The 144,179-nt window shown below is 43.5% G+C and overlaps 1 long non-coding RNA gene, 2 other non-coding genes and 1 gene segment (V, D, J or C); 3 read left to right on the top strand and 1 right to left on the bottom strand.

Annotated features, from left to right (window-relative positions):
- The first annotated feature begins 4,481 nt into the window (after positions 1–4,481).
- On the top strand, positions 4,482–4,570 carry trnar-ucg (transfer RNA arginine (anticodon UCG)). Its single transcript is given in 2 exon segments — positions 4,482–4,518; positions 4,535–4,570. It is a non-coding gene; the product is annotated as a tRNA-Arg (tRNA).
- Positions 4,571–8,200: 3,630 nt separating this feature from the next.
- Positions 8,201–8,273, top strand: trnat-ugu (transfer RNA threonine (anticodon UGU)). The gene has a single exon. It is a non-coding gene; the product is annotated as a tRNA-Thr (tRNA).
- A 47,657-nt stretch (positions 8,274–55,930) lies between these two features.
- LOC137308533 (uncharacterized) lies at positions 55,931–141,684 on the top strand. 5 transcript variants are annotated; one of them, XR_010959568.1, is made up of 5 exons: positions 55,931–56,009; positions 56,340–56,470; positions 58,108–58,241; positions 132,141–132,303; positions 139,285–140,720. It is a non-coding gene; the product is annotated as an uncharacterized lncRNA (long non-coding RNA). The 5 variants fall into 5 exon arrangements; XR_010959566.1 differs by having other exon boundaries at positions 58,108–58,246; XR_010959567.1 differs by lacking the exon at positions 139,285–140,720 and adding an exon at positions 133,453–134,081 and having other exon boundaries at positions 58,108–58,246.
- Positions 73,007–94,075, bottom strand: LOC137308532 (Ig heavy chain C region-like). The segment is given in 8 exon segments: positions 73,007–73,695; positions 74,823–75,143; positions 79,560–79,877; positions 79,954–80,256; positions 81,773–82,082; positions 92,188–92,235; positions 93,532–93,830; positions 93,972–94,075. Coding segments are annotated over 8 exon segments (2,058 nt in total).
- Positions 141,685–144,179: the final 2,495 nt, after the last annotated feature.

Genomic DNA, 144,179 nt, shown 5'->3' with positions numbered 1-144,179 from the left:
TGAACGACCTGGCTCTGATTTTAAGGTTATGTCACGTTGTCCTTGAATCGCCCAACAGCGAAAAAAAGTTTATCTCTATCTACCCTATCAATTCATTTCAAAATCCAAAAACCTCAATTAAATCATCCCTCAACCTTCTATATTCCAGGGAAGATAAGCCTAGTTTATGTAATTTCTCCTCATAATTTGACCCGTTTAGCCTTTGTATCATTCTTCTGAATCTGCGCTAAACACACCCCAATGCCAATGTATCCTTCTTCGGTTCGGTTTCCAAAGCAGAACGCAAAACTCCAGATGGGGTGTAACCAAGGCATAGTACAACTGAATCATCACTTTTGTACTCGAACCCCCTTGAGATAAAGGACAATATTAACATTCAATTAGGCTTTTTGATTGCTGTTTTTACCTGTAATGATTTGTGAAAATGGACTCCGAAATCTCTTTGCTCCTCGAAGTCCCGAGCTTCTCCCCATTTAGAAATTAGTCTGATTTATATTTCTTGTGTCCAAAGCGGGTGACCTCACACTTGCCCACTTGAACTCGATTTGTCTTAATCTTGCCCACTCACTTAATCTGTCTATGTCCCTTTGCAATTTGCTGCTCCCGTCTACACTACTTAATGTGCCTCATCACTAATCCTCATCCGAAAATATCGATATCCAATCCTGCATACTTTCCATAGAACCATAGAACCATAAAAAAGAAACAGCACAGATGGGGACCATTCGTCCCATCGTGGCCGCGCCGGCTCGAAGGACAACCAGGTGCCTATTTAAATCCTACCTTCCAGCACCCGGTCCGTAGCCCTGCAGCTTACAGCACTTTAGGTGCAGGTCCAGGTATTTTTAAAAAGAGTTGAGGGTCCCTGCCTCGACCACCAATTCGGACAGTGAATTCCATACACCCACCACCCTCTGGGGTAAAAAAGTTTTTCCTCATGTCCCCTCTAATCCTTCTGCCAATCAGCTTAAATCGATGTCCTCTTGTTCTTGAACTCTCCGCTCGGAGAAACAGATACTTCCTATCCACTCTAACGGGGCCCCTCATATTATTGTACACCTCAATCAAGTCGCCCCTCAGCCTCCTCTACTCCAAGGAAAGCAACCCCAGCCGATCCAATCTCTCCTCGTAGCTGCAATTTTCATGCCGTGGCAACATACTTGTAAATATTCTCTGCACTCCCTCCAGAGCATTTATGTCCTTCCTGTAATATTGGATAAGATAAACATAACGAGAGAGGCAGTACTAGAGGGACTGGAATGTTTGAAAGTTGATAAGTCACAAGGGCCGGATGGATTGTTTCCGAGGCAATTGTAGGAAGCCAGGGAGGAAGCAGCGGATGCTCTGCGGATCATTTTCCAATCCTCACTAGATACAGAGGAGGTACCGGAGGACTGGAAATCTGCAAACATAGTACCATTGTTTCGAAAGGGTACGAGGGAAAGGCCGAAACATTATAGGCCAGTCAATCTTCCGTCGGTGGTGGGCAAACTATTAGAATCAATACTGAGGGATAGGATAAACTCTCATTTGGAAAGGCATGGTTTAATCAAGGATGGTCAGCATGGATTTGTTCAGGGAAGGTCAAGCCTCACAAATCTGATTGAATTCTTTGAGGAAGTGAGAATGAGGATTGATGAGGGAAGTGCAGTGGATGTTGTCTACATGGATTTTAGTAAGGCTTTTGACAAGGTCCCACATGGCAGACTGGTCAGAAAGGTAAACCCCATGGGATACAGGGAAATGAGGCGAATTGGATCCAAAATTGGCTCAGTAACAGGAAAGAAAGGGTAAAAGTCGATGGATGTCTTTGCGAATGGAAATCCGTTTCCAGTGGTGTGCCACGGGGCTCAATGTCGGGTCCATTGCTGTTTGTGGTATACATTAATGAATTGGACTTGAATGTCGGGGGCAAATTTGCAGACGACAAAACATTGGCCGTGTCCTTGATATTGAAGAGGATAGCTGTAGACTCCAAGAAGATATCAATGGGTTGGTGGAGTGGGCGGAAAAGTGGCAAATGGAGTTCAACCCGGAGAAGTGTGAGGTAACGCACTTAGAGAGGGCAAACAGTAAAATGGAATACGCAGTAAACCGGAATATATTGAGAGGGGCAGAGGAAGTGAGAGACCTTGGAGTGCATGTTCACAGGTCCCTGAAGGTTGCAGTACAGGTAGATAAGGTTGTGAAGAAGGTATACGAAATGCTCTCCGCTATTCGCCGATGTTTTGAATGCAAAATCAGGGATGTAATGAAGGAACTGTATAAAACGCTGGTAAGGCCATAAGCCGCTGACCACTGATATTGAGTGTAGAGAGGGGTCAGTGTTAGTCATTGGGGTTCAGTCATTAACTTCTTCACCGGCCACGCCAGATCCTCGGGATCAATGTCGCACGAACGCAAAACTACAAATCTAAAATGTTATTCCATTTGCACAGAAACAACGTAATACAAAGTCATTAAACGAAACGCAGAGCAAAAGAAATGTCAGTTAATTCTGGTATTTTCAAATAAGATGGTGAATCATTGCAGACCGCTGTTACTGCGGTCGCTTCATTTTCTCGGTCAATTAATGGTTTAGTATCTCAATTATTTCACCGTCTTTGTGGCGCAATCAATCAATTCTTTCGGCTATTAACTGAAAAGTTGGTGGTTTTGAGCCCACCCAGGGCCGTAAACGGAAAATTAATTGACTTGTCCGTTAGATTTACAGTCTGAGACGTTCACCGTTTCAATGTGTCCTTCGGCTGTAATATTGTCCTCATCACAGGGTGTACATTTGAAGTCGTCTGGTGCATTTTTCTGACTGGTTTTGTTCCAGATTATTCAGCTCGTGTAATAAGATTGTAAATACTGATTCGGCTCAACAATGATCGGAATAAGCTGTTTACGATTTCGGTATGAAATCAATTCAAATAAATAAATAAACATTTTAAATTAAAACTATACACGAATCGGGAGTTCCACCCTCAGTATCATCGAATCTTTGAAATTCACACTCTGCGCAGGGCTTTAATAATTGTTTTTAGACTTTGATTAGTTATCTTTAATATTATTGGCTTCTCAGCTCTTTTGTAAAAAGTATTTTTTAACGTGGAATTGAACCCAGTTCACAGCAGTGAAAACATTGTGTCATAACTGGACCACCTGTCCAAATTACCGCCCAATGATTCCTGCGTGCGCAGGTCGACAGGATTCCGATTTGGGACTTGGCACATGGGGCCACCGAAAGAAAGAATGTTTTTTGATCGCGCCCTTCACACCCCAGGACGTCCCAAAGCGCTTTACAGACAATGAAGCACTTTTGGTAGTGTAGTCACTGCTGACATGTAGGAAACGAGGCAGTCAATTTTCGCACAGCAAGATCCCAAGCACAGTGATGTGACAATGACCAGATAATGTATTGTAATGACGCGAGTGGAGAGATGAATATTGAACGGGGTAGCAGGGAGAATTAATTGCCGTTAAAGGTGAAGACAAAGTGATTGTATCAGTTGGAGTTTTGACCTTTGTAATGTTTTTCTTTCCTTATTTTTATCTTCTTCAGATTCAAACTGATCAGAAAACTGACAACTGAACTCTCAATGGATTTTCGATCAAACTGTCACTCAAAATGAACAATGTTATAAATAATGAAATAAACCGGATTGAGACGGTTCACTTCACTTCACTGAAACGTCTAATTCCGGTTAAACCGACGCGCGGAGTCACAGCAGCTCATCGCTGATCTGCACCTCAACTCCATTTAGCGAAATAGAAACTGGAAATCTCATGTATTGAGACGAGTTTACTAATTTCCTGCAAAATGAAGATCACTAAACAGCAAAACATTCCCTGCCCTGATTAAACACACAGCAAGGGGATGTGTCGAATATAAAGCAAGAAACCCGCGATTTTATTATTACACTGATAGAATCCCGTGCTCAATATTAACATTAACACTGAGCGCCAGGTCTGGATCTGACCCGTTTACCCCGTGGTGCGGGACCCCGTCCGCGTTTATATTTACCAAAAAAAAGAAAATCAGAAAATAATAATCACACCCAGCAGAATTGGGGATTGTTCGTATTTTACAGGACAGGATGAGGCCACTTGGCCCGTCGGGTTGGATAGTAAATTCTGTTCACATTCTCCGCTCGGTGTTGTTCTCCGTGTACATTTTTAGTTTACCGATTTGTCTTTTATTTTATTTCCCCTCTCTCTATTTTTCAGGCTGAGTGCGAAAGAGATTCGCTTTGGAGGCTGAACACTTTGATCAAAGATTTGAACGTTGCTAATTCTGATTGTAGGTTTCTCGGAGACCCAGCGGGAGTTCGGTTGTCAGTTTCCTGATTGGTCGGAAACAGCAAAGCCAACTTGCTACAAGAAAGAAAACAATGAATGAACAACATCAACAAAATGAAAGTAAGAGAAAGATCCAAGCAGAGTCTTAACCACCCCTGCCCCTGGTTTAAGATCTTTTGCAGAAAGTTTACAGCCCCGGCCGCGTGGCCTAATGGATAAGGCGTCTGACTTCGGTATTAAACGCGATGATATCAGAAGATTGCAGGTTCAAGTCCTGCCGCGGTCGTTTTTGCATTTTTTCCAACGGGCGCCGGAACTGTTAAACACCCGACCGTTTCTGACAGTAACTGACCGAATGGAACGGAAATACGTAAATTCCTTTGCTTACAGAAGTGGACCCGACATTTTCAACATTGTCGATCTGGGTGCACGGGCAGGAAATAGTGTAAAAGTGACTTTATTTCTACTGTTTGGATACAGAAATGGTCGGCTAATCCATTGTTTCTGTACGGAAGGTTCCGAATCCCATCCCCGTCGTTATTGTATTGAACATTTGAGGTGGCCCTACGTAAGTTTTGAACAATCAAAATGGGCTTGAATGTTATTATTATCGATCCGACACCGGTGTTTTAAGTATGTGTCCCTGGATTGTTTATATTTTGTTTCAATGGAGAGGAATAATTGGAATTTTTCACCTCATCTCATGGGATAAAGTTCGAGTAGAGAGGAAGGTTCGGAGAGAGATTGTTCTGTCCTTCCTTGCTGCCTCTGTTGTTTGCATCGAATGGAAAATTGGCGGGAACAGCAAATGATATGGGAGGTGGAACATAAAGGGTTAACTTTATCCATCAAGAAGAAATCTAATTTCAAACCTTTTCAACAATCTTCAATCAGCCCAGTTATTAGATTTGTACCAAGTCTGTACATATTTATCTTTTCTCTGTCTCGTCCTCTGCAAACTTTGAAATTCTGGCCCGTCCATCCAAGTCCATGTTGTACGCTATCAGGCCTTCTTTACCAAAATCGTTTTCAATGTGCGACTTGCGTTATCAAGTAAGACCTTGCAGAATGTATGAGGTCAGAAACTGCATTATTGTCTGTATGTGCAACGTAATAAAGTGCTTCCTGATTTCACCAGTGAAAATCCGAGCTCTAATTTTATGCCCCGCCCCACCCCCACCACCAGAGGAAATAGCTTCTCTGTATCTACTCTTCCGAATCGTTTTATCATTTTAAATACCTCAATCAGATCAACCATTCAATCTGAAAGCGACAGAATCCGAGTTTATGCAACATGTCTTCATAATTTAAACCTTTAAGACCAGTTATGATTCTGGTAATCTGCGCTGCACCCCCTCCAAGGCCAATATATCCTTCCTGAGGGGCGGTGCCCAGAACTGAACGCAGTTCTACAGATGTACTGAAGCATAACTTCCTCCTCTTTATATTCCAGTCCCCTTAAAATAAAGGTCAACATCCCTTTAACCTTTTTGATGACCTTTTTTTATTGTCCAATCGTTTTTAGTGATTTGTGTACATGGACACACAAATCCCTTTGCTCCTCCACTGTTCCTAATCTCTCGACATTGAGAAAATTTTCCGATTGATTGGATCCAAAGTGAATTACCTCACACTTCCCCTCATTGAACTCCATTTAACACAGTTTTGCGAGTCACTTAATCTGTCTCTGTCCCTTTGTAACTTCCTGCTCCCACCCACACAGGTAACTGTGCCTCCGATCTAACTGTCATCTGCAAACTTGGATACAAAACTTTCTATTCATTCATCCAAGAAATATTTGGAGCACATTCCCGAGTGTTCACTGAAATCCGGTTCCTTAATATTTTGAGGAATCCTTGAAATCCAACGTTGTTTCCCCACAGAGGTTTCAGTGAGCACTGCAGTAAATCTCGTCCACGGGACATTAGTGAAAACCCTCATTTTTTGCTGTTCAATCAGAATTGTCTTTGCATACCGTGCTGGCGAGTCAGGGATTAGTGTTCCAAGAATCAGGAATATGATCTGGAACCACATCTTGCCCACTGCGCTCCTGGAGAAATATGAGTTCGACTTTTATTTTTGATCCGCTCGATCAGATTGAATTTGACCCAGAAACAGGAAGCGGTTTTGGTGAAACTGATCCGAGGGGGAAGCGCGAAGGTGGTTGAAGCGATGAGCTGCTCAGTGATTGGATACAGCCCGTGTGGCTCGGGATCCCGGTCTGGTCTCTGTCGCCGAAACTGTTTTCTTCCTGATCGGTTTCCCTCTGCTTTCACCAATTGCCCCAGGGACCACCGTTTATATCTGGATTCAGCACCAGGCAGAGAGATAGAAACAACTGTCTGGTGTTTATTGACCTGATCGAGAGGTTAATGTCACCGACGGCTGATTCACTGAGATCTCCAGGCCTGTTCTCTGCCGCCATTTGCTTTGGTTCCCTGTTCGACGCTTGTTCTCTCCGTGTGAAGGAGACAGATTTTCTCTTTCACCAGTTTGTTACAATACTGGACCTGCCTCATTTTCTGTGTGGATAACTGGGATAAGTGGACAGAGCAGGGACAGAGAAAGGCTGTTGGAACCCGGAGCGGAACAATGTCTCACTGTTGTCGGACCAGAATTATTTCATTATCATTCTAATCCTGCAATTGCTGGGACCTCGAGCCACAATGATGAATTCACAGCGTGCGCCATTATCGATAGGTAAATGTTGCAGAAAGTGAGATACGGGAATTTGTGATTTGCCCAATAATTTCTGGAACATTTCCGCCGCTCCTCCGAAAGGTTCGGTTAAACGATAAAAGTTGTTTTCGTCGCTCAGCCCACGTTTGCCTTCAACGGCGATCGCCAATTCGCTGTATTTCCACCATTAATCGTGCCGCAGCCAATTACGATTGGACAATGAAGGCAAATAAAGTATGAGGCAGCAAGAAGTGACTGAGAAAAGTCACAGACTTCAGCCTCTCAGCTTCTCTCCTGCCATCTCACTCTCAGGCTGAGTCTTTTGTTCCTTTTCAGTCGAGTTTATTTCTGATCCCTCCCATCTTCCTTCCTTCTATCCATCACTGCGATCTTTCTTGGAAAAATACGTTCCTGCCGTCTGCAGCTATGAAAAAATCTGAGACGCCAATTGGTGATTTTTCACTTAAAATGGAAGCGTAGTGGGACTTAACTGGGATTCGATCATCGGACTTCTCATTTATCAATCAGTGAAAACCTCAAAGTGAAAATAAGACCCGAAGTTCAACGAAACGCTGGCAATTGACCATGCAGCCATGTAAATCTTCGCTGCCACCCACAGCCGATCAGCCATCCTTTCAGACGGTTCCTGTTCATTCAATCTCGCTTTCTATTCCGATGTACAGCATCATCGAGTTGTACAATAATTATTTCAAGTAAACAATATCAACGTCTCTTCACCAACTTTTGAATGTCCAACTTGTCTTATCCAGTAAGACTTTCTAAAATTGAAATGATCTGAAGCAAAATTGCCGTTTGTGTGAGAATAGGTACACCGGGTAGACTAACGCTAACACACATTTCATAATGTAAAACAAACACACGTTAAACTATTGTGCAGTAGTTGTCGGAGGTCACCCACAGGAGGAGGTCAGGGCCGGGTGTATCACACACAGTACTCACCAACATTTCGTGGGAAGAGATCAGAAATGCAATAGGGTAAGACCAGATAGTGTGGAGAGAGTGTGGGAATAAAACAGGATGAATAGGACTAGATATAAGATGTACTGACAGGAGATAAGGAAGAGAAGGTCATGACTGATATCCATGGTTTCTCAGGCTGAGACCGTTGAACAAAAGATCGAGGTTATTGCGCAGACGCACTGAAGGTGAAGGCTCAACAAAGTCGCTTGACAAAGGTATCAATACCATAACGTTGGGAAAGGTTTACACAAATTTGGGCGCCGTGGCTCAGTGGTTAAAGCACCTGATTTGTAAGCAGGGGATCCTGGGTTCAAATCCCAGCGGTGCCTTTTGCTCATGTTGTTCGTTTCTTTGCTCCCATTTTTCCACCCGATGTGCTTCAGAGAGCAGCAAGAACAATCTTTCCTTCTCCTCATTGGCAGCCTCCAGAAGCCCTTGGTTTTTGCTTCCCAGCCTCTCTGTGTTGACTGCTGAGTTAAATTAGTTCCACAGATTCCCATCCACGGGTTTCCAATTGCATCGAATCATCTCCGTGAGGTTGAAGTGCCCCCTGCTCCTTTATATTTCCAGTAAATAATATCAATCAATTGCGGAATAAAAATTCAGCTGTTCGCTGATATTCTGTATTTTCCCCAATCAAGTCGACAGGAGGGAACGAATCTTTCTGTGAGGACGTTGACAAACTGATTCTAGGGTAGAGCTAAACATTCATGGTGGAGATTAAACACAGACCAACACCGCGGGACCGCTTCTGGTCAACGACTTTAATTCTTAAACCAGAGTTGTTTTAGCGAAGGGATTGAAGAGCTGGATTCTAAATCTAAGGGGATTCCGACGCGCCGGTTTAACCGGATTTACACGGTTCACTTCACTTCAATAGGAAAACATTCGACAATTTCAAAAGTTTCATCCCCTGATTCTCGTGACCGGACAGGAAGTGAAATTTCAAATTGGTTTTTCAGTTACAGCAACAAGATTCTTCTCAATATAAGAAAAACGGAGTGTTTCAAACTGCAGGGAGTGAATTAACCGCAGATTCGGAGCCAGCGCTCTCCAGTGTGATCTTATCTAGAACACTCTTAGAATTATAGTCATAGAATGGTTCCAGCACAGAAAGAGTACATTCGGCCCGTCGAGTCCGTGCCGGCTCTCTGCAAGAGCAATCCAGCTAACCCCATTTCCCCGCTCTATACTCGAAGCTCTGCAATTTTTTTCCCTTCAAGTACTGATCCAATTCGCTTTTGAAAGCCACGAGTGAATCTGCCTGAACCACCCCCTCAGGCACTGCATTCCAGATCACAACCATCGCTGTGTCAAAAACTTTTTTCTTATGTCGCCTTTGGTTCATTTGCCCATGACCTTAAATCTATGCCCTCTGGTACTTGACCCTTCCGCCAATGGGAACAGTTTCTCTCTATCTACTCTGTCCATACCCTTCATGACGTTGAATACCTCGATCAAATCTCCTCCAAAATTTTGGCTCAATTGTGAACAACCCCAGCTTCTCCAGTCTATGCACGGAACTGAAGTCCTTCATCCCTGGAATCATTCTCGTAAATCTCTTCTTCAACCTCTCTAATCCTTCACATCCTTCCGAATGTGCGGTGCCCAGAACTGGAAACAATACTCTAGTTGTGGCTCAACCACTGCTTTATAAAGGTTCAACATAACCTCCCTGCTTTTGAACTCTCTGCATCTATTTTTAAGCCCAGGTTCCCGTATGCTTTCTGAACCGCATTCTCAACCTGCCCTACCATCTTCACTGATTTGTGTACAGAGACCCGCAGATCTCTCTGTTCCTGCGCCCCTATTAGAATTGTACCCTTTAGTTTATATTGTTTTTCCTCGTTCCATCACTCTTCCCTTCCGCCGATACTTCTCAGGACTTAATACTCAGTTTAATTACACGAACTTATCATTTTTTAATTTATCCCGTTTCTCTCCCCCTCTGTCTGTATCGAACGTGGTTTCCTCACATGTTGCGACCCCGCCCGAACTCCATCCGTCTCTGTGTTCAGACAAAGGAACTGGCTGAAGTGTCACATCATCCTGGGGGATTTCAGCGTGTGACTGAGGCTTGCCCGGACACTGGATTCCGTTCAAAGAGTTTCATCAAGAGGTGTTTCAATACGGTGAGGTCATCTTTACTGCCTGGAGATTATAATGTCCAGACGGGCAGTGAGACTGAATGGGGACTGAGTGCAGAGATTGGAATGGAAGCACAGCAGATTCACTTTGGCCTGGCCATGTTTTCATTTCTTCTCTATGAATCCCCTAAGCTGGCGATCAGCCTCCTCCTTGAGAGCGATTTGCCAATCCAGATCAGAGGGAATTAAGTATCAAGAAAGTCGAGTGGGACTGGAGCCCCTTGTTTGACAAATTTATTGGAGTTTTTTGAGGATGTAACCAGCAGGGTAGATCAAGGGGAACCAGTGGCTGTAGTTTACATGGATTTTCAAAAGGCATTCGATAAGTTCCCACATAAAAGGTTGTTCCATTAGGTAAGGGCGCATGGGGTTGGGGGTAATATATTATCATGGATAGAAGGTTGGTTAACGGAGAGAAAGCAGAGAGCAAGGATAACGGGTCATTCTCAGGTTGTCAGTCTGTAATTAGTGAGGTGCCGCAAGGATCGGTGCTTGGGCCTAAGTTATTTACAATCTATATTAATGAATTAGATAAAGGGAACGAGTGTACTGTATCCACCTTTGCTGACGATACAAAGCTCGGTGGCAAAGCAATTTGTGAGGAGGAGACAAGGAATCTGCAAAGGGATATAAAAAAATTTACTGAGTGGGCAAGAAGGTGGCAGATAGAGTATAACGTGGAGAAATGTGAAGTTATTCACTTTGGCAGTCAGAATAGAAGAACAGAATATTGTTTCAATGGTGAGAATCTATTAAACGTTGGACTTCAGAGAGACTTGGGTGACCTAGGTCATAACATTTATTACGTGGGTACAGGAAGCAATTAGGAAAGCAAATGGCATGTCGGCCTTTATTGCAAGGGGTTTGGAGGACAAGAGTAAGGAAGTCTTATTGCAGTTGTGAGGGCTTTGGTGAGACCTCTCCTGAAGTACTGAGAACAGTTTTGGTCTCCTTATCTAAGGAAGGATATACTTGCCTTGGAGAAAGTGCAATGAAGGTTGACTAGATTAATTCCTGGGATGAGAGGGTTGTCCTATAAAGAGAGGTTGAGTAGAATGGGCCTAAACTCTCTGAAGTTTAGAAAAATGAGAGGTGATCTCATTAAAACATAAAAGATTATGAGGGGGCGTGACAAGTTAGGTGCTGAGAGATTGTTTCTCCTAGTTAGATAGAAATGAACCAGGGGCATAGTCGCAGGACAAGTGGTCGGTCATTCAAGACTGTGATGAGGAGGAATTTGTTCACGCAGAGGGTTGTGAAATTTGGAATTCTTTACCCCAGATGGCTGTAGATGCTGATTTATTAAATATATTCAAGGCTGAGATAGAAAGATTTTAGGACTCGAGGAGAATCAAGGGATATGGGGATCGGGCGGGAAAGTGGAGTTGAGGTGGAAGATCAGCCATTGTCTGATTGAATGACGGAGCAGGCTCGAGGGGCCGTATGACCGACTCCAGCTCCTGTTTCTTATGTTCTTAAAACAGGAAGCGTCGGGATGGCTGTTTGCCTTCCATGAAGGACATCGGTGAACAGCTTGGGTTTTTATTACAAGGTCCCACCCTTCAGTATCATTACTATGTAGCCGTTATCTAAAATACAACGCTAGTGGGATTTGAACCCACAACCTTTAAAACCGTTTCATTTACTCACAATGACGTATCCATTGCGTCACAGAGCTAAAAGCAGCAAGGTCAATTTTGCTGAGTGCTGAACCGACCGGGCAAGCCGTTCGGTAGATTTGCACTTCCCACAGATTTTCCGTGGGGTTTCACACGCACGTTTTTATCAGCCAAACATCTAAACAGAGCTACAGAGCTACGACAGCAGACTGAGAGATGGGGGTTGAGGGATATTGTGAGAAGCTTGATAAGTGGGTTGAGAGGCATGGAGAGAAGGACTTAGTTGGGTTTGATGGATATGGTGAAAACTGGGAAGCTGGGGTTAGATGGAGAGTAAAGCTCCCTCAACAATGTCCCGTCAAACACTCACAGGGCAGGTACAGCACGAGTTAGATTACAGAGTAAATCTCCCTCTTCACTGCCCCATCAAACATTCACAGGGCATGTACAGTACGGGTTAAATCCAAAGTAAAACTGCCTCTAAACTGTCCCATCAAACACTCCAAGGGCAGCAGCACAGAGCGGCCGGGATATCACAGGATCATTGTCGGTGCAGCACAGGAGGAGGCCATTCAGCCCCTCGAGTCCGTTCAGCCATTCAATTAGATCTTGGCTGATCTGTACGTAGGAACAAATGGAAGCGATTCATCTGGTCGAGCCTGTACCATCATTCAACTATAAGGAACCGATCCCACCATCAAACTCACCATGGACGACTCTTCAGAATCGTTTTTTTTCTTGGACACACAAATCTCCATCAAAGACGGGCATCTCAGCACCTCACTCTACCGCAAGCCCACGGACAACCACACGAAGCGCCACCGATCCAGCTTCCACCCAAACTCCGTCAAAGAGGCCATCCCCGATGGACAGGCACTGCGGATACACAGGATCTGCTCAGACGAGGAGGAACGCGATGGACACCTACAGACGCTGAAAGACGCCCTCGTAAGAACGGGATATGACGCTAGACTTGTCGATCGACAGTTCCGACGGGCCACAGCGAAGAATCGCATAGACCTCCTCAGAAGAAAAACACGGGACGCAACCGACAGAGTACCCTTCGTCGTCCAGCACTTCCCCGGAGCGGAGAAACTTCGCCAAGTTCTCCACAGCCTTCAACACGTCCTCGATGACGGCGAACACCTCGCTAAGGCCATCCCCAAGCCTCCACTACTCGCCTTCAAACAGCCACCCAACCTCAAACAGACCATCGTTCGCAGCAAATTACCCAGCTTTCTGGAGAACAGCGTCCACGACACCAGACAACCCTGCCACGGCAACCTCTGCAAGACATGTCAGATCATCGACACAAATACCACCATCACACGAGAGGACACCACCCACCGGGTACATGGTTCATACTCCTGTGACTCGGCCAACGTTGTCTACCTCATACTTTTCAGGAAAGGATGCCCCAGAGCATGGTACATTGGCGAGACCATGCAGACACTGCGACAACGGATGAACGGACACCGCACAAAAATCGCCAGACAGGAGGGTTCCCTCCCAGTCGGGGAACACTTTAGCAGTCAAGGACATTCAGCCACCGATCTTCGGGTAAACATTCTCCAAGGCGGCCTTGGAGACACACGACAACGCAAAATCGTCGATCAGAAATTGATAGCCAAGTTCCGCACCCATGAGGACGGCCTCAACCGGGATCTTGGGTTCATGTCACGCTACACGTAACCCCACCAGCGGGAAAAAAAAGTTATCTGTTTTTAATACAACTGGACATTCTCTCTTCTCTCTCTCTGCCTTTCGGGTCTCTTTCTCTTCTTGTCTGTGTAATTTGACACTTGTGTATTCAGTATACTGGGACATACTGTTTTCCGTGGCTAACCTGTCTGAACACCAACGACACCTTTGAATCCCAGCTTAATATAAGATATGCGATTTGAGAACCTCTCATTCACTCACTCACCTGACGAAAGAGATAATCTCCGAAAGCTTGTGATTTTCAAATAAAACTGTTGGACGATAACCTGGTGTTGTAAGATTCCTTTCATTTTTCCACCCCAGTCCATCACCGGCATCTCCACATCATCATTCAACTAGTTCCTCGCTGATCTGTACCTCAGCTCCATTTTCCCGTCTTTTCTCCACACCCTCAGACAACCTGAACCAACAAAAATCTCTCGATCTCAGTCCTGATATTTTCATTTCATGGAGTCACCACAGCCTTTTCGGGGAGAGAGTTCTAGATTTCACGGAAAAGCAGTGCCCGTGACAAAAGCTGCTCTCGATCTACAAACCGCCTCCTCGATGTACCCGGTTTACTGGACGGGCAGAGAAATTGAGGAGCAGCAGATCCTTACAATTGTTGCGCTCAGCTCTAACACTAAACAGCAACTCCCCAATGTTAGAGAAAGAGTTTTCATTCGACATTCTAAGTCCCTTGTATTTGAAATGTGCTGTTGAGAATACAGCACGTGCAGACAAAGGGACAGGCAGAAATGCAGATTTGGCAAATAACAATGCAAAATAGATCCTCACAAATTAAACACATTGTGCAAGGAAATGGGGAAAATGATAAACAGTAACGATAATAATGAAAATAACGATAATAATCCTCATCATCGTCATATTGGAATTAATCCAGAAGGAGAATTAATTGTGGGGAATTTCCGAGGAACGAGTTAAATCATAGGTCAGAGCGCAGTTGATCAGCATCGCCTCAAGATTTCGGCCACCGAGATGCACCGGTAGCTTCCAAAAGCCGTTTTATTTCCTTCTTTCTGAATCCAAACAGTGGGAATTAAGTCACCGGTACAAAATGTCCTGCCCGTGCACCCAGATCGACAATGTTGAAATCGCACAGTCAGGAAGACAAGGAATGTGTGTGTTTATATCAAGTCTGTTCTGGGACTGTTAGAAATGGTCGGATGTAAAACAGTTCCGGCCCATGCAGAACACGTTATCAACCAGTGTGAAAACCGACCACAGCAGGACTGGAACCTGCAATCTTCTGATGACATCACGATGAAGCGCGAAATCAGATGCCTTTTTTATTAGACCACGATCACCAAATGATCTAAAACCCGGAACCGTGTTCATTAAAGCCTTTACTTCTCTCTGTCTCTTGCTTTCACTTTGTTGATGTTGTTCATTTAATTGATTATCTCTTCTTTTACCAAGTTGGCCCTTCGGCTTCCGAAATCGAAATAAATCTTTCAGAAAACTGACAACTGAACTTCCGCTCGGTCTCCGAGAAATTTACAATCAAAATAAACTATGTTCAAATAATTGATCGAAATGATTAGCCGCCAAACCGAACCTCTTCCACACTCAGTCCGTAAAATAGAGAGGAAAAGACAAATTGGTGAACTGAAAATCTATACTGAGAGCAACACAGAGCAGAGTGAGCGAACATAATTTAGTGCGGGCCCCGAGGGGCCGAATGGTCTCTTCCTGTTCTGTACAATACGAACATTCTCTAATTCCACTGGGCGTGATTACTATTTTCTGATTTTCATTTGGTATTAAATATGAACGCAGTGTATTTGTGAGAGTGTGTGAGTGTGGTGGGGGTCCCGGAACCTCGGGGTAATGGGTTCGATTCAGATCTGGCGCTCAGTGTTAATATGTGTATTCTCACTGTTTCATAGTTAAATCGCGGGTTTCTTGCTCTGCACTCAACACATGCCCTGTAATGTGTGTTTAATTTCGACAGGGAATGTTTTGCGAGATTGATAATATTCAACTCGCGGGAAATAAATAAAATGGGAAAGAATTGTTTTTGCCAAAATGAGAGGGCACGCAATTGGAGCGAGCCATTTGACTTGGGTTGAACATTAGTTGGGATTTAGGAGGCAGAGAGTGGGGATAAAGTTTAGGTATTCTGATTGGCGGGATGTGACAGTGATGTTCCCCAGAGTTCTGTTCTGGGGCTTCAACTCTCCACCATATTTATAATGACTGCGATGAAGGAATACAGGGTTGGATATCCAAGTTTGCAGGTGTGACTAAGTGAGGACGGACAGTAAGTGAAAAGGGGAGCAGGAAGTTGCAAAGGCGCATAGACAGATTAAGAGAATGGACAAAACTATGGTAAATAGAGTTCAAAGTGGGCAAGTGAGAGGTCATCAACTTTGGACACATAAATCGGCGAATTTTCTGAATGGTTAGAAGCTAGGGATTGTAGAGGAGCACAGAGATTTGGGAGTCCAAGCACATAAATCATTGAAAGGCAGGTAGAGAAAGCAATTAAAAAGTCTTGTGGTATGTTGGCCTTTATCTCAAGGGGGCTGGAATACAAAGGTGATGAAGTGAAGGTTGAATTCTATACAGCCTTGTTCACAGCCCATTCAGCGAACTGTGTTCAGCACAACGCCTCAGAAAGGATATTTTGGCTTTGGAAGGGATGCAGTGCAGATTCACCAGAATGATACCTGGCTGGGAGGGTTAGTTTTGAGAGCAGTTTGCATAAATATAGCTTGTAATCACTTGAGTATAGGAGATCGAGGGATGGTCTGATCGAGCTTTTAAAATGATAAACGATTCAATCGGGTAGATACAGAGAAACTATTTTCTTTGGTGGGGTAATCAAGAACAAGGGGACATAAACTTAAATTAATTCGAGCCCTTTCAGGAGCGAAATCAGGAAGCATTTTTTTTGCACGAAGGTCAGTGGAAATTTGAAACTCTTTGTCCCAAAGGCTGTGGCGACTGGGGGTCAACTGCAGTTTTTAGCACTGAGATAGATAGATTTCTGTTAGTTAGGGGTATCAAGGGATCGGGAGCAAAGGTGGGAAAATGGATTTAAGGCGCAGATCAGCCACGATCGAACTGACTGGTAGAACAGGCCATCCGGGTTGAATGGCCTCCTCATGTTCCTAATGTTGCTGTTGTCCTAGGCGTGAGCTATTATAATACCACAGGACAAAACAAAGTGAAACTCTCTGGAATGGATAATAATTGAAAATAATGAACGGAGCAGAAACTGGAATCCCCACCGTAGCCCACAGACTCCTGGGGATGTGGATTTTAGTCGAGCTTCTGCTTCATACTTGTGACAACCTATTCCAATATTGTCCAGGTCGCGATACCTCGGGTAGCGCTCATCAAACAGAAAGCTGTCAGTTTTATCATCATCTGTAACCTTTAAAGATTCTTCATGTCAGTGAAACGGAGGTTATTTCAAGCCCTTGTCTATGGTTACATTACTCCACCTGAGGTGTTCGGGCAAAGCCCGATGTTTTCCCGTCCGAAATACATAAATCCCTAATTCAATTACGAGCGTGAGCGCCCACATTCAAACAGATGGAGAAATGGTGCAAGACGGTGGGCTTCAGATTCTTGGGGCATTGGGATCAGTTCTGGGGCAGGAGGGATCTGTTCAAAATGGACGTGTTGCACCTCAATAGAGCTGGGACCAATGTCCTCGCGGGGAGGCTAACTAATGCAGCGGGGGAGCGTTTTAATCAAATTGGCAGCGGGATGAGCACCAGAAGGAAACAATGGAGAGGAGAAACAAAGTACACAGAGGACTGGGAGGGTCAAATAACACGACGGTAAAAGAGAGTTCAGAAATAGGAGGGATCAGACAGGGGCAAATCCAAAGCAGTCTAAGATGAGTTTGGAGTGCATATGCCTAAATGCACGTATCGTGGCAAACCAGGTTGTTGAGCTGCAGGCTCAAGTGGCCAAATGGTTCTATGATATAGCGGTAATAACAGAAACCTTGCTCAAAGAAGGGGAGGATTGGGTGCTTAATATTCTTGGCCACATGGCATTCAGGAAAGATAGGGAAGGGAAGAAAAGAGGGGCAGCATTGATCGAATATACTATTATAGCACTGGAAAGGGATGATGTAGTGGAGAGGTCAAAGACAGAATCTATTAGTTTAGAATTGAGATACAGCAGAGAAGCTATTACGCAACTGGATGTATACTGTAGGCCAACAAATAGTGGGAAGGAGATAGAGGAGCAAAATTGTGGGCAAATTACGGAAAGTTGCAAGAACTATAGAGTGGTGATAATGGGGGATTCAATTTTCCCAATATAGAATGGGATATTAAAGAGTTTCAAGGGCAAAGTGGGGAAGGAGTTCATGAAATGTGTACAAGAGAACTTTATGGGACACTGTGTTTCTCGCCCAACGAGTAGGGAAACAATGCTGGGTCTAGTTCTGCGGAATGAAATTGGGCAGGTGGAGCATGTTTCAGTGGGGCAGAATTTGCCGAACACTGATCATAATATCATTAGGTTTACAATAGTTCTGGGAAAGGTCAAGAAGGAGTTGGTTTCCGGTACAGAGTAGACACATCACTGCGAGGTTCTAAGGAAGGGCATGGAAAGCGAGAGGTCCCCGCAAGGCTAATGATACTGAGAATAAAATGAAACAGAAAAAGGAGGCTTATGAGAAATGTAAGGTTCGTAAAACAGTAGAGAACTAGGCTGAATACAGAAAATACAGAGGAGATCTAAAAAAGGGAATAAGAGGGGTAAAGAGAACATGAGAATAGATTAGTGGCTCACATAAATGGAAGACAAAATTCTCTTATAATCGTATCAATAGTAAAAGAGTAGTAAATGAAGAGTCGGACTGATTAGGGACAATAAAAGAAGGTCTTCTTGTGGAGACAGATGGCGTGGCTGAGGCACTAAATGAATACTTGAGATCTGTCACACGTCTGTTCAGAAAGTGTAAAGAAGGCAATTAGAGGCCAGTCAGCCGAACATCGGCGGTGAGGAAACATTTAGGGAGAATAATCTGGGAAAAACGTAATTATCACTTGGAAAAGTACGGGTAAATAAGATAAAGTCAGCACGGATTTGTTGAAGGAAAATCGTGTTTGACTAACTTGATTGAGTTTTTTCATGACAAAGCGGAGAGGGTTGATGAGCGTGGTGCAGTTGATGTTGTGTAAATGGACTTTAAAAGGGGATTTGATAAAGTACCATATAATAGACTTATAACCAAAATTAAAGCCCGTGGGACTAAAGGGACAGTTGCAGCGCCAGAGTGTCGTGGTGAACGGTTGTTTTTCAGACTTGTGGGAAGTATACAGTGGTGTTCCCCAGAGGTTAGTATTGGGACCACAGATCTTTTTGATATATGTTAATGACCTGGACATCGGTGTGGATGGTATAATTTCAAAGTTTGCAGATGACACGTAAATATAGTAAACAATGTGGAGGATAACAACAGGCGTCAGGAGGACATAGACAGATTGGTGAAATGGGCAGACACATGGCAGATTAAATTTAACACAGAGAAGCGTGAATAGATACATTTTGGAAGGAAGAATGAGGAGAGGTAATAAAAACTAAATGGTACAATTTCAAAGAGGTGAAGGAACAGAGAGAGCTGGAGGTGCATATACTTGCAGAACGAGTTGAACAGGCCGTTAAAAAGCTATGTGATCCTGGGCTTTATTAACAGAAGCATAGAGTTCAAAAGTAAGGAAGTCATACCAAACTTTCAGAAAACTCCGGTAATGTTTTCAATTCTGGGCGCCACACTTTTGGAAAGATGTCAAGGCCTTAGAGAGGGTTTAGAAGAGATTTAGTAGATACTAGGGATGAGGAAATTCAGTTTTATGTGGAGATTGGGGAAGCTGGGTTGTACTCCGTGGAACAGAAAAGGTTCAGGGAAGCTTTGACAGAGGTGTTCAAAATCATGAACGGTTTTGATCGAGTAAATAAGGAGAAACTGTTTCCATTGGGAGAAGGGTTGGTAACCTAAGGACACAGATACACAGATTTAAGGTGATCAGCAAAAGAGCCAGAGGCGACATGAGGCAACATTTTTTTTTACACAGCGAGTTTTAATGGTCTTAAATGCACTGCTTGAAAGGAAGCAGGTTCAATAGTAACTTTCAAAAGGGGAATTGGATGAATACTTGAAATGAAAACATATAGAGAGTTACGGGGAAAGAGCAGGGTAATGGGAATAATTGTATAGCTCTTTGAACGAGCAGGCACAGGAACAATAGGCCGAATGGCCTCCTCCTGCGTTGAAACATACTGTGATAATATGATGCTATGTGTTTTCATCGCGCAGCAGTGTAAACCCTTGAAGGATTCTTGAGAATTCTTGGCATTGAGTTGTTGCATCGACAGGAGTGAACCGCGTCATCTAACAGAACAGAAACTGAACCTCCTTCTGTTTAACGTGTTGCAGTGATGCAGTCAGAGTCCGGCTTTCAGTGTATTGTTGGATTGAAACGTGAAAGAAATATTACTTCAAACTTTGGGCTATATCATTTCAAAACACTTGCAATATCCTTTGGAATTAATTAGTGCAGCACACACATTACAGTGAAGGGAATTGCGTGCTGTTCGAATGACTGGAAGTAATGACAATGCTGCTGCTGTTCCCCGATCCCACTGGAGGTTTCCCTCGATTATAAATAATGATTTTCTCTTAATCTCTTATCTCACAGAGTCATTTGGAGCCGTGTGTCCAGCGTCAAGATTCACCATCACTTCTCAGACAGAATGAGAGTTCCATTCGCCGCGTATCCATTTACCGTGTTACCGCCAATTGTACAGACAGTAATGATTTACTATCCGATTATAGCAGCCATTGGAGTCCCCGGTAAGTTATTATATTCATTTCGTAAATCTATGATTCAGAATTTCAACGTATTATTGCTCTTATCTCGGTAACTGTCCTTATTTCACTGTGTTATTTCCAAGTTATTTCAATGCAGAAATTCAGTGACTGGACTTCCCGCTTTATCTTGTTCCTTGACTGCTCATTCTATTGACATTCTAATGTTGTTGTTCATCTGCGTCAAAAGCTGCAGTTTATTTTCTTCATCAAATGTCTTTCAAATTGATGTATTTTAAATGAGAATCCTTGCATTATGGGATATCGTGGATATACTGAGATTTCAAGTTATTTCCCGTGTTCCCAACAGACTGCCTCTCCTCTCCTCCTTCTCCTGATCTAACACTCTGTAATATCCGTTCAATACCTGGACATATAACAGACTGCCTCTCCTCTCCTCCGTCCCATGATCTAACACGTGGTAATATCCGTTCAATACCTGAATATGTAACAGTGAATCCGGACAATCAGGACTGGGATTTGTTCACTGCCATTATTCAGAATTTTCCGCCTGTTTTCGGTCTTTTCCTACCAAAGTGTTGATATTATTCCTGGTGATCACAATCCATTTCGAGGGTGGGTTTGTGCTCCATGCGGAACACGGAGTCCCACCCTGATCTTCTCCCATGACGGGTTATCAGCCTGTTCTCAGCCATCTCTTCACCAATCGGACCGGCATTTTGCTGCCTTCAGCCGGTGGGAGACAGCTGGTTTCGGACACACCCCTTGCTGTAACGATACAGGTGAGACTGGGAATCCAATGCAGTGGGAGAGCGTTTGAAACCGCGGAGCGGCGCTCGGTGAAACTGTTCTGGATTTGTTCCAATTTGGGAAACCGGTTTCGGCTTTCACCATCCGTATTTTACCCATAGCATCGATTCGATGCCGGGTGATGGCCCCTTTATACTAACCGGACAGTTTTTTTCATTGGATCACTCACTTGCAGGTTGATACAACTCCTGCTGCACTTTTAGCAAATCTGTCCGCCCGGTCAAAACGCTGCTTGATACAAATTCACCTTTAATATCACTCAGATCCTTAGAGTTAGAAGATAGTTCTGATCACATTTACCCAACCTGTCTCCATATCCCTTCATCACTCTTCCTCCATCCACCTATCCAATCTACTTTAAATCTTGGCATATTTTCTGCCCCGACCATCATTCCAGGAACTGAATTGCACCGCCTCCCAACTCTTCTTGTAAAGACATTTCTCCAGCTCTATGTTCGAAATGTATTATATTTAATCTTGTATCTATGGAACCTCATTCCTGACCCCCTCATCTGTTGGAAACATTCTGCTTCTAATTACCTTCTCACATCCTTGCATAATTTCAAACAATCCCATATTATCGCCCTGTAATCTCAGTCTATGTTACACTGCTCGACCTCACATTTACCGTTTATTATGACAGAGTCCAGTTTATGAAACAGGTGGATTTTAACTTTTTCTGTAGCACGGACTCAAATTTCATGTTTCAGTTGGAAAATGGAAATTTCACATTTTACTGAATTCCAATCACAGGGTGATATTAAACCCTGGCACCTTCCACCTTTATTTTAAGAAGAAATGTGATCGGAATCAACCACTAATATTTCGGCTGTTCGATTGTGAAACTCTGTAAAGTCTATTTAAAGATGTTGCTCAGTAAGAACTGAGTGAAGTGAGTTGCCTGACTTCCCGCTGACTGTCACCAATCTCAGTGTCAATGCAGCCTAATGCTCCCACTGGATGAATCGCGGCTGTATTAATCAGGGTTTCTCTGAATATATCAACTCACAGGGTCAGTTGTAGCTCGGTGTTCCGCACCCAGAGTCACCATCAATTCTCACACACGAATGAAGTTCAATTGATTGTATATCCGTTCGCCGTGTTCCAGTTCTCCAGGTGGTGTTTGGTGTTCCCGATAACTGATTCCAAACAATTACTTATTTTGTGAATCAGAGTTTAACTGTATCACTGATCTTCTCATGTGTCCGATAAATTGCTCTTTTTTTCTGAAGCATTTGTGTTTCTGTTTCTCTCTCAATATCAAAATTTCATTGAGTATCAAATCTGTGTTTTCCTCCACCTTCCTTGTGTGATATGTTCATTGAGATCATAATGTCATTGTAATGTCTAGTAAAAGCTTCAAACGGTTATCTTCATTGAAGGTGCTGTCAGCTGATGTAATTTTAACTGAGAATATCTTCAGTTCAGGGTGAAATGTCATGTAACCAACCACCCCCCAACCCACCACCCCCCTCCCCAAGATATTTTCAAGTTGTGTTAGAATGTCAATTATTTCCGTGTTCTTGATCAGTTTTCGCACAAGCGAGTGCCCAGAATTGGAGTTAAACTTGTGAACTGAGTCGGTAATTTGTTGTGAGGAAGGAGACAGAGAATAGGGATCTCGATGATCGATGTTAACGGAATGTTGGCTTTTATCGCAAGGAGGTTTAATTGAAAAGTGTGGAAATTATACTTCAGTTGTAAGATCCTTGGTCAGACACTATCTGGAGTACTGTTTTTAGATTTGGGCACAGAATCTCAGGATGATATATTGGCATTGGAGGGGATGCAGCACAGATTCACCAAAATGATACCGGGGCTTAAAGGGTTCAATTATGAAGCCGGGTCGCATCAGCGTGATTGTATTCCCGTGAGTTTAGATGGTTGAAGGATGATCTAATCTAAGTATTTAAAATGATAAAGGGATTCAATCAGGTAGATGCAGAGAAACAATTTACTACGGTGGGGTCCAGAAGAAGAGATTAAATTTAACATTGGAGCTCGGCCATTTTTGAGTGAAATAAGGAAACACTTTTTCACAGGAAGGATTCCGGAAATCTGGAAATGATCACTGAGATCCATAGATTAGTGTTGGGTCAGGGCACCACACGGACTGGAGCGGTTCAAGAAGGCGGCTCACCACCACCTTGTCAAGGGCAATTAGGGATGGGCAATAAATGCTGGCCTTGCCAGCGACGCCCACATCACGTGAACGAATAAAAAAATGGAGATCGGGTACAAGTCTGCCCTGATCCAATTCAATGGCGGAACAGACTCAAAGGGCTGAATGACCTACTCCTGTTCCTATGTCCTTTGGCAGCAAGAATAGCAAAGCAGTATATTATTTAAATCGAGAGAGATTGCAGAACTCTGAAATGCAGAGGGATCTGGGTGTCCCAGTACACAGCAAGTTAGGATGCAGGTACAGCAAGTGATTAAGAAGGCAGATTGAATGTTATCATTTATTGCAAGGGGAATGGAATATAAAAGTAGAGATATTTTGCTATAGTTGTAGATGGCAGTGGTGATACCACAACTAGGATACTGTGTGCAGTTTTGGTCTCCTTAAGGACATAAGAAAGGACATAATTGCTTAAGAGGCGTTTCAGAGAAGGTTCACTCGACTGATTCCAGGAATGTGGGGGCTATCTTATGAGGGAAGATTGGACAAGTTGGGTCTGTAATCATTGAAGTTTAGAAGAATGAGAGGTGATCTTTTTAAACATATAGCATCCAGAGGGGACTTGAAGGGGTAGATGCTGAGAGGACGTTTCCCTTTGAGGGAGAGAATAGAACTCGGGGCCACAGTTTAAAAATAAGGGGTCTCCCATTTAAGACGGAGATGAGGAGAATTTGTTTCTCTCAGAGGGTCGTGAGTCTGTGGAACTCCCTTCCCCGGAGAGTGTTGGAGGCAGAGTTATTGAATACTTTTAAGGTTGAGTTAGATAAATTCCTGATTAACAAGAGAGTCAAAGGTTATAGTAGGTAGACGGCAAAGTAGGATGGAGGTCATAATCAGATCAGCCACGATCTTATCAAATGAAAGAGCAGGCTCGAAGGGCAGAATGGCCTACTCCTGCTCTTAATTCGTATGTTCGTATGTCCATTTCCAGAGTAACTGAAACCTCTACAGGTACAAATTATTTCCTGTGTTAATCTTGCAGACCTTAGAGTTTCCAGTGAATCATTGTGACCGGTTCCTGTTTGTATACATCCAGGTCTCACTGTATCACTGCTGCTCTTGCGTATCTGGTAACTTGCTCTATTTGTCCTGAAGTGATTCTTTTGCTGATTTCGGTCGAGTGTCAGAAATTCAGTGAATATCACGACTTCCCTTTCCTCCATCTGCCTTGTTCGATGTGTTTATTGATATAATATTGCTCTTTTAATCTCCAACTAAATATCCTGTTATTTTATGCTTTGAATTTTTCAAGGTGATCAGGTTCTAAGTGAGAATATGAGCAGCATTCACCCAGTGGGATGTTGTTAGTTTATGAAGTGGTTCCAGTTAATCTGTGGCAGCGAAGGGGCTTCTGGCCAATGTTCTCCAGCTGACTGTCTCTGGTTATTTCTCTCCCTCGCCTTAAAGTGTAACAGATAGTAACTGTAGTTCAATGCAAAGTGAAATGTTTTGAATTCACATTCAGTTATAGTGGAAGGTATGCTGCCAAACGGAAGTAGGTATCTGCCGACAGACATCGAAGTCCCAGATTAACACTGATAGAGGGTAACTTACAAGTGTTGTATTGCACTGTATTTCTAGTAAATAAATGAACAGCATCATGTGGGAGTTTGTGGAGACCAGAGAGATCCCAGGCAATCACATCTATGGTAAGTGTCTACAGTTCAAGGAACTTCGGCTTGGAGATGTTGAGCTGGAGTCCGAGCTGCAGACACTGCAATGTATCAGGGATGGGTGTTAACTGGACAATTTGATCCAGGAGGCACTCACACCCCTTAGATTAGGTAATAGTTTAGATTCATCCAGTATTCAGGGACAGGAAGGTGTGACTGCGAGCCAGGCGGGTATGGGGACCCAGGATCTAGTGAATGACGAGCCACAGCCCTTGAGCTCATCTAACAAGTACGAGGTTCTTGCAACCTGTATGGATGAGAGCAAAGACTGCAAGGAGGATGTGCAAACTGACCACATTACTGTAGTACAGGAGGAGTCGGGAGAGTAAAAGGAAATATGGTAGTGGTCGGGGATACTTTATTCAAGGGGATAGACACTGTTCTCTGCAGCCGCAACCGAGATTCCCGTACGCTGTGTTGCCTGCCCTGTGCCAAGGTTAAGGATATCTGCTCTCGGCTGGAGAAGAACTTGGGGCATGTGGGGGTGGATTCAGTAATCGGGGAACATGTCGGAACCAACGACATAGGTTGAACTAAGAAGGAGGCTCTGCTGAAACAGTTTGAGGAGCTCGGGTCTCAATTAACAAGCAGAATCTCAAGGGTAATAATCCCTGCATTACTACCTGAGCCACGCGCAAATTGACATAGGGACAAACAGATCAAAGACTTAAATGCGTGGCTCAAAGATTGGTGTGGGACACAGGGGTTTCGATTCATGGGATACTGGCACCAGTACTGGGGAAAGAGTGAGATGTTCCATCTGGACGGTCTCCACTTAAACCGGGCTGGGACAAGTGTCCTGGTGAGTTCAATAACTAGGGCTTTTGATAAGGCTTTAAACTAAAAAGGAGGGGTCAGGTGAGGGGAAATTTGGAAATGTAATGAAAGTCAAGGCAACACAGCAGTGTAGTGATTTGGGTAAAGATGAACAGAGTGTGGAAGGAAAGGACAGAGAGTTTAACGCTAATAGTGCATCAGCAAATAAGGTCAAAGCAGAGAAAATGATAAATGGAGATAAATGGCTTTGACCTAATTGCCATTAGAGAGGCATCGTTGCAAGGTGACTAAGATTGGCAATTAAATATCCCAGGGAACTTGACGTTCCAAAAAGACAGGCAGCGTTGAAAATGAAGGGATGCAGCCCTGATGATAAAGGATGCCATAAGGACACTGGAGAGAAAGGATCGTGGCTCAGAAGAACAGGAAATAGAATCAGTCCGGGTAGAAATAAGAACGAACAACGAGCTGAAAACACTGATGAGAGTAGTTTGTAGGCCTCCTCATAGTAGCTATACCGTTGGACAAAGTATTTTTAAAGATATAATACGTGCTTGTCGCAACGATAATGCAATAATCTTGGGGGACTTTAATCTAAATATAAACTCGACAAATCAAATTGGCAAAGGTAGTCTGGAGGACGAGTTCATGGAATGCATTCGAGTGAGTTTCCTAGAACAATCCGTCTTGGAACCAACCAGGTAACAGGCTATTTTCGACCTTATACTGTGTAATGAGACAGGATTAATTAGTAATCTCACAGCAAAGGATCCCCAGATGATGAGTGATGAAAATATGCAAGAATTTCACATTGAGTTCAGATTGACGTACTTTAGTCAGAAACTAGAGTATTAAACTTAAATAAAGCCAATTACATGGCTATGGGGGCGAGTTGGCAAAGGTCGACTGGGAAATTAGATTAAAGGGAATGACGGTAGATAAACAATGGCAAACATTGAAAGAAGTATTTAAACATTATCAACGAATGTACTTTCCACTGAGAAATCAAAACTCCACGGGAAAAGTGATTTATCTGTGGCTAACTAAAGAAGATCAGGATAGTATTAAATTAAAATAATAGACAGGTAATAGTGCCAAGAAGAGGAGTAAGCCTGAGGATTGGGAAAGTTTCAGAAACCAAATAAATGATATAAACGGAGAAAATAGGATATGAAATTAAAGTAGCAAAAAATATGAAAGCTTCTACAAGTGTCTAAAATGATAGAGAGTTGCAAAAGTAAACATTGGTCCCATTAGAGGCTGAGACAGAAAAAAATATATAATTGGGAATAAGGAAATGGCAGAGGCGATAAACAAATATTTTCTATCTGCCTTCACAATAGAAGACACACAACATACCAAGAATAGTGGGGAACCAAGTGTCTAATGAGAATGAGGAACTTAAGGTAATTAACATCAGTAGAGAAAATGTACCGGAGAAACGAATGGGATCAAAAGCCAATAAATTCCCTCGACCTGATGGCGTACATTCCAGCGTTCTACAAGAGGTAGCTTCAGAGATAGTGGGTGCATTGGTTGCCATCTTCAAAAAGTCCCCAGATTCTAGAACGATCCCAACGGATTGGAAGGCTGCAAATGTATCCCCGCTATTCAAGAAAGGAGGGAGAGAGAAAACAAGGAACTTCAGACCAGTGAGCCTGACATCAATCGTCGGGAAAATGCTGGATTCCATTATTAAGGAAGTGGCAACAGGGCACTTCGAAAGTCATAATATTATTAGGCAGAGTCAATACGGTTTTATGAAAGTGAAATTGTATTTGAATAAAAATATTTGAGTTTTTTTCAGGATGTAACTAGCAGGGCAGATAGAGGGCGAACAATGGAAGTAGTATATTTGGATTTTCAAAAGGCATTCGATAAGGTTCCATCTCAAAAGTTGTTACACAAGATAAGGGCTCATGGGTTGGGGGTAATATATTAGCATGGAGAGAGGATTGGTTCACAGACAGAAAGCAGAGAGTAGGGATAAACGGGTCATTTTCAGGTTGGCAGTCTGTCACTAGCGGGGTGCTGCAAGGATCTGTGCTTGGGCCTCAGCTGTTTACAATCTATATTCGTAACTTAGAAGAAGGGAACGAGCGTAATGTATCCAAGTTTGCTGATCATGCAAAACTAGGTCGGAAAGTAAGCTGTGAGGAGGACTCAAAGAGTCTGCAAAGGGATATATGCAGGTTTAGTAAGTGGGCCAAAAGGTGGCAGATGGAGTATAATGACGGAAAATGTGAAGTTACTTACTTTGCTAACATAGAATAGTTTTTAAATGATGAGAATTTATTAAATGTTGGTATTCAGAGAGATTTGTGTGTCCTCGTACATGAAACGCAAAAAAAGTTAGCATGTTGGTACAGCAAGCAATTTGGAAGGAAAATTGCATGTTGGCCTTTAATGCAAGGTGGTTGGAGTAAAAGGCGAAGGAAGTCTTACTACAATTGTACAGGGCTTTAGTGAGACCTCAACTGGAGCAATGTGTACAGTTTTGGTCTCCTTATCGAAGGAAGGAAACACTTGCCTTAGAGGCGGTGCCAAAAAGGTTCACTAGATTGATTCCTGGGATGAGAGGGCTGTCCTCTTAGGAGAGATTGGGTTGAATGCTGATCTAATTGAAACAGATAAGATTCTCAGGGCGCTTGACAGGGTAGATGCTGGGAGGTTGTTTCCCCTCGCTGGAGAGCCGAGAACTATGGGGCATTGTCTTAAATATAATTTAGGACAGAGTTGGGGAGGAATTTCTTCACTCAGAGGGTTGTGAATCTTTGGAATTCTCTACCCCAGAGGGCTGTGGAAGCTGCCTCGTGGAATATATTCAAGGCTGAGATCGATAGATTTCTGGATTCCCGGGGAATCAAAGGATATGGGGATGGGGCAGGAAAATGGAGTTTAGGTCGAAGATTAGCCATGATCTTATTGAATAGTGGAGCAGGCTCAAGGGGCTGCAAGGCCTACTCGTGCGCCTATTTCTTACGTTCTTATGTTCTAACTTTGTAGTAGGTAGGTCGCTGTTAACACGATTGGTTCTCAAGGATTTGGTGAAACCAGTGTGGTGATGTAATATATTCCGAGCTGCATTCGTGCACAAAAAACAGTTATGGCCTATGGCCGCAAATGATTAGAATTGTGCAGTCAGTTATAAAACACATTAAAACGTTAATATTCGGGACATTGGACCAGCAGTGAACCGTGAGACACTTAGCCAATTTCGTATCTACCACCCTTTGAACCCCGTGGTCTTCCATTTTGTTAAGAAGTCTATTATGTGATACTTTATTCAACAACTTTTGAAATTCCAAACACAACATCAACCGCACGACCTTCATCACCCCTCTCCGTTACTTAATCAAAGAACTCAACCAAGTTAGTAAAACACGATTTTTATTGAACAAATCCGTGCCGGCTGTCATTTATTAACCCCTATTTTCCTTGTGCCAATCATTCTTTCCCCGAATTATTGTTTCTTAAATTCTCCCCACCGACGTTAGCCTGACTGGGCTGCAGTTGTTGGATTTATCCCTGGTTTACTAAATCATTAAAAACTGCTCAAGTTGTTAAGTGGAGAGGACTCAGTTAGGCTGCACTGAATCTTTCATCCACATCAATCAATCTTTGCACCTCAGGCAATCCAGGTGGTCATTTGTGTACACATGAAATGTTATGGAGTGCTCGCACTCAGACCTGGGACAATCCATTCCGTTTAATATGCCACCGAAAGTTCAACAACTGCAACTCTGTAATTGTGCACATTATAAAGCCATCTTGGTTGGATTGAGTTAGGGTTTCACCTTGTCCACCGCACGAACGTTCTGAGAGTTAATTGGCTTGGTGATCCGTTCGCTACTCTTCCATCAGGTGACGCTATCCTACCGACAATCCGCTCAAAGAACTTGGAGGTTGAGCAGAGAAGGCTCTTCGGCCGTAAACGCGCTGCAACATTATGGCACATGGAGTTTAATGTGGTCAAGAGTGAGGATATCCACTTTAGACCTAAGAAAGATAAATCGAAGGAGATTCTGAATGGTGAGCAAAGAGGAAATGTGGAGACGAGCAATTAGATTCGGGAGATCAAGTACACAGATCTTTGAAAGCGAGTGGACAGGTGAAAAAACAATCAAGAAGGCTAATGGATTGTTCGTCTTCATCTCAAGCGGGCTGGATTACAAAGGGTGGGGGGAAGTATGTGTTCAGTTTTGGGCACTCTTCCTCAGGAATGATATAATGGACTTGGAGGGGAAACAACGTATATTCACTGGAATGACTCCGGGGCTTAGAGATTTAAATTTCGAGGACAGGTTGCATAAACTTGGCCTGTGTTCCCTTCAATATAGAAGATTGAGTGTGATCCGCTTGAGGCATTTAGCATGTTAAAATAATTCGACAGGGTAGTTACAGAAAAAAAATATTTCTTCTGTTGGGGGAATCAACACGACACATTATGGTCTCAGTCAATTTGAGGCAAGTTGAAATCTCCACTTACTATAGTTGGCCCCTCACCAGTTGCCATCCTTATCTCATCCCATAGTTTTGGATCATGGCTTTCACCCCGATATGGTGCTCTGTGGTATGACCCCAGTAACAGTTTATCTATGTGACCATCTATTAAATCTACCCAAAGTGAGTCTGTGTCCGCCCTTTCCTTTTATATATCCTCTCTGACTTGTGCTTCAATCCTGGAGTTTATATATATTGCAACACCTTCTCACTCTCTCCTGACACGGTCTACTCTAAACAGTTTATAACCTACCAGTTATGTATTCCATTGATTGGAATCTTTCCATCCTGTCTCTGCAAAGCTATTCATGTCCAATCTACCAACCGCAGCAATACCTTTCAGGTCACACATCTTATTTATCAGAGTTCTTCCATCAACACAAGCTCAGCTTTTTTAGCTTTTTCTATATTTTTAGCTTTCCCGTTAGTTTATCAACAGTTTAACTGTGTTTACCTCCGACTACTGGAATTGGTCATTGAACTTTGATTTGTGTTTTCACTGGTAAACCTAGAAGTTTGCTCCAATCGGGAGGGATATTTTCTTTCAATTACTGCAAACACTCCCGCATCTAGTTTGAACCTTACCCCATCATTCCAGCTCTCTTACCTCCAGCCCCAACCACCCCCCAACCCCGTTGAACAGGTGGAGGCCATACGATTTGTAAAAGCTCCCCCTGTTGCAAAAGGAGTACCACTGTTTGAGGAACCGAAATCCTGAGTCGCTGCATCAGAGCCCTCGCCACGCGTTGGTGCCTAATTACCCTCAGTCTCTCTTCACTAGCAAGTGGCTCATATTTGCCGAAGTGCTCAGTCACTCTGTCCCTAATAACAGAGTCCAGTAATTTTCCCACAACGGACTTTAGACCGACAGGCATTTTGCTACATGATTTCTCTCTCCTGCCCTTATTAAATAATGGAGAGTTTATTGTAATTTTCCAATCCAACGACACAATTCCAGAATCATGAGATTTTAGAAGACTATTTATTAACGCAGCTGCAATTTCCTCAACTAGGCCATGGAGACAAATTCTTCATAACGCTCATTTGTCGGAGTGATGTTACAGATGCATTCAAATCAGTATGACGTTCCCAGCGAGGCTTTCTGAAGCTGAATCTCGGCAGGTACTTTGTTTCCCTTGGTTGAACTGCAGCCTCTATTATCTCTTGCACTGGTCTATGCTGCGATCTGATGGTCCGAGTGAACTGCAGTCTCCATATTCACTTGCACTGGTCTATACTGTGATCCGGGGACCAGCGGGTTGAACTGCAGTCTCTATTTTCACTTGCTCTGGTCTATTCTGCGATCTCGGGATCGCTGCCATCACCTCCACCTGAGGGCGGGATTGTGCCCCTTGTTGCATCCTGTAATTTGGAAGGTACATTTGATTTTTGGGACAATAGAGCAAGATAAAGTTGTCTGTTGCTGCTCATTTCTCACCTTTTGCCCCTTGTGGTCATTGTTGGAGTTTCCCCAGATGGTGTTGGCCTGTTGAAGTTGCCTTTGAGAAGACATGGGTTTTGCAGTGAGGGAAAGTCTGTTGACCATGTGACCGGTTCACCTGGGGGTTTGAAAAACGAAAGTGCCGCATCTTGGTCGAGTTCAAACTTAACAAGTCCCCTTGTATGGTGGTGTTTGACAGCAGAATTATGCTGCAATTTTTTTCACAACCTTTGAGAATAAAATCTGACAACTCCGACCATTTCCTATCACCACCTGGTCCACTCACTCCTCCTGCTCACGGATCCAAACCCAGACAGTTGAGCTCACCCTTAATGGTCCCCATTTTGTATTGACCTCATTTCGGGCTGGCTTCATTTTCATTGCTCCGCACTGATCAATTATCTCCCAATTTATAGTTCACTATTTATTACTTATCAGCAAAATATATGTTTACGTTTTCTTTCCATTATGTGATTTGATCTTCCGAATTACTGCTCATTGTAATCATTAATAACATATGACCTCGCTTTGTTTTTGCTGATTTTAATCAATGGCCATAAACTTCCTGGGTGCTGCGCTGGCTTTACATTGCTCCTCTGGCGAAGTTACGGCGTCAGAGCGGGAGCAGTTCCGAGTAAATTCTCAGAGAATGTCTTTGATTCATTTCTTCCTCTTTACTCGGAATATTTATTTGTCATTATTTAATCAGCAAACTCATATACTCTCATAAGCTGTATGTTTCACACAAAATACTGTGGAACTCACTCCTTTGCTGTAACCTGATGCGTGATTCACTGTTTTTGTTTCTTTCCCTTTTACAGCTAACGTGATGACGATTGTAATCCTGTCTCGGGGAAAGTGCGGTCTCTCGAAATGTGTCACTCGCTACCTGGTGGCCATGGCAGCGGCGGATCTATTGGTCATTATCAATGACGTGGTACTGTTTCGGATCAAGGAGTTATATTTCCCGACTAGCTTCCTGTTCCTCACCCCAGTGTGCTCTTTCCAAATTACCCTTAACCATGCTGTCTCAGACATCTCTGTCTGGTTAACAGTCGCTTTCACTTTTGATCGTTTTATAACCATTTGTTGCCAGAAGCTGAGGACGAAATATTGCACCGAGAAAACTGCAGCCGCGGTTATAGGAACGTTGTGTCCGCTGTTCTGTTTAAAAAACATCCCCTGGTACTTTGCATTTGAACCCTCCATTACATTGGACAACGTAGCTTGGGGCTATCGTGTAAAACCAGACTTTTATCCTTCAGCTGCATGGGTAGCATTTACATGGATTCACCGCTGTTTGACTCCACTGCTCCCAATATTCCTGATATTGCTGCTCAATTCTGTTACTGTCGGAAACATTTTGGCGGCCAGTAGAGTCCGCAGGAGGCTTCGGGCCAGCAAGAGTGATGCGAATCACAATGATCCGGAGATGGAGAACCGAAGAAAATCCATCATCTTACTGTTTGCGATATCCGGCAATTTCATACTGCTATGGATGACGTATATTTTATTTTTCCTATCAGTGCGAATTACAAACCGTTATTATTCCACAGGTTTCAATGACACGATGTTTATCGCAGATCAAACCAGCTACATGCTCCTGCTGTTGAGCTGCTGCACAAACACGTGTATTTATGCAGTGACCCAGTATAAATTCAGAGAGGAGCTGAAGAATGGGGTGAAATATCCTCTCAAATTAATATTTAAATTAGTTAAACGAGGACAAGAGCGGCAGAATTCCCAGCATTAGAACTGTATTCCGTCTCATATCCCATCCTGTGCTCCTCGATTGGTTTAGCGGATCCCAACAGGCGGGCTCTGATTCCCGACGTTTCCCAAACACAACACTGGGAAATATGTGACAAAGACCGCATGTTCTATACATAGGAACATAGGAACAGGAGGAGGTCATTCAGTCCCTCGAGCCTGTTCCAGCATTCAATGAGATCAGGGCTGATCTGTATCCTAACTCCATTTACCCGCCTTGGCTCTATAACCCTTAATATCCTTTGTGGCTAAAATCTATCGATCTCAGGTTTAAAGTTATTAATTAAGCGAATAACTATTGATTTTAGTGCGAGATATTTCCACACTTCGACCACCCCTTTCCTAAATTCTCTACTGAATGACCTGACTCTGATTCTAAGGTTATGCCCCCTTGTCATAGATTCCTACAGCAGCGAAAAATGTTTCTCTCGATCTACTGCATCAATTCCTTTCAAAATCCGAAAACAAAACAATCAAATCACCACTTAACCTTCTGCGCCTGCGTGAGAGCTCAAAGAGGATCTGCCAACATATCGCCTGTGCGAGAGTCCCAGTTCCCCCTCCCTATATAAACTCTCTGATGTTGCTTTACTCTGTATGCACAACCTCCCTTAGACTCATTATCGTTTTATTTCTTAAATGCTCCTAACAACGCTTGCTGCGTTCCTTTAAGTTGATCACATATTTTTGTCTCCAACCAAACCTTTTGAATTATGTTCTTTTCATAACTCGCATTTTGTTCCTTTTTGTCACCCAGTAACATTGATAACGTATCCCCTTTTTAACATGTTATTAGCTCAGACCTCTCTGTTTATTCATGGATCTCTTGGTTTGCAAAACCCAATTGTTTCATATTGGGAGAATGTTTAAGTTGCACCTCACTCATGTCTTATTGAACCTTTACCAATCTGTGTTCACATTTATCTCCTGAAAATGCCACCGCAGAGTTTATAACCATTTATTTAATCTTATTTTGTCACAACCTCCCTGATTATTCCTGGAATCTCTGTCAGTGATGTGAACCATTCAGCCTTTAACCTGTTCTTTATCCATTTGGTATTTAGCCGGACCCACAGCTGGACCCGTTCAATTTGCTTTCATTCCAGCCGATGAAAAGGGGCCAGTTCCACTATCAAGCGGGTCATTTCCTGTTAAGCATCATTATCTTCAAAACCCCCTTTCTTTGCAAAGAATGATGGGATCATTGGGTGTTACAGGATAATTTAACCAGCCAATCTCCGCCGGTGTGTTTCCCGCTTGATAGTGGAACTGGCCCCATTTAATCGGCTGGAATGAAAGCAAATTGAACGGGTCCAGCTGTGTGGCCGGCTAAATACCGGATTGATAAAGAACAGGGTAAAGGCTGAATGAGTCACATCACTGACAGAGATTCCAGGGATAATCAGGGAGGTTGTAACAAAATAAGATTAAATAAATGGTTATAAACTCTGCGGTGGCATTTTCAGGAGATAAATGTGAACACAGATTGGTAAAGGTTCAATAAGACATGAGTGAGGTACAACTTAAACATTCTTCCAATAGGAAACAATTGAGTTTTGCAAACCAAGAGATGCGTGAATAAACAGAGAGGTCTGAGCTAATAACATGTTAAAAAGGGGATACGTTATCAATGTTACTGGGTAACAAAATGGAACAAAATGCGAGTGATGAAAAGAACAGAATTCAAAAGGTTTGGTTGGAGAAAAAATATGTGATCAACTTAAAGGAACGCAGCAAGCGTTGTTAGGAGCATTTAAGAAATAAAACGATAATGAGTCCGCTGTCTATTGTCGTCCTGTTCTCCCGTTCGCTCCTTTTAACATTTATTCCATTAAATTGTCAGCCTTGGCTCAGCGGTTGAATTCTCGATTCTGAGCCAGACGGTTATTGTGTCAAACCGCAATCCAGAGATTCGAGCAGATAATCGAGGCTGATACTTCAGTGCAGTACTGCCTACAATGCTGCCTATCTTTTCGCCATCGGCAAATTTGGATATGTGGCTCTGTATCCCGTCATTTAAATCCTTAACAAATGATCCCTGTGGGACACCATTAACCATATCGTGCCAATTTGAGCACCTGCATATTATCCTTACTCTCTGTCTGCTGCCGCTCACCCAATTTTGTAACCAGGTCAATAAATTGCGCTAAATTTCATGAGCTCCAACTTTAGCTAACAGTCTCTTATAATGGACTTTATCCAATGCCTTCTGGAAGTTCATATAAACAACATCCATAGACAGTCAACTGTCCATCACTTTAGTCACCTCTTGAAAAAAATCAGATTTGTCAGGCGTGACTTACCCGTTACTAATCGATACTCTGTCTCTCTGATCAGCTGAAATGTTTTAACGTGTTCAGTTGCTCTATCCTTAAATATAGAGTATTGTAATTTCACGACAAGAAACATTAGGCTAACTGGTGTATAATTCCCCGGTTTCCATCTCTCACCTTCCATAAATAGCGGAATAACATGTGCGATTGTCCAATCAAGAACTTCGGAAGATTATAGTTAGGGCATCTGCAATGTTCTCACCTACTTCATTTAAACCCTCAGATGGAAATCTTTTGGTCCTGGCGATTTTTCACTCTTTCGTGTCATTATTTTCTTCATTGCTGTTAATTTGCTCGTCCCCGTCCCTGATGCAAAATTAATTCCCTTGGGTTGCTCTCCTCTTCCTCCACTGTAAATGGTGACGCAAAGTAATGGTTTAACATCACGTCATTTCTTTATTTTCAATTACAATGTATCAGTTTTTAAGGGGCCCACATTGCTCTTGTTCACCCTCGTTTTCCTATTATAATTGTAAACATTTTTGCTGTTGATTTAGATATCCCTTGCAAGATTCTTTTCATGGACCCTTCTTGTGGCTCTTACTATCTGTTTTGTCATCCTTTTCTCTTCTTTGTATCTGTCCCATTCGCCAGGATCCGTGCTATTTTTTGCTTTTTTGTCTGCTTTTTCTTTTATTTTCATGTTGTCCCTTACCTCTTTTGTCGCCCATGTTTTTTTTGGCAAGTTGAACTCTCGCCCCTTAAGAGTATAAATTGGTTCAGTATCACGTTAAATTCTTTTTTTTTTACACCTCCCACTGATCATCTTTATCTTTACCCATTAACAGATTTGCTCAGTTTAATTTGGACATTGTCTGTCTCATCTCGTTGAGTTCGGCCTGACCTAGACTTAGAATCTCAGCAGCTGTTACGGGTTTCTCCCTTTCAAACGCAACGTTGAACTCGATCATATTATGATTGGTATTAGATAAATATTCACGTACGTTTCGGCTGTTAACTAAGTCTGGCACTTTAATAATTATTACAGCTGATATGTCCTGTCCCCTTGTTGGTTCCAGGAAATATTAGTAAAGAAAGCTGTTTTGAACACACTGAAGACATTCGCTGCTTTCTGACACGAGCTCGTCTGCTTATCCCAATCTATATGAAAGTTAAAATCCCCCAATTAAACCAATCTGTCTTTGCAACATGCTTGTCCAATATCCGCATTTTTACATCCGTAAATTCTGCACTGCCTACTCACATCTAGCTATTTAATTGCTTTGATGCTTTGATATGGCGTTGTTAACCTGCATCGATACTTTTAGTGATTTGTGTATCTGTACCCCCATATCCCTGTGTCACTTCACTGCTGCTATCTGCAGGCCTATAGATCGCTTCAAATACAGTCTTAGCCTCTCTCATTCCTCAGATATAATGGCATAATGGACTTAATGGGGGACTTTAACCTTCACATAGATTGGGAAAATAGACTAGCAACTGTCGGAAAGGTAGTGAATTTCTTGATTGTGTCCTGGATAGTTTTCTACAGCAGTATGTCCTAAAGGCAACAAGGGGTCAAGCCATGCTAGATTAAGTAATGAATAATAAAGTGGATTTAATAACGGCTTAACTGTACGCGAACATCTATCCAACAGCGACCATAACATGATCGAGTTCAATGTAATGTTTGAAAGGGAAAAAGTTGAGTCGGCTGATAAGATTCTAGACTTGGGTAAGGCTGACTTCAATGTGATGAAACAGAGACTGTCCACAGTAAACTGGGCTAATCTGTTAATGGGTAAAACGACTGATGATCAGTGAAAAATGTTTAAAGAAACATTTAACGAGATAAAGAACGGGTGTATACCTCTGAGGGGCAAGAACTCTACTTGCCAAAAAAAACAGTCATGGACAACAAAAGAGGTACGTGACAGTATAAGATGTAAGGAAAGGGCATACAATAGGCAAAAAAATGGCACAGTTCCTGGAGAATGGGAAAGATACAAAGATCAACAAAGGGTCACAAAACAGATAGTAAGAGCTACAAAAAGAGAGTTGAAAAGAAACTTGCAAGGGATATCAAAACCAATACAAATAACTTTTATGGTTATATTAGGAAAAAGAGGGTGGACAGGAGCAGTGTTGACCCCTTAAAAACTGAAAGTGAGGATATTGTCAATGACAATGTGGAAATGGCGGACTTTGCGTCAGTATTTACAGTAGAAAAAGAGGATATGATGCCGCATATCGCAAGTAAACTAATATTGAATCGGGGACAGGGACTCGATAAAATTAACATAAGTAAAACAACAGCAATGAAGAAAATAACACCACTAAAGGGTGAGAAATTCCCAGGACCAGATGGTTTCCATCCCAGGGTTTTAAAGGAAGTAAGTGAGCACATTGCGGATGCTCTAACTATAATCTTTCAAAGTTCTCCAGATTCAGGAACTGTCCCTCTGGATTGGAAAATTGTACATGTCACTCCGCTTTTTAAGAAAGGAGAGAGAGGGAAACCGGGGAATTATAGACCAGTTAGCCTAGCATCTGTTGTGGGGAAATTGCTGTAGTCTATAATTAATGATAGCGTGACTGAACACCTCGAGAATTTCAGTTAATCATGGAGAGCCAGCATGGATTTAGGAAAGGTGTGTCGTGCCTGACAAACCTGATTGAATTTTTTGAAGAGGTGACTAACGTAGTGGAACGGGGAATGTCAATGGATGTTATTTATATGGACTTCCAGAAGGCATTTAATAAGGTCCCACATAAGAGACTGTTAGCTAAGTTAGAAGCCCATGGAATCGAGGGAAAAGTACGGGCTTGGTTCAGAAATTGGCTGAGCGAAAGGCGACAGAGAGTAGGGATAATGGATAAGTAATCACATTGGCAGGATGTGACTAGTGGAGTCCCGCAGGGATCTGTCTTGGGGCCTCAATTATTCACAATATTTATTAACGACTTAGATGAAGGTTTAGAACGTCTCATATCTAAGTTTGCCAAAGTACACAAAAATTGGTGGCATTGTAAGCAGTGTAAATGAAAACATAACATAACAAAGCGATATTGATAGATTTGCTGAATGTGCAAAACTGTGGCAAATGAAATTCAATGTCGACAAATGTGAGGTCATCCACTTTGGATCAAAAAAATGAGAGAACAGGGTACTTTCCAAATGGTAAAAAAAATTTAAACAGTGGATGTCCAAGGGGACTTAGCGGTTCAGGTGCATAGATCATTGAAGTGTCATGAACAGGTGCAGAAAGTAATCAAGAAGGCTAATGGAATGCTGGCCTTTATATCTGGAGGACTGGAGTACAAGGGGGCAGAAGTTATGCTGCAGCGATACAAAACCCTGGTTAGACCGCACCTGGAGTACTGTGAGCAGTTCTGGGCACCGCATCTTCGGAAGGACAGATTGGCCTTGGAGGGATTGCAGCGTAGGTTTACTGGAATGATACCCGGAATTCAAGGGTTAAGTTACGAGGAGAGATTACACAAATTGGGGTTGTATTCCCTACAGTTTAGAAGGTTAAGGCGTGATCTGATCGACTTTTATTGGATGTTAAGGGGAACGGATATGGAGGATGTAGATAAACTATTTCCGCTGGTTGGGGATTCTCGGAGGAGGGCGGCACAGTCTAAAAATTAGAGCCAGACCTTTTCGGAGTGAGATTACAAAACATTTCTACAAACAAAGGGTCCTAGAACTTTGGAACTCTCTTCTGCAAAACGGCAATTGGTACCAAATCAATTGGTAAATTTAAAAGTGAGACAGATAGCTTTTTGGCAACCAACGGTATTAAGGGATATGGGCCAAAGGCAGGTATATGGAGCTCGATCACAGATCAGCCATGATCTTATCAAATGGCGGAGCAGGCACGTGGGGCTGAATGATCTACTTATGTTCCTGTGTTCCTATGTTCCTAAAATTAGAGCCTGGGTTTCAGGATTGAAGTTCGGAAACACTTCCTCACGCAAAGGGTTGTTAAATTTTGGAACTTTCACAAACGGCAGTTAATGCTTGTTCGATTGTTCATTTTAAATCTGAGAGTGAGAGAATTTTTTTTAACCAAAGGTTATAACGGATATGGGATTAAGGCGGGCATATCGAGATGGGTCACAGAACAGCCATGATCTCATTGAATGGCGGAACAGGCCCGAGTGGTTGAATGGCCGAATCCTATTCCTTTCTTCCTATGTTCCTGTGTTCATTTCTAAAAGGATAGAATTGTAAATCAAGGAAGTTGTTTTAAACTTGAATAAAACCTTTGTTAGACCACGCTTGTAGTACTGTGAACAGTTCTTGTATGCATATTATAAAATGGATATCGAGGCAATGGTGAAGTTGCAAAAAATATTTAATTGGATGATACCGGAACTGAGAGTTTATACCTATTCAGAAAGACTGAACAGGCTGAGGCTCTCTTATCTTCAAAGGACAAGACTGAATGTGACCGAAAGTAGTCTTTATGATCATGAAAGTGCTTGGTAGGGTCGACGAACAGAAGATGTTTCCCCTTGCGGGGGAGACCTGAAATCGGGGCCATCAATATAAGATAGTCACCAATAAACCCAGTAGGGAATTCCGGGGAAACATCTTTACCCTGGGAGTGGTTAGAATGTGGAACTCGCTTCCACAAGGAACAATTGAGTCGAGTAGCAAATACGTATTTAAGGCGAAGCTGGATAAACACTCGATGGAGAAAGGAATATAAGGATATGTTGATGGGGTCAGATGAAGAAGGGTAGAGCTCGTGTGGATCATAAACACAGGTTTGGACATGTTGGGCCGAATGTTCTGTTTCATGCCCTGTAAATCCTGTCTAATTCCATGTAATTCAGCGACTAGAGAGGCTTGTAACAAAAGCAGAGATGTTTTTCTTTTAGATTGGGAAGAGCCGAGTAGATCAAGTCAGACAGGAAGTGAATTTCTTGAGTGCATTCAAGATAACTTTCTAGAGCCAAATGTTATCGCACCAACAATAGGCCAGGTCAGACTAGATTAATAATGAATAAAGAGCCAGACAGACTTGAAAATCCAACAGTAAGTGAACATTTTCTGTCAGTGGTCATAATATGATCGAATTCAATATTAGGATTGAAACGGAGAAACGTAACAGTTACTAAGATTTTAAATTATGGTAAGGTAACTTTAATTAAATGAAGGAATCTTACAACACCAGGTTATAGTCCAACAAATTTATTTTAAAATCACAAGCTTTCGGAGATTATCCCCTTCGTCAGATGAAGGGGATAATCTCCGAAAGCTTGTGATTTTAAAATAAATTTGTTGGACTATAACCTGGTGTTGTAAGATTCCTTACATTTGTCCACCCCAGTCCATCACCGGCATCTCCACATCTTAATTAAATGAGACAGGGACTGACGACAGCAAACTGGTCAAAAGTGTTATCGGGTAGGTCCTATCTCTCGATTGAGATCCGATCTCTCCATTGAGATCCTATCACTCTATGGAGATCCTATCTCTGTCGAGATCATAGCATTCTATTTAGGTCCTAAAACTCTATTGAGATCCTATCTCTCTAACGAGATCCTATCTCTCTATTGAGATCGTATCACTCCATTGAGATCCTATCACTCTATGGAGATCCTATCTCTCTGTCGAGATCGTATCATTCTATTTTGATCCTTTCAGTCTATTGAAACCCGATCACCCTATTGAGGTCCTACCGCTCCACTTGAGATTCTGTCACTCTATTGAGATCATTTCGCTCTATTGTGATACTATCACTCTATTGAGATCCTATGAATCAATTGAGATCCTATCACTATTGAGATCCTATCAATCTTTTGAGATCCTATCACTTTATTGAGATCTTATTGCTCTATTGAGATCCTATCAATCCATTGAGATCCTATTGATCTATTGAAAGGAGAGAAAGTGATTGAGCTCTGTGCCAGCTATCATTCTCCCTCGGCTAACGCCACCACGATCATATTAACAGACCATTCACTGATGGGTGTGATCAAACAGCATTCTGTATCTAAAGCAAAAATATACGTTGGTTATGAAGTGCGCAGAGGGCGTAGCAAATTGTTATTTAGAAACAAAATTCCTTCTTTCCTTTCATTAAAGTCGGGTTTCTGGGCCATAACAATCGCCTTTGAATTGTGCCCTCAATTTGTTAATATTGAATAAGCTGGAAATCATTGAATTATTTGTTTTATTAATCCTCCTTTTATAATCTACTGTCACTGAAGGCATCTGTTGAAACTCTCAGTTATGTTTGTGGACAGCCATCTTACATCAAAATTAAACAGGCTGTGGCTATTTTCTCTCGAAAAGAGAAGGGTGACCTGACAGAGGTCTTTAAAATTAGGGAGTGGTTCTCTCGGGCAGATGTAGAAAATAGGTTTCCACTTGTGGTGGAGTCCAAAACTGTTCAAATTATGGGCCATATAAAAAAGATAGTCACCAATAAATCCAACAGGGAATTCAGGAGAATCTACTTTAGCCAGATCATGATCAGAATATGGAACTCGCTACCACATGGAATGGTTGAGGCGAATAGTACAGATGCATTTAAGTGGAAGCTAGATAACTACATGAGGGAGAAAGAAATAGAAGGATATGATGATAGGATGAGATGAAATAATTGGGAGGATGCCCGTGTGGAACGTAAACAACGACATAGGCCTATCGGGCGAAATGGCCGGTTTCTGTGCTGTAAATCCTATGTAATACTCTGTAATATCGCTTGCTCCTATCAAACGCCGCCTTCACTTTCATCCTCCTTCGGCTGAAGGTAACAGGCCTCGCTGGGTTACGTTTCCTCAAACACTGACAGGTTCCAGGTCATAACGAAGTGCCTATTCTTCATGCCTGATTGGAGGGATAAGGGTGAATAACCTTTTCATCCGCCAGGGGCGCTTCAATCTTTTTATTAACTGGAGTCGCAGGGTCGCGGAGACAGCAGGAAGCAAAGAGCGGGTTGTGCTCCGCAGGCAAAAAGCTCAGAGGCCAATTGGAACGGTTCCACTGTCACTCCAACCAAGGCAGCACAGGCCGGGCAGCCGTGAATGATAAGTGAGTACAGTCCCGGAAAATATAGAACACGGTAAGAAACTTTCATACATGTTCGTGCGCTGAATAAGTGATCACAACGTTACCGCACGGAATTGTGAAATGTGATTCTGTGAAGTTTCAAATCTCATCACATCGCCCGTGGAGCGACGGTCACCGTTTGGCTGCAGGCTTTGCCGTCTTGTGGCCTGGTGTTGTGCAGCAATAATAGTAAACAAAGTAATTGTAATAACAGTAATAATAACATTAATATTAATTATAGTATTAACAGTAATAATAAAAATAATGATAATATTAGTAATAACAGTAATAGTAACAGCAATGATAATAATAGTAATAACAATAATGACAAATGTGTGGTCATCCACTCGCCACACTTGCCCGCTGTCTCCCCATAGTAAGGACAGTAATAATAACAATAACAGTAGTAATATTAATAACAATAATAAGAATTAATAATCAATATAATAGAAGTTTCATTGATCCGAATGGGAGGCAATTATCCAGATTGTTAAAACACAAACGATTAAATACACTTCCAGGTTCAGGCCGTGTTAAGATCTCCTGCCGTCTGGTTTACATTGAATATTATGTTTAAACTATAATTTTGGACAGTTCTGTCTTTGTGTATTCACTAATATATGGTACAGGGTGGTGAATGTGTTGAAAAACGTAGCAGTCCTTGTCACAATGGAGGACAGAACGAATGTGTTGGGCAATGCAGTGACCTGATGTGCGTTTGGTCTCCTCAGTGTGGAGCACACCGCGGGCTGAGTAAAAGCAGTGGCCTGATGTTCGTTTGGTCTCCCCAGTGTGGAGCACACCCCGGGCTGAGTAAAAGCAGTGACCTGATGTGCGTTTGGTCTCCCCAGTGTGGAGCACACCCCGGGCTGAGTAAAAGCAGTGAACTCGACAGGGGAGTAATGTTTCAAGAAAGGAAAATCCGGACAGTGCGGGTTGCAGCAATGGAATTTATTGGGGATAGCGGGATAGATATAGTACAAATCTTTTTTGTAAAAATATGTAGTGAAATTGACATCGTCCACAATTCTGAGAAGCGATTTTATTATTTTTTTTCTGACCCACTGTTATCGTACACATTGCGGCAGTTAAATGTCAGCGATTTGATGAGAAAGATTAATCGCTCGCTTTTTTGTTACTGAGACTTCTTGATCAAGCAGCGGAAGCAGCTCAGGAAAACGAAATGCTGATGATAACGTTGGTGAACGATTTCCATGGCGACACAGAGTCCAACAAAACAGGAAACTTACTGAGAAACCATTAATTATTGTCGACGTGTACCGACACACGGCGCTGCCCAGAGATGTTATTTCTGTTATTCTCTACAGTAAAAAGCATTTATACATTCATTTTTTTAAAAAGCGACTTGCCTTTCAATTCTTTTTCACTTAATCGGTATCATTGACCGGTAACAGAAATTTTGCTTCGATTACCGACATACACAAAGAAACTGCGTCGGCCCCCTCTCTCCCCATATTCCTGCAACAATCTGAAACTAATCTCACTGGCCCTCTGTCTCTCCATATTCCTGCATCAATCCCAAACTAATTTCACTGGCCCGCTGTCTCCCCACAGTCCTGTATCAATCCCAAACTCATCCCATTCGCCCACTGTCACCCCATAGTCCTGCATCCATCCCAAACTAATCCCACTGCGTCGCCCTCTCCCCATAGTCCTGAATCAAACCCAAATTAATCCAACTGCCCCGCTCTCTCCCCATAGTCCTGCAACAAGTCCAAACTAATCCCAATGCCCCACTGTCTGCCCATAGTCCTGCAACAATCCCAGACTAATCCCACTGACCCACTCTCTCCTCATCGTCGTGAATCAATCACAGACTAATCCGAATGACGGCCACTCTCCTCATCGTCCTGAATCAATCCCAGACTAATCCCACTGCCCCCCTCTCTCCTCATAGTCGTGCATCAATCACAGACTGTCCCAGTGAGCCCCTCTCTCCTCATAGTCCTGCATCAATCCCAGACTAATCCCACTGACACCCTCTCTCCCAAAAGTCCTGCATCAATCACAGACTGTCCCAGTGAGCTCCTCTCTCCTCATAGTCCTGCATCAATCCCAGACTAATCCCACTGATACCCTCTCTCCGAAAAGTCCTGCATCAATCCCAGATTAATCCCACTGACCCCCTCTATCCTCATAGTCCTGAATCAATCCTAGACTAATCCCACGAACCACCTCTCTTCACATCGTCCTGAATCAATGCTAGATAACCACACTGACCCACTCTCTCCTCATAGTCCTGAATCAATCCCAGACTCATCTCACTGACCCCCGCTTTCCTCATACTTCTCAATCAATCCCAGACTAATTCCACTGACCCCGCTCTCCTCATAGTCCTGAATCAATCCTAGATTAATCCCACTGATCTCCTCTCTCCCCTAATCCTGAATGAAATCGAGACTAATCCCATTGACCCCCTATCTCTTCATAGTCCTGATTCAATCCGAGACTAAACCCACTGAAACTTTCTGTCCCCATGGCCCTGAATCAATCACAGACTGTCCCAGTGAGCCCCTCTCTCCTCATAGTCCTGCATCAATCCCAGACTAATCCCACTGACCACTTCTCTCCCCATAGTCCTCAATCAATCCGAAACCAGTCCCAATGACCACCTCTCACCTCGTAGTCCTGCTTCAAAAACAGAATAATCAAACTGACCACCTCTCTCCTCATAGTCCTGAATCAACCCCAGTCTAATCCCACTGATGCCCTCTCCCCTCATAGTCCTGAATCAATCCCAGACTAATCCCACTGATCCCCTCTCTCCTCATAGTCCTGAATCAATCCCAGACTAATCCCACTGACCACCTCTCTCCTCATAGACCTGAATCAATCCAAGACGAATCACACTGACCCGCTCTCTTCTAATATTCTTGAATCAAACCCAGACTAATCACACTGACCCCCTGTTTCCACATACTCCTCTTCAATCCCAGAATGATCCCACTGTCCCTTCTCTCCCCATATTCCTGAATCAATCCCAGATTAATCCAACTGACCCCCTCTCTCCTCATAGTCCTGAAACAATCAAAGATTTATCCCACTGACCCTCTCTCTCCTTATAGTCCTGAATCAAACACATACTATCCCAGTGAGCCCCTCTCTCCTCATAGTCCTGATTCAATCCTTGACTGATCTCACTGACCCGTTCTCTCCCCATATCCAAAATCAATCCCAGACTAATCCCACTGAACCCCCTCTCTCTTTATAGTCCTGATTCAATCCTCGACTAATCCCACTGACCCCCGCTCTCCTCATAGTTCTGAATCAATCCCAGATTAATTCCACTGACCCCCGCTCTCCTCATAGTCCTGAATCAATCCCAGACTAATCCCACTGATCTCCTCTCTCCCTCTAATCCTGAATGAATCCTAAACTAATCCCATTGACCCCCTATATCTTCATAGTCCTGAATCAATCCTAGAATAATCCCACTGACCCCCTCTCTCCGCATATTCCTGAATTAATCCCAGACTAATCCCACTGACCACTTATCTCCCCATGGTCCTGAATCAATCCGAAACTAATCGCAATGACCACCTCTCACCACTTGTCCTGCTGCAAACACAGTATAATCAAACTGACCCCCTCTCCCCTCATAGTCCTGAATCAATCCCAGACTAATCCCACTGATCCCCTCTCTCCTCATAGTCCTGAATCAATCACAGAATAATCGCGCTGATCACTTCTCTCCTCATAGTCCTGAATCAATCCCAGACTAATCCCACTGATCCCCTCTCGCCTCACAGTCCTGAATCAATCCCAGACTAATCCCACTGACACCCTCTCTCCTCATCGACCTGAATCAATCCCAGAAGAATCACACTGACCCGCTCTCTTCTAATATTCTTGAATCAAACCCAGACTAATCACACTGACCCCCTATTTCCACATACTCCTCTTCAATCCCAGAATAAACCCAATGACCCCCTCTCGCCCCATTGTCCTTAATCAATCCGAGACTAATCCCACTGACCCCCTCTCTCCTCATATCCTAAATCAATCCCAGACAAATACAACTGACCCCCTCTCTCCTCATTGTCCTGAATCAATCCAAGATTTATCACACTGTCAGCCTCTCTCCTCATAGTCCTGATTCAATCCCGGACAAATCCCAGTGACCCCCTCTCTCCTCATAGTCCTGAATCGATCCCAGACTAATGCCACTGACCACCTCTCTCCTCATAGACCTGCACCAATCCCAGACTAATCCCACTGAGCCCCTCTGTCCTCTGGCCTCATTGTCCTGCAACAATTCCAGATTAATCCCACTGACCCCCTCTCTCCTCATAGGCCTGAATCAGTCCCAGACTAAACCCACTGAACCCCTCTCTCCTCATAGTCCTGAATCAATCCTTGACTGATCTCACTGACCCGTTCTCTCCCCATATCCTAAATCAATCCCAGACTAATCCCACTGAACCCCCTCTCTCTTTATAGTCCTGATTCAATCCAAGACTAATTCCACTGACCCCCTCTCTCCTAATACTCCTGCATCAATCACAGAATAATCCAACTGACCCCCTCTCTCCTCACAGTCTTGAATCAATCCCAGACTAATCGCACTGATTCTCTCTCCTCATAGTCATGAGTCAATCCCAGACTAATCCCAGTGAGCCCCTCTCTCCCCATAGTCCCGCATCAATCCCGGACTAATCCCACTAACCCCCTCTCTTCGCATAGTCTTGAATCAATCCCAGACTAATCCCACTGACCACCTCTTTCCACATAGTCCTGCTTCAATCCTAGACTAATCCTGGTGTCCACCTCTCGCCCCTTGGTCCTGAATCAATCCGAGGCTGAACGCACTGAACCGCTCTCTCCCCATATCCTGATTACATCCCAGACTAATCCCACTGACCCCCTCTCTCCTTATCGTCCTGAAACAATCCTCGACTATTCCCATTCAACTACTCTCTCCCCATAGTCCTGAATCAATCCCAGACTAATCCCACTGACCCTCTCTCTCCACATGGGCCTGAGTCATTCCCAAACTAATCCAACTGACCCCCTCTCTCCTCATAGTCCTGAATCAATCCTAGACAAATCACAATGACCCCCGCTCTCCTCATAGTCCTGAATCAATCCTGGACGAATCCCACTTACCCCCTCTCTCATCATTGTCGTGAATCAATCCCAGACTAATCCCACTGACCCCCTCTCTCCTTATAGTCTTGAATCAATCCGAGACTAATCCCAATGACCCCCTCTCTCATTGTCCTGAATCAATCCCAGATTAATCACAATGACCCCCCTTTCTCCTGATAGTCCTGAATCAATCCTAGACTAATCCCACTGACGCCCTCTCTCCTCACAGTCATGAATCAATCCTAGACTAATCCCACTGACCCCCTCTCTCCTCATAGTCCTGCTGTAATCTCAGACTAATCTCACTGAACCCCTCTCTCCTCATAGTCCTGCTTCAATCCCAGACTAATCACACTCTCCGCTTTCTCCCCATTGTCCTTTATCAATTCCAATCTAATCCCAATGCCCTATTCTTTGATATGGCCCCGTATCAAACTCAAATAATCCCACTGCCCTTCTCTTTGAGGGTAAATGTGTATCAATCCAAGACTAATCCAACTGTCCCACTTTCAAGCCATGGCCCTGTATCAAACTGAAACTTACCACACTCTTCCCATAACCCTGTATCAATCACAGGACCATAGAAGCAAAAAATGACGGAGCACAGTATGAGGCCATTCGACCGATCGTGCTTGTGCTGCTTCCTTTGAAAGAGCTATCCAATTAAGCCACATTATCTTCCCATAACTCTATTTCAAGCCTATACTACCCGCACTGACACCCTCTCTCCCCGTAGCACGGTACCAATCCAAGATTAATCCCACTGCCCTGCTCTCACTCCATTGCCCTGTATTAATCCCAAACTAATCCCACTATCTCGCTATCTGCCCAAAGCCCTGTATCAATCGAAAACTAATCTCAATGCCCCTCTCTTTCCACATAGCCCTGTATCAATCCCAAACGAATCCCACTTTCGCTCTCTCTTTTTGTAGCCCTGTTATTTTCTCTCCTTCTTATAATTATTTAGTTTTCCCCTAACACTCTCCTGTTCTTTGCCACAACCATTGACCGTGTTGCGTCTCAAACAACCCTCCAATTATAACGATTTCTCAAAGCCGGTCTCCTGACTCTCTTAATTACAATTTTAAATTGATCACTCTTCATCATTGACTCCCCAATCAAAGGAAATAGATTTCCCTATCCATCCAATTAAAATCCTCCAGAATTCTGAAAAGCTCAATGAATCTCTTCTTCGGCTTTTCTGATCAACTCGAAAAATCCCATCAATTTTAATGATCTAACTTCCATTCCTGGCATCCCCTCGTGAATCTACTTGGAACGCGGTCTGTGACATTTATATTCTTTCTTTAATGGAGCGCCTAAAACTGCACATGTCAGTTAAACTGTTGAGTAGCCATTGCCTTCGTGAAATTCATCATTACTTCTTAGACCGTGGTATATATGATGTGGAGATGCCGGTGATGGACTGGGGTTGACAATTGTAAACAATTTTACAACACCAAGTTATAGTCCAGCAATTTTATTTTAAATTCACAAGCTTTCGGAGATTTTCTCCTTCCTCAGGCAAATGTTTCAAGATCTCCTTGAAGCCTACGCATTTATACATATTGAACAATAATACATGGTGTTTACAGACTGCCCCTGCAACTGCCCGTTGCCAAGGCAATCACCGTGTTCAGACAGAGAGGTGTTACCTGCAGAACCTCCGAATACACATTCAACAAAAAAACAAACAGGGAAAAAAAACAGAGAAAAAAAAAAAACACAGAGAGAGGCAGAAACATCCGGAAGGCAGAGAGAGCCAGCAAATGACCCATTATATTAAAAACAGATAACATTTGTTCGCTGGTGGGGTAACGTGTGTCGTGACATGAACCCAAGATCCCGGTTGAGGCCGTCCTCATGGGTGCGGAACTTGGCTATCAATTTCTGCTCGACAATTTTGCGTTGTCGTGTGTCTCGAAGGCCGCCTTGGAGTACGCTTACCCGAAGGTCGGTGGATGAATGTCCATGACTGCTGAAGTGTTCCCCGACTGGGAGGGAACCCTCCTGTTTGGCGATTGTTGCGCGGTGTCCGTTCATCCGTTGTCGCAGCGTCTGCATGGTCTCGCCAATGTACCATGCTCTGGGGCATCCTTTCCTGCAACGTATGAGGTAGACAACGTTGGCTGAGTCACAGGAGTATGAACCATGCACCTGGTGGGTGGTGTCATCTCGTGTGATGGTGGTATCTGTGTCGATGATCTGGCATGTCTTGCAGAGGTTACCGTGGCAGGGTTGTGTGGCGTCGTGGACGCTGTTCTCTTGAAAGCTAGGTAGTTTGCTGCGAACGATGGTCTGTTTGAGGTTGGGTGGCTGTTTAAAGGCGAGTAGTGGAGGTGTGGGGATGGCCATAGCGAGGTGTTTGTCCTCATTGATGACATGTTGAAGGCTGCGGAGAACATGGCGTAGTTTCTCCGCTCCGGGGAAGTACTGGACGACAAAGGGTACTCTGTTGGTTGCGTCCCGTGTTAGTCTCCTGAGGAGGTCTATGCGATTTTTTGCTGTGGCCCGTCGGAACTGTCGATCGATGAGTCGAGCGTCATATCCCGTTCTTACTAGGGCGTCTTTCAGCGTCTGTAGGTGTCCATCGCGTTCCTCCTCGTCTGAGCAGACCCTGTGTATTCGCAGGGCCTGTCCATAGGGGATGGCCTCTTTGACGTGGTTAGGGTGGAAGCTGGAAAAGTGGAGCATCGTGAGGTTGTCCGTGGGCTTGCGGTAGAGTGAGGTGCTGAGGTGCCCGTCTTTGATGGAGATTCGTGTGTCCAAGAAAGAAACTGATTCTGAGGAGTAGTCCATGGTGAGCTTGATGGTGGGATGGAACTTGTTGATGTTATCGTGTAGTCTCTTTAGTGATTCCTTGCCGTGGGTCCATAGAAAGAAAATGTCGTCGATGTATCTGGTGTATAGTGTTGGTTGGAGGTCTTGTGCAGTGAAGAAGTCCTGCTCGAACTTGTGCATGAAAATGTTGGCGTATTGGGGTGCGAATTTGGTCCCCATGGCTGTTCCGTGTGTTTGGGTAAAGAACTGGTTATCGAAGGTGAAGACATTGTGATCCAGGATGAAGCGGATGAGTTGTAGGATGGCTTCCGGAGATTGGCTGTTGTTGGTGTTGAGTATTGATGCTGTCGCAGCGATGCCGTCATCGTGGGGGATACTGGTGTATAGTGCCGAGACGTCCATCGTGGTGAGAAGTGTTCCTGGTTCAACTGGTCCGTGGGTACTGAGTTTTTGTAGGAAGTCTGTAGTGTCACGACAGAAGCTGGGGGTTCCCTGTACGATGGGTTTCAGGATGCCCTCGATGTATCCAGAGAGGTTCTCACACAGGGTTCCGTTGCCTGATACGATGGGACGTCCGGGTGTGTTGGCTTTGTGTATCTTTGGGAGGCAGTAGAAGTCTCCCACGCGGGGATTACGTGGGATGAGAATGCGAATATGACAGTAAAGAATGTGATTTCTATTTCATATTGGGCTAACAGAGCAAAGGACACAAGTGTACAATGAAGAAACTGAAAATGGCAACTTTTGGTCAAAGACTCGGGAGTGAGGATAGAAACGTCACCATTCATTGTGAGAATGTGTGAGGAAAGATTTAAAAAACAAATACGTTGTTCAGACACATCGCAAGACCAGTGGATGTGAACAAAGGTTTTGTTGATTTCATCGCAAGAGCAGTGGATGAATACAAAGTGTGTCTTAGAACACATGGCAAGAGCAGTGGATGTATACAGAAGATATGTTAGGACACATGGCAAGAGCAGTGGATGTATATAGAGGATATGTAAGGACACATGGCAAGAGCAGTGGATGTGTACAGAGTGTGTGTTAGGACACATGGTGAGAGCAGTGGATGAATACAGAGGGTGTGTTAGCACACGTGGTAAGAGCAGTGGATGTATACAGAGGGTGTGTTAGGACACGTGTCATAGAGTCATAGAGTTATACAGCACGGATAGAGGCCCTTCGGCCCATCGTGTCCGCGCCGGCCATCAGCCCTGTCTACTCTAATCCCATATTCCAGCATTTGGTCCGTAGCCTTGTATGCTGTGGCATTTCAAGTGCTCATCCAAATGCTTCTTGAATGTTGTGAGGGTTCCTGCCTCCACAACACTTTCAGGCAGTGAGTTCCAGACTCCAACCACCCTCTGGGTGAAAAAGTTCTTTCTCAAATCCCCTCTAAACCTCCCGCCTTTTACCTTGAATCTATGTCCCCTTGTTATAGAACCCTCAACGAAGGGAAAAAGCTCCTTAGTATCCATCCTATCTGTGCCCCTCATAATTTTGTACACCTCAATCATGTCCCCCCTCAGCCTCCTCTGCTCCAAGGAAAACAAACCCAATCTTCCCAGTCTCTCTTCATAGCTGAAGCGCTCCAGCCCTGTTAACATCCTGGTGAATCTCCTCTGCACCCTCTCCAAAGCGATCACATCCTTCCTGTAGTGTGGCGACCAGAACTGCACACAGTACTCCAGCTGTGGCCTAAGCAGTGTTTTATACAGCTCCATCATAACCTCCTTGCTCTTATATTCTATGCCTCGGCTAATAAAGGCAAGTATCCCATATGCCTTCTTTACCACCTTATCGACCTGTCGCGCCGCCTTCAGGGATCTGTGAACTTGCACACCAAGATCCCTCTGACCCTCTGTCTTGCCTAGGGTCCTCCCATTCATTGTGTATTCCCTTGCCTTGTTAGTCCCTCCAAAGTGCATCACCTCGCACTTTTCCGGGTTAAATTCCATTTGCCACTGTTCCGCCCATCTGACCAACCCATCTATATCGTCCTGCAGACTGAGGCTATCCTCCTCGCTATTTACCACCCTACCAATTTTTGTATCATCAGCGAACTTCCTGATCATACCTTTTACATTCATATCCAAGTCATTAATGTAGACCACAAACAGCAAGGGACCCAGCACCGATCCCTGTGGTACCCCACTGGCCACAGGCTTCCAGTCACAAAAACAACCTTCATGGGATGTGCAATAAATGCTGGCCTTGCCAGCGACGCCCACATCCCATGAACGAATAAAAAAACACATTGCAAGAGCAGCTGATATATACATCGGGTATGTTGGGACACATCGCAAGAGCAGTAGATGTATACAGAGGATTGGCTTCGGCTTAGAATGAGTTTCTCAGAACAATATAGTTTTGCACATATTTTTGGTGACTACGTTTCACAAAAGATTTACTTTCATGGACGTATTGATGCCCCTCAAGCTCAGAAACTCTGAGCTCGAGCTCGAACAGTTGGCAGCACTTCCTGCACATGTGGTTTTCCGGGACACACGAAGTCTTCTGGAGTTCCCACATGGAACAGGATGTACATGTTACGGGCCCCAGATGTCCTGCCAAGTTAGCTAACAGTAACTTAAACTGTTTGTTTCGATTTAAGGCACTTTACTGTTTATCTGTCACTAAAACACTAACCACTAAAAAACACAAACCAATGAATTCAATACTTACAGACTTACCCTCTGCTCTCCTGCTTGGCTTGTTTTGATTCCTTGTGTGTCTCCCTTTTATGCTTCGGTCAGTTTTAGTCAATAGTGTTTTGGTTAAAATAACTTCGCACCTTCTTCCCCCTCTGCACCTAATTCCCACCCTCACCAAATTCCCAGTTGAAAGTCCTCACTCTGTTTGCGCTTCACTCCGTCAGACGTTCACTCCCTGTCTTTCCCAACCTCCGTTCTCAAGCTCTCATCAAATGACTTCATGGTAACTAAAGATCTACATTAAAGATCATAAATATATTTCGTGTAAAGTAAATCTAAAACATGCAATCGGGTCTTAAAATGACGGTGTGGAACAATTGCGTATCGATGTTTAGCAAAATTCGTCTGAAATCGCTGCCTCCAATACTGTCTCAGAGGAATTAATCGATTACTGATCACAATCATGGTGGACGAAGGCTGATCACACTTGAATGATGTCCCTCTCTCCAATATTTCAAAGAAGGGAAAAATCAATAATTTCAGTAATTTGAAAATTATGTCCTCTGCAATTATCCCACGTTATAATTGCAAGGCCTATCAAAATACCTTGGGGTATATGTTATTCTGTACTGCGGAGGCGGCAGTTTGCACAGGAGGAAAATCAGGCGGGAGCAAAACCGGCATGATTTTCCTTCCATTAATTCAAATGAAAGGTAAATCGGACGGGATCCGTCATGGATGTTCGATCTTCCAAGCCTAATTTTCCATTCGGCGCAATGTCCAGGGGATGATTTGTGCCCAGGAGGGACAGACGGAAATCTACTCATTGATTCAAATGTTTAATAATCTGTCTGCAAGGTAGTAGAGTGAAAGACACTGAAGACATTTAAAGTGTCGCCAAAGGCTATGCTGGATGACATGAATAAAGGAACCTAGGAACATAGGGACAGGAATAGGCCATTTCGCCCCCCCCGGGCCTGTTCTGTCATTCAATGAGATCATGGTTGACCTGTGACCAAACTCCATATGCCAGCCTTAGCCTCATATCCTTTAATAGCTTTGGTTAACAAAAATCTATCAATCTCAGATTTAATATTAACGATTGTGCTCGCATCCTCTGACAATTGCAGACGAGAGTTCAAAACTTTTAGCACCCTTTGCGTGTAGAAGTGTTTCCTAACTTCATTCCTGAAAGTCCAGGCTCTAATTTTTAGGCTAAGTCCGCCAAGTGCTAGACTCTCCAACCAGCAGAAACAGTTTCCCTCTATCAGTTCCCCTTAATATCGTGAACACTTCGATCAAATCACCCCTTAGTCTTCTAAATTCCAGGGAATACAACCCTAGTTTGTGTAATCACTCCTCGTAATTTAACCCTTGGAGTACGGTATCATCACACGTTGCACTTCATCCAGGGCCAATATATCCGCCCTAAGGTGTGGTGCCCAGAACTGAACACAGTACTCCAGGTTTGATCTAACCAGTGATTTGTAGAGCTGTAGCATAACTTCCACCCCCATGTATTCTAGTCCTCCAGATATAAAGGCCAACGTTCCATTAGCGTTTTTGATCATTTTCTGCACCTGTCCGTGACATTTTAATGATCTATGTACATGGACACTTAAGTTTCTTTGTACCTCCACTGTTTCTAACGTTTCACCATTTAGAAAGTATTCTGATCGATCATTTTTAGTTCCAAAGTTGATGACCTCACACTTACCTGCATCGAAATTCATTTGCCACAGCTTTGCCCATTCCCTTAATTTATTAATATCGCTCTGGAATGTAATGCTTCTATACTGATTACAATACTGCGTATCTTCGTATCTCCGGAAAACTTGGATATGTGGCTCCCTATTCCATCACCTAAGATGTTAATAAATACAGTGAATGGTTCACGCCCCAACACAGGTCCTTGTACGACGCCGCTCGTTCCATCCTGCCAAATTGAGTTTCTGTCCAATATCCCTACACTTCCCCCATGTCCCTCAGCCAATTTCCTAACCAGGTCAATTATATCCCCTAAATTCCATGAGCTTCAACTTGAGCTAACAGTCTCTTATGAGTGACTTTATCGAATGCCTTCTGGAAGTCGATAGAAATAACAGCCGTAGACATTCCCTGTTCCACTACTTTAGTCAACTCCTCAAAAAATTCAATCTGGTTGGTAAGGCATGTCCTTCCCTTTACTAATCCTTGCTGCCTCTCTCTGATCAGCTGAAAATTTTCAAGGTGTTCAATACTCTATCCTGAATTATACGGTCTAGCAATTTCCCGAAAACAGATGTTTGGCTAACTGGTCTATAATCCCCTGGTTTCCTCTCTCACCTTTCTTAAACAGCGGAGTGACATGTGCAATTTCCAATCTAAAGGGACGGTTTCAGAATCGAGTGAACTTTGGAAGATTATAGTTAGGGCTTCTGCAATGTTCTCAGTTACATCCTTTAAAACCTTGTGATGGGGATTTGTCACTCTTTAGTGCCATATATTCAACAGCCAGGAGCTGTGAAGGGCCGAATGACCTTTGGTTGCTCTTGACGTCCTTGTTCTTGCATAAAGCAAAAGGGGTAGCGCGGGAAAGAGCCGCGTCTGCAGAAATAGCTCCGTGGTGACCTGTCTCTTTAAACAAGAGAAGCAATCAGGAAACGGATACAAACGTAAGCTCGTACACAGTACATGCACGCCCCTACATTCGCATACCGAGTGTGCTGAGGAAGCTAGCTCTACGAGCTGGTGAGTAAGATTTCTTAGATTAAATATAAGGTAGGAAGCTCGAAGCTGGAGAATCCTGTCATTTATTGCACTATTGTTTTGCTTGGCAGTGCAGCAATGTCACTTTATATCAGTCCTTAAAGCTGCCTTCACAGAGAAATCCATGGGCTATTCTGTGGAGTATGTAAAGTATCCAATGCCATGTTCTGTTATCAGGTTCAGTCATTTATGTTTACGGGAAGTTGGGCCATAGTCGGGGGAGCAGGGATCAAGAATATGTGATATAATGTTGGGAATTTTATGGGCATATATTGAACATACTGACCAATCATTTTCGAAATCCCAATGAAGGTGAAGAAGGACGAAAAAGGAAAACTGCAATCAAAGTGAAAGAGAGAACGATAGAGCGCGGGAGAGACAGAGACAGGACTTGTAAGAAGACCCGGAAACACCCAAATATAGAAAAACATTGAAAGACCAAGGTAAGAACTATTTTTATTATTGAAAGAGGAAGGAATACACGCGGCAGGGGTAAGCTCTGGCGCGCCATCGCGTGGCCAGGCCTGGGATAATATGTATGTTGCGGCATCATTATTTTATTAACTAATTCATGCCCAAGTTAGGAGGGACAGTAAGTATTGTAGATGGCAGCAGGGACTTACAAAGGGACAAAAACAGATTAAGTGAGTGGGGAAAAATACTATGGCACATGTAGTGCAATGTGAGCAAGCGTGAGGTCATCAATTGTGGATTGGAGAAAGGCAAATCCGTTAACTTTCCTAAAACCGAGTGTCTTGGAACTGTAGAACATCAAAAAGATGTAGGTGTCCATGTAGACAAATCAATAATAGCTATAGGACAGGTAAAAACAAGTAATATAAAAGGCTATATGAATGATGCCCTTTATCCAAATGAGGCTGAAATAGAAAGGGGAGGAAGAAATGCTTCCGTTATACAGAGCTCTGGTCAGACCCCATCTGGAGTACTGCACTCAGTTTTGGGCACCGCACCTCAGGAAGGATATATACCGTGCAGATTTACCACAATTATACCAGAGCTTAAATGGCTAAATTACAAGGACGGTTTGCAAAGGCATGGATTGTATTCCCATGAGTTTAGACACTTGAGGTGTGATCTGATCGAGGTGGTTAAAATGATGAAGGGATTCGATAGGGTAGATACAGAGAAATTGTTTGCTCTGGTGGATTCCAGAACAAGACGGTCCAATCATAAAATTAGAATTAGGTCATTAAGGGGTGAAATCAGGAAGCTCTTTCCCACACGAAGGGTAGTGGAAATCTGAAACTCTCCCCCCCAAAAAAAAAAGTCTGTGGATGCTGGGGTTCAATTGAAATTTTCAAGACTGTGATTGATGGATCTTTGTTAGGTAAGAGTGTCAGGATATGTGAAGCTAAAGCGGGTAAATGGAGTTGCGGTACAGATCAACCATATACTGATTGAATATCGAAACAGGCTCTTGGGGCTGAATGGCCCACTCCTCTTATGTTCAGATAAAGCTTTAATAGCAGAAATTAGTCACTAGGTGGTGTGTAATTCCATCACACATAATGAAGTTTCTTGACACGAACACATCAATAACCAAGAATGCACAAATTGAGTTCAGGTGACAGAACAACACCTCCATTTCCACTGGGCATTCAGTTCGTTTGCTTTAAGTTCGTAACTTTTTTAAAAATGCTTGTGTTAAAATTGTGTTGTCGGTTAACAGCTTAAGACGTTCGCCTGAATTCCCTTTCCGCATTAATTTATTGTTGTGTTAATCCTTTCATTCGATACAGGTACTTTAAACCCATTCAAAATGGCGCAATGTGAATTGCCAGTGCGTTATTTCAGATTAGCGAAGGCCCAGGATGGTGAAACCGGGCACAGGTCAATGTGTTCCGATGATAATATCAATCGGCAGCATGTTTCAGTGGATTCTATTTTCCTGTTCCTTGAATTGAACGACATTCCCTTCACGCTATCAGACTTAATTTTACACGTTTGTTTAGTTTCCTGTGCCTTGATTTATTCTGCAGGACAATAACTTCCCGGCGATTTCTCAGTGCGCTTGAAATTCCAATTTTAGGTAACGCGTTAACCTATTTATTTTTAACAGGGCAGTGCCTCCGTCAACAGAGCGCCCACGCATATCTCATCCAAAATGGTGAAGACACTGCGCAGGAAATTTCCGAGGTTCCGCCAAAGTTACGCTGGTGAAGCGGGAGAAACTTTGAGGAAATTCCAATTTCGGTGAGGTAATGAATGAAATTTTAGCCACAATCTACTGTACAGTATATCCTAAAAATGGATAATATGTTTAAATAAATCTACTGTACAGTGTATCCTAAAAATGCATAATATTTGTAAACAAATCTATGGTACAGTATATCCTAAAAATGCATTATATATTTAATTAAATCTACTGTACAGAATATCATAAAAATGCATAACGTTTTCAAATAAATATACTGTACAGAATAGCCTAAAAATGATTAATATATTCAAATGAATCTACTCTACAGTATATCTAAAATGCATAATATATTTAAATGAATCTACTGTACAGTATATCCGAAAAAAGGAACATTTTGTTTAAATAAATGTGTTCACGCCTGCCTTCAAAGAGGGGAAAAGGAGCATAATGGGAAGGTAAGAAGCATCAGTCCATGAATACCGAGTAATGTTTTAGATGTTTAGTCTTTCTTGTCATTTTAACGAAGTGTAAGTGGAAATAGCCGATTGTGATATTCGTGCAGTTTTACTTTGGTGAGACATCCTTTGAATATTGTTTCAATGGAGGTATAACCGGTGTAAATTACACAGCTTAGAGTTTCAATTAATAAAAGAAGAGAGCAACAGAAAGGCGGAATCTGGCTCGTGGCATATCGCTAACAGCAATTTCCAGCCTTCAGTTCCCCACAGTTTGCCACAGAACAGATTCGGTCAATTTAGCTGCATGAATTGAAAGCGTCACTTCAGTTAATTCATTGTTGGATTTCTGTGCTATGAAAGAATGAATCAATTTATAAACATAATTACTAGAACTTGGTGCTGAGACTGAACACTCTTTCCTTAGAATATATGAATCTTATTGTAACAATTATTATACCGCTTAATAATTGGATTGGACTGACTGTCCGGGTTATTTCCCATGTTTCAGTAACACACCCTCCAGTTGCTTCGATCCATTAAATATCTGTCGTAAATTAATGGAATCGGAAACACCCGTCGCTCGAATTAATTTAATCCCGAGATTATTTCAGTTGTTCAAGATATCGCTTTTATGATGCTTATGGATGAATTTTACTAACTCACTCATTGGAACAAACTGAAAGGTGAATAAAAATGTGTATAAATGTATACAAGAAATAAGTGTTAGATTTAAACCCACAACTTTCAGTAAAAAAAATACCTTCAATAACAGCATGGAGCAGATGGTATTTATTTTATTCCAAACCTTTGTTTTGACAGAATCTGAAAGTAACATCCTGAAAGTAATTAAACAGCAATCACATTTCAAACAAAGCTGAGCATAAAATCTGTTGATGAGAACATTTCATTTCCAGACGATTAGGAGTTGGACCGAATTCCCTGTTTTTTTCTGAGACTTTATTTAGGCAAATCACTGCAAACACAGTCATGTCAGGTAAAGGGTATTAGGGATATGGAGCAAAGAGGGGAATATGGAGTTGAGGTACAGGTCAACCATGATTTTCGGAGCAGGCGCGAGGGGCTGGATGGCCTATTCCTGATCATAATATCCATTTATCATATTTAAAACAAAATCGATCCTCATATCACAGTGTCACTCATTTTAGAATTTAATTGATGATAACGTCAATATCCACGGTTTGTTGCTGCAATTCTATACAAGGGGGAATCCATCGTCCAGCTACAGGAAGTGACGCTGTACAGGCTCTGATGTAAGTTATTTCTCCTCAGTATTTCTTGGCAAATGGTTAACGGGCCCTTTGAAAATATGTTCACGAATTTGCCAGAAATAGGGCCTCAGAGAAATTGATTTGAAGCCACCCATGATCTCACTGCAACGAATTTTTAGGGGAATTCTTACCCGTGGGTTGAGACAAGGCGTCTGATTTCCAACAGTTTTCTGGATATAAGTGTCGATAATCAGCAATCATTAATTTCCAGTGGATTTCTTCAAGGTGTGAAGCCCTCAGATTGGGTCATATATCAATTCGTGCCTTAACCGCAGTATATTGGTAAGAAAGGAGCACCTATGTCTGAAGGTCACCTGGTTCTTGCTATTCAAAATTAGGCGAGGGCGCCACTCATTAATGTCATAAAAATTGAGCCTTTATTCAAGGTGCAGCATTTGAATGCAATATTACATTGATTCATGCAATATTCATTCAGTTGCAGTAAATTCCAACCTGTCCCTCCTGGATATTCAATTATTTCTCCTCAGCTTATTGTAATTGATTCTGCGCAATTTTCCCAGTTCACTGGCTTACTACAGTTATGCGGAATTCTATTGAACGCTGGCACTTTAATAAAAGAGAAATAAAAAATGAGCTTACGAAAGAAATTGAGGCAAATAGTTATTATGGTTTGGGTGAGTCTATCTCTGAATACGAGATCAAGTGGTGCAGTGCACCAGTCGATAACTGTGAGGGAGTGAGGCAATCCAGTCCCGTCTGTGGTCAGCAACCGATGGACGTTCCCACACAAGCCTGGAATATAAACCGGAAGTACCTTCTGGCCAACTGGCCGTTAGTTCACCTGCAGTGAAAAGAAATAGTATGATAACCCAGTGAATAACAGAGTGAGGAAGTGACGTGTGACCACACTGTATAGTCAAAAGCGTCGGACAAAAAGCAGAATTATTGACTAATTGTCATGGAATGCGAGGGGGTTTCTGGGATTCGAGTGTTATTGTCCACAAATGAATGTCCATAACCCTAACTCTCGGCAACACCCCGAGTCGCGTGTCTCCGTGAGTCGATCAATGATAAGAGAATCATTTGTTATCCAATGTTATTTAGACGGCAATAATTATATCATTTCTGGAAAAATGTGACGATCCATGTGAATTGTCGCTAGGCTCCAGCAAACCGAGTATAGCCTCCTGAAAATTTCTAAAGAACTGAACATGATATTCCAAATGATTGACGGTTTCTTTAGCTCGCTGTTATATTCTCGACTGCTTGAGCTGAAACCCAGCATCCCATTAGTACTTTTGTACGCCCGCTAGATTTCAGTGACATACGGATATGAACAACGGCATTTCGTGTTCGTGTACATCTCCTCAGAACTTCGCCATTTCCATATTATTCCCATCTACCATTCTTATACGTGAAATGGACAACGTCATTTGTTGTTTCAGTGAACTGGACCTGTCAACCATCTGCCCACACGCTTAATGCAGCTATCTTCTTTTGTAATTTTCTGGTGCGTTCACAGTTCATTGTACTTCGTTGATTAGTATTAGCAGTAATCTTGTATATACTCCCCTCTGCTCCTGAGCCATTGGTGAAGTGTTTGAGGTATAAATCTGACATGGTTAGGAACTGTATTCATTCCCCATTTTAATGTAATGCAACGTGTCCCAGGTTCCAGATAATACGCTGATTTTACGTTGTTTCTCTTAAAGCTAAATAGCAAAATTTACATCACTGTCAGAAGCAGAAAAGTGCAGTAGGTTGGAGTATAGAACTTTCGCTGTAATTCAATCAGAAGAGATGGGATACGCGAGATAGCACTTCAGCGCTATTACTGGTTGGGATGTGTAATTGAAGTGTGATAAGTGTCGGTTGACAAATACTTGCAAATGTGGTGATCGGAATTTATAATGTAATTAGAAAAATAAGGTAGGATGTATGACTTTGGAATGTGAAGTGAATTAAACCTGCACACCTGTTCAATTATCCTCAGCTCTCTATCACTGAGGCAGAACTTGCTCTCGACCGTCCCACTGCAATGCCAAGGGAATTCCATGTGTGTGCATGAGAGCAATAGACTTAGATAGATAGCGAGATGGATAGATTTCTTGATAGGCCGACAGACAGACAGAAAGACAGACAGACAGGAATGGAGAGCGAGAGAAACTGCAAGGTTTCAATCACTTTCAAGGCGTAATTGTTTACAATTTGATGGCTAGCAGCTTTTTAATTTCAGACACATTCGATGCCTCTATCTCTCGGTATACAGTAATCGCTCTGCGATGACATTGCATAAAGGAAGCTAAAACCAAATGTAATCTACGGGTTAAGCCTTTATTCATGAGGACGGGGATAATGGGGAAAAGCGCACAAATATATATTTTTTTCCATTTTAAAGTCATGTAGTCGGCCCTTGTATTTATATAATACTTTGATTTTATGTTACTGTTAATAGTTCAATCGAAAATAAAATAAACAATTTAGGAAGCAGAGACCTAGCGTTGGTTGGAGTTTATCTGCAGTACAGGCTGAGTATCCGGGAGAGGCAATGCTGAGCTGCTTTCGATCCAACGATAACTGGAGGATGTCATTATAGCGTATCAAGTTTACATATGCTGTTGCAATTATTCATGTGGGCATAGATATTTATATTTTTAAAATAGTTCACACAGGAACTGCTTACAATCAAAAGGTTTCAATATATTAAATATAAACAGTAAAAACCGTCTGCCCACACTGGAGTGCTGGTGGTCGGATTGCAGCAGATTCCCCGGAGATGGCACTCGTCACATTCCACCAATCTGGAAATTGGTTTGATTTGTGGGAGTAAGAAATGTCCTTATTTATCACAGATTACGAACTCCAACAAATAAAACCATTTTCCTATCCATCACATGAGGTTCTTTTCGGTTTCACTTGCCTTAACCTTTTCAGTAATCTCTGTATGAAATATAAATTATTTTCCAGTGAAAATCCATATTTAGGACATTTACCAAGCTGACTCTATCGGCTACAGGAGTGGCTACAAAATCAAACTCTGTAAGGTTGGTTATATCAAACATTAGTGATTCCTTAATCAGTTTATTCTTTCCAAGTGTTCAAATCCCTTAATAAAAAAAAATCAAAGGTAAGAGGGATAATCCCGGCAACTGTCGGCCAGTCAGCCTAACGTCGGTGATGGGGAAACTTTTAGAGGCAATAATCCGGGATAAAATTAAGTTGGACTTGGAAAAATAAAGGCTAATAAATGAAAGTCAACTCTGATCTGTTAAAGGAAAATCGTGTTTGACTAACTTGACTGAGTTAATTGATGAAGAAACGTGAAATGTTGATGAGGGAAGTGCGTTTGACGTTGTCTTTGTGGACTTTCAAAGGGCATTTGATAAAGTACCATATAATAGACGTGTGATTAAAATTCAAGCCCATGTGATTAAAGGGACAGTGGTAGTGTGGATATGATATTTGCAAAGTAACAAATGGTAGAGAGTAGCGGTGAACGGTTGTTTTTCAGACAGGAGGGAAGTATACACTTGTGTTCCCCAGGGGTCAGTATTAGAGCCACGGCTTTTTTTGATATATATATTAATGACCTGGACTTGAGTATAGAGGGTATAATTACTAAATTTGCAGCAGAAACGAAACTGAAAAAAATGTAGTAAACAATGTGGAGGATAGTAACAGACTTCAGAAGGATATGGACAGACTGGTGAAATGGGTAGACACAAAACAGATGGAATTTAACGGAGAAAATTGTGAATGGATACATTTTGGTAGGAAAAACGAGGAGAGGCAAAATAAACTAAATGTGCACAGACACAAATCTTTGAAGGTGGCAGTACAAGTTGAGAAGGCTATTAAAAAATCATGTGGGATCCTTGGCTTTCTTAATCGAGGCAGAGAGTACAAAAACAAGGAAGTTATACTAAACCTTTATAAAACACTGGTTGGGCCTCAGCTGGATGGTGTGTTCAATTCTGGGCGCCACACTTTAGGAAGGATGTCAAGGCCTTAGAGAGGGTGCAGGAGAGATTTACGAGAATGGTTCCAGGGATGAGGGACTTCAGTTATGTGGGGAAATTGGAGGAACCGCGGTATTTCTCGTTAGAACAGAGACAGTTAAGTGGAGATTTGATGGAGCTGTTCAAAATCATGAACGGTTTTGATAGAGTAAATAAGGAGAAACTGTTTCCAGTGGGAGGAGGGTCGGCAACCAGAGGACACAGATTTAAGGTGATTGGCAAAAATGCCAGAGGCAAAATTAGGGAACATTTTTTTTACTCAGCAAGTTGATATGATCTGAAATGCACTGCCTGAAAGGGTGATGGAAGCAGATTCAATGGTAACTTTATGAAGGGAATTAGTTAAATACTTGAAGGGAAAAATGCAGGGCTATGGGGAAAGAACAGGCGAATGAGACTTATTGGATAGATCCTTTAGTCACGATGGGCCAAATGGCCTGCTGCTATGCTGTACCTATTATAATACTATGATATGAAATTTTGCACTGCTGCAGTTAAGCTAACAGGCCCTTCGTTACGTTCCATTACCCCTTTTACTCATTGTGTAAAGTTTACTGTCTCTCTCTTCCATGTCATGACATCTGAATCCAGCGAGCCTTTGCAGGTTGTAATGAATGTATAGCTGGTTGACTTATCTATTTTATAAATCCTTTCAGATGAAATCCGACTTGTCTGGAAATTTTGAATAGTTTCAATTCCAGTAGTTTGTCCTTTGTTATGTTTTTTTGACATTGAAAACCAATTTCTTTGAATACCATCCTTTCCAACCTATAGTGTTCTAGGTAGCTTTAGATATCGTTTGGTCCATTTAAATTGCGAAGATTGCTTCAAAATATTAATTTATTTGTTGTTTTTTCGTTTTCCTTATCCTCCACTGTTATCACCCCTCAATCTCTTTTGAAAGGAAATGAGAGCTCGTGGAATTGGAGAGAACCTATTGACACGGATAAGGAACTGGTTAGGAGGCAGGAGACACATCACAGGATATGACTCGTCGAGTCCCCCGGAGATGTGTTCTAGGTTCTCAGCTTTTCACTACTTTTATAAATGACTTAGATGAAGGAATAAAGAGGCGCATGTCCAAGTTTGTTGACGACCCCGTTAAGTGACAGAGTAAATAATGAATTAAGGAGCAGAACGTTGCAAAGTGACCTTCATGTGCTAAACTGTGGCCGATGGAGTTCAACATGGGGAAGTGAGAGGTTATCCACTTTGGACCAAAGGAAGATAGATCAGAATAATTTCTAAATGGTAAGAAGCTAGGAGCCGAGGAGGAGCCGGGAGATTGAGAGATCCAAGTACAGAAATCACTACAAGCTGGTGGATTGGTACACAGTATAATTAAAAAGGCTTTTGGAATGTTAACTTTTATCTCAAAGGAGCTGGAATACAATGGGATGTAAGTTATGCTACAGTAATATAAAGCTCTGGTTAGACCGCACTTGGAGTATTGCGTTCAGTTCAAGGCACCGCAATTCAGGATGGATATATTGGCCTTGGAGGTGGTGCAGCGCAGATTCACCAGAATGAATCCGGGGCTAAAATGGACAATTCATGATGGCAGGGTGCATGGACAAAGCTTGTACAGAAGATTCAAGGGACATTTAATTCATGGTATGATAGCATCGTAGTATAGTACAGCACGGAAGTAGGGCATTAGGCCCATCGTGACTATGCCGGCTCTTTTAAAGACCGATCCAATAGGTCCCATTTCCCTGCTCTTTCCTCATAGTCCTGTATAATTTTTCCATTCAAGTATTTATCCAATGGAGTTGAGATACACATCGTCCATGATCTAATTCAATGGCATTCAGTTCTGGGCACCGCATCTCAGGAAGGCTATTTTGGCCCTGGAAACGGTGCAGCGCAGATTCACCAAAATGATATCGGGGGCAAAAGGGGGCAATTCATTAGGACAGCTTACATTTACTAGACTTGTATAGAAGATTAAGGGGGCATCGAATTCATGGTATCGAAGTATCATATCACAGTACAGCACGGGAGGAGGCCTTTCGGCCCGTCGTTCCTCAGGCGCTATACAAATAGACCCACCAACCTGCTCTTTGCCCATAGCCCGGTACATTTTTTTTCCTTCAAGTATTTATCCAATTCCCTTTGAAAGTTACCACTGAATCTGTTTCCACCACCCTTCCATCAGTGCATTCCAGATCATTAAAACTCGCTGCATCAAAAAGTGTTTCTTCATGTCACGTGTGGCTCCTTTGCTGATCATCGTAAATCTGTGTCCTCTGGTTCCCAACAATTCTGGTAACAGTTACCTTTATTTACTCTACCAAAACCGATCATGATTTTGAACACCTCTATCAAATCTCCCCTAAACCTTCTTTGTTCTAAAGGGAACAAACCCATCTTTTCCATTTGCTCCAAATAACTGAAGTCCATCATCCCTGGTACCATTCTAGTAAATCTCTTCTGCACCGCCTCTAAGGCCTCGACGTGATCCTAAGGTGTGATGTCCAGAATTCCACACAATACTCCAGCTGAAGCCTAACATGCGTTTTATGAACGTTTAGCATAATGTCTTTACTTTAGCACTACATTTCCGAGTTTCGTGTCATCTGCAATCTTTGAAATTGTACCCTGTATACCCAGTTCCAGGTCATTAATATATATCGAAAAGAGCAGTGGTCCTAATACTGACCCCTGGGGAACACCACTCTGTCTGAAAAACGACCATTTACCACTACTCTCTGTTTTCTGTCCTTGAGCCAATTTTTACGTCCACGCTGCCACTGCCCCTTCAAACCCACGGGATTTAATTTTGCCAACACGTCCTATTGTGCGGTACTTTATCAAATGGCATTTGAAAGTCCATATACACAACGTCAACCTCACGAACCTCATCAACCCTCTCCGCTACTTCAGGAAAGAACTCAATCAAATTAGTCAAACACGATTTGCCTTTAATAAACGCCTGCTGACTTTCATTTATTAGCCCAAACTTTTCCAAATGCCATGGTTATTGTCTCTGAAATTATCCGCACGACCGACGTTTGTCTGACCAGCGTGTAATCGCCGGGTTTTTCTTTTTCCATTTTTTTGTACAGGGGTTAACATTTGTAATCCTTGAGCCCTCTGGCACCGTCTCCATATCTTGGGAGGATTGGAAGATTGTGGTCAGAACCTCCGCAATTTCCACTCTTACTTCCCTCACTAATCTTGGATGGATCCCATCTTGTTCGGGTGACTGTTCTACTTTGAGGACTGCCAATCTTTTAAGTACCTCCTCTTTATCTATTTTTATCCTATCCAATATCGCTACTACCTCCTCCTTTAACGCTGCAATGGCAGCATCCTCTTCTCTAATGAAGACGGATGCGAAGTAATCCTTTCGTACCTCTAGCGTTTTAGTGTTTAAGATGATTAAAGGATTGGAAAGCGTAGATAGAGAGAAACTACTTCCTCTGATGGGGGAGTCCAGAACAAGGGGGCATGGTCTTCAAATTTGAGCTAATCCGTATATAGGTGATGTCAGGAAGCACTTCTTCACACAAAGGGCAGTGGAAATCTGGAACACTCTCCCCCAAAAAGGTACTGAGGCTAACAAAATTGAAAATATCAAAACTGAGATTGATAGATTGTTGTTAGGTAAGGGTATTAAGGGATATGGAACCAAGGCGGGTAAATAGAGTTGAGATACAGTTCGTCCATGATCTCAGTGAATGGTGGAACTGGCTGGAGGGGCTGAATTGCCGACTCCTGTTCCTCTGTTCCTATGTAAGAACCCCATCTGCACTTCTATCATTCTATTTCTTTTGATGCAACGATAAAAATATTTGATATTCTCCTTAATATCCCTTGGAATTGTTGTCTATCTGATGGTGCATTTCATAATTTCATGATATCCTTTTATTTTTGATAATAGTTCTGGCTGTCAAACTTTCCATTTTCTTCGCCTTGACATAACCTTTCCCCTTTTGTTTAATTCTGGCTCTAACTATTTAATTTCACCATAATTACATCCTCCATTTACAATTTCCATTTCTGGGATTGTATTTTCTTTTGCTCGCTGATCACCTTCTTGAATCAATTGCACTAATTGTCCATCGATTTACCGACTGAAATTTATCCCATCCTTCCGCCGTCAATACTTTCCTTATATCTTCATAGTGAGGCAGGTTTAAGTGCTAAATCACTGTTTGCTGATCTCCTTTCTCCCTCGCAAATTTGATGGTGACTTCAAGCACGTAACGCTAAGTCGTCCCAGGATGCTTCCTTATCAAGATATTGCTAACTATTTTTGGATTATCACTCAGAAACATTCGATAAATCTCTTTCCTTTTTAGTGTGCTTCTAACCTTCCCCAATCTAGATATAAAGTAATATTTCCCATTATTGGTATTTTCTTCTGCTGAAATGTCTCAATAATTGTCGTACACTTGCGTTCCTCTGTTGTTATCATATTCAGGAGGATTTATAAATGTGCTAGTTAATCACTTGGGAACGAGTAATGAAGTCCAATCTAATACTGTTATGTTCATTGTGCTTGTATTAGAATATTTTGTTCATCATTTGTACCCAGGTTATATCTAAGGTATGAACTCAGCTTTCTACTGAATTTACACAATGTCACTGTGCTATTGAAAGATGATATTACCTTAAGTACGGTTACAAATGTACTGTACAGCATACTGAGAATAAACAGAATCACGAAAGCGATCACTGTTGATGCCGTGCTGCCATCCTCATATAAGTTTTCTAATCCTTCTTCCTCCACCTCGGGGTCTTCTGGATCGTCCTTTAATTGAGGGGTTTCTAGAACCAATAGATTGATATTGTTAGAAAGGTGGTCATGTTAAGAACAGAATAGATACAAAGGCGCTGCAATAGAATGAAACAGGCAATCGTGAGGGATTCGAATTTGAACTAACGGAACATAAAAATATAGTTAACACATTAACCAGCCCGATATCGATTACGGTGATTTTCAGAATATTGGGGGTTCGCTTATAGTGATAGTAGAGTTCAGATATTGTATATAAACGGAGGATTGATTTTACTCGGCAAATATATCCGTCCATTTTACGTTTCAGCGAATAAAAAGCTTTACGATGCTGATAAGTGCTTTCCATTAAAATTAATTTCGCATTTGAAAGCTGATAACAACAAAATGAACGAAATTATATCTAAAAGAATGAAACTCGATGCCATTCTGAACAGAAGGTGATCTGATTATCGGACCAAATCTCTTGCGGCTCACAGAGAATGACATAAGAGATCGCAGTAAAGCGGGGGCAGGGAAACACTGCGGGCTAAAGATTCAACTTTGACCGATCAGCGCACTTTATGTTCGACTGTCGAAACCTTTTGACATTTTATATCAAATGTTGCTTGCAGATACAGACACATTCTGAAATAGGACTATATATAAACTATTTTACATTGTCATCTATACAGTGGCGTTAGACCTGCATCATTGTCATTGGATTTAGTTGTGATTTACGGTGATGACGCTGACATTCTGTTCGGTTTCGTATTCCTGACGTGATATATTTCTTTAGTAATTTTTTGTTTTTTCTATTATTATTATCTCGTGGAATCTATAACACACCGCAGCGTATATTCCTGGATGGTGCCACTAATATTCCGTGATATAAACACGATATGTACATTTACCCCGTACGTTTTGGCCATGAGAGTCAGAATTGAAAATGAAGTTAATAATTCATTTAAACTTCGGAATGTGTCACCACTGACAAATCTCGGATCATGTAGACTCTCAGGTTATGATAATCCTGGCCGATATTTCGGGAGGTGGGGTGAGGGTAGGGCTTTGTATTTGCATTGAGTGTGGGCGATTGGATTCTGAAACTCAAAGCATCATAATCGCAGTAGTGACTGACCTGGCGCAGAGTAAACTTTGTCATATTGTTACAAATTCGTATGGTCATTTACAAATCATAAGCTTCACTCTACGAGTGTTATTCTACATTGAACTGACATGCTGCGTGATCTAAATAGCACCAAGCTGGGCCGCAAAACAGACCCCAAAGCAAGTCCTGTCCAATTACACCGAAGCTGAATCTACGGTGAGCTATCCGAGTTCGAATGCACTTCTTTAGCATCATCTGATTACATATTGTGGGATTCACAGATTGGCACCGTGAGAAGGACAGCACATCAATTTGCTCACTTACTCGGTGCAGCTGGGCATACGTCGAGCCACGAACTGAAGGATGTGTTATTTGCAGTGTGAGATAAGCAGCACAGCGAGATAACCTCCAGCATGGAGAGATACCATAGCCCATAGAACAGCGGCTCCATCCACTCGCGGAGATATCCTCCAGCATGGAGAGATATCCTCCAGCATGGAGAGATACCACACCCCATATAACTGCGGCTCCACCAACTCACTGAGATATCCACCGGAATGGATACTTACCTTATCCAATAGAAAGGAGGCTCCACTAGTTCATCGAGATATCCACCGGAATGGATCAATAACATACCCCTTAGAATGGCAGCTCCACCCAGTCACCGAGATATCCTCCAGCATGGACAGATACCATATGTGATGGAACGGCAGCTCCTCCAGATGGAGGTACCAAGATTCAGCAACATCAGCTTGGCTCTCCGCCAGCCAGTCATGATAGTTGCCCAACGTTGGATACGTGAGCGTATTTTCCCATACCTGACCACCAGGTGCAGCCTTCCCTGACCTGGCCGATCTCAAAACAATTGTTTCGTCTCCTGCCTTGTGACTCCCACAGGATACCAATTGTAACAGAAACTTAACAGAATGAACTGTGTTTAAGGTGATTGGTGTAATGGCTTCGTGCTGTTCTATTTTTTCAAGACTAGTTTTTTCCCGCCTTTCAGAAGGTGGTGAGTCTTTACGGATGGGCCTGGATGTCGCCCTGCCCACCAATTCTCCAACCTGGACAATTTGTTCAGGCGGAGCGTCTGCGCTTATCAAGTTTCAACGGGACACTCGAAATAACGTCCTGTTTTTCTCTTGGGAAGAAAATGCAGCGCCACCGTTGGCGGCAAGGACTCGCTGTCGGCTGGGATTCTCAAAGAATATTCTTCATCTCTGTCGCTCAGCTTTCCATTGGCCGAATCTATGCTTCTCCCTGACCTGTGTTTGAACTGAAGTGATATCAGCCAGAATGACGACGATGATAAGAAACAATGGTTCCACTTCATAGATCGCCTTTCACCCCCACAGGAGGTCCCAAAAGTTTCACAACCAAATAATTACATTTTAAAGTGTAATCGCTGTTACTTTTATAAACAACCCCGCAGCCAATAAACCCATAACAAAGGTCTAAGAGCATCACTGTCGTTAATGGGACGCTTAGGTTTTTTTTTAAATAGTGTAGGTTCAGGACGGAATATAGGTCCCAGATTGCGGGAGAGTTCGCTGCTCCTTTAATCTCCCATGGGATCTTTAACACCCAGGTGAAAAGCCCGACGGGGCCCAGGAGAAGCGTCTCATCTGAAACGCCACACCTTCGACAAATCAGCACCCCCATGATTATTGTGCTGGAGTGTTAGCCTAGATTATGGGCCGAAGTCCTGGAGAGGAGCTTGAACCCAGAATCTTCGAATTCAGAACCCAGAGAGCTGTCAATGAGCCAAGATGACACGAAACTGATAAGAGGATAGTTCCAAACTCAATGAAACCTTTTACAATGGCATGGATTGATAGCTCAATATAAGAACAATAATACTTTCATTTATATAGCGCCTTTAACGCAGGAAAACGACTCAACGCGCTTCACATGAGCGCAATCAGACAAAATTTGATACCGAGCCATATAAGGAGATATTAGGACAGATGACCAAATGGTTGGGGAAAGAGGTAGGTTTATACAGGGTGTTAAAACAGAGAGAGTTGGAGAGTCGCAGAGGTTTAGGGAGAGAATCTCAGAGGTTAGAGCCAAGTCAGTTGAAGGCACGGCCGCCAATAGTGGAGAGATGAAAACCATGGATGGACAAGAGGCCAGAACTGGAGGAACGCAGAGATCTCGGAGGGTTGTAGGGCTGGAGGAGGTTACAGAAATAGGGAGGGGACGAGGGCTATGGAGGAATTTGGACACGAGGATGAGAATTTTAAAACTGAGGTATTGCCAGACTGGGAGCCAATTTAGCTCACCGAACACAGGGGTGATGAATGGACTTAAATTGTTGTGAGTTAGAATACGGACAGCAGAGTAAAGTTTACGGAGGATAGAAGCTGGGAGGCTGGCCAGGATACCATTGGAATAGTCAAGTCTGGAGGTAACAAATGCATGGATGAGAGTTTCAGCAGCAGATGGGTTGAGGCAGCCGCAGAGACGGGCGACGTTATGGAGGTGGAAGTAGACGGTCATGGTGATGGAGAGTATCTGGAGTCGGAAACTCAGCTCAGGGTCAATAAGGAACTCGAGGCTGCGAACAGTGGGATTCAACCTCAGACAGTGGGCAGGTGGAGAGATGGAGTCGGTGACTAGGGAACAGAGTTGGTGGTGGGGACCAAAGATAATGGCTTTGGTCTTCGCAATATTTAATTTGAGGAAATGTCTGCTCATCTAATAATGGATGTCGGATAAGCAGTGTGACAAATCAGAGAGAGTGGAGGGATCGAGAGTGGTGCTAGTGGGTTACAATTGGGTGTCGGCAGCATACATGCAGAATCTGACATTTTGTTTTCAGATGACGTAGCCAACGGGCAGCACGAAGATGAGAAATAGGAGGATCCAAATATAGATCGGTGGGGGGACTCCAGAGGTAACGGTGTGGGAGCGGGAAAAGAAGTCATTGCGGGAGATGCCCAAGCAACGACTGGATGGATAAGAATCGAACCAGGCAATCAACAGCCTTGGTCAATAATTGTCATTCGAAAGGGTGACCGGATGTTAGTCGACCTTTATTAATTCCGTTCACAGGTCGATAACTCATGGGTCAATTTAAACCAGAGAATGAATGTAACCTGATTAAAAGCATCACGAGTGTTTGTAAAAAATTGGGGAATTGAAACGTGTTGCACAGGTGGAATATTAGACAATGGACACCATAGATTTCTGGATCAAGGTTGAAACCATCATCACCAAGATAACACGCACACAAACAACGAATCGGGAAGTCAGGAGGTTTTCATTCTGCATTTATTGCGATTTGCGGAGCCACATACAGTCTAAAGCATCATTTCCTGTTTATCCAATAACGTCACTGAACCCTTCAAAGAATCTTCAAAAATATTGCAACTTGTATCAAGCGGTATTAAGGTTATTCACCATTATCGGATTATAACCGTAATTATCCTTCATTCACTGATATAGTCTCATAGATTTGCGAAATATCTAAACAATTGTTAGCTGATCTGGAGGCTGACTCAGATGCCCGAACATAACAGGTCTAACACTTCTATAGAAAACAGCTATTGAACCACGGGGGGTTATGTACACGATTGAAAACTGTCGGTTAGAACTAGTGAAACATTAACTAAAGTAGGTTTACCGTAAGATTTATTTATACTTCTGTGTAAATTCATTGTGAGAGACGGGTGTCCCACTAAACAGGAGTAAGTGGTCCCGCCGTTCCACTCCGCTGCGGTGACTCTCAGTCTGCTGACAATGGAGCTGGAACCACTTTTCTTCTCCGTGTCCGGTTGGGTGGTGTAACCTGAATCCAAAAGGGTGTCATTGGCCATCCACGCGACGTAAATCTCGGCAGGGTAAAAGCCGGTTGCTAAACACACCAGGGTTGCCGTCTTCTCAGTGTCAATCTCGACCGCTGATGGAGGCAGGACGTAGACTTTAGGAGGATACATTCCGTCAACTGGAAAGAGAACAATATTTGTTAAACTGAGTCTGTCTCTTGTCCGTCCTTCACTTCCCATTCCCGTCTGCTGGTAATTTGCGTCTTTGGACAATTGGAATTGTTATCTGAGAGAGTTTACACATTTCTCTGCGGGGCCATGGATTTCTTTAATGTTCTTTCTTTTGGGAGTTTTCATTGTGGCCTGATGTTATTTTGCTAAGAGTTGGGGACAATCTCATATTTGGATAACGCTGATACTGTTGTGACGCAACAGTTTCAAACCGCTTACATTTTTCTCGCTATTCTTTACCCGTGGGGTGAATGGCAGGATCCCGGACTATGTTTCACTGATTATACGAGCATTTCATGATATCATAGAATTGTTACGGCCCGTCGAGTACGTGCCGTTTCTCTGCAAGAGCAATCCAGCTCGCCCCACTCCCCTGCCCGATTCCCGTATCCCTGCAAAATTATGTCCTCTGGTTCTTGACCCTTCACCCAATGGGGGCAGTCTCTCTCCATCGACACAGTTTCCACCCTTCATGATTTTGAATACCTCGATCAAATGTTCTTGTAAACTTCTCTGTTCTAAGGAAAACAGCCCCATCTTCTCCAGTCTAACCACGTACCGAAGTCCTTCATCCCTGGAACCATTCCATTAAAACTCTTCTGCACTCTCCCCAAGGCATTCACATCCTCCCAACAGCGCGGTGCCCAGAACTGGTCACAATACTCCAGTTGTAATCGAACCACTGTTTTATAAAGATTCATCATAACCACCTTGCTTTTGCACTCTCTGCCTCTATTTATAAATCCCAGGTTCCCCTAAGCTTTCTTAATCGCTTTCTCAACCTGCCCTGCCACCTTCAACGGTTTAGGCACATATACCCCCAGGTCTTTCTGTTCCTGCTCCCCTTTCAGAAATGTACCCTTTAGTTTATATTGCCTCTTCTCGTTCTTCCTTCCTAAAGGTATCAATTCACACTTTTCTGCGTTGTATTTCATCTGCCATGTGTCCGTCCATTCCACCAGCCTGTCGATATCATCTTGAAGTCTATCACTATCCTTAATGTAGAAAATGAATGATCTTTGACGACCATTGATGGAGTAGCGTCAGTCTCTGAACGAATATTATCTGTGCTTACCCTTTACTTTTCTGGTGGAGATTTTCACTGGTGTTGGCAATTCAATGTCTTCCACGAAACACAAATATTCAACCCCACTGCCCCATTCTGTCGTGGTGACTTTTAGTTTACTAACGATTGTGGATTTACTTCCATTCCACTCAGGAGCCTGAGTCTCCACTCCTTCCGTTCTCCGACTCCCATCCACTTGCCAGGACACGCTGACGTTTTCTAAATCGCTATAAACGACTTCACAAACAATGGTCGCTGTTCGTTTGGTCCAAATCTCTTCAAAAGAAGGGTTCAGTATGGTGACAGAAATGTCTGTCTCATGACATACACCTGGAAAGAAGAGGGAATGGTCATTTCATTGTGTCATGTTGAAACCACGGGTAATAACGACGGCAACATACTCAAAAAATTAAATCATACTTACTGTCGGCTGTTATGAGTTTTCTCAGCTTATTTCTGCTGAGCTATTAGGACAGAGCCCATCTGGGCTCGTTGCTTTCTTCCCTCTGGCTTCTTTGGATGATGTCCTCCACAATATATCCGACCATTCCACTATTCGAGAACTGACTGGTTTTAAATGGGGACCTCATTTTGCCCGCTCTGGTGATACAAACCTTCACCAATCAAACTGACTGATGCTGGATGTCAAACGCTGCCCTGTGGCCTGTATGTGGTGAGTTCCAATAAACCTCATGTAAAGGTCCTATATTTTCCAGTCCTAAAGCTTGGGTCTGAAATGAGATTGCCTCGGTCCGACCAATCAAATCAACGGCGAAAGCAAACGTGCCCTCAGCACCAACCTGCAGATGTTCTGCACCATTTGGCACCGATTTTGCTCTTTCACTTAGAGAAGGTAGACAGTGTCGAGAAATACAAACTGCCACTCAGGCCGAGGAAAGAGCGCTTTTGGAAGGTTGAGCTTTAAGACGCATTGTTTGAAGAGTGTAAAGTGAGGAAGTCCATGACCTGTCGATGATATACCTTGTCCACACTTGCTCGATATCTACACCTTGAGAGCAGGAACGGAAATACTACCAGAAAGTGGGAAAACACTCCTCCAGTTTTAAAGTGAAAGAGTCACTCTGACCGTCGAGATCGTTACTTTATGCATGAGATACAATCTCAAAGAATCCTCCCACCGCGTTCTCGCTGAAAGCTTAATGTATTACTCTGAAAATTATAAACTCCGCCTTCATTATATTCAACTGGGATGTCAACTCTGAACTATCCAACACCCCCACAGTGGAACAAAGTGCCCATTGCCAATGGGCACGTCACATTGGTCCACTGTGGGGGTGTCCAATATTAAAACTTTGTTTTGTAATCTTGCACTAAAATTGCTCCGTTTCTCTCAATGATGCCAATGCTCCAGAGGGGAGTGTTATAAAACCTGTTTCCAGACTGATTGTAATCACTTCCATTCTCTCTCCTTCCAGCTTCTCAGATATGACCATATACTTGTCTACAGTGATCTCTGATTTAAACACATTAGATTATCATCCTTCCATAAAATGAGTGGGGTTTATTTCACAGTGTGTGTTCCAAGGTCTCTCTTATCTGAAGGGGTTTGGCGATTTCTTCATTTCCAAAAATGACCATCCTTTAGCAGTAAAACGACATGATAGGAGGGCAAGAAGAAAACAGATGATTGGTTGGAACAAGATGAATCATCTCCACAAGTTCAAGCAGGAAACTGAGTTACAACACAAAGGTATTTGGAAGGAACGAGCAGCAGAAATTTCACCTGAAGGAAATGCTGTGATTGCAGCAATGAGATCTTTACCTCAGTCTTCTAAAATGAAGACAATGGGCGACTTCAGTTTCGGGGAAGATTGACCTGGGATCTGTAATATACTAAGGGGAGAAAAAAGTGTGTGCTGCAAAGGAAGTCGAAGCCTTTGATTCACATTGGATGAGCAGACCCGACGGGATAATATCGTTAATAACAACAGAAAATGCTGCAAAAATCAGTCGCTCTGCGGCATCTCTACACAGAAAGGACAGCGTGGGGCTGAGGAGGTCAGACAGTTCCAGAGAGTGGGTTTGAGTTCTCAGTAAGGATCTTACAACACTATCTATCTTTACAGATTCTGACGGGCCTGCTCTGTTTTTCTCGCAATTTCTATTCTAATTTCTGATTTACAACATGCTAAGGTTAGTTTGAATTTTAACTGTACTAATTGGGATATATTCCTGGGTTCCCAACGAACGAAGTAAGGAAGCATCCCAGACTCCTCCAGGTAGTTTAAAAGTCTGTTAATGCATGGCTTGCACCTGAGGGCAGTACGATGCCACATTGGAAAATTGGAACCAAACCCAAACAGGGAGAATCATGTAACAGTTTATGGAGCAGCAGATCTGGAGGAAAAGTCTGATGTACGCTTTACAGGATATTATTAATGATCGTCTAACAATCACCGTGACAGTGGAGTGAAATTGGTACAAACTATTGTTCTGGGAAGTCCACGTTAGGTTTTATGCCGCCACTGGGGCTATTTGAGTAGACACCTAAATGCACTTCGATTTTCAGAAGACACATCATTAAATATCAACTTTCTGGGTCTGTGCAGAGCACGAATTATCAACGACCTGATAATAAATTGGGCAACCGCTGGAAAATGGCCTTGGTACCATCGGTTAATGGTGCCGGCTTTCCAGGAGGATAATTATTCGTACTTCTCCACAACATTGTAGCGTCGATCCGCTGCTGCTTCATGTTATAAATCACGGAAAAGTCAACTGACATTTTCACATTTGTCAAAGACTGTTTTTGGAGTGGTCAGAATTGAGCGACAACCAAAAGGCATAATTCAGGGACTTAACCTTGATATCTGAGGGAGCCAAAGATTGAGTGAAAACGTACAGAAGTTCTTATAGCAGCAACAAGTGTGGTGATTGTAGTTGTAACGATGTTCTTTTACTTTAACTCTCATTCACCTGAGTTGCTGAAATAAACCGTGTAGGTGTTGGGTGAACTTCAGGCCGCTGAACATTCTGTGGAAATCTAATGATCCGGGAATAGGACTAGAAATAACAAAACGGACAAGACTATTTTCATACATACGGAAGGTGGTGATACCTTGATTAGGTCCCAGGTCCCGCGCTGAACTTTCCTCCCTAATCCTCTCCGCCTCTTCTCCTCCTGCTCCCACTTTCAGACCCTCTTCCAAACCCAACAAGATTTTGGTCACACCTCATAATCTCCCATATTGGTGATTGTTTTCCTTAAAACTCTGTGAAACGGTATGAGGCGCTTAAAGGTGGGAAATAAATGTCGGTGTTTTATTGCTAATCCGGTACAGGCTTCACAGAGGAAGGTCACCTTGAGTATCTCTCAAGTGGCCATTCTTCGTGAATCAGCAGAAAGAGTGCGATTCAACAGCCTACTCTACGGTGAAAGCAACAGAGCCCATTCCAATCCTGCCGTCAGCAGAGGTGTGAACACCCCGACTTCAACTAGGTCTCCCCCAATTGGAGGAAGAAACAAGAACGGGTGTATGCACAGTAACCCGGATGTGCGTAGTCCACCGTAACTTCCAAAAATCTACCAGTTGAGATCAGTTAACTCAGTGAAGATCGGGAGGTGAAACACAGGAACTTCTTAGTGTACAGGGCCATTATAGTGTACAGCTGCTTACCAATCGGAGGAGCCCGAGTTTGAGTCTAATAACAGTGTTTGCTATTATATCCCCTCTTTTCCTCACTGGTGTATGAGAACTATAGGTTGCCCTCCGGTACCTCATCCAATGGTCTATACTTCCTGAGTCCTCCTATGCAGTATCAGTAGGCCATTGTACAGTGAGGGCATCGCAGGCAACTCCTATCTTGTTGTTCCCAGAGTGACCATACATGCACTTACCATAGACCAGGAGCAGAACAATGCGCTATTGCCACTTCACAAATCTATGGACACTAAGTCTGATTATAAGGTCCCGAACGCCACCAGGTGAGATCAACGAACTCAGCAGTAATCGGGGATCCAACCAAAGATCGAGAGAAGTTTAAAAGTTTCCCCACCCAGAGCACGGTGGTGCTGGGCCAGTTATTGAGCAAATGCGTCAATTTGATTGAACAAAAACAATTCGAACTGAAACAAACTAATCACACGAGCGGAGTTTACACTCATCAAAACAAAAGGTCACATCATTGGGTTCAGTCAATTAACACGTTATTTGTCTCCTCCTCTAACGTATAGCGCTGGCGGTTCAGAAGATTTGAACACTTGAAATGTACAATGTTCCTCACATCAATTGGTTGGGTGCCCTGTGAAATGGCTGTTTTTTTTGTTTTGAATTTCGCTGCTGGCAACCACTCAGTTTCCAGCTAAACCGAAACAAGGCAGTGCAGAGTGAAGTAAACGCCACTCAAAGTCTTCTCCCCACATAGTATGGAACACTCTGCCCGGTGAAAAGTGGATTTAGTGTCTTCAGATACTGCATATTGTTGTTTAAAGAAAGCCCACAATCACCAGGGTACCGTGCAGTGAGGTTAAATAGATCCTTATCCTGCCCCTTCTTACTATTGGGTCCTCACATAGCTTGTGGCGGCGAACACATTCAGAGTGCTGATCATTTTATCGTCTAATTGCTGCCTGAGAATTAAAGCCGCATTAATTGATAGCCATAAATGTTGTTATATCTGTAACCTAGAGGGATGTGATCGCTAGTGCGTGTGTGGTTCTGGTTTGGCCTTAGATTTAAGTAAAAATCATTATTGTGTGAAAGTATTTTGAAAAACTGTCCGTACCTTCCAGATTGCGGATGGTCGCCTTCACGCCGGATTGTGAAGGGGGATGTGAGGCGGTACAGGTGTATCTTGATCCTTTCTTCCATTCCTCTGAAGGCAAAATGAGGTTGCTCCTTGTGCTGAAGGTTAGGTCCTGTTCAAGAGCACTGGGGAAACTGGTAACGTTCGTGCTTAAAGCAGCTCCGTCCTTCTCCCAGGAAACGATTATGTTGTCAGGGTAGAATCCTGTTATCAGACATGTGAGAGTCGGGGCGCTCCTACTTTGACTCTCCTCTGGTGGTGGAGGAAGGAGGCGGAGCTTTGGTTTGACTGGCTCGACTGTAACGGAAGTTCAATAAGTGTTAGTCTTCCATCCATTGCCATTCGAAAACATGTCTATAGATATTTTACCCACCTCTTGTCTTTCCGGTTCGTTTTAATACCGGAGGAGATGATTGATCCTGTTGTGCCGAACATGAGTATTCAACCCCGCTATCCCACTCTGCCACGCTGCTGGTCAAGTGGCTGATGGTCAGGTATTGGTTTCCATCCTTTTGAGCTGGTTCAATTTGAACTCCTTCATTCTTTATCTTTCCACCCACTGTCCAAGAGATGGTAACCTCCGTGGGAACCGTAGAGACCACTTCACACACCAGGGTGGCAGTTTTATTGAGCCAAACTTCGACAACGGAAGGGTCTCTGAGAAATACCGCGAGCTCTGTCAGTGAGAAACGAGAGATTCAGAATCGGGGCGATGATTTAGTGTTGATGATTTCGGAAATTTAACAAGGATTTTAATTTCATTGATAATCCATAACACGGCAAGGTGTGACCATGTATCTTACTGATTATTATTGAATTTTTAAAAATAATTTTGGTGTTTGCGCGTATGTTGAGTCGAATCAAAACTATGTACAACTCAACGAAACTAAGAGAGAGAGAGAGAAACAAGAGACAGAGAGAGAGGGACATGGAGAGACAGAGCGTGACAGACAGATAGGGAGAGAGAATCAGAGAGAGAAGGACAGAGAGAAAGAAAAAGGAAGAGACAGGCGAACAGTTAGAGAGAAACAGGGTGAGAGAGCAAGACAGAGAGAGACGGAGAAAGGGGGACACAGAGAGAGAGAAAGGGACACAGAGAGAGAAAGGAACAGAGACAAATTGAGAGAGACAGATATTGAGAGACAGCAGAGCGAGAGAGAGATACAGACAGAGAGAGAGAGAGAGGGACAGAGATAGAGAGGCACAGAGAGAGACAGCAGAGAGAGATGTAAGGACTTGCACAACACCAGGTGAAAGTCCAACAGTTTTATTTTCGTCACCTGACGAAGGAGGTAAGCTCCGAAAGCTTGTGATTTAAAATAAAACTGGTGGACTATAAACTGATGTTGTGCAAGTCCTTACATTTGTCCAGCCGTGTCCATCACCGGCATCTCCACATCATGACAGAGAGAGAGAGAGAGAGGGAGAGAAAGAAAGAGAGAAAGATTGACTGAATTCTACAGCTCAGAGGGCCATTCGGTTCATCGTGTCTGCTGGCTCTCTGAATGTGCTATCCACTTAGTCGTATTCCCCGGCCCTTACCCGTGTCTTTTAAACAATTTTTCTAAAAGGAAGAACAGCTTATTGTTGCGGGTTTTGTGACCGTATCTGTAGGTTCAATCTTTATACAGCACCTCCTCTCTGTCTATCTCTCCCTCTTTCTTTCTGCTTTTCTCGTTTCTATCTCCGTCCGTCTCTCACCCGTTTCATTTTTTAAAACACATTTTTGTACTGATATCCAGTATCACACACAATAAATCCTCACAAATGTAAAAAGTAACAGAACCGCATTGTTAAAGTTTGATCCCTAGTGTGTAAAACATACATTTCTGCTCTGTTTCCTGTGGATTGATCTGGTGAATTAATTAAATAGGATGTATCACAATTATTTGTAAATTGCTTGCAATATCATAAAAGTGTTTGATCAATGTGTTACCCTGACCATAGAATAATATTCATGTATTTGTCAAGATCTCATAGTCATGCCTTTTGCAACATCCGCCTGGCAGCGAGCACCTTCAGGAACCTCAGCCATTGCTGCTGAAACATCCCCAACTATCTTTACTGTCTCACTGCACCATAAGCTGGCACAGATAAATTATCACAATAACATCCCAACTAATCCAATACTGAGAAAGAAAGTCAACATGTTTCACCTGTGCAAGCTTGTGAATTTGGTTGCATTTTCTCACCTGATGTTTTTCTAATGTCTTTCTGCTGGTTACTGTTGGTTGCAGAATGGGACACTTGGCAGCTGTAAAGAGACCCGCTGTTCCATTCCTGCAGGGTGACTTTAAGGAGACTCGTGGAGCTAAAATCACCATTCGAATTTTTAACTGGGGATGTGGTTGTAAAGCCCGATTGTACAGCGTTTCCGTTTTTCTGCCAGCTCACTGCAATGCTTTCTGGCTGATATTCGCTGATGAGGCAAACCAGTTGCACAAAACCCTTTGCTGTCAGTTCGTCACTTGCAGAGTAGAGGAGACTGATGATCGGTGGAGTAAGTTGTACTGAGAAAATTACAATGACAATTAAACCGTTTATATCGAGTCCTGGCCAATACTTATTCCTCAACCAACACCTAAAAACAGATTATCTGGTCAGTATCACGTTGCTCGCAGCCACGGACACTGTCAAATTAAACACACATGGATGCATTGAAGCTGGGTTTAAATGTGCTGATATTACAGTGGGCGTGTTGGGATAAATGAGTTCCGGTCATGAACGAACATTCAAATAATGTTCTTATCACTTGTTAATTTCGGAGTGAATAATGATCAATGTATTTTAAGGAAAATATCTATACTGTCCATGGTGTGTAGTGACAGTCAGATTTTAAATGTACATCGATTATTGTTACCAGTAACATGCTTTAATTTTCCTGGGGATGGAGCAGCTTCATGTCGTCACTTTGCCGGGAAATATTTTGCAATAGGCGTTTCTTAAGGAAGGAGTTGTTTGGATTTCAAGACGATTGCAGCAACGAGTTTGTAACATCAGAGGTCAGAGACAGCAGTGGTTTTGGTAATGTCAGGTGAAGGAGCGATAGAATTTAAATATTTTACAGCACTGAAGGATTCATTCGGCCCATCGCGCCACTGCGGGCTCTGTGGAAGAGCTATCCGCTTCCCAGTGGAAATTCCGCTGGCCCGCCCATGGCTCACGCCGGGAGAGTACATGGGGAAATTGTAGATTCCCGGCCTGTGATTTGATATCTATTCACCTTTAGGGGGCGATAATCAGGGCTGGATGTGCGCAGTCCGATTCCCCTGTTCTTTCCCGGTACATTCTTTCTCAATATTTGCCTACTTCCTTTTAACTTAATTTCCAGGGGTACGGGGAAGAGCAGAGACATGGGACTAATTGGATAGCTCTTTCAAAGAGCCAGCAGAGACACAGTGGGCAGAATGTCCTCCCCTGTGCTGTACCTACTATGATACCATGATTCTGCAAACAGCATTGTTTATGGTAGGATGGTCCGTGTCCTGACAACCATCTCCAAAATAAAAATAAATCTCCAAATATCTCCATTCATCTTTGGCTGATGATCTCAAACTTATACCCACTAGTTATAAACCACGTCAAATAGTTTCCCTGCATTTAAACCTATACCCACTAGGTATCGACCACGGTAAATAGTTTCTCTCAATTTAAACTTATACCCTCTAGTTATAAACCACGGCAAATAGTTTCCGTCCATTTAAAATTATACCCACTAGTTATAGCCCACGGTAAATAGTTTCTCTCCATTTAAACTTATACCCACTAGGTATCGACCACAGTAAACATTTTCTCTCAATTTAAACTTATACCCACTAGTTATAGCCCACGGTAAATAGTTTCTCTCCATTTAAAAATATAGCCACCAGTTATCGACCAAAGTAAATAGTTTATTTTGCATTTAAATTCATACCCGCTAGTTATCGACCGCGGCAAAGAGTTTTTCTCCATGTGGCTTATCAAAAACAGTTACAATTTTACTGCCTCTTCACTTTCTGGTTCTCAAGAAAATAGCCCACGTTTCTCTCCGTTCCTTTCCCACCGACTCTATCACCCTCCCTGGCCACGATCAGGGACTGAACCAAACCGCTCGAAACCTCCACATCCCATTTCTCACTGATCTGAGCTTCCGACCCCGTATCCACTCCATCACCAGTCCGCCTACTTCCACGTCCATCACGTTCCCAGTCTCCGCCCCTGCCTCGGCCCATCTGCTGCTGAAACCTTCATCCATGTTTTTGTTACCTCTGTACTCGACAATTCCAATGCTCTCCGGGCCGGCCTGCCACCTTCTACTCTCCGTAAACATGAGCTCATACAGAACTCTGCTGATCGTAACCTAACTCGCTCCAACTCCCGTTCACCCGTCACCCCTTTGCTCACTGACCTACATTGTCTCCCAGTCCAGCAACACCTCGAACTTAAAATGCTCATCCTTGTGGTCAAATCCTTCCATAGCCTCGCCCCTCCCTATCTCTGCAACGTTCTCCAGCCCTAGAATTCTCAACCTTGTTCACAAATCACTCCATCGCCTCTCCTCTCTCTATCTCTGTAACCGTCTCCAGCCCTACAACCCTCCGAAATCTTTGCGATCCTTGAATTCTGGCCTCTTGCTCATCCCCGATTTCCATCGCCCCACAATTGGTGGCCGTGCATTCAGCAGCCCAGGCCTTAATTTCTGGAATTGTCTCGCTAAACCTCTCCGCCTCTCTCCCTCTCTCCTTTTTAAGACGCTCCTTAAAATCTTTCTCTTTGAGAAGGCTTTTGTTCATTTGTCCCAATATCCCTTATGCGACTCGGTGACAAATTTTGTTTGTTAACGTCCCTGTGAAGCGCCTTGGGACGTTTTACTCCGTTAAAGACGCTATCTAAATACTTGTTGTTTTTGTTATGTTCTTCTCATAGCTAAAGCCTCTCATCCTTGGCATAATCTCGGTGATTCTCTTCTGCACCCTCTCCGTGGCCTTGACATCCTAGGTAAATTAAGGCACCGAAACTGTACACAATCTTCACCTTTGGCCAAAGCAATGATTTTTAAAATTTAGCGTTACCTCTTTTCTTTGTGTTCATGTGGCGTGTTACATGCCCAATCAACTAAACTGTCTGAGGTTGCTGAAATCATCGAGGAATATCGTGACTACAGCAGAGAAACAGGCCATTCAGCCCAACATGTCTATGTCTGAATTTATGCTTCACACGAGCCTCCTCCCTCCCTACTTCATCTCACCCCATCAGCATATCCTTCTATTCCTTTCTCCCTCCTGTATTTATCTCGCTTCCATTTAAATGCATCTGTGCTATTTAGCTCAAATACTCCTTGTGGTAGCGCGTTCCACATTCTAATCACTCATTGGGGAATGAAGTTTCTCCTGAATTACCCATTGGATTTATTAGTGATAATCTTATATTTATGATGTCTGATTTTGGACTCCCCCACAAGTGGAAACATTTTCTCTACGATTAATCTTTCAAACACTTTCATTACCTAAAAGATCTCAATCAGGTCACCCTGAACCTTTCAATTTCCAGAAAAAAACAGCCCCAGCCTGTTCAATCTTTCTTGACAGGTATGTTCTCTCAGTTCTGGAATCATTCTTCTGAATCTTTTGATACACCTTCTTCAATGCCTCTATATATTTTTATAATATGGAGACCATAACTGTACACAGTACTCAAAGTGTGGTAAAAGCAAAGTTCTATACAAGTTTAACTAAACGTCACACCTTTTCAATTCTATTCCTCTAGAAATGAACCCAGTGCTTGGTTTGCATTTTTTATGGGCTTATAAACATGCGTCGCCTCTTTTGCTGATTTGTATACCTGTACCCCGAGATCCCGTTGCTCGTCTACCCCATTTTAACTCTTTCTATCCAGGCAGTATATGTCCTGCTTATTCTCCCAAACAAAATGCACCACTTCACAATTAAATATATTGAAATTCATTTGCCAATTACACGCCCATTCTGCAAGTTTAGTAATGTCTTCTTGCAACCTGACGTATTCTTCCTTCGAATTAACTACACCCCCTGATTCCCGGTCCAAATTGTTAATAGAAATTGTCAGCAACTGTGGCCCGAGCACTGATCCATGTGAAAAGCCACTTCCCAACGTCTGCCATTCTGAGCAGCTACCGTTAAACCAATCTCTCTGTTTTCTAATTTGTAGCCAGCTTGCTATCCATTCTGCTACCTGTTCCCTGACTCCACATGTTATGACATCAGATGAATCTGCAATGCACTACAGTATCGAATGCCTTTTGAAAATCCAAACATATTCCATCTACTAAATTACCCCTTGTCTAACCTTCCTGTTACTTCTTCAAACAATTCAGTAAGGTTGGTCAAGCATGTCTTTGCTTTCTGACTATTCTTCATTATATTTTCGTTTCCTAGATGTTTTTCTATTACATCTTTGAGCAAAGATTTCATTATCTTTCCTATCACCGACGTTATGCTAACTGGTCTATAATTCCCTGGACTTGTTCTAATCTCCTTTTTTAAATATAGTTTTCACATTAGCCGTCCACCAGTCTTCTGGCACTATTCCCTTTTCTAATGAATTTTATGTACATGTAATAGTGCGTCTGCTACCTCTTCCCTAACTTATTTTATTATGAGCAGATGAAATCCATACGGACCGGGGGTTTGATCCTCTCTATGCTTGATTAGTTGATCAATTATCTCCCCCTTTCTATTTTAAATGTCTTATTTTGTTTTATCTTTTTATCTCCCTGGTAAATAATGAGGCAAAATAAATATTCAATATTTCTGCCATTTCGCTGCCCATTACCTATGAGTTTATCTTATGTTTCCCTTTGTGGCCCTAACCCTGTCCTTTCGTTATTTATCGTTCTGTAGAATACTCTACTGTTCCTTTTTTTTATTCCTTGATAATTTAATGTTGTGGTTCCGCTGCAAAGTCCTTTGCGAATATTGAAAATGAACAACTTTATTTGATTAACAAACCCATTATTTGGTATCGTATCAACCGCCTGACACGGCCTAGCATTAATTTTAAGGTCATGCCTCTTGTTCTGCATTCCCCCAACAAAGACAATAGTTTCTCTCTATCTACCCTATTAAATATATTAATCAACTTAAACACATTAATTCGATCACCCATTAATCTTCTATAATCAAGGGAATACAAGCCTAGTCCATGCAATATTGCCTCATATTTTAACCCTTTTAGCCCCGGTATTATTCTGGTGAATCTGCGCTGCAACCCCTCCAAGGCCAATCTATCCTTCCTGGGGTGCAGTGACCAAAAATGAACCTGGAAATGTGTAGATTTCTTCGAAGAACTGTCGAACTAAATCTGTCTGAGAGAACTTGCCGTTTTCAAATCCATGCTAGCTTTCTTTAATGAAACGATGTCTCTGCAAGTGAATGTTAATTTTGTCCAGTAATATGATTATAGAAGATGATCCACCACTGACAGTAAGCCGACGGCCCCACGTTTACCCTGTGTAAACCTTTCTCCCTTCTTTTATAAAGATATTACCTCGGTCCTCTGACACAAGTTCCACATCCTAGGATGTTTGAATGTTTGTGGGCCGAGCATCTGCAATTTGCTTTTTCTCTGTTCTCAACATTCTAGGATAGAATGAGTTGCACGAATTTTCTCAGCACTCCTTACTTATCTCTACTTATTCAATGTAACTTCTCCTCACCCTCCCGCTCTACCCTTCCATTCCCATCAAAACACTTTTCTGTAGAAGCAGAGACTAAATCCTTATCTAATATCTCTGCGATTCATTCATCTTCCTGGAGAAGATTTATTTTTACATCTCTAACCTAATCCCATCTTTAGGTTAGTTGGTTCCAATTTTTAACTTTACTCTTAGTATTTATACTTATCCAAGGAACTTCCGAAAAATCTTCTCCGCAACTTCTTCAATAACATTTCCAAAATCCCTAAATCCAAATTTCAATGGACTGAAAACCAGGGGCTGGGAGTGCGCCGTTTCACGTTGGTTGGAAAGAAGCACAGCGAGATACAGAGCACATTGTTTTCAGGGAAGATCAGAAGACTGGGGCTAATTTATTAAAATCAGGCTCCAGCCATTCTGGAACGTGCTCTTCAAAATTTGCCAATGACCAAAATGGATAAATGATGAATCATTCAGAAGCGTCCAGCCGAATTCGCAATATGTGCTGTGGCCCATAGAGATTTCGCGCTCTGAATGTCTTATCGTGAGATATACAATCAAATAGATATACCTTAAGTATGCAAGGTACATAGCATAACACAACTGAAGGCCATCGCATTAAAGGGGCAGTGGCTGCCTCGGTACGAAATTGGCTGAGGGACAGAAAGCAGAGAGCAATGGTAAACGATTGTTTTTGACACTGGAGGGAAGTGTACAGTGGTGCTCTCCAGGGGTCCGTATTCGGAGCACTGCTCTTTTAGATATGTATTAATGACATGGATGGGTATACAAGGCGTAATTTCAAAATTTGCAGATGACACGAAGTTCGGAAATGTCGTAATCAATGTGGAGGATATTAACAGAATTTAGGAGGACATAGACAGACTGGTGAAATGTGCCAACACGTGGCAAATTAAATTTATCGCAGAGAGGTTTTGAAGTGATGCATTTTGGTAGGAAAAGTGAGGAGAGACAACACATACAAACCGGTACAATGTTAGCGAGGGTGCAGGAACAGAGAGTCCTCGGGGTATATGTACAAAAATCTTCGAAGTTCGCAAGCCAAGTTAAGAATGTTGTTAAACACGCATATGGGATCCCGGGCTTTATTAATAGAGGCACAGAGTACAAAAGCAGGAAATCATGCTGAACATTCAGAAATCACTGGTTGGGCCTCAGCTGGAGTATTGTGTCCAGTTCTAGGCACCACAATTTATAATGGATATTAAGGCCTTAGAGATGGTGCAGAGGAGATTTACCAGAATGGTACCAGGGATGCGGGATTTCAGTTACGTGGAAAAACTAGAGAAGCTCGGGTTGTTCTCCTTAGAGAAGAGAAGGTTAAGGGGAGATTTAATCGAGCTGTTGAAAATCATGAAAGATTTCGAAAGGGTAAATAAAGAAACACTGTTTCCAGCGGCAGGCGAATCGGTAACCAGAGGACACAGATTTAAGGTAATTGGCAAAACAACCGGAGGCGAGATAAGGAGAATTTTTTAAGCAGAGAATTGGAATGATCTGGAATGCACTGCCTGAAAGCGTGATCGAAGCAGATTCAATAATAACTTTCAAAAGGGAATTCGATCATTAATTGCAGTGAAAGCATTTGCAGTGCATTGTGGAAAGAGTAGGGGAGTGGGACTATTGGCTAGCTTTAAAGATCCGGCACAGGCCCGATGGGCCGAAGGGCCTCCCTTTGTGCTGTATCATTCTATGATTCTTTGATAGGCAGGGATGGGTTGGATTCCTACAAGAGCCTGGAAAATAATGGCTGCTGAAAAAATGGATAAGTCAGAGAGAAAGAGACAATTCTCAAAGGACAACTTCAGATGATTTGCAAAAGTGAAAAAATGATACACATCTTTGAAACAATGAAAGATGAATTAAAGAAACTACGAGGTGGAAGTGAACATGTTATTTATCGGGACAAGGACTTCAGAATGCAAGTACTAAATTCGTAATCGTTGTGTAAATTGGAAGATTATATCAAAAGATCTCCCCATGATCGTTGGAAAGCGAATACCATTGACAGAGATATTAATGCCATTGCTTTATCCTTTTTTTTCGCTCAGAGGAGGCAAGGAAGGAAATTAACCCTAAAAATCACTGTTGGCCGTCTCAGGGAACCACGATAAACGCTTCACTTTCCTCAGTTCACTATCCTACTCGAGTGGTTAACCCGCTTTTAATAAACACGTTAACATCTGGTTTATTAGAAGGACAGATTAAGTGGATGGGCCTGTGATTTCGGAAGAGAAATGTGTAAGATTTAACATTATTTAAACTGGGGAGTATCAGTTGTTTTCGGAGGGAATTCATGGGAGAACATTTTGCATGGATCCGTGTAAAGGAACCAATCGGAGTTTCTGCCCGCGCACCTCCTTCTGTTCTTAGAAGGTTTTTCCTTTCGATAAGTGCGATGTGCTATCTCCGTGATGAAACCTTTCGCTTCACCAATGTTTCTAGTAAAATCTGCATCTCGTTGCTCCCGTTCAAAGACAGTATTATCTAATATTACTGACTGCCACATTTTGGGAGCTTTATGCTGGATATTTTCTCAGGTTCCATGTCAGGGGCCATTCAGGTAAACTGCTCTGGTATCCGGTAAGGTTGGCAATCTACCTTCTCCTATGGATAGAGTGCAGAGCAGCTTTACCATCTATATAACCCGAGCTGTACCTGCCCTGGGAGTGTTTTATGGGAGAGTGTAGACGGAGCTTTACTCTGTATCCAAGCCTTGCTGGACCTGCCCTGGGAGTGTTTGATATGACAGTGTAGAGGGAGCTTTACTCTGTATCTAACCCTATACCTGCGGTGGGAGTGTTTGATGGGACAGTGTAGATGGAGGTTTACTCTGTATCTAACCCGTGCTGTACCTGCCCTCTGACCATTTGTTTTAACAGCGTAGAGGGAGCTTTACAGTGTATCTATCCTGTGCTGTACTTGCACTGGGAGTGTTTCATGACACAGTTCAGAGGAAGCTATACTCTCTATCTAACCCCTACTGCTCTTGACCTGGGAGTGTTTGACGGGACATTCTCGAGCGAGCTTTACCCTGTATCTGTCCTGTGCTGTACTTGCACTGGGAGTCTTTGGTGGGACAGTGCAGAGGGAGCTGTACCCTCGACCTAACCCCTCGTGCTCCTGAACCGGGAGTGTTGCATGACACAGTGTAGATGCAGCTGTACCCTATATCTAACCCCTACTGCTCCGGAACTGGGAGTGTTTCATGACACAGTGTAGAGGGAGATTTATTCGACAAATTCATTGGCTGTATAGCGCTTTGGAACGTCGCGAGGTCATGAAAGATGCGTTTATAAATACAAACACATTCTTCTTTTCGACCTAACCTGACCAGGGGGTATTTGATGGAATTGTGTAGATCGAGTTTAATGTTTTAAGATTTTTACGGTAAGTATTTTCTCGGATTCAGTGTCGCTTGGTACCCATGCATGCGGAATCGCCCCTCCCATGATCTGCACCGAGGCCTAACCTGCCCAATCTCCAGGCAAGCGATATCCAGACCATGGGATGGCAACAACATCGCCCTTAGTCTGCACATCAGCTCTGGGATTCTCCTCTCTTCGAAATGCTGACTGAATATCCAGTCTATCAGACCAACACTCAGGCTCCAAACAAACACATTGTTTCTTCAAATAAAATAAGTAAACGGACAATAAAAAGGATAATCAGTGAGTTAAAGACTTCACGATTCTCCGCAAGGCATAAAATAATGAAGGTACCGCTTACTTTATTTCTATACATGGACATTAAAAGAGAGTTTCACTGATCAAACTAAAACCCACGGCAGTTTCAATATTCTCTGCTACTCGGCACAATCTTAAAAACAGAGCGTTTCTGTTGTCTGAAATAAGTGTGTCCAGGAGACTGGCTTCCATGAAAACAGGACCCCCACCCCCCACAGACCCCAAGAGGGGGTGAAATTGGTCTGCGCCAGTAACGCGACATGGGCTCCGAGCGAATCGGCGGCCTGTTTTACACTGCGCCAGACCTTCTCTCCACTGAAATTCCCAGAACGATAGTTCGAGCTCTATTTTGGAGATTCGGGTAATTTCACTGTCCGTTTTACTTGGTTTGATCTTTAGAATATTGGAAATATTTTCCAAGTCAATGTGAAGGACAATCTGATGCCATGTTTCAAGGCGGCCGATTCGCTATCGCCCGTTCCGCGCTCCTCGATCAGATCAATTTCACCCCCAATCATTTTCTTTTCATTCTGGGTCACTGTGACGCATGCGCCGTTAATAAAGAGTCAAAAATGTCAAGATTCGAACAGACAATATATTTAAAGGTTCGGTACCGGTATTAATTTATCATTTTTTTTATTTAATAAGGGATGATTTTAGAGGGGGGAAAGAATTCGTACTCAATATTTCCTTAAATTACGCGTTGAATTAATCCCTTGTTTGCAGCAAACTTTCCTCGCCCCAGAATTGTATAAATTCTTTGAATCAGAAATACTGTATAACAGGAATATACTGGGCCGCCACAGTGAGGAGAATAACGGCACTCGGCTGGTTGTGTTCTAACTGTTTAAACTATCACACCGGTGAGATTCATAACTATTCAAATCAGCATCTTAAATGATCCATAGGTGCTAAGTTATATATTTAAATACAGGCTTGTTTTGACGTTCGTTATATATTTAAATATACGTTCGTTATATCTTAAAATGTATGTTCATTTTGACATTCGTTATGTATATAAGCGTAGGTTCGTTATACATTTAAGCATAGGCTCGTTTTATTCTCGAGCAAAATCTCTTTTGGAAAAGATTATTAAGTTTAAAACAAATAAACTGACAGTGAACCTAACAGAACCTCCAAAAACAGCTTCAGCTATTGCCCTGTGCGTTTAAGGCCATTTTAACGAGAACACTAATTCTTCATATGTTCTATGAAAAAAATCTTAGTGATAAAGTAGCAAAAGAGGTTTCTTACCAGAGTTCACAGTCAGCACGGTGCCAGCTCCATCATAGTATTGGTAATAACCACAGTCATTCAGCTCCCAGTCAGCCTCGTTCAAAAAGGGTCATTGAATCAAAGGTGCGGTAATAAATACACCAAAACAACATGGCTCCAAGGAACTTTCCAATACACTGCAGTCATTAATCCATCTTCATTTTCCGTCAGTTTCTTTCAATCCAGATATTTACTATGTGCAATGCGAACTCTTGTATCACTGAAAAAGACAGGCCATTGATTTAATATCATGGAATTGAACTCGATTATATCCAAAGGTCGAATTGGAATTGATTTCAAACTCAATGCAATAACAACCATAAGGAAGAATGCGCATTTTGCAGCCACCTTCACGAGTAGTAAAACAAATAACTGTTGGAGAGGTTTGTGCCGTGACCCGAGTCACTGTGTCACACCAGCAACACATCGTTTCAGATGAGCACAAGAAATCCATTGGTACAAACATCACAGAAATCCCTTCAGATAGTCCTAGATATTGATTGAAAGTAATTCAAATCATTGTCTTTATATTGGGATCCAAGTAGACGTTTAGAATCCTCAGTCACTTATACCAATCCTGGAGAAATATCAATGTTCCATTATGGATATGATTATAACATTTTCACAACAATCATTTAAATTAATAGACATAAGGTTTTCATATATCAGCCAGTCTCTGACAGAGACAGTGAGTATTTGACCGTGAAGGTTTTAGCCATCTGGAGAATAACCTGTATTAACTTTGTTTTAAGATGTTTGAGTACAGTTTATGTGTTACGGGAATCCAAGATTCATTACTGTGGTACACCAAGTCACACAGTCACAGAGAGCAGTGCAAAAAAGGTGCCATGTGCATTAATGCAAGTGCCTCAGGTCGAGACGCAAACTGCAAACCACATTCCTGCCACAATACTTCTTGTCAGTGATTTTTATAACCAGGAGCATTATCCATCCAAAATATTGAGTATCTACGCTTCCTAATGAAGCAACAGATAAATAATGCTCTTGTTCCTATAACAAAGTGTGCTGATAGTTTGTGCATTACAGGAACCGTCTCCTCGATTGCTGTGGCTCCCATAGTACACAGTGGTACAGCCCAGTGCAAAAAAAGGTTCACCTGCGTAACTGTAAGGAGAACAGCCGCGCTGCATATCCAACTGTTCCGTGCCGGGTTCTCTGCTGCGGACATTGTCACCAGTTATTTACAAACCTCCCCCAGTCTCAGACAGGAATCAGCGGCTGCGCAGTGAAAGGTTCGGTGAAAAAAGCGGAACGATCCGTATTTTCTTCCACGGGAGGTTAGAAGGTGTTTCTGTATTGGTGAAAGCTCAGACTCATTGCTGTGGCTCTCAGCTTTGCAGTAATAAGTGGCGCTGTCTTCAGCTGTCAGATCGTTGATTCGCAGAGAAAAAGACTTTGCTCCCTTGTTGACTGATTCGACAAATCGTCCGCCAATGGATATGCGAACCCAATCTTTTGTACCCGGATATTGCCGGAACCATCCTGTGCTGTACAACCCATAGTTAGTATCAGTTAAGACGCAGTTGATGGTCAGGGATTCGCCTGCCTCTTTTGTGGCCGTTCTTGGTGTTTGGTCCACTCTTATACCGAAGGCATCTGAATGAAGAAAAATATATTTAATACATCGCGTCTCTGAAACAATACAAGAGTTAAAATCAAGGACATTTCCACAATTTAGACGCAGCCGCTCAGTTTTATCCAATGAACATTTAATCTCTTTAAAAATACTGCACTTACTCGGTAACCAGGCTAAAAGGACCGAAACCCAGAAAATATTCATTGTTTCTTCACCAGCAGTGAATACTTTAAACATGGCCAACTCCAGACCTCAACACCGACTGTGCTGTGTCACCGTGTGTATCTGAGCACCGTCCTTTTAAATCGCGAGAGCGTGAGCTTATTTGCATAGGGCAGAGTGAGAGACCATTCGCAGTGAGTACAGCTCGCGGTTTGTGATGTGTTGCATCTTGTCCCCTATATCCATAGTCACACTAGAGGAATCTTCATCCAATTAACATGAAGAGGTCAGTAGAGTTGTGGAGCACACGCTTCATGGGAACTGTGTTGGGATTTTCGCATCCATGTGAATTGTGCTTCCAGACTTCTCCCAGTGTAATAATTGGGTGACACTTTAATGCTGTATTAATAATAATATCCGCGCTGAAATAGCAGTTTAACACAGCGAAAGCAGAAAAAAAGCGCACACTCAAATAATTATCACTATAATATTTTACGGTGACAAACTTCGCATCAGCCGCATTAATAGAACGAGACCTGCAGTTTGGTTTGCGATGTGGTCTCTTGACATTTAGTAATCCAGTTTGCAATGTACATGGGCTTTAAGGAAGCATTCAACAAGTTAATACATTGGAAATTATGTAAAGATAAGAAGTATAGATATAAGGAGAGGAGAGCAAACTGGATTAAAAACGATTAGAAGATAGGAATAAGGGAGCTCACCATATTCAGAGGGGTTGGAAGTGGGTGGTGATATCCCACATAATTCAGTTAAGAGAGCTCACTATATTCAGGGTGGTTGGAAGTGGGTAGCGATGTCCCACAGAGAGCTCACAATATTCAGAGGGGTTGGAAGTGGGTAGTGATATCCCAAAGGATTCGGTTCGGAGAGCTCACTATATTCAGAGGGGTTGGAAGTGGGTAGTGATATCCCACAGAGTGCTCACTATATTCATTGTGGTTAGAAGTGGGTAGTGATATCCCACAGAGTGCTCACTATATTCAGAGTGGTTGGAAGTGGGTAGTGATATCCCACAGAGTGCTCACTATATTCAGAGTGGTTGGAAGTGGGTAGTGATATCCCACAGAGAGCTCAATATATGCAGAGTGGTAGGGAGTGGGTAGTGATATCTCACAGAATTCAGTTCAGAGAGCTCAGTATATTTAGAGTGGTTGGATGTGGGTAGCGATGTCCCACAGAGACCTCACTATATTCAGAGGGATTGGAAGTGGATGGTGATAACCCACAGGATTCGGTTCAGAGAGCGCACTATATTCAGAGTGGTTAGAAGTGGGTAGCAATGTCCCACAGAGAGCTCACCATATTCAGAAGTTTGGAAGTGGGTAGTGATACCCCAAAGGATTCGGTTCGGAGTGCTCACTATATTCGGAGGGTTTGGAAGTGGGTCGTGATATCCCACAGAATTCGGTTCATAGAGCTAACTATATTCAGCGTGGTTGGAAGTTGGTAGTGATATCCCACACAGACCTCACTATATTCAGAGTAGTTGGAAGTGAGTAGTGATATCCCACAGAGAGCTGAATGTATGCAGAGTGGTAGGGAGTGTGTAGTGATATCCCACAGAATTCAGTTCAGAGAGCTCACTATATTTAAAGTGGTTGGAAGTGGGTGGTGATATCCCACAGAATTCGTTTCAGAGAGCTCACTATATTTAGAGTGATTGGAAGTGGGTAGCGATGTCCCACAGAGAGCTCACAATATTCAGAAGGGTTGGAAGTTGGTCGTGATATCCCACACGATTCGGTTCTGGGGACACTTCCATTCACCACGTATACCAATGATCGGGATCTAGGCCTCGAGAAAGTGGTGTCGAAATTGGAGCATGAGACCAAAATAGGAGTACAGATAATTATTTCGGAGACCAAAAGAAGCTTCAAAGGGATATTAATAAAATGGGAGAATGGGCCGAATGGTGGCAGATGGAATTCATTATCAGCAAGTGTGAGTTGATACATTTTTTTAAAGAAAAACAGTCGCAATTATACTCTGAATGGAAGCAGGCTCAGTGCTGTGGAAGAAGAGGGATTTGGGGACACGGGTTCACAGGACATTAATGGCAGCACCTCATGTTGATCAGGCTAGAGAAAAGCTAATGGAATTCTAGGTTTATTATAAGATGTAGAGAATATGAAAGCCAATAGGTGATGATGAGCCTATAAAATCTTAATAAGACCTCAGTTAGGATACTGTGTGCAGTATTGGGCTCCACACTATCCGAAGAATATTACAACACTGAGTGACTGGGATGCTGCTTCAATACGGTGTGCAGTATTGGGCTCCACACTATAGGAAGAATATTGCAACACAGAGTTACTGGGATGCTGCTTCAATACGGTGTGCAGTATTGGGCTCCACACTATAGGAAGAATATTACAACACAGACTGACTAGGATGCTGCTTTGTATGAGGAAATATAAATTTTAACAAAGTTTGAAAACATTTTTTTTTTGTTCGAACATCTTCGATTATGGGGCGATATAATAGAAGTGTTTACAATGATGGAATAATGGGACAGGGTAGACAGAAACAGATTGTTTCCATGGTTGAGCAATCAAGACGAGTACCCACAGATGAAGGATTAAAAGTAAGAGATTTGGAACAGAGGGCAGGAGAAACTCCATCACACAGCAGGCTGTGGAATTCACTTCCAGGGTTCGTGGTTGAGCCAGGATCTTCTATGTCAACATTCACGATTAGATTGGACAGGTGGAGGCAGGAATGCGGTTTTAGCGAGGTGGAAACCGGGTGGGTAAATGTGATAAGAACTAATTGTTTGCTTGGAGGGCAATCGGCGACACAGTCTGGCTGGGTCTAACGGTCTGTTTCCATGTTGCAACTTTTATATATTTCTATATATTATGTGCAGACCGCGGAGCGCATTCAATGTAATATTTTGGCGGCATAAGCTAATTCCAATACTCTCCGAGCTCACTGTCATCTATGAATTTAATTACTTCACTGACTGGAAATGTTTCGATACGTGCTCCCGGAGCGGGAAAATTCCCCGATGATCTCCCCAGACTTCACCATCCAAATTGTTTGTGATCGATAATCGCTGGAACGAGGGTCCAGTTATTCGATTCACTCCACAGTCATGAACCATATCATCAAAATATGGGTCAGCGACTGGAGATTATCACTCATAACCTTTGTCATCAAAATATGGGTCATCGACTAGAGGTTATCACTCTTAACGTCTTGATTTGTTATAAATAGATTTTTTTCACCCCCCTCCTACTTTGTTGGAATTTCATTGGCCTGGCAACATGAAAGTATTACTGGACCAAAGCAGTATTCACAGCATGACAATTATTTAGGATCTAATTAGGAAAATAGGAACCGAGGAACAGGAGTAGGCCATTTCCGCCGTCCAGCCTGTTCAGCCATTCAATGAAATCATGGCTGATCTGTGACGTAACCCCATAGAGCTGCCTTCGTCCCAAATCACTGAATCACTTTGGTTAACAAAAATCTGTCAATCTCAGATTCAAAATTAACAATTGAGCAATCATCAACTGCCGTTTGCGGAAGAGAGTTCCAAACTTAAACCACCCTTTGCGTGTAGAAGCGTTTCCTATCTTCATTCCTGAAAGTCCAGTTTTTATGTTATGTCCCCGAATCCTCGGCTCCCCAACCAGCGGACATAATTCCTCTTTATCTATCCTATCAAATCCCCTTAATATCTTGAAATCTTCGATCAAATCACCCCTTAGTATTCTAAATTTCAGGTAATACAACCCTAGTTTGTGTAACCTCTCATCGAAATTTAACCCTTGGAGTCCAGGTATCGTTCCAGTCAATCTACGCTGCACTCCCCCCTTGGCCAATATATCCTGCCTAAGGTGCGCTGCCCAGAACCGAACACAGTACTTCAGGCGTGGTCTCACCAGAACTAAGTACAGCTGCATCATAACTTCTACCGGCCTTGTATTCAATCGTCAAGATATAAGGGCCAGAATTCCATTAAACTTTTTGATTATTTCCTGTATTTTAATGATTTCTGCATATGTACCCGGAAGTCTCTTTGGAGCTCCACTATTTCGAGCTTTTAACTATTTAGAAAGTACTCTGATCCATTCTTTTTGGGTCCAAAGTGGATGACCTCACAATTGCTTATAACGAAATCCATTTGCCACAGTTTTGCCCATTCACTTAATACATCAATAACTCTCTGTAATTTTATGCTTCCATCTATACTGCTATCTTGCCTATCTTTTTTTCCGTCGATAATTACAGTGAACAGCTGAGGCCCCAACACAAATCCCTGTGGGACGCCACTAGTCACATCCTGCCAATTTGAGTACCTGCCCATTATACCAACTGTCTGTCTCCTGCCCCTCAGAAAAATTCCTAACCAGGTCAATAATTTTCCCTCAATTCCCTGAGCTTCAACTTCAGCTAACAGTCTCTTATGAGGGATTTGGTCGAATGTCTTCTGGAAGTCGATATCAACAACCGTCATAGAGATATTCCCCTGTCCACTATTTTAGACACCTCTTCAACAAATTCAATCAGATTCCTCTTGCGTGAACTACACTTTACAACTGCATGCTGGCTCTCTTTGATTATTACTAATATCAACTCAGTCCGAGTTCTGATAGCTGATATCATGAGCATTAATTCCACCTGACATCACGGCCTTGATTTTGGTGTTGTTGTCTTTTGCGAATCAGCATTTTGAGCACTGGGAAGCGTTTCTTCTGTTCGCTATTTTAGCACAAATTTTGATTAGTTTATTTTAAACGTGTGGCTCCCCAGTTAAGTAGTGGAGGAATGTTACAGGGAGGCGTTTGCTCCGCTCATTTTCTTCAGTTCCAGTCTCAATTATTAAACACCTGTTGTGCTTGAGGGAGCCGCAACATCAAAGATCGGGTCTGCCCCGTGCTACATATAGACTGAGGTTTTCATATAACTTTTAGGAAGTAAAACTAGGAGGAGTCACTGAGTACAATGATACGACAGGCAGCAGTGTCAGATCACCATGTGTGGGGTGATTTGCAGCTCGCTGAGTGAGAGACACAGCCGCTTGGATCTTGTTCAATAATCAGGGACAAAAGGATACTGCGTGAGCTGCTGTCCTCTGTTAGATACTTTGTAATTTTTGAATAAAGCGGGCAGGAGTTCCACAATTGGGCATCTTTAAACCGTGCTCCTCATTGAGCTGCAGTTATACTGTGACTGGTGCTGCCATTTGGAGCTGGTTTTGCCACTCTAATTTAATGTATTGACAATCTCACCCGCTGCAAACATACTCCCTCCCAGAGGGCACTCTTCACATTAACCCCCAACATTGCACTGGCACTTTCACAACTAATGCAAAGCCCGAAACACTTCACACCACTGCGCATCTGAATGTAATGAAGTAGTCTGTTCCCTGGTTGGTTCCATGATGTATTGTTCTAACAAACTGTCTCGAATACATTCCATGAACTCATCCTCCAGACTACCTTTGCCAATTTGATTTGTCCAGTCTATATGAAGATTAAAGTCCCCCACGATTATTGCATTCCCTTTGTTTCAAGTTCCTCTTATTTGTTGATTAATCCTCTGTCAAACGTATAGCTACTATTAGTGGGCCTATAAACTATTCCCAACAATGTTTTCTGCCCCTTGTTATTTCATATTTCCACCCATACTGATTAAAATTCCCGATCTACTGAGCCAAGATCCTTTCTCACCACTCTCCTTATGTCAACCTTTATTATCAGGGCTACACCCACCCCTCCGTTTCCATTCTGCCTGTCTTTTCGAAACGTCAAGTCCACTGGAAAATTTTGTTCCCAACCCTGGACACCTTGCAACCACGTCTCTGTAATAGCTATTGGATCAAATCCATTTATCCCTTTTTGCGGCACTAATTCATAGAGTCATAGAGTCATAGAGTTATACAGCACGGATAGAGGCCCTTCGGCCCATCGTGTCCGCGCCGGCCATCAGCCCTGTCTACTCTAACCCCATATTCCAGCATTTGGTCCGTAGCCTTGTATGCTATGGCATTTCAAGTGCTCATCCAAATGCTTCTTGAATGTTGTGAGGGTTCCTGCCTCCACAACCCTTTCAGGCAGTGAGTTCCAGACGCCAACCACCCTCTGGGTGAAAAAGTTCTTTCTCAAATCCCCTCTAAACCTCCCGCCTTTTACCTTGAATCTATGTCCACTTGTTATAGAACCCTCAACGAAGGGAAAAAGCTCCTTAGTATCCATCCTATCTGTGCCCCTCATAATTTTGTACACCTCAATCATGTCCCCCCTCAGCCTCTGTCTTGTTACGAATGTTTCATGTATTCTGATAAAGCGCCTTTAATTTTAAGATTTTACCATTTTCCCTGCTTTGACATTATTCGCTGTCGCGCTATTACCGTTAAACTCTCCACCCCTTCATGTCACACTCTGCTTATCTTTACCCAAATCACCCCACTGCTCCATTGCCTTGACTTATCTATTTAGATTTCTAAATTCCCTCTCACCTGACCCCTCCCCCCCTTTTCAACTCAATGTTTCCTTATTGCCTTGACTGAGCTGGTCTGTACAATTAATGAAGCACGTTTCACTGCTAACACGGTTGTAGGATATTAACCTTACATCAATGCCCAGAAAGGTTGTAATCCAGCAGACTGGGAGCAATACAGGAAAAAAAAACAGAAGGACACAAAGAAAATATGAAGATCTGGTTAAAAGGTATATAGAAAAACTTGCAAGTAATATGAAGGCGAATAGTAAATGATTGTATGAACATATTCAGAGTAAAAATGTGACTAAGGGAGATGTAAGCCATTAAAGACAGATGGAACTAATATTCTAATAGGTTACAAGTTAATGGCAGATTTATTAAACGAGCACTTTGTGTCCGTGTTCACAGTACAGGAAGAGAATAAAATATCAGTGATAGAAGGAAAACTAAAAAAAATCAAGAGGTGCATCTTATTATATTCAATATTGGTAAAAAAAAAGGTATGCAGGTAATAATGGGATTTCGGACAGATAAATCACCTGGACCCGATATTTTCCAGCCCAGGGAATTATAATAAGTATGTGAGGAGAATGCAGAAGCGTTAGTCATAATCTTTCAAAGCTCTCTTGGTTCGGTAATTGTGCAGATAGATTGGAAATTGCTGATGTCAATTCATTATTTCAGAGGGCTGAGAGAGAGATACCAGGAAACTGCAAAGCTTGCAGTTTAACATCAGTTGTGAAGAAGTTTTTTTTTTATTCGTTCACGGGATGTGGGCGTCGCTGGCAAGGCCGGCATGTATTGCCCATCCCTAATTGCCCTTGAGAAGGTGGTGGTGAGCCGCCTTCTTGAACCGCTGCAGTCCGTGTGGTGACGGTTCTCCCACAGTGCTGTTAGGAAGGGAGTTCCAGGATTTTGACCCAGCGACAATGAAGGAACGGCGAAAGTTACCAGAGTCTCTCATTAGGGATAGAATGAATGAGCACGTGAACAAATATCAGACGTTCTGGGCGAACAAGCGTGGCTTTGTTAAGGGTAATCCCCATTTGGATAATCGATATATTTTTTTTCATGCGGTCGCTGATCAAGTACAGTTGAGTTAAATGGACATTACAGCAAAGAAACAGGCCATTCGGTCCAACTGGTCTGTGCTGGTGCTTAGTCTCCACATGAGCTTCCTCCCTCCCGAATCCATCTAAGCTTTTCTGGATACCCTTCTATTCCATTACCGCCCATGTGCTTATCGAGCTTAACCTTAAATGCATCGATGCCTCAACTCCTCCTTGTGGTAGCGCGTTCCACATTCTTACCACTCTTTGGGTAAATAAGTTACTCCTGAATTCCCTATTGGATTTATTAATGACAATTTTACATTGATGTCTTCTAATTTTGGACTCCCCGACAAGAGTAAACATTTTCTACTGTTCAATTCTTTCAAACCCCATCATTATCTTAAAGAACTGTATCAGTTCACCCCTCAGCCTTTTTTCTGTAGAGAGTCTGTTCAGCCTTTCCTGATAAGGATATCTGTTCAGTTCTTGAATAGTTCTTGCGAATTTTTTTTGCACCTTCTCCAATGCCTCTATATTCTTTTTATAATATGGAGACCAGAAATGTGCACAATACTCCAAGTTCTAATTAAGGTTCGATACAAGTTTAACATAAATTCTCTGCTTTACAATTCTATCCCTCTCGAATAAACCCTCGTGCTTTATTTGCCTTTTTATGGCCTTATTAAGTTGTGTGGCTACATTTAGTAATATGTGTATCTGTACCCCTACAACCCTTTGCTCCTCTATCCCATTTAAACCCTTACTGTCCAAGCAGTATGTTGCCTCCTTATTCTTCTTGCCAATATGCATCATCTCACACTTATCTATATTGAAATTGATTTGCCAATTGCACACCCTTCCGCGAGTTTATTAATGTCCTTTTGCATTTTGACGCATTCTTCATTTGTGTTATCCACAACCCCACAATTTGATGTCGTCCGTAAATTTTGAAATTGTACTCCCGATTCCTGAATTCGAAGCATTAATTCAAATTGTGAACAACAGTTGTCCCAGTAATGATACCTGTGGAACACCACTTCCCACCGTTTGCCTGCCTGAGGGGTAAACATTAAACCCCTATTCTATGTTTCCCGTTTTGTAGCCAACTTGCAATCCGTTCAGCTACCTGCCCCCTGACTCCACATGCTCTGACCTTATCCATGAGTTTACAATGCGGTATCTCACCAAGGCATGTAATCAGATTGACAGGATCTGATAAGTGATGTGGCTCAGGGATCTTTTCTGGGGCCTCAACGTTTCCCCACCTTTATTAATGACTTGGATGAAGGAATAGGAGTTGTATATCCAAATCTGCAGATGACATTAATGATGAGGGACAGTAAGTTGTGTGGGTGAGAACAGAAAGTTACATGGCGACGACGACAGATTAATAAGTGGGCAAAACTATGGCAGGTGGATTTCAATGTTGGCGAGTGGGAGTTTACCAAGAAAGATAAATCGGAACATTTTCTAAATATTGAGAGAATAGGAACTGTAGAGGATCAAAGAGATTTGGGAATCCAAGCATACCAATCATTTAAACCTAGTAAACGGGTACAAAAATCAACGAAAAGGCTAATGGAATATTGAACTTTATTACATAGAATTACATAGAATGTACAGTTCAGAAACAAGCCATTCGACCCAATTGGTCTCGGCCGGTATTTATGCTCCACAGGAGCATCCTTGCACCTCACTTGATCTCACCCAATCAATACATTCCTGACTCCCTCATATCCTTATCTAGGTTCCCCTTAAATGCATCTATGCTATTCACCTCAACCACTCCCGTTGGCAGCGAGTTCCACATTCTCACCACTGCTTGAGTACGAACTTTCTCCCGAATTCCTTGTTGGATTTACGATTATATTTACGACCCCTAGTTTTAGACTCCCCCACAAGTCGAAATATTTTAGAGGACTAAGAAACACTGAAACGTCTGGTTAATAACTGTTATTAAATCAACTCAATCAGATAATAAATCACTAGCCCTTAAACGCAGTGCATGTGAAATACCGGTACCAATACTCACAGACCAATGACTCCTTCAGGGTTGAAGGTCCCCATGAGCTCCAGTATTTGAGATCTACTATATACTTTCTGCAGTATATTTCTTACCTCTTCTCATGGACGGTTCATGAGGTATTGTCTGGAACACTCCAGTCCTGACCTTATATAGCCATTGCAGAAAGTGTACTAATATGTGGGCATATATTATAAAATCTTACTATGGTTATTCTACCTGGTACACCGATACTTACATCACGGGTCTGTACAACCAGGCGTAACTTGCTCCCCTCTGTATTCCAGCCTCCTTGAGAAATAGCCGAAACTCATCAACCGTTTCGATTATTTCTTGTAACTCTCCCCCAGCATTTAATGATTGGTGTACTTGAACTCCCAAATCACTATGCGCTTCTACAGTTCCTAGTTTCCCACGATTTAGACAATTCTCCGATTTATCTTTCTTATGTCCACTTGCTCACATTGAACTCCATCTGTCACAGTTTTCCCACTCACTTATTCTACCTATGTCGCTTTTCAACGCCCTGCTCCCATCTGCACTACTTACTGCTCCTCCTAATTAGTGTCATCTGCAAACATGGATTTACAACTTTCTATTCCGTCACCCAAGGCATTAATAACAATGGTGAAAAGTTGAAGCCAGAAACAGATAGATCATTGGAGAAGACCACATCTCAGATCCTGTCAATTCAAATACGTACCCTTTAGCCCCACTCTCTGTCTCCGATCTCCCATCCAATTTCCAACCTGTGTCAAAGAGCTCCCTTCAATTCCGTCCGCCCCCATTTTTACTAATAATCTCCTGTGTGGAACCTTATCGAACGCCTTCTGGAAGTCCAAACAGAAAATATCGATAGAAACTCCCACGTCTACCTTATTAGTGACCTCCTCATAAAATTCAACTTGATTAGGCCGACATGACTTACATTAACAGAGCCGCAGGTGATATTTGTTCACGTGCTCAGTCACCCTATCCCTGATGACAATTTGTAGTAACTTCACTGGGGGCGAGCAATATTTACTCACTGCCGGGCGAAAGACGGGTTATAACGAATCGACAACCTGTTTTACACATGGCTCGGTTTTCTTCTCCATTTTTATCATCGATAAAACCTGGAGATGGGTCAGCCATTGTCTTGATGAGGGTAAGCAGCAGGTAGTAGTTTGGGGACTGATTTCGGGGTTAGAAGATGAGCGCAGTGCCCCAGGGATGGTAGTCAAGATTTCTACATTTCCTGAGCTTTATAAGTGGCACCAATTCAAAAAGTAATGTAAATTGGTCCAAATCACAGAAAAAAGAAGGGGTGTAGAGACTAATAGAAACATCCAGTGAGTTACAGGAAAACCTCAATAATATTTTAATGTGGGCGGGACTACGACAGATGAAATATAATTCAGCTAATTAACATTGGAAGGAAAATGCAGAACATGCTTACTTGATGGTGCACAACTCAGTGAGGGAGAAGCTGAGAGAGATGGGGGTGGTCGGGGGCAGGTTTGTGTCTTCAGGGTCTGGGCCTACGGTATCACTAGTGGAATGAGGAAAATCAGGCGGAAAGAATCGTCCCTTGGTAAAGGAACCCGTCCGACTTTCCTCCGACTAGAATAACAGTGTGTGATTCTCTCTACCTGATTTTCCTTTCTGCTCTGTACCCAGCCGATTCTTTCCAGCCATGTGCTAAAGCTGAACAATGGCCCATTGAAATATAGTAGAGAACAGAACCATATTTATGAAGGAAACCGAATGCTGGGCTACATTACCATCTCAGGAAGGCACAGTTCAAAGACTGTCACGTTGACTCTATATCGTGACCCGGTCAAGTCACGCCTTGGATACAGATTTCAGTTCGGGTTATTGGGGCGCAGCAGAATGGTCCAAGCCCTGGGAACGGTGCAAAGAAGGGCCACTGAGGTCATCTCTACTGTCAAGGGCCGGGTTATGAGCAAAGTCCAGTAAAGGGTGGATTATTTCGTCTTTAAAGGAGGCAGGTGCATTAGTGGACGCAGAAAGATTAAACTGGAGCTCTACTTCAAGTTAAACCACGACTGCAGGTCAATGAGAAACAGGTGGAAACGGGTAAAAGGCAAGTTCAGGACTGATGTAAGAAAGCACTTCTATCCACAAAGAATGACCACTCACGGGAATGGTCTTCCGGTGGGGCAGTGGAAGAAATATCTTGAAATCATAAAACCGGCAGTTTGTATTTCTAAGGAAGGGTGGGTTAGGAGAGTCAAATTCCTGTCTCACTTATATCTGAACTCTCTCTCACTGACATCAGCAATGTCATCACCAGCCCCAGTGGCAGCAACACTGACACACTCCGCAGGTGCCAGGTCAGTATTCTGTTCATATTGGCACTAATGCTAAACTTACCGATGTTTACCACTATAATTAGGACAGTCCCGTGCAACGATTACCCCTAAAAAAACAGTGTTCATAACCATATCAATCCAAAGCAATATTGATGCAGAATGTTCCCCTCTTTTCTGCTTTCCTAACTCACCTTTCCTTAGAAATCCCAACTGCCTCTTGTATGATTTAAAGATTTTGCTAACTCTGGCTTTCCGCTCTGTGGAATTCCTAGTTCTTGGATGCCGAATCCAAATAATAATTTCTACTGTGTGAAGCAAGCAGAGAAGCACGTGCAAGGAAATTCGGTCCCAATGGCTAAAGATAATTAGGAATAATGATTCACTGCCCAGTGGTACAATTCTAAAGGTGGTGCAGGAACAGAAAGACCTGGAGTTATGAGTTCTCAAATCTTTGAAGGTGGCAGGACAGGTTGAGAAAGCAGTTAAAAAGCATAGGGAATCCTGTTTTTTTTTTTTAAATACACGCATAGAGTACAAAATCAAACAGGTTATGATGAGCCTTTACAAACTGGATTATTGTGCCCAATCCTGGGCATCGCACTTTAGGATGGATGTGACGGCCTCAGAAAGCATTCAGAAAAGATTTACTAGAATGTTCCCAGGGAGGAGGGACTTCAGTTACGTGGATAGACTGGAGAAGCTGGGGTTGTTTTCATTAGACAAGAGAAGGTTGACACGAGATTTGATAGAAGTGTTTAAATTTAAGACCGGTTTAGATAAAGTAAATACAGAGAAACTGTTCCCATTGGCAGAAGGGTCGGGACACAGAGGAAAGAGATTTAAGGTGATTGGCAAAAGAACCAAAGATGAAGTGAGGAAAAACTTCTTTACACAGCGAGTGGTTATGATATGGAATGAACTGCCTGAAAGAATGGTCGAGGCAGATTCAATCGCGACTTTCAAAAAGGAACTGGATAAATATTTGAAGAGAAAAAAAATGCAGGGCTACAGGAAAAGAGCTGGGGATACTAACTGGATTGCTCTTACAAGGAGTCAGCACACGCTCGAAGGGCCGAATGGCCTCCTTCTGCGCTGTAACGATTCTATGATTTAGTTGTCTATGCAGTCTTCTTCTTTCTTTGCCCAACTGTAGACGTTAATATTTTGGTGAGATTTGCTGTATAATTTGGTTTACATAGACTGTATTTGCCTCTGCTAGTTTGCTTATTTTTTCTGCCTCAACAGCCAATTTGGCAACCTGCCAGCAGGTCAGTGTGGCCTGTCCATGATAATCTCCATCCGCCATTATCAATGTTCCCGCTCAGTTTCTGTTTCCTGGTCACATGGCTTCCTTGTTTCCACAATATGCGTAATATTTTGGGTATCTAGCTCTGTCTCTGTTTACCCCGGTGTTATCCTATCCACAGCTACGGGAATCTCTAAACTTCAAGGAAGTTATGATGAACCTTTAATAAACACTAGTTCGGCCACAACAGGAGTATTGTGTCCAATTCTGGGGACCACACTTTAGGAAGGATGTCAAGGCCTAGGAGGAGGTGCAGAAAAGAATTACAAGAATGATTCCATGGATGAGGGACTTCAGTTACTTGTATACACTGGAGAAGCTGGGTTGTTCACCTCAGAGCCGAGAAGGTTGATTGGATATTTCATTGCGGTGTTCAAAATCATGTGAGGTCTCGACAGAGTCGATAAAGAGAAACTGATCCCATTGGTGGAAGGTTCGAAAACCAGCGGACACAGAATTAAGGTGATTTACAAAAGAAACAAAGGCGACAGGAGGAAATACTTCTTTACACAGCGAGTGGTTGTGATCTGGAATGCACTGCCTGAGTGGGTGGTGGAGGCAGATTCAATCGTGGTTTTCAAAAGGGAATTTGATAAGTACTTGAAGGGAAAACATTTGCAGGACTACGGGGAAAGGGCGGGGGATTGGGGCTCGCTGGATTGCTCTTGCAGAGAACAGGCGCGGGCACGACGAGCCGAACGGCCACCTTCTGTGCTCGAACCTTTCTATGATTTTATGAATCTAAGTTGCACTGAACACTTTTGAAATCTGAATGTTCCTCCTTCAATTTAAATTAAGGAATGCAATTCCAACTGAATTACCACGTAGTCTCTTAACCGGAATGTTGAGATTTGAGCAATATAAACATCCACATGTTTCTTATGCAACAATGACGACATTTCAGGAAGTACTTCATTGGCTGTGAAGCAATTTGGGACATCATGAGGCCGTGAAAGGCGCTACAGAAATGCATGTTCCTTAGAATCATAGAAGTTTACAACATGGAAACAGGCCCTTCGGCCCAACATGTCCATGTCGCCCAGTTTATACCACTAAGCTAGTCCCAATTGCCTGCACTTGGCCCATATCCCTCTATACCCATCTTACCCATGTAACTGTCCAAATGCTTTTTAAAAGACAAAATATTACCCGCCTCTACTACTGCCTCTGGCAGCTCGTTTCAGACACTCACCACCCATTGAGTGAAAAAATTGCCCCTCTGGACCCTTTTATATCTCCCCCCTCTCACCTTAAATCTATGTCCCCTCGTTATAGACTCCCCTACCTTTGGGAAACGATTTTGACTATCTACCTTATCTATGCCCCTCATTATTTTATAGACTTCTATAAGATCACCTCCTACTCTCCAGGGACAAAAGTCCCAGTCTATCTAACCTCTCCCTATAAGTCAAACCATTCCTTCTTCTCCGGACAGTGAGGTTTATTTCTCCATTCACACATGTGCTAATACATTTATATTTTTATAATATAACACAATAAAACACATCAATCCATTAATAGTATCGATGTACGTTCAATCCTAATGGTTTTAATAAGTAAATACTGGCCAGTTCAGCCAATTAATTTTGACGGCTTTCACCGCAAGACACAGGCGGGGTTCGCCCCATGCCACTTATAGCCTGAAGTTTTCGTATCGTAAGGGAACTAAAACAAGGAACTGACTCGTTTGCTGTGTGTTATCGCCATTACCTCCCCACTTCCACATCATCAACTAATAATAATCTGTTCCGCGCATCAATCACCGTCCAGAACAACCTCCTCAACTTATTAAAATACAATCGGCTTGCGATGCACACGGAATAAGATTATGTAATTTATCTAAAGCTATTCTTGTCTCTCTCCTTATCACGAGGTTTAAAGTAAGTGGGCTTTAAGCTGTTTGGAAGATATACATTCCAAGTTATGGCTGAGACGGAGAGATCCGGGCCCAAATCCTACTGTTTCAGTTCTCTTACAACTTTTCAACCAGAATTTGTTCTTAAAGCGAGTAGATGCTTAAGATCAAATAATTTCAGCGATAAGTTCGAATAGCCGTCTGTTCAACAGCTCGGTTATGCAATTGCTTCGTGGAAAATGATTGATAAAACTGCATCATATATTTCGGAGCTAAATCGATTCGATGTTATTCAGCAAGTGTCTATAAGTGGATCGGTCAGTTTTATTGATGGGAAGCACAGACTGATCATTATTAAAATATTTATCACCTTGGAAAATAGGTCAAAGCATTGCAAACAAATCGCACAGCAGAGCCACGACCCAACATTTGAAATGTTTCTCGGCACCAGTTCTTGTTTTATTCGGCTGCAGATCACAAGATACCGAGACGCTACAGATGAATGGTATGGGACCTGTGCTCAGTTATGGGCCATTGACCTGCATTCTGCGAGCTGCGTGCTGTTTTGCGGCAAAATAACAAGGATTTCGGCCTAAAGCTTAGATCCTAAATAAGGCTTTGTACTTGACGACACACAGGTAAGGCCACATAAGGCCACAACTCCTGCTGTCTGTCCATTAACTGACCTCACTTCAGCTTAATCGATTAGTTTACAAATTGAATTAATAAATGGCGTTTTTGGGTGAGACAACAATTGTGACAGACTTCTTAGTTCTGATTTCCTGCAGACATGAAAACATAAGTCATTATGTAAATTCGGGGCGAACCCGCCCGTGTTGAGCGGTTCAAACAGCTGCAACCAAAATTGATAGATTTAGTCATATTTCTTCTAAACCATGTAAACTTGGAGGGGGTGGATTGAGATGATCAGGAAACAGCGAAAGGTGCAATATAATGATATCAAGGCTGAAATCTGCAGGAAGGTCCATATGGCTAATAATGGAAAAATCGACAAATGGACCAAACAATATTGTGAGAGACTGAGGAGATAGTTTAGAGAATGTTGGTATGAATATCGGCAATGCTAGGAGCAGGGATGAATGGGATGCGCCAGGAAAAGTATGAATGGGATTAATCCTGATTCATATGGATTAAAGTCCTTGCTTTTATTGCATTGATCTCAGGGATAGATTAATGCTCTTTGATAGGGTTAAATTCTAAAGGGTATGAAAATCAATGCTTATTTCAGTGGTGATTGGTTTTGAGAATAATGCAAATGCTACTGGTTATGATATCAATGCTGTCAGGCATGTGCTAAAGGTTATTGAAAAGCGTCTAAGGAAAGATTTGCATTTATGTAGCGCTGTTCACGACTTCAGGGCGACCCAAAGCGCTTTCCAGCCAATTAAATACTTTTTTTCAAGTGTAGCCACTGTTGTAATGTAGGAAATGCTGCAGCTAATTGCGCACAGCAAGATCCCACAAACAGCAATGTGATAATGACCAGGTCATCTGTTTTAGTGATGCTGGTTGAGGGAAATATATTTGTCAGGATACCGGAGGGAATTCCACTGCTCTTCTTCGAAATAATGCTTTGGGATCTTTGACGTCCAACTTAGAGGGCAGATGTGGCCTCGATTTAACATCATATTCGAAAGACGGCACCTCTGACAGTGCAGCACTCCCTCAGTACTGCATGGTAGGGTGAGCCTGGGGATTTAGCTCAAGTCTCTGGAGTAGGAAGTAAACCCATGACCTTCTGCCCCAGGGGTGAGAGAGTCACGGCTGACACTTTGCTGCCAGTACTTGATGTCGAGTGTTAACAGTCAGTAATATCCACCATGGAGTCGCTGTTTGAAGAAATTGACTTGCTTCCTTTGTGTACCGAGCTGTACTATGCAGGACTTTCACAAATGATCAATGCTTTAAAGGCTCATTGCCCGTTTCAAGTGTGGAAACATTATTAATGAACTGAGATATTTGTTTTCGACAATCAAATCATTGCAGGTGGCAGCGTACAGTGTTGTTTGAAAAGGACAAAATGTCCACTGGTACAGGGTCAGGAGAACTGAAATGAGTACCTGGTAATAAACAGGTGAGAGTCACCGGGGAAGAGGCACCTGATTCAATAAATCGGCTGCTTATATTTCACAGCATGTCAGTGGAGTTGAGAATGAAGGAATTGTCATTCGGAGTGTTGGTGGTATTTTTGGCAGCGATATCATTGTAATTCCTCTGCGCCCTGCGAGACATTGATCAGTTCCTGCCGCCGACCCAATCTGGCCCAATCACTCACATCCCACTTCACAGCATCAATTTACACATCAGTACACTCCCGGCCCATCACCGAGCACCTTGCAGGACATTGACCAGGTCCTGCCACTGACTAATCTGTTCCAGCCCCTCACATTCCCCCTTCCCACCAACCCTTAACACATCAGTACACTCCCGGCCCATCACCGAGCGCCCTGCAGGACATTGACCAGGTCCTGCCACTGACTAATCTGTTCCAGCCCCTCACATTCCCCCTTCCCACCAACCCTTAACACATCAGTAGACTCCCGGCCCATCACCGAGCGCCCCGCAGGACAGTGATCAGGTCCTGCCGCTGACTAATCTGTCCCAATCACTCACATCCCCCTTCCCAGCGACATCTAACACATCAGTGCACTCCCGGCCCATCACCGAACGCCTCCCACTCGAATATTTGGAACTCTATAACTATATACCAGCTCAATCCCGCTGCATCTACCTGCAAGTATTATGAGCCATATAGGATTGCATATTCTCTGTATGAAACGATGTACTTTAATTGAAAACTTTTGAATGATATATTATATATAAATATATAGCTAACTGTAATCTCCAGGCTATAGATCAGCACGGACAGTGATACTGCGAGTGAGAATGTATTAAGTGTAGGATTAGGATAGAATTGTTGCAGATGTTGTAAGCTCCTCAGGGAATCATGTCAGTGCTTTGTTCCCTTGGGGAGCTGGCGCCCGTATCACTGAGTGCGACACACGGACAGTTCCATGTGACCACTTTATACATTTCTATAATATCTATTGCTTTAACGATGTAGACATTAACATGAATGACAGGATATCCTGTTTCGGTAGTTGGGGGTGGGGAGGGAATCTCTGATCTTCTCCCATAGGAAATTTTCTCTCCACCTTTTACTGGGCCTCGGTTTAACGTCTGATCACAAAGTCCTGTGGCAATGCAGCACTCTCTCAGCACTGCGCCAGTGTGTCCAGTTAGATTGAGTGCCCAATTTCAGAAAGGGCCGTGAGCCTCCGTCGTTTCTCATTTTAACGCTGGAGTTCCACTGACTGGTCACAACCAGTCTTCATTGTAAGATAAAAGTACTTTTCGGAAACACTAAGACCTTCTCATGAAAGGGGACATTTCCCAACTGATCATAAAATGTAACGGAACAATAACATACCGGAATGGATTAATGAGGTGGCGTTGGTGCCGTTGCAAGGCCTGAGAATATATTTAGTTTCATGCGTCATACATGCGAGGGTTCCTGACATGTGACTCAATGCAATTGGCAAAGGAGGGAGGTGTAAACCAATGAATTTGGACTCCTGAGTCCCAATGCACAACTCAATTACACCGAGAATAGACAGAATACATGTAGCCATAGGAACCGTGCGGACCAGGCGCGCTTTCAGAACTGGTGGAGCCAACGTTCGGAAAAAACACAGAATTTCGTATGTGGGAAAAAAAAGAAACATAGAAACATAGAAAATAGCAGCAGGATTAGGTCAATCGGCCCTTCTAGCTTGCTTAATATGATCATGGCTGATCGTCGATCTCAATACCATATTGCCGCTCTCTCCACATACCCTTTGATGACTTTTGTGTCAAGAAATCCATCGAGCTCCTTCTTAATTATTGACTTGGCCTCCACAGCCTTCTGTGGTAGAGAATTCACAGGTTCACCACCCTTTGAGTGAAGAAATTTCTCCTCATCTCAGTCCTAAATGTCCTACCTCATATCCTGAGATTGTGACCCCTCCATTCTAAACCGCAAAGACAGGGTAACATCCTCCCTGCATCCAGTCTCTCGAGCCCTCTCAGAATTTTATTTGTTTCAATGAGATCCCCTCTCATTTTTCTAAACTTGAGTGAATACAAGCCGAGTCGACTCAATCTCTCCTCATACGACAGTCCTGCCATCCCAGGAATCAGTCTGGTGAACCTTCGCTGCACTCCCTCTATGTCAAGTGTATCATTTCTTAGGTCAGGAGGCCAAAACTGCACACAATACTCCAGGTGTGGTTTCACCAAGGTCCTGTATGACTACAAATGTAAGCAATCTTACAACACCAGGTTATAGTCCAACAGTTTTATTTAATTAATCACAAGCTTTCGGAGCTTACCTCCTTCGTCAGGTGAGTGAGGTTCTAAAATCGCATAGCATATATTAGGCTGGGAGACGGTCACAGCAATCAAAGGTGTCGTTGTTGTTCAGACAGGTTAGCCACGGAAAACATTACATCCCAGCACACTGAATACACATTGGGTCAGTTTACACAGACAAAGAGAGAAAGAGACCCGAAAGGCAGAGAGAGAGAGAATATCCAGTTGTATTAAAAACAAATAACTTTTTTTCCCGCTGGTGGGGTGATGTGTAGCATGACATGAACCCAAGATCCCGGTTGAGGCCGTCCTCATGGGTGCAGAACTTGGCTATCAATTTCTGCTCGACGATTTTGCGTTGTCGTGCGTCTCGAAGGCCGCCTTGGAGAACGCTTACCCGAAGATCGGTGGCTGAATGTCCTTGACTGCTGAAGTGTTCCCCGACTGGGAGGGAACCCTCCTGTCTGGCGATTGTTGCGCGGTGTCCGTTCTTCCGTTGTCGCAGCGTCTGCATGGTCTCGCTAATGTACCATGCTCTGGGGCATCCTTTCCTGCAACGTATGAGGTAGACAACGTTGGCCGAGTCACAGGAGTATGAACCATGTACTTGGTGGGTGGTGTCCTCTCGTGTGATGGTGGTATTTGTGTCGATGATCTGGCATGTCTTGCAGAGGTTGTCGTGGCAGGGTTGTGTGGTGTCGTGGACGCTGTTCTCCTGAAAATCGTTCGCAGCAAATTACCCAGCTTTCAGGAGAACAGCGACCACGACACCAGACAGGAGGGCTCCCTCCCAGTCGGGGAACACTTCCGCAGTCAAGGACATTCAGCCACCGATCTTCGGGTAAGCGTTCTCCAAGGCGGCCTTCGAGACGCACGACAACGCAAAATCGTCGAGCAGAAATTGATAGCCAAGTTCCGCACCCATGAGGACGGCCTCAACCGGGATCTTGGGTTCATGTCACGCTACACGTAACCCCACCAGCGGGGAAAAAAAGTTATCTGTTTTTAATACAACTGTAAATTCTCTCTTTCTCTCTTTCTGCCTTTCGGGTCTCTTTCTCTCTTTGTCTGTGTAATCTGACCTATTGTGTATTCATTATGCTGGGATGTACTGTTTTCCGTGGCTAACCTGTCTGAACACCAACGACACATTTGATTTCTGTGACCGTCTCCCAGCCTAATATATGCTATGCGATTTTAGAACCTCACTCACCTGACGAAGGAGGTAAGCTCCGAAAGCTTATGATTAATTAAATAAAACTGTTGGACTAGAACCTGGTGTTGTAAGATTGCTGAAATTTGTCCACCCCAGTCCATCACCGGCATCTCCACATCCTGTATAACTACAGTAAGACATCCTTACTCCTGTACTCAAATCCTCTTGCAATTAAGGCCAACATACCATTTGCCTTCCTAACTGCTTGCCGCATCTGCATGTTTGCTTTCAGAGACTGGTGTACAAGGACAACCAGGTCCCTTTGTACATCAACATTTCTCAATCTATCACCATTTAAATAATACTCTGCCTTTCTGTTTTTCCTTCTGAAGTGGATAACTTTACATTTATCCATATTATTCTGCGTCTGCCATGTATTTGGCCATCCTCCTCACAACTCACGATCCCACATAGTTTCGTGTCGTCACAAATTTGGAAATATTACATTTGGTTCCCTCATGCAGATCATTGATATATATATATTGTGAATATATTGTGAATAGCTGAGGACCAAGCACTGATCCCTGCTGTGCCCCACTCGTCACTGCCTGTCACCAAGAAAAAGACCCATTTTTTCCTACTCTCTGTTCCCTGAATGTTGACCAATTTTCAATCCATGCCAGTATATTACCACCAATCCCATGTGCTTTGAATTTTCCACATGGGACTTTGTCAAAGGCCTTCTGAAAATCCAAATAACCCACATCCACTGGTTCTCCCTTATCTATTATACCAGTTACATTCTCAAAAAACTCCAGGAGCTTTGTCAAACATGATTTCCCTTTCATTAATCCATGTTGACTTTGCCTAATTCCGTTGATAGTATCGAAGTGTCCTGTTATCGCAACCTTTATATCAGACTCCCGCATTTTCCCTACTATTGATGCTAGGCTAACCGGTCTGTAGTTCCCTATTTTCTCTCTCCCTCCATTTTTAAATAATGGGATTAGATTTGCCACCCTCCATTCTGCAGGAGCTGTTCCATACTGTATAGAGTGTTGGAAGGTGACAACTAATGCATCCACTCTTACCATGGCTACCTATATTAGTACTCTGGGATGTAGATTATCAGGACCTGGGGATTTATCGGATTTAAGTAACATTAATTTCTCCAGCACTATTTTTTTCACTAATACTAATTTCATTTAATTCCTCCTTCTCACTCGTCTCTTGGTTCACTAGCATTTCTGGGAAGTTATTTGTGTCCTCTTCAGTCAAGACAGAACTAAAGTATTTGTTTAATTGCTCTCCCATTCCCTTGTTCCCAATCATAAATTCTCCCGTTTCTGACTGTAAGGGACCTACATTAGTCTTCACTAATCTTTTCCTTTTTACATACTTGTAGAAGCTTTTACAGTCGACTTTTATGTTCCTTGCAAGTTTACTCTCATACTCTATTTCTCCCCTCAATCAATCTTTTGGTCCGTTTTTGCTGAATGCTAAACTGCTCCAAATCCTCAGTCTTGCTACTTTTTCTGGCAACTTTATATCCTCTTTGGCTACAAAACTATCCTTCATTTCTTTTGTTATCCATGATTGGGCCGCATTTCCTTTTGTGTTTTTGTGCCAGAACGGAATGTATAATTATTGCAATGCATGCATTTGTTCCTTAAATGTTAGCCATTGTCTATCAACTGTCATGCCTTTGAATGAAGCTTCCCAATCTATCATAGCCAACTCACTCCTCATACCTTCGTTGTTTCCTTTGTTTAGATTTAGGACCCTAATTTCGGATTGGACTACTTCACTTTCCGTCTTAATGAAGAATCCTATCAAGTTATGTCACTCTTGTCTAAAGGACCCTGCACAACAAGATTATTAATTAACCCCTTCTTATTGCACAATACTCAATCTAGGATGGCCTGTTCCCTTATTGGCTCCTTAGTGTCCTTGTCTAAAAAAAAATCTCGTATATACTCCAGGAATTCATCCTCCACAATATTATTGCTAATTTGGTTTGGCCAGTCTGTATGCAGCTTAATGTCATCCATGATTACTGTAGTAGCTTTGTTACACGCATCTCTAATTTCCTGTTTGTTCCCATCCTTTATATTACCACTATTGTTTGAAAGCCTATAGACAACCCGACCAGTGTTTTCTGCCTCTTGGTGCTTCTTAACTTCACCCAAACTGATTCTACATCTTGATTTTCTGAGCCAATATCCTTTCTCACTATTGTTCTGTTTTCATCCTTTACTAACAACGCCACCCCACCTCCTTTTCCTTTTTGCCTGCCCTGCCTAAATATCGAATACCCTTGCATAGGGCATAGGAAATGCAGCAGGGTGTTAACTGAAAGTTAAAAATGGCCACGTTAACAATATACTATTACAGTGATATCACGACCTCATATTACGAAGTCAGACTATCTTTGAAATAAGTTAATTCATGTTTTAAATTGAGGATATTCAGGCCTGTCCTACTACTGTATTGTAACTAAATCCGTGTTGTGTACTTTATTAATATCGGGAACTAGAAATCAGAGGCAGTGAGGTCCAATTATATCATTGCGAGTTGGAAAGCTAAAGATAATAATCTTGGAAAAGAATATGCAAAAAAAAATTGCCGGATTGTCACAAAGATCCAATTGGTTCATCATTTCCCTTCAGAGATCGGAACCTGCTTCCGGGTCGGCGTCGGGTTATCAAAACGCAGCTCTCAGGTGTCTCGCCAGGAGTGTGCACTTCGACACACGATTCATTGAAGGACTAAACATACTAACGCAACTGGAAGACGTTTATGTCTCTAATAATATGAGTTTAGAATGTTTCGAAGAATCTAGGGCCACATACTTGTGTGACTGCTTTACATTAGGGAGCAGGAATATGAATATGGCAGGTGTGGAGACCCTTTGACTGCGCATCCTTCTCAACTTGCCCTGTCACCTTCAAAGATTTGTGCACGTGCACCCCAGGTCTCTCTGTTCCTGCACCACCTTTAAAAGTGAACCATTTGTATCAAGTCATACACCATCCGGACTTGGAAATATATCGCAGTTCCTTTATCGTCGCTGGGTCAAAATCCTTGAACTCCCTTCCTAACAGCACTGTGGGAGAACCTTCACCACACGGACTGCAGCGGTTCAAGAAGGCGGCTCACAAACACCTTCTCAAGGGCAATTAGGGATGGGCAATAATGCTGGCCTTGTCAGCGATGCCCACATCCCATGAACGAATATATATATATATATATATATATATAAAACCTATTCTCATTCTTCCTACCAAACTACACCCCCTCACATTTCTCCGCGTTAGATTTCATCCGCCATGTGTCTGCCCATTTGACCCGTTTATCTATGTCCTCCTGAAGTCTGTTACTATCCTCCTCACTGTTTATTACATTTCCGAGTTTTGTGTCATCTGCAAACTTTGAAATTATACTCTCTATACCCAAGTGCAGGTCATCAATATATATCAAAAACTGCAGTGGTCATATTACCGACCCCTGGGGAACACCACTATATATTTCGCTGCAGTCTGAAAAACAATATTTCACAACTACTCTTTGCTTTCTGTCCCTTAGCCAATTTCTTATTCAAGCTGCCACTGCCCGTTTAATCCAATGGATTTAATTTTGCAAAAGGTCTATGACGTGGCACTTTATCAAATGCCATTTGAACGTTCATATACACAACATTGACTGTATGACCTTCCTCAACCCTCTCCATTACTTCATCAAAGAACTTCATCAATTTAGTAAAACACAATTTTCTATTAACTAATCCATGCTGGCTGTCATTTATTCGCCCATGCTTTTTCCAAATGAAAATTAAATTTGTCTCCAATTATTCTCTCTGAATCTTTCCCCACCACCGAAGTTATACTGACTGGTCTGTAGTTGCCAGGTTTATCCCTCTTCCATTTTTTGAACAGGGGTGTAACATTTGTAACCCCCCAGTCCTCCCGCACCGCCTCCATATCTAAGGAAGATTGGAAGATTGTGGCCAGAGCCTCCGCAATTTTCACCCTTACTTCCCTCAACAAATTAGGATGCATCCCCTCTGGACCGGGTAACTTTTCTACTTTGAGCGCTTCCAACCTTTTAAGTACCTCCTCATTATCTATTTTCATCCTTTCAAATTGCTCGACTACCTCCGCCTGCACTGTGACATTGGCAGCATCCTCTTCTTTGGTGAGGACAGATGCAAATTCCTCATTTAGTACTTCAGCCATGCCTTCGGATTCCACAAGAAGATCTCGTTTTCCCTAATCGGCCCCACCCTTCCTTTGACTATCCTTTTATTTTACATGTTTAGAATAGACTTTTGGGTTCCACTTTATGTTACCCGGTAATCTATTCTCATACATATTCTTTGCCCGTCTTATTTCCTTTTCCAGTTCTTCTCTGTACTTCCTGTATTCAGCTTGATTCTCCACTGTATTATGAGCCTAACATTTATCATCAGCCTCCCATTTATGTTTCTTTTTAGTCGCTGTATCCTTAATGATCTATTTCTAGCTTTTGATGCTTCCCCATTCCCCCCAGTGGGAACGTGTCTCGTCCCCTTTCAACTCGCTGAAATGAGCCCACCTCCAGTTGAGTATTTTCACATTTGATGTTCGTTGTCATTTTTCATAAGTACCTCTTGATATTATGAACACTGTTTCCCAAATCCTCCCACACTGAAACATGGTCCATTTGCGCCAATTCCTTCCCCAGTACTAGATCCAGCACTGCTTCCTTCATCATTGGATTGGAAACATACTGGTCAAAAAGTTCTCTTGTACACATTTCAGAAATTCATGCCCCTCTTTTCCCTTTACACTGTTACTTTCGCAGACGAAACTTAGATAATTGAAGTCCCCCATTGTCACTACTCTATATTTCTTGCACCTTTCTGCAACTTGCCTGCAGATTTGTTCCTCTATCTCCTTCCCACTACTTTTTGGCCGACAGTATACACCCAGGATCGTAATATCTTCTCTTTTTTCCTCAATACTAACCAAATAGTTTCTGTCTTTGAACCCTCTGCTATATCACCCCTTTCCAGTTCTGTAACAATATCACTGATCAACCCTGCCCCCTCACCCTGTCTCCTAGTCTTCCTTCCCTACCTGTCCTGAATACCTTGTAGCCAGAAATATTAAGTTGATATGTATGAGCCAGGCCTCCAAATTGCAACTATTTCATAATCCCACGTGGTAATTTGCGTCTGCAGCTTACGAACTGAATTTACCACGCTCCGTGCATTTACGCACATGCACTCAAAACTCATCTTAGTCTGCCTCACGTTGCCCCCTGTATGCTCCCTCCAATTTCTGAAATACTCTTTATGCTAATGCTGTTTGACTTTCCCAGTCCTCTATGCACCTTGTTTCTCCTCTCTAATTCTTTATCCTTGTGCCCCTCCTCCTGCCAATTTAGTTTAAATCCTCACCCACAGCACCAGTTAAACACTTCACGAGAACATTGGTCCGATACCCATCAGCACGTGGCGTTGGGAGTAATCCATGGATTATCACACATGAGGTGCCGCTCTTTAACTTCCTCCCTCGCTCCTGAAACTCTGTGTGCAGGACCTCAACCCCATTCCTTCCCATATCATTGATTGCAACATGGACCACGACTTCTGGCTGTTCCCCTTCCCCGACGCATAATCTTCTGCAACCACTCCCTGACGTCCATTACCCTGGGACCGGGGAGACAGCACTCTGCAGGACTCATGTCGGCGGTTGCAGAAACGCCTGACTATCCCACTGACTATCAATCACCTATCATTTGTGTGCATTTCTCCACATGGCTGTGCCCCCCCACCCCACCACTGTGTAGTCCTTTGCCCCACGGTGCCGTGGATGTGCTCTAGATTGGATTCCCCTAGTTGGCGTCACCATCACTGGTATTCAGCACTGAAACCGGTCCGTGAGCGCCACACTCCAGGAGGATTCCTGACCTGCCTGCCTCTTCCTACCCTGTCGGATGGCCACCCACTTACTATCCTCCTGAACTCTCTGTAGCTGTGGGGTGACCACCTCGGGAAACGTGCGATTCAGGAAATTCGAAGCCTCCCGTATGCCCCGCAGTGAAACCAGCAACACAAAGCTCGAACTTGAGCACTCGAGAGAAAAGTGCCATGATATTACGCAGAGGCATGAGGAGAAAAGACGCAGGTAGAATCATAGAATCATAGAAAGAATCAAATAAATGTTGCAGCATCGAAGGAGGACATTCAGCCCATCGTGTCTGTGCTGGCTCATTGAAAGAGCGATCCAATTCGCCCCACTCTCCTCCACTTAGCCCATAACCCTGCAAATTCATCTTATCCAATTCCATATTGAAAGTAACTATTGAATCTGCTTCCACCACCTTTCAGGCAGTGAATTCCAGATCATAACAACATGGATAGGAAGTTGGGTCAAGGCCAGAAAACAGAGAGTGGAGTTGGAACTATTGCACTTCTCAATATCAGGAAATGTGTAACAGGACATCAAATATTCTCCTCTTATCCCGGAGAGATGAAGGACTCCACACACTGTGTGTTTGACGCAAAGCTGATTTATTTGACCGATATCATAATATTAAACTCTAGCCCAGTTATTGGGGTTCTTAACATCAGCAGATCCATAGCCCAACTGCCAGAATGCACATGATTCAATCTTGAATGTGATTGACAGCAACAATAAAAGCAGAATCCAACCCCTGCAGTCACATGTCAACTGGCTGTGCAGAGACGTGGGATGAATGAATGAATTTCTTCCCACACCCGGAGCAGGTGAACGGCCTCTCCCCAGTTTTAGCTCTCTTGTGTTTCACTAGGTGGGATGACTGAGTGAATCTCTTCTCATACATGGAGCAGGTAAACAGCCTCTCCCCAGTGTGACTGCGTTGATGATGAGTTTCCAGCTCACATGGTTAATTGAATCCATTCCCGCAGACCCCACATTTCCACGGCTTCTCCGTGGTCCGGCTGTCCCTGTAATTCTACAGGTCGGACAATCGGTTGAAGCCTCGTCCACACACAGAACACGTGTACGGCTTCTCCCCGCTGTGAATGGTGTGATGATTTATCCGGCTCTGTAACTGGTTGAAGCTCTTCCCACAGTCAGTGCACTGGAACACTCTCACTCGGGTTTTTGTCTCCGTGCTTTTCTAGTCACACTGATGTTTGAAACATTTTCACACAGACAGAACAGAGAAACATTTGTTCTTCCACATTCAAAGGCCGATGATATTCAGGTCCTGATGAATCGAGTGCCTCTGTCAGAGCTTGATGTGATGTTTGGTTTAAGTTTCCCGTCTGCAAATCCTCCCCTTCTAATACCCTGTCATCACTGTAAATACAGGATAGCAATTCAGAACACAGAATTCTAGTTTCTATGGAACATGTTTCCTCTCTTGTTCCCCCAAAGCTGTAAATCCCCGTCCCACACACTCTCCCTCCTCCCTGTGCTGAAATCCAAACCTATCGCACCATCTCCAACATTCCTCTCTTCCACTCCCAGTTCTGTCCCTCGCTCTACTCTGGTTGGGTTCAGTTCTACACCCACTGTGTGCAGAGTGAGAATACAATAAATGTGTGACTGATTTTCTCTCCAGGTTACTGGGAAGCAGAAGCCCCGCCCACTCTTTGTTCCTGGTTACTGGGACCCTTATGCCCTGCCTAATATTTGTTCCTGGTCACTGGAACTCTGAAACCCTGCTTACTATTTGTTCCTGGTCACTGGGACCCTGAAGCCCTGCCTACTATTTGTTCCTGGTTCCTGGGACTCTGAAACCCTGCCCACTATTTGTTCCTAGTCACTGGGACCCTGAAACCCTGCCTACTATTTGTTCCTGGTCACTGGGGCCTTGCAACCTTGCCTAATATTTGTTCCTGGTCACTGGGTCTCTGAAACCCTGCCCACTATTTGTCCCTGGTCACTGGGACTCCGAAACCCTGCCCACTATTTGTTCCTAGTCACTGGGACCCTGAAACCCTGCCTACTATTTGTTCCTGGTCACTGGGACAGTGAAACCCTGCCCACTATTTGTTCCTAGTCACTGGAACCCTGAAACCCTGCCACTATTTGTTCCTGGTCACTGGGACATTGAAACCCTGCCTAATATGTGTTCCTGGTCACTGGGAGCCTGAAACCTTGCCTACTATTTGTTCATGGTCACTGGGGCATTGAAACCCTGCCTACTATTTGTTCCCAGTCACTGGGACCCTGAAACCCTGCCTACTATTTGTTCCTGGTCACTGGGGCCCTGCAACCTTGCCTAATATTTGTTCCTGGTCACTGGGTCTCTGAAACCCTGCCCACTATTTGTCCCTGGTCACTGGGACTCCAAAACCCTGCCCACTATTTGTTCCTAATCACTGGGACCCTGAAACCCTGCCTACTATTTGTTCCTGGTCACTGGGACAGTGAAACCCTGCCCACTATTTGTTCCTAGTCACTGGAACCCTGAAACCCTGCCACTATTTGTTCCTGGTCACTGGGACATTGAAACCCTGCCTAATATGTGTTCCTGGTCACTGGGACCCTGAAACCCTGCCTACTATTTGTTCCTGGTCACTGGGGCATTGAAACCCTGCCCACTATTTGTTCCCAGTCACTGGAACCCTGAAACCCTGCCACTATTTGTTCCTGGTCACTGGGACTCCGAAACCCTGCCTACTATTTGTTCCTGGTCACTGAGACAGTGAAACCCTGCCCACTATTTGTTCCTAGTCACTGGAACCCTGAAACCCTGCCACTATTTGTTCCTGGTCACTGGAACATTGAAACCCTGCCTAATATGTGTTCCTGGTCACTGGGAGCCTGAAACCTTGCCTACTATTTGTTCATGGTCACTGGGGCATTGAAACCCTGCCTACTATTTGTTCCCAGTCACTGGGACCCTGAAACCCTGCCTACTATTTGTTCCTGGTCACTGGGGCCCTGCAACCTTGCCTAATATTTGTTCCTGGTCACTGGGTCTCTGAAACCCTGCCCACTATTTGTCCCTGGTCACTGGGACTCCAAAACCCTGCCCACTATTTGTTCCTAATCACTGGGACCCTGAAACCCTGCCTACTATTTGTTCCTGGTCACTGGGACAGTGAAACCCTGCCCACTATTTGTTCCTAGTCACTGGAACCCTGAAACCCTGCCACTATTTGTTCCTGGTCACTGGGACATTGAAACCCTGCCTAATATGTGTTCCTGGTCACTGGGACCCTGAAACCCTGCCTACTATTTGTTCCTGGTCACTGGGGCATTGAAACCCTGCCCACTATTTGTTCCCAGTCACTGGAACCCTGAAACCCTGCCACTATTTGTTCCTGGTCACTGGGACATTGAAACGCTGCCCGCTATTTGTTCCTAGTCACTGGGACCTTGAAACCCTGCCACAATTTATTCCTCGTCACTGAGACCCTGAAACCCTGCCCACTATTTGCGCCAGGTCATTGGGACCCTGAAACCCTGCCTACTATTTGTTCCTGCTCACTGGGACACTGAAACTCTGCCCACAATTTGTTCCCGGTCACTGGGACCCTGAAGCCCTGCCTAATATGTGTTCCTGGTCACTGGGACTCTGAAACCCTGCCCACTATTTGTTCCTGTTCACTGCGACACTGAATCCCTGCCCACTATTTGTTCCTGGTCACTGGGACACTGAAACCCTGCCCACTATTTGCTGCTGGTCACTGGGACACTGAAAAACTGCCCACTATTTGATCCGAGCCACTATGACTCTGAAGCCCCGCCCATTCTGTGTTCCTGGTTACTGGGACCCTGAAACCCCGCCCATACTTTGTTCATGGTCACTGGGACACTGAAGGCCCTACTACTCTTTGTTCCTGGTCACTGGGGCCCTGAAACACCGCCCGTACTTTGTTTCTGGTCGGTGGGGCCCTGAAGCCTCGCCCACTATTTGTTGCGGTTCACTGGGAGCCGAAATCACCGCCCACTATTTGTTCCTGGTCACTGGGGCGCTGAAGCCTCGCATACTCTTTGTTTTATTTTTATTCGTTCATGGGATGTGGGCGTCACTGGCAAGACCAGCATTTATTTTCCATCCCTAATTGCCCTTGAGAACGTGGTGGTGAGCCGCCTTCTTGAACTGCTGCAGTCCGTGTGGTGAAGGTTCTCCCACAGTGCTGTTAGGAAGGGAGTTCCAGGATTTTGACCCCGCGACGTTGAAGGAACGGCGATATATTTCCAAGTCGGGAGGGTGTGTGACTTGGAGGGGAACGTGCAGGTGGTGTTGTTCCCATGTGCCTTATGCCCTCGTCCTTCTAGGTGGTAGAGGTCGTGCGTTTGGGAGGTGCTGTCGAAGAAGCCTTGGCGAATTGCTGCAGTGCATCCTGTGGATGGTACACACTGCAGCCACGGTGCGCTGATGGTGGAGGGAGTGAATGTTTCGGGTGGTGGATGGGGTGCCAATCAAGCGGGCTGCTTTGTCCTGGATGGTGTCGAGCTTCTTGAGTGTTGTTGGAGTTGCACTCATCCAGTCAAGTGGAGAGTATTCCATCACACTCCTGAGTTGACCTTGTAGATGGTGGAAAGGCTTTGGAGACTCAGGACGTGAGTCACTTGCCGCAGAATAGCCGGACTCTAACCTGCTCTTGTAGCCACAGTATTTATATGGCTGGTCCAGTTAAGTTTCTGGTCAATGATGACCCTAGTATGCTGATGGTAGGGGATTCGGTGATGGTAGTGCTCTTGAATGTCAAGGGGAGTTGGTTAGACTCTCTCTTGTTGGAGATGGTCATTGCCTGGCACTTGTCTGGCGCGAATGTTTCTTGCCACTTATGAGCCCAAGCCTGGATGTTGTCCAGTTCTTGCTGCATGCGGACACGGTCTGCTTCATTATGTCAGGGGCTGCAAAGGGAACTGAATATTGTGCAATCATCAGCGAACATCCCCATTTCTGACCTTATGATGCAGTGAAGGTCATTGATGAAGCAACTGTGGGAGAACCTTCAGCACATGGACTGCAGCAGTTGACGAAGGCGGATCACCACCCCCTTCTCAAGGCAATTGGGGATGGGCAATAAATGCTGGCCTTGCCAGTGACGCACACATCTCATGAACGAATATAAAAATGCTAAAGATGGTTGGGCCTATGATATTGCTTTGAGGAACTCCTGCAGCCATGTCCTGGGGCTGAGATGATTGGCCTCCAACAACCACTACCATCTCCATTTGTGCTTGTTATGACTCCAGCCACTGGAGAGTTCTCCCCCGATTCCTATTGATTTCAATTTTACTGGGTTGCTTTGTGCCACATTCAGTCAAATGCTGCCTTGATGTCAAGGGCAGTCACTCTCACTTCACCTTCCCGGTCACTGGAACCATGAAGCCCCGACCAGGCTTTGTTGCTGCTCACTGGGACCCGGAACCCTAGCCCATAATTTGTTCCTGGCCACTGGGACCCTAAAGCCACGACCCGGCTTTGTTCCTGCTCACAGTGACCCGGCCCCCACCGCCCCCCCCCCCCCCCCGCCCCCCCGCCTCCCATAACTTGTTCCTGGTTAGTGGGACACTGAAACCTCCCAAGTCTTCGTTCCTGTTTTCTCGGACCCTTAAGCCCCGACCACGCTTTGCTTCTGATCACTGAAATCCGGAAGCCTCGCCCAAACTTTACTCCTGGTCACTGAGACCCTGAATCCGCGCCCACTCCTTGTTCCTGCAGCAAGTGGGCCGCACATGCGCCGTGCTGATCACTGAACTGTTCCCAACTTCCTCTTCCAAGATGGCGGCTGGTTATCTGGTATACCGGTGCCATCACATGGGAGAGATCATCGCAGATGCCGCCCTCTGGACACGCACGGGTTCCGTGTGCTCAGGGTCCTCAGACCCACAGTCGTGTTTCCGAAGAGTGTGTCTCCACCCCTCGGGGTTTGCATTGATCCCTGACCCTCGCTCTCTATCTCCACCTCTCGGGGTTTGCATTGATCCCCGACCCTCGCTCACTATCTCCACCCCTCGGGATTTGCATTGATCCCCGACCCTCGCTCACTATCTCCACCCCTCGGGATTTGCATTGATCCCCGACCCTCGCTCACCATCTCCACCTCTCGGGGTTTAAAATGATCCCCGACCCTCGCTCTCTATCTCCACCTCTCGGGGTTTGCATTGATCCCCGACCCTCGCTCACTATCTCCACCTCTCGGGGTTTGCATTGATCCCCGACCCTCGCTCACTATCTCCACCCCTCGGGATTTGCATTGATCCCCGACCCTCGCTCACTATCTCCACCCCTCGGGATTTGCATTGATCCCCGACCCTCGCTCACTATCTCCACCTCTCGGGGTTTAAAATGATCCCCGACCCTCGCTCACTATCTCCACCTCTCGGGGTGTCAAATGATCCCCGGCCCTCGCTCGCTGTCTCCACCCCCGTGGTTTGTATCAATCCCCGGCCCTCGCTCTCTATCTCCCCACCCCGCCCCACCCCGCCGTGGTTTGTATCGATCCCCGGTCCTCGATCTCTGTCTGCACCCCCTTCCAACATTGCAACTGGCAACAAACATATACTGAGCCTGCGCGCTGGGTTACACTGGTAAGAATAGGCCGTTTTCCAGCTCCCGGGTATTCTGGGTACTAGCACCTGCCATTGAGATCCCGAATTCCTGATTGAAATTTACCGTGGCGAGAAGCGGGTTTTCAGCGCCGAGTGAAGAGGCGACACTAAACATTCCTGCTGAGTGTTTGCAGAGTTTTCTCTTTTTATTTAACACTAAACAGTAAACGGAGGCCCGGAGCCGACCCGCCGCCCTGTCCCCTATCAGAAACCTGAGACGCGGAGCGACCCGCCGCCCTGTCCCCTATCGGAAACCTGAGACCCGGAGCGACACGCCGCCCTGTCCCCTGTCAGAAACCTGACACCCAGAGCGATCCGCCGCCCTGTCTCCTATCGGAAACCTGAGACCCGGAGCGACCCGCCGCTCTTTCCCCTATCAGAAAACCTGAGACCCGGAGTGACCCGCCGCCTGAGCCCTTTATTTCAATTGGCAAATTGAAAATTCGATTGTTACCGATTCTGTTGCTTGGCCGGAGTTCAGTTCTGGGGCCTCAGTTCCACCCACCGACGCCCCCTCCCCCCCAAATCAAACTTGGCGGGTGTAGATGATTGACATTAGTTCATTACAAATAGGAAGCGCGGAGATGGACTGGAGTCCGATAGTCTGTTCATGGTCCACTCACAGTAGGGAGGGGGCGGGATTCTGCTGACCAGTGCGTTGGATCCAAACCCAGTGTCTCTTTGTCTCAAACACGAAAGGAGACGGGCCGGGGATGTTTATTCATTTATCTTTTAAATAAAGGATTATTTTTCAAAATATTAATTATTGAAAAAGAACGACGTTTTTAAAAACAAATGAAAAAGGCAACAGTGTGGTGAGCCAGAATATTATAGTTTTTATAAATAAATGTGTTGGATTTTCTGGAGTTTTATTATTAATTTTATACAAAAGAAAATGTTGTCGCGAGGAAGGGTCGGCACTTAAAGGGATAGTGCGCCCTCTATTACTGTGCGGTCGCCAGTTAAAGGAACAGACACTGTTACCTTTCCCGCTCACCTCCAGCTGTACGCCCACTGATACTCTGCACGTCGAACACCTCCTGGGATCACTTCCTATCCCATACTGTCCCGAAGGCGGACATTGAATGTCGATGCTTCAAGCTGTCTCCACCTGGTCTGCAACTCAATTTCTTCCCACCACAGGACTCAGACATCCACCTTGGACTCTCTCAGACTGTCTCCTTCCTTTTCTTAAATTTCCGACCAGGCTATAAGTTCGGTTGGAAATTGAAATCAATGAACTTGCCCTCTCTCCTCGGAAATCACTGGCCTCCTGTCCTCCATTAACCTCTCGCTCCATATAAAATCCATATTCACGGCAACATGCTTGACCTTGTCATCTTATGTGGCATTTCTATTCCCATTGTCTCGATCACAGATAAGCCATCTCCACTACTTCCTTGTATCCCTCATGACCCATCGTCATAACTCAATTCTTCCCATATTCTGTCCAATCTCCCGAGAATGCACTCTGTGTTCTCTGATACGCTTGATAAATCAGGGCTTTATTAAACTGTGTTGACGATATTCGCTAAAGTGTAAACTTCATCCAAGCACAGTTGGTAAAATGACCAAAAACTACAGGTTGTAGTCAATCTTTTACAAGAAACAAGAAATGATAGTACAAAAAAAAACTGGTAGCATATATCCCAGTGACAATAATTCCACAGGTTGCTCTTTAATTGGTTCTTTGACCTTGAAAGTTCGAAGTGACTCACTGCTGCGAGGATTACAATTGGAGACAAATGACGCCCTCCCATGGTGGACACTGCACGGTGCAGTGGTTCCAGTAAGGTGGAAATGTCGCCGTCCGCTGGTGGACACTGCACGGTGCAGTGATTCTATTTAAAGCGGAAATAATTGTTACAATTAAAGAACAATTACCAGTCATCTTTAAACTCGAATCTTAATCCTGCCGTTTCAGTGAAACAGACCACGGTTTTGCTCCAATCTCTGATTTGAGAACACGTTCGCAGCATTCACCATTGTTCTTCCCGGCTTTGAACACAGGTGTAAAGGAATCTTCTTTTCCCTGTCCATGAGCTCTGAACCACGGAAGAGAGCAGCTCGGACACATTTCTTAGACGCATCAAGATTGACCCCCAAGGCGACTTTGCTGTCAGTAAAGAGAGACAAGAAAGACGAAAATCCCGTTTGCCCCTCTCAGTGTGGCCCTAAAGGACTGTGTCCAGGGTAAAGTTCTGTTCCCACCGTAAAATCCTTCCCCCGGATCGTCCTTTCTGAGCTCCAGTTAGGTGATGCTGAACACTCAGGTGGGAAATACCAAAATCTACAAGAACGTTTTTAAAACAACGCTGATTTACTTTACATTTATCCAGAATATTAAACCCCAGCCCAGTTACATGGGTTAGTAACATAACCAGAAACAAGCTTCATCTATCAGAATGAACATGGTTCAGCCCTCGAGGTGATTTCAGCAATAACAGCAGAATCCAACCCCTGCAGTCATAAGTGAACTCGCTGGTGCTTCAGTAGTTTGGATGAATTAGTGATTCCTTCCCACACATGGAGCAGACGAACGGTCTATCCTCAGTTTGAACTCGCTGGTGAGTAAGCAGATGGGATGACAGAGTGAATCCTTTTCAACACATGGAACATTTGAACGATCTCCCCCAGTGTGACTACGTCGATGAGTTTCCAGCTGGGACTGGTCATTGAATCCCTTCCCACAGGCCCACAGTTCCACGGTTTCTCCATGGTGCGGGTGTCCATGTGTCTCTCCAGGTTGGACGATCAGCTGAAGTCTCGCCCACGCACAGAACACGTGCACGGTTTCACCCCGCTGTGAATGGTGCGATGTTTTTTAAGGCTCTGTGACTGGTTCAATCTCTTCCCCCAGTCAGTGCACTGGAACACTCTCACTCGGGTGTGTGTGTCTCGGTGCTTTTCCAGTCACACTGATGTTTGAAATCTCTTCCCACAGACAGACCAGACAAACAATTCTCCTTCCACATTCAAAGGCCGCTAATATTCAGGTCCTGATGAATGGAGACACTCTGTCAGAGCTTGAGGTGATGTTTCGTTTGAGTTTCCCGTCTTCAAATCCTCCCCTTCTAATACCCTGCAAATGGAGTTTACAAACGTCATCACTGTAAATAGAGGATAAAAATTCAGAACAGAAAATTCTAGTATCTATGGAACATTCTTTCCTCTCCTTTTCCCCCAAAGCTGTAAATCCCTGTCTTCTGTCACTGCAAAAATTCTGAAATGTTTCCAAATGAAACAAGGGAGTTAAACGGATCTTTAAGAAAAATCAGAGTTTTTGGAGGCACTGAGATCTCAAAATTCTAGCTCTCTCCCCATAAACCTGCATCCATCAAACCCCATCCCATTCGCTTCCCATATCCCAAAATGAAGAAGTTTGAAGCCATTTCACCGAATACAGAAGGCGCCGACTGCTGACACGAAACATGTTACCACACATCACAGGCCGGTCGGTAACAGAGCACGCCCATCAACCGCCCCCGCCCATAACAGAGCCCCTCAACGACCCCCCACAACAGAGCCCGCCCAGCAATACCACCTCCCACCACAACAGAGTCCGCCTATCAACAACACCCCCACTACAACATAGCCCACTCCCCCCCCCCGACAACAGAACCCGCCCATCAATATCCCCTACTCCACAACAGAGCCCACACCCCGTCCCCACTACAGAGGCTGCCCTTCCCCCCATAACAGAGCTCGGCTATATTCCCCCTCAGAAATGAGCCCGCAAATGCTCCCCACACACACAGAGCCCGCCCTTCCTCCCACCTCACAATAAAGCTCGGCAATGATTCCACTCACAACAGAGCAAACCGATCCTCCCTCTACATTACAGAGCCCACCTGATCCTCCCTGCCCATCACTGAGCCCACCTGACCCACCCCGCACATCACGGAGCCCACCTGATCCTCCCCGCCTAATACAGAGCCCACCTGATCCTCCCCGCCCATTACAGAGCCCACTTGACCCTCCCCGCCCATCAGAGAGCCCACCTGACCCACCCCGCACATCACGGAGCCCACCTGATCCTCCCCGCCTAATACAGAGCCCACCTGATCCTCCCCGCCCATTACAGAGCCCACTTGACCCTCCCCGCCCATCAGAGAGCCCACCTGATCCACCCAGCATATTACAGAGCCCACCTGATCCTCCCCGCCTATTACAGAACCGACCTGATCTCCCCCGCCCATCAGAGAGCCCACCTGATCCTCCCCGCCTATTACAGAGCCCACATGATCCTCCCCGCCTATTACAGAACCGACCTGATCTCCCCCGCCCATCAGAGAGCCCACCTGATCCTCCCCGCCCATCAGAGAGCCCACCTGATCCTCCCCGCCTATTACAGAGCCCACTTGATCCTCCCCGCCTATTACAGAGCCCACCTGATCACCCCCGCCCATCAGAGAGCCCACCTGATCCTCCCCGCCTATTACAGAACCCACCAGATCCTCCCCTCCCAATACAGATCCCACCTGATCCTCTCCGCCCATCACAGAGCCCACCAGACCCTCCCCGCCCATTACAGAGACCATCTGATCCTCCCCGCCTTTTACAGAGCCCATCTGATCCTCCCTACCCATTACAGTGCCCGCCTAATCCCCCTTGTCATTTACAGAGCCGACCTGAACCTCCCTGTCCATTACAGAGCCCATCTGATCCTCCCCCTCCCCCATTGCAGACGACAGCACATCCTCTCTGCACATTTCAGCGCACCAGACACAACTATCCACCCCCCGACCCACAACAGATCCTATTTGATACTCCCTGTCCATTAAAGAGTCCTCCTGATCTCTCTCTCCATTTCAAAGCCCACCCAACCTCTCTGCCCTTTACAAAGCCCGTCTCAGGCTGGATTACCCAATCGACACTGACTGTATCTGTACTGACGTTGACCCAAACTCCTCATGGTTTCACTAAATAGCCCTTCGCCAGCGTCCTGTCCCACTAATTGTATCTGTACTGACGTTCATTCGGAAATGCGAAGTTATACAAAGGCTCACCGAGAATCCGTCTCGAATGGCCGCTAAAATAACCACAATCCCTTGTGTTTCAGGAACCCCCTTTTTAATTCATTCATTGGACGTGGGCGTCGCTGGCACGGCCAGCATTTATTGCAGGGAGTGGAGGGGAAGATGAATTTGTTGGTGACATCACGCTGGGGATTGTGGAAATGGCAGACGATGATACCTTGAATGTGGTGGCTGGTGAGGTGAAAGGTGAGGACAAGGGGGACCCTATCGTGCTTCTGGGAGGGAGGGGAAGAGGTGAGGGCAGAATGCAGGAAATGGGACAGATACGGTCGAGGGACCTGTCAACAACAGTGGAGGGGAATCCTCAGTTGAAAAAAAATAGTAACATCGGAAACATTGGAAGCTCCCAGTGATCCCACAGTGTCCCACCGACCCCATATTGTCCCAGTGATCCCACAGTGTCCCTGTGGTGCGACAATGCCCACAGTGATCCCACGATGAACAAAAAATGATCCCACAGTGACCCAGTGATCCCAAAGTGCTCCCAGTGATCGCACAGTTAACCAGATAAAGCGCACGTGAGCCCCATTGAGAGCAACCTCCGGTGGAGAGAAAGCCTCTTGTCTAAAGATTCGTCCTCCCAAATTTTCTCTTTCCACGTCTTCATGTTACAGCATTTACACAAAAATTCCTCTGAAGAGAGTTAGAATGAGAGAAAGGAATTGATTAAAATCAAAGCAAGGGATTAAAAAGGCACAGCAGGAGCCCAGATCGAACTCACACTCACTCACTCACGCACTCATTCCGTTACACAGGCAATCTCTCAGCAAACACCATTGACAAACGAAATCCCCATTTACAAAGCAGAGAATCTAAAGAGGAGAGAGAAAAGTTGGGAATGGGGAGAAAGAGAAAGACACTCAGTACAGCCTGAAGAGCACATGTTGCTTCTCTCTGCAATTGAAGTTTGCAGGTTTTTTTCTCCTGCTTTGCCACGCACTCACAAACTCCCCCTTAAACGTGCCGGTCTGTCTGTCTGTCCTTGTTAGCGTTTGCTGCAGAATCCAAACGGTCCCTGTGTTCGTTTTCCCTTCTGTTCGTGGAGAAGGGAATAAAACGCCTGTAGTTTGTGGTCAACTTCCAATTTGTGGCTTTTTCCAATTAGCCAACGTGTTAAAACAAATTCTAGACATTCAGAGGTGGCAAAACAATGAATATTTTTTAAAAATCAAATCCACAGCAAGATCCCTCACTTAGTTTCAGGCTCAGTCTCTCACTAACATTCAGTTACACAGAAACAAATCCCAGTTTATAAGGCAGATGGTTCTAAAGTGTGAAAGATTGGGAAATGACCTTGATAGACAAAAATAACCTGTATTTAAACATTAAAACCAGTACTACAACAAGCCCCCATTCGGACTGTGGGGAAAGAGCAGAGGACGAAACTGGACTAATTGGATTGTCCATTAAAGGAGCCAGCACACGCATAATGGACCGAATGACCTCCTCCTGTGCCGTAACTACGATGATATTGTGAACAACAGCTTCACTGCCCTGAACTGGAAACAACATGGCCGGCTGCACGGAGGCAATTTATTGAGGGACAAGTGGCCATGTTAAAAAAAGTGTTATCATGAAGTTTAAACAAAATAGCCGCCCTGAATATGAAACAAAATGGCCGCCAGTGAGGCAGCCGTCTTACTGATGGGTGAAGCGGCCACCTAACTGAGGGACAAGGCGGATGCTTGTTGTGTTGAGAGACACGAAGAAGGTTCATTTGCTGCTCCTGTGAAATCACAGTTCCACTCTAGTTAAAGATACAAACTGAGTGAGACTGGAACTAGTTGCTGTTAAACATAAGTGCAGTCGTGCAGTGAGGGAATTAAACAAGAAAGGGTGAATTTCTGCAAAGAAAATGTACAATTAACATTTGGTTATTTGAACATAATGCTTACGGAGAAGGAGAGACCAGTCATTCAGAGGAAAGGTCAAATTACTCATTTTATGTAAAGAATGTCGTTGTAGCTTTTATTGAATAAATCAGATTAAAGTTGGACTCAATCTAAATATAGCTCTGATCTGGGATTTAGTTTATTTCTCCAAAGTTCATATTTTTCTTTAAGCTGAAACAATAACAATATTTGTAAAGTAACAGAGCAGGAGAGTGCTGCGGGGTCCTGTCCAGTTAAGCAAATCTGTAGAAGGGTTAAGAGTACATTGTGATTTATTACAGAATCCAATAACTTATTGGGGGAGTTTCACATGGTACAAATGTAGGAATAAAAAAAAGGTGCAAAATGATTTTAGACTTCAATTTGCAAAAGGTTTAATTTTACATTTAACTTAATGAGCTATGTTGCCGAAAGAAACTTCAGGCATAAACCTTGGCTTTATGAAGAAAACAATCATTTATTATTGTTAGTAATACACTAGTAAAAATGACATTAGAATTTATCAACATCTTGGGTTTAAGACCGATTTAGAATTGCTTTAGCAACAATAAAAAAAACACATCCTGAATCCCCCAAATCCATAACCGTTTGGAAATCAAATGTGCACCTTAAACTAACCCCATAACGAAAGTGATATGCTCATGGTTGGCTCAAGCTTGCTGGGAAGGTTGCAGATATTTTTTGATTGATACGGTAGTTGTGTAGCGTGCATTTCTCATGTAGTCAGGTCACCTGCTTCACAGGCAATCTGTAAACCTGCATCGAGGCACCAAGCTGTGTGTTAGTGAGTATAATGAACAGTTCAGCTGAGGTGGTGCTGCCAGGAAGCGAAATGTGAGGATGGGACAGTCGTGGTGGATCTGTGTCTCTCCCCACTCAACTTCTGTGCAGCTTATAAAATCCGTTTGAATACAGAACCACGCCTCTGGGACGATGACTTGTCAACAATACGTTCTTACAAATGCAACCCACGATTGATTGACACCAAATTTGTTTTCTCTCAATGTCCACAACTTAACGAAATTAAGTCCGCAGGTGTTCTAACGACCTCTAGCCCCCCCCCCCCCCTGGAATCGTTCTTGTTGACATGGTGATCTATCCTCCGCTGTGTGATCTTCTTTTACAATGTGTCATTAACAATCCGATTAACAGTCCTTCCACCTTTTAAAAGTCATTTACCTTCAGACGTGCTGAAGCCGATTTAATATCAGGCTTTCGTTTATCGGAAGAATGTTTGCCTCACAGAGCAGCTGCGAATCTCCCACAGAAAATAATGGTCAGGGTCAGGTAAATAAGACTGAGTGATTTTATTGTGCAGCCTCCAGGTATCACCTTTCGAACTGTCAAAATTAAATCCATAAAAATGTAACCCCAGAACAGACATGAACTGTCTGGCCTCCTTCATCTGTTGCTGTTCTGCTAGTCAGCACCCTCACACTCCAGGCTGATCATACAGTTTATTTGGCTATTCAATGGTTTCTGCCTCTACCTTGTGTCACGTTTTATCTTTGTTCATGTTTCTACGTGTCTGTCCTCTGTGTATATCGTTTATCTCTGTTTATCTCCTGTGTGTTTTTCAATCTTGTTTTTTACATTTCTACTTTAATTTCTGTCTCTCTGGTGCTGTTTGTATCTCTATCTTTTTCTTCCTGTTATTCTTGGCTTTTTTCTATGCGCCTCTCTCTCTGTCTGCATGACGCTGCCTATCTTCTCTCTTTGCCTTCTCTGTCTCTTTTTCACATCAGCTTCCCTGCCCCTTTCCCTCGTTGTCTCTCCCTCTCTCTGACTTCATCCGTCTTTTTTTCTTTCCACCTCTCTCTCCGTATCCTTCTCTCTCTTTTTATTCCCTCTGTCGATCTCGCTCTTTGTTTCTCTCTGTGTATCTACTTTTCCGTTTTCCTTTTCTCTACCTCGTTCTTCCTTCTCCCTTTTTTCATCCGTCTTTATTTCATTCTGTTTATGTCCCACTCTCTCCAGCTCTGTTTCTGTCTACTTCTTTCTTTCTGTTGCGAGTTGACTTCCCGATCTCTTCTTTTCATCTGGTTCTGTACTTCATTCCATTTCTTTCAATCTCAGTTTGAATTGTCGTATTTCTCCTCCTCTCTTCTGTTTTCTATTTTCTCCTTGCTTTCTAGTCCTCTTTCTTTCTCTCTCTCATTGTCTTACTTCATGTCTGACCCTATCCTCCTCTGCCTCTCTATCAGTCTCTGGTTATTTTGAATTGATTTCTTCTGTCTATTTATCTCTCCGATTCTAGCACGTTGTAATTCCTCGTCAGTGTATCTTTCTCTGGTTCCATTCATGAGTGCGTTCTCTCTCTCTCTGCCACATATATATATATATATATATAATATATCTCCGCTTTTTTTCTTCCTTTATTTTTCTCTCTTGTCTTAATAAATCTCCTTATTTTTCTCCATCTCTGCCCCTCTTTGATTCGATCTCACTCACACAGATTGCCCCACCCCTCCGCCTTTTATGTGAATCTGTCTTACTTTTCTTTGTATTTTGATCATTATATTTCTTTTGTCGTTGTGTTCTCTCTCCGTGTCTTTCTATTTAAATTTTTGTCTCTCTCCATATCACTTCTTTTCTCTGGCCCACGTGCTGCCTTCCCTCTGTTTCTTCACTTCATGCTTTTTCCTTTCTGTGTTTATTTCTGACTATCGTTGTTTGTTTCTCCGGCAATATCTCTCTCTGTCTTTATGTCTTTCTAGTGGTCTCTCATGTTTTTTTTTCTGTCTTTACCTTTCTCCTCCTTAGTCACTGATTATTATTATGCATTTTCATTCTCTTCCTTTCTGTCTCTCTCTTCCCTATTATCTCTCCCTCTATCTCTATATCTGTTTCTGACTTTGACTTTCCCATTCTCTCACTTTCACTTTCTGCCTGCCTGCTTTATTATGTCCCCTTGTGTAACTGTGTCTCCTCCTTTCCATGCCTCCCTCTCTTCCTTTCTTTCTCTTCCGCTCTCTCTCTCTCATACACACACACACACACAGGCACACACACACACACACACACACACACACACACACTCCAGAAGCAGCAGTGAATATCCTACAGGGGTAGTTCTATACAATTCAATTACATGATAATTGAAACAGAATTCAGGAGAACATGGACAGACTGGTGAAATGGGCAGACATTTGGCCGATTAAATTTAATGCTGAGAAGTGTGAAGTGACGCATTTTGGTAGGAAGAATGGGGAGAGGCAATATAAAACAAATGGTACAATTTTAAAAGTTTTGTAGGTACAGAATACTAAAGGTTTAGGTACACACAACTTTGAAGGCGGCAGGACAGATTGATAAGTCTCATTAAAAAGCATTGGCTTTATAAATAGAGACATAGAGTATAAAAACAAGGAATTTATGCTAAACCTTCATCAATCACCCGATATGCCTCATTCTGGGCACCACACTTTAGGAAAGACGTCAGGTTCTTCAAGGGGCTGCAGGAGATACATACAAGAATGGTACTAGGCATGAGGAACTGCTTTTATGTGGAGAAAGTGGAGACGCTGGGATTGTTCTCCGCAGAGCAGGGAACGTTAGGGAGAGATTTAATGGAGCTGTTCAATATTCTGAGGGATTTTGATGGAATAAATAGGGAGAAACTGTTTCCATTGGTCCGAGAGGCGGTTATCAATTTTCACAGATTTAAGATAATAGGCAAAAAAACCAAGGGGAGATGAGGAGGCTTTATTCTACGCAGCGAGTTGTTAGGATCTGGAAAGAACTGCTTGAAAGGGTGGTGGAAGCAGGTTCAATAGTAAATTTAAAAAGGGAATTGGATACATACTCGAATGGGAGAAAATTGCAGGGATATGGGAATAGAGTAGGGGTGTGGGACTAATTGGATATGTCTTTCAAAGAGCCGGCACCGGCACGATGGGCCAAATGGCCTCCTTCTGCGCTGTAAGATTCTATGATTCCATTTATGTGATCACTACGGGAGGAATGTTCGACGGCCGGAGATCAAGAAAGTTCATTCCCATAAGTCAGGTGAGAAATGTTGGTCGGGATAAATTTAAACCCATAATTATAGAGAGGGAATTACATATAGGGGGATTATAAAATGATTATATTTTGAAGCATTATACGGCACCTGCAACTGACCATTTCACTAGTGGTCTCCATACCCAACGCTCTGGTTGTCTCTCTCTCCTTCTCATGCTCTGTTTTACTCTCTCGGCTTACCTCTTTCTCTGCCACCGCTCCCACTATCTCTCTGTTTCTTGGTCTTTCTCTCTCTCCCTCTCAGTCTGGCTCTCTTTTTCCCTGTTTTCTCTTTTTTTTTGGTTATGGTGTGTTCATGTGCAGTAAACCAAAAAAAAAATAAGCGTCAAATTATAATTTTATAATATCGGTCCTGTTTTCTCTTCTTGTTTCACTCTGTCTTTCTTTCTCTCTGTATGTGTGTCTCTCTCTTTTTTCACTCTCTGTCCCTCTGTCTCTCTGCCTCTCCCTCTCTCTCTATCTCCGTCTCTCCCTCTACCCCCGTCTCTCTCTCTATCTATCACTCTCTTTCTCTCTATGCCTCTGCAACTGTCTCTCTTTCTGTCTCGCGATCCCTCAGTCTCTCGAGTCTCTCTCGCTTTCTCCCTGTCACTCCCTGTCTCTCTCTCCCCCTGTCTCTCTGTGTCTCGATTCGTCTCTCTCTCTCTCTGTTTCTCTCTTTCCCTCTGTATATCTGTCTCTCTCACTTTCTCCCTCTCCCTCTCTCTGTCTCTCTATATCACCACTTACGTGGAGTGCACCGATTCCGATCAGGCCCACCGCAGCTACTTTGATTGCCAGATTTGCCCATTTTGAAGGGCGGTCATTTAGGATAAGTACATTTGAGCTGTTTAATGCTGCCATTTTGATCAACAATTCAAATGTTGTCTGCAAAGCAAATCCTGCCTCAATATATCAGATAATCAATAAAATATAACATCAGAATCCGATTTAAGATCATTTCATGGCTCTGTGCTGCTAATTTAAAATGTACTTTCCGTCCCCTGGGAAGTGTGGAGGATGGAGTCTGAAATGGGATTCAGTTCTCCTGCTTGAAACCCTTCAGCTCTTTCTATGATCTCACTAATTTAACAATTAGATTGAGTGGGTATTTTACCGCGTTCTTCAGCTCCTCTCTGAATTTAGTCTGGGTCAGGACATAAATACACGTGTTTGTGCAGGAACTGAGAAGCTGCAGCATAACTGATGTGTGTTCTGTGATATAAACAGGGTCAGTGTAGGAGTAATAATACCGAATGTCTGTTACTCGCAGATGAATGTAAAATGCAACCCGTGGCAACCATAACACAATAAAACTGCCCGATATACTGAAGAGCAAAATGATCGATTTCTTTCGGTTCTCCATCTCTGGATCCTTGTGATTCTCTCCATTGCTCCGGCTGCGGAATCCCCCGCGGACTCGACTGGAGATTAAAATACGTCTGACCGTCAGAGCATTGAGCAGCAAAATCAGACAGAACGGAAGGAAAGGAGTTAAAGTGAGGTGAAACATGTCAAATGCGGCCCATGCAGGGGAAGTAAGGTAGCTCAGTTTAAGCATGCAACCCCGGGGAACATTATGCTTTATAATTCCAGGTTCATATGTAAAGTACCAGGGGAGACTCTCTAAACAGCCCAGCACACTCACTGTTCCCAGAACCACAGCCGCCGTTTTCTCAGTGCAATATTTAATTTTCAGCTTCTCATAACAAATGGCCACAAATCGATCAAAGGTGAAAGCGACTGTTAACCAAACAGAAACAACCACGGTTGCATAACTCAAGAAAATAATAAAACTACACACGGGAGTAATGAACAGGAATGAACCTCGGAAATAAATCGTACCAATCCACCTCAATATCACACCAGCTGTAACGACCAGGAGATCGGCCACTGCCATTGCCAACAGATAGCGACTGATACATTTGGAGAGACCGCACTTTCCTCGGGACAGAATCGCAATCGCCACCAAGTTAACTGTAAGAGAGAGAGAAAAGAAAGCGGGGAAATTACTGATCAGACTTGGAGCCAAAGCAGCAGTTTGGGAGGATCTGGGGTGAAATTTCCCGCTTTCTTGCTGCATCGAACGGTGGAAACTAGTTCATTGAATTGGGCAGCGTTTCCGGGCAGAGAAATGAATTGGGAAATCGATACAGAAAGTGAACAAAGTGAGCACCGTGTCCACTGGAAGGGCCGAGTGAGGGTGCAGTGCCGGTAGTGAAGGAAGAAGGGGTTTTACCGAGTCGGAATAGAGCGCATTAAAGGCGGATTTGGCCTCTAGACGGACGGGAAATGGAGCGAATGTCGGGAAGATGAGGGGACAGGAAGATATGCGGCTGGTTTGTTGCTCTGGGTGAAGACAGCCGATAGAGGCTGGCAGTAAACGGGAAAGGCAGCTGGAGACCGAGCCAGTGAGTGAGATTGGGAAGCAGATAAGGAAAATAACATGTCGGAGCTGGAGGGGAGTCAGGAGCAGATGGTTTGGGAATGTTGATCAACTGAAGCAACTGATGAGGAGACAGATGATTCAATTGCAGTGAGAGGAGAGGCTGGGATTCACAGGGAGAGACTGCAGCAGAGCGTTAGAGGAAATCTAATCTTTAAGTCCCAATAACACAATCCAACTCGGAGAGTTAACAGTTCATTTCTGTGGTTATTGGTGTCAGGGAACATGTGTTGGGTAAAAAAATGTGTTAATTAACATTACTTTGTACATTCAATTAAAATTAAATTTAAAAGTATGAATTAAATCGACCTTGTTTTTTATTGAATCCTTCCGAGCTTCAAAACTGCAGTATCTGAATAATCCAATGCGATGACGAAATTACAGATTCTGTTCTTTAAGTAAATTTTAATTATGTTCAGAGATTTGTTGGGAAACAAGGAACATTCACGAAAACGGAGTGAGGACCTGACAGTGATATAAACATGAGGAGCGAGTCCGAGAATCAAAACTCGCCCAAACTGACAACATCATAATAACACCTTCAAGTTACACTCTCTATGTTTAAATGTACTAGAAGTTTCAACAGTTGATTCTGATAAATTATTCACACCACAGCCACTCGCTTTCCCTCTCAGTCGCCCTCTCTATCACTCACTCTACTCTCCTTCTCAACTTCATTTTCATATCCGATTAAATCCTATCATCCTGCCCTTGCATTCTGCTCACCATCCACTTGTTGCACCGATCCTATTCTCAGTGTCAGTTTGTTAAATAGTGATGCCTCTGTTGAACAGTTTAATGTTCCGACAGATCATTCAAGTCTCCACCTGTTCACCTACACTGTTCACTTCATCTACAAATCATGGAAAAGACAGATTCAAATGCCTCTTCCAGACAGATTTCACAATAATTGAGATTCCTTCTCCTGTAATTATAAAGTAAAGTGTTAGATGGTGGGATTGTTCAATTAACAAAATGCCAACATCATACTTATAATCTGCAGATAAAAAGAAGGGCTCTTGATTGCAACTGATACAGTGCAAACTGATGCAACATAACCTCAAAACTTTTCATTTTACAGTGAAGTCCAGTGACAGTCCGTGAATTTATCCACAGTGAAGCGGAGGAGGAGATGTGAAAGTGTCAGCAGCAAACTCAGTTCAGTAACCAGACATCTGAAGCGGCGTCAGATACACACATAATGAAATAATATTTCACAACAGTGATAACCAATAAATACAATTTAATCCCAGTTTAACTGAAGCATATTATTGGGGAGGGAGGATATTGCACTGCCTCCATGTAACACTGAGACGCTGAGCTGTCTCATAATCAATCACTGAAAACACATTAATGAAAAAATATTCCAGGACAGGATAGTTCCACAGCATTAAACTGTTAACAACTTCTGATGGTCTGATACCAGCTCTTTGCCCAGACACCTGATTCCAATACATTCAGTGGAGAATAACCCAGTCACAATGGTAGGGTTGGATACACAAAGGTCACTAAGGATATAATGTAACTATTACAAGACCGAACGTTTAGAATCTATGGACATACCATTACACAACATTCAGTACAGACAATTATCCAGTAACAACGCCACGGCTGGACATACAAAGGTCAATACAGATATAATGACACTCCTACACTACTGAAAGTGCAGAGAATTAACACATTCCTTCATTCAGTAGATAGAACAGAACAGGCGACTGTGTAAAACATGCAGGGAGAAAATAAATTGCTAAGTACAGCAGCAGAGTCATCAATTTACACCATTAACAGCTGAGGTAAACGGCTTACCCGGAACTCCGAAGGCTGCAAGAACAGGATAATAAATGCGTTCTATCTGTTGGATTACTTGATATCCCATTTCTGTGAGAAGCACTGACTTCTGTTGGTCTGGACACCACAACTCGGGCGGGCAATCTGAGCTGATCCATTCCAACAAGCCCTGATATAAACAGGGATTAATTCTCCAATGACAAGGTTATACTCTGATGACTGCCATCATTTACAGTCTATTGAACAAACACATTACAGAGGCAGCTATGACTCCGATGTAAATAATGTGGTCTAAATATCATAAGCATCTCAAAGTCCAAGACATTAAATTAATCAGACCTCTCTCAGGAATAAAGTTAAAAGCTGTAATCACACAGGACTGATCCAACAATTATGAGCGGCTTCATTTACAGTTTTCCTCTAATTGTATTGACTATCTTCACTCCTGGCGATTCATTTATAATTTGTAGAGATTTCTCCGCAGTGTACACTGAATCCAGGGACATAAACAGACCCGTTTCACTCTGTTCCTGAAGTTTCCCAGTTAAAATATGAATTTGAGTCTCTGATACGAGGACAGTTAAAGGGCAGGTTGAGGATTGCAGCGTAGAAATGACCGTGGGTGATATCAGGGGACGGACACTGAACGTGTTAAATGGCAGGTTGAGGATTGCAGTCTAGTAATGACTGTGGGTGATATTAGGGGACGGACACTGAATGTTCCCCATTGACACTCCTCTCTCCGCTATTTCACTGCAAATGTTTACCTTTTTATTCTACATTGGTTAACGGCTCCAGTAAAATTGTCGCCATGGAACACGGAGCTGAGCTCTGGACCCGATTTAACCTCCATCACAAAGACCCTGTGATTCCCTCAGCCGCCTCCATTCCTTCCTCGGCCCATTGCCACTAATGCCTCATCAATGTCTCTCTCCCTCCAGGCTCCATTCCTCCAATGCACTCCTGGCGGGCCACACAATCTCCACCATCTAACCACCACCAAGTCCAGCTTGACCTCACTGACCCTCACTGGTTCACAGTTCCATACCACTCAAATTTAAAATTCGCTTACATCTCTCCATTGGCCAACCTGTCCCATCTCCACATCGACAGCAAACCGACCCGTGACCTCCTCATTCAAATTAAGGATATGGTTGCATGGAGGTAATATTACTGGACAACTAATCCGGAATCATTAGTTCAAATCCCGCCGTAACAGCTGGGGAATTTAAATTCAATTACTTAAATAAAATCTAGAATTCAAAAAAAACTAGTATCAGTAATGGTGGCTCTGAAACTACCATGAAACTACTCTTAATCACATTCTGAAATGGCCTAGCAAGACACTCAGTTGTACAATCTCGCTACACAAAGTCATCATAAGCAAAAAACCGGACAGACCACACGGCATGGAGCCACGAGGCACCGGACACGAAAAAGGCAAACCAAACCCAGTCGCCCCTGCAAAGTCCTCCTCACTAATATCTGGGGATTTGTGCGAAAATTGGGAAGAGCTATCACACAGACTAGTCAAGCAACAGCATGACATTGCCATACTCACAGAATCATACCTTTCAGCCAACGTCCCAGACTCTTCCTACACCATCCCTGGGTATGTCCTGTCCCACCGGCAAGACAGACCGACCAGGGGTGGTGGTACAGTGATATACAGTCAGGAGGGAGTGGCCCTGGGAGTCCGTAACATTGACTCCGGACCCCATGAAATCTTATGACATCAGGTCAAAAATGGGCAAGGAAACCTCCTGTTGATTACCACCGATCGCACTCCCTCAGCTCATGAATCAGCCCCCCTCCATGTTGAGCACCACCTGAAGGCAGCAGTGAGTATGGCAAGGTCACAAAATTTACGCTGGATGGGGGTCTTGAATGTCCAGGAGTGGCTCGGCAGCACCACGACTGACCGAGCTGGCCGA

Source organism: Heptranchias perlo, unplaced genomic scaffold (genome assembly GCF_035084215.1).
Source record: "Heptranchias perlo isolate sHepPer1 unplaced genomic scaffold, sHepPer1.hap1 HAP1_SCAFFOLD_133, whole genome shotgun sequence".
In the NCBI taxonomy this organism is placed as follows: Eukaryota; Metazoa; Chordata; class Chondrichthyes; order Hexanchiformes; family Hexanchidae; genus Heptranchias; species Heptranchias perlo.
The sequence above is the reverse complement of the archived record's forward strand: the minus strand, read 5'-3'. Positions and strand labels throughout refer to the sequence as shown.